General features: G+C 33.6%; 7 protein-coding genes across 7 annotated transcripts in view; 1 reads left to right on the forward strand and 6 right to left on the reverse strand.

Annotated features, from left to right (window-relative positions):
- Positions 1-303: 303 nt before the first annotated feature.
- LOC120772319 (gustatory receptor for sugar taste 43a-like) lies at positions 304-12483 on the reverse strand. The gene is made up of 12 exons (XM_040100837.1): positions 12330-12483; positions 12127-12181; positions 9572-9704; positions 5967-6066; positions 5847-5903; positions 5636-5779; positions 5448-5573; positions 5306-5384; positions 5045-5237; positions 3319-3387; positions 3169-3258; positions 304-418 (listed from the first exon to the last, which is right to left on the reverse strand). Exons 1-12 carry the CDS (start codon positions 12481-12483, stop codon positions 356-358), a joined length of 1263 nt encoding a protein of 420 aa, XP_039956771.1. The 3' UTR covers positions 304-355.
- A 1811-nt stretch (positions 12484-14294) lies between these two features.
- Positions 14295-16268, reverse strand: LOC120773025 (lactoylglutathione lyase-like). Its single transcript, XM_040101954.1, has 5 exons — positions 15990-16268; positions 15591-15727; positions 15338-15424; positions 14669-14782; positions 14295-14461 (listed from the first exon to the last, which is right to left on the reverse strand). Exons 1-5 carry the CDS (start codon positions 16233-16235, stop codon positions 14341-14343), a joined length of 705 nt encoding a protein of 234 aa, XP_039957888.1. The 5' UTR covers positions 16236-16268; the 3' UTR covers positions 14295-14340.
- A 3767-nt stretch (positions 16269-20035) lies between these two features.
- Positions 20036-27462, reverse strand: LOC120770731 (ell-associated factor Eaf-like). The gene is made up of 7 exons (XM_040098321.1): positions 27408-27462; positions 25892-26030; positions 23878-24011; positions 23679-23766; positions 23219-23592; positions 22751-23052; positions 20036-22663 (listed from the first exon to the last, which is right to left on the reverse strand). The coding sequence occupies exons 1-7, from the start codon at positions 27460-27462 to the stop codon at positions 22331-22333; spliced, it is 1425 nt and encodes a 474-aa protein (XP_039954255.1). The 3' UTR covers positions 20036-22330.
- Positions 27463-28236: 774 nt separating this feature from the next.
- On the reverse strand, positions 28237-34933 carry LOC120770732 (gustatory receptor for sugar taste 43a-like). The gene is made up of 9 exons (XM_040098322.1): positions 34780-34933; positions 34577-34631; positions 32790-32922; positions 29198-29297; positions 29078-29134; positions 28867-29010; positions 28679-28804; positions 28537-28615; positions 28237-28468 (listed from the first exon to the last, which is right to left on the reverse strand). Exons 1-9 carry the CDS (start codon positions 34931-34933, stop codon positions 28237-28239), a joined length of 1080 nt encoding a protein of 359 aa, XP_039954256.1.
- A 1675-nt stretch (positions 34934-36608) lies between these two features.
- LOC120773024 (lactoylglutathione lyase-like) lies at positions 36609-38556 on the reverse strand. The gene is made up of 5 exons (XM_040101953.1): positions 38310-38556; positions 37911-38047; positions 37658-37744; positions 36985-37098; positions 36609-36775 (listed from the first exon to the last, which is right to left on the reverse strand). The coding sequence occupies exons 1-5, from the start codon at positions 38553-38555 to the stop codon at positions 36655-36657; spliced, it is 705 nt and encodes a 234-aa protein (XP_039957887.1). The 5' UTR covers position 38556; the 3' UTR covers positions 36609-36654.
- A 4526-nt stretch (positions 38557-43082) lies between these two features.
- On the reverse strand, positions 43083-77183 carry LOC120773023 (ell-associated factor Eaf-like). Its single transcript, XM_040101952.1, has 8 exons — positions 76443-77183; positions 76240-76332; positions 48015-48153; positions 46116-46249; positions 45917-46004; positions 45448-45830; positions 44974-45281; positions 43083-44886 (listed from the first exon to the last, which is right to left on the reverse strand). The coding sequence occupies exons 1-8, from the start codon at positions 76567-76569 to the stop codon at positions 44566-44568; spliced, it is 1593 nt and encodes a 530-aa protein (XP_039957886.1). The 5' UTR covers positions 76570-77183; the 3' UTR covers positions 43083-44565.
- Positions 77184-123851: 46668 nt separating this feature from the next.
- Positions 123852-144179, forward strand: part of LOC120772646 (protein sine oculis) — a 78623-nt gene continuing 58295 nt past the window's right edge. Inside the window, exon 1 of the mRNA XM_040101372.1 lies at positions 123852-124771. The gene's annotated coding sequence lies outside the window, so the exon portion shown is untranslated. The remainder of the gene's footprint in view (positions 124772-144179) is intronic.

The following is a 144179-nucleotide window of genomic DNA, read 5'->3' on the forward strand; positions in this document are numbered from 1 at the left end:
AAGTAGCTGCTGTAAACAAACTGGTTGATAAAAGCAAAAGAAAAAGTTTACTCTTCAATAGTGTATTTGTGTTATTAAAAACTCACCGCATAACTATTATTCTTCGAGTTTAAAAAAAAAGTTTTCAAATAACTCTTATATTGTAAGCGAAAACGATTATTTTATGAGGAAAAAATATAAATTAAAAAACAATTATTAAACCATATAAAACATAGTTTTAAATTCATTGTTTATTTACATTTTTATTTCTTCTTGAATTTACAATATTTTCAAGTATATTGTTAAACATCCTTTCGGCATTACTTCTTTTAAGTGGTCTAAATACTCGAAATTCACAAGATAAAAGGATAATGCATCAACCGCTTGCTTTTTGGAACTGTATGAGTATAACCAGATATGTAGCGATAGCTGAACTAAGCTGTAAGTAATGAAAAGACAGATTATAATGTTTATTTTGATTTAAATCTATTTGATATTTATTAACAATGACTTAAGCTCGTAAGTCCAGGTTACGTTCTTTAAAAAATGTGTAAAGTAAAGAGAAAATCTTATAAAAATGTTTATCGTTAACATAAAACATCCGTCAAATAAAATATATATATTTTTTTAATATCTGTTTATGCGACTTCATGGCATCCCGCTCCTAACACAACACAACATTCACCGCACCACATTCAGCACACAACGCAACATTCATCACACAACTCAAAGTGTAAACACAATGGCTACGACAGACTGCAAACTACATCTGTCAAATATTAAAATACACACGTTCTTATGGGCAGTGTTATTTTGACAGCTGCACGACTACACGACTGCAGGCCGACAGTTGTCGTTCTCGCTAACTTCAATTTGCTCCTATTTTTGCCAACGACAGTAGGACGACAGTAGAGTTGACAGTAGAATGGAAGATAGAAAGAGGAGGTAGAGTGGTGATGCCACTAATATGTAAAATGTAAAATTATTCACAGCTCTAACAAACTTGACTGCTATTTTACAAATAAAAGCATAAAATAGCTATATTATAGCTCTATTATATCATTTGTAATAACAATTGATAATTTAAAGCAAAAATATTGACCTATTTACTTATTTTTTGCATAAAAAATTTCACTTTGAACAAAATATTAAAATTTCATTGAAGTGAAAGGTATTAGTATGACCACAACGAAATTGTGTGCATGCAAAATGGACAACTGCGTTGTTTTGTGTACATGCCAGCCATTGTGTTGTTGTTGCTTCTCAAAATGTACGTGTAGTAAGATGAACAACGACGTTTTCAGTTCACTGTCGTGCCGCTGCAGTCTGTCGTAGCCATTGTGTTTACACTTTCACACTCACCACACAACACAACAGTCAGCACACAACCTACATTATCATACACGCAACCCCACGCAACAAACAAACCACACTACACACACACCATAATCGTTTTTTCACCACTCAGACGGTCAAAAAGGATTGGTTAGATCGGGGTGTATTACAATTCGTTTTACGCCGGTAACCTAAGCACTTCGCCCTTTTTTCTTGATCGCCAACTAGTTCCCGTTGATCCGCCAGTTTACAAGCGTTTCAAAGTTCTGGTCCAAATTTGGATTCCCAATCCGGTCGCGTGTGTGAGTGCAGGACGCAGGAGCATCAGGAGCATCAATAGTGAAAAGTGAACAGTGAATTGTAAAAAATTGTACAAATCTGGAAAATCTTGGAATTTGTATTGTACAAATATTGAAGTTTCGCCCGCAAAGGGAAATAAATACCTATTTACAAATTGTTACCTTTTTTCCCACTAAAATTCGGAAATCTTTTATTTCAATTAATACGCAAAGGGATATTTAACTAAAGGCAAAGTAAGTATACCCGGCAAACTACATAGAAACTAAGTGCAACGAACAATATCATATTTCATCGTGTTACAAAAACAAAACGCAATAACTTTTTTTCTGTGTGAGTAATCGACTTACTTTTTTTCATTTGGCAGGATATTATTTTAATTTTTTTTTAAACCTAAGAGAGGGTTTTGATAGTACAGTACAATCCATTATTTCGGTTAAAAGGGAATTCAGATTAGATTTTGGCGGCACTACTCTGAGTAGATGGAATATTTTGAGGTTGGTAAATATGTTTACCGAATCTGGAAGTATCACAAGAAGACCGTACCATCGAGATCCGTATGTTCGTGTTCAAGAAGCGATCGTGTCTGTTACTTCGTCAATTAAAGTAAATCTGCTACTCATTACTTCGAGTTTTTTCCGAACAAAGTACAAATAGCAACCGGGTTAAACCTTCTAGATTTGCCAATACGCCTGGAATTTTGCCAAAAAAGTTATTGAAATGGTCGAAGACGATAATAACACTACAGTAGAGGCCCGCTAATCCGGACATGGCCTAATCCGGATTCCACTGTAATCCGGACAGGGTTAAAAAACTCAAAATTTCTATTATGTCCCTTGTAATCCGGACCGACATTCTCTATCCGTATTCTCTAATCCGGATCACATGTTTATTATTCACTATATTCGCTTTTCTGCTTTATTAGTTTAAGTTTTTTTGATTTTTTGGAACATGTGTATTATTTGTTATAATAAACAAACAGAAATTTATAAATATTTTTTCATAATACATAGTTCTGATATGACTTTGGAAATCCGGATTTCTTTATATTTCGGATAGGGGCAGGTTTTAATTGATCCGGATTAGCGGGCCTCTACTGTATCTGTCAATGGGCACAGTTATTTAAAGATGTTGAATGAGTTTTTTTATACTCAGAATGGAGCAACTGCACACATTGTTAGACCGGTTGTTGCGGAGCTCGTACGAAAATTCGAAAACAAATTGATAGCAAAAAGCTTCACTTCCTAAATAAAAACAATAAAAAAATGTTATGCATTGATTAAAAAAAGTTATTACGGGTTGTTTTTGTAGCACGGATGGAGCTTTAACTGTGTGAGAATGTTTTATTAAAATTTTTTTTTGTGTTATTTACAGTATTATCAATAAAATCAGATTACATAGATAACACAGTTCTACAAAAACACAGTTTTTTTGTTGGTTTGGAAATCTTAGCAAATTTTGATTGTTTCAAAAGTAATTTAAAATAAAAAATGTAACAAATTATTTAAGAAAAGAAATTATGAAATATTAAATTATAAATATTTTGCAGGCACCTACCGCCGTTAGTATATTTCTGTTGATGCGACAAAGCCCGAGAGCGGAAAATTCCACATCGATAACCAGTAATTGTTGCCAGAACTTTTTAATCTAACATAAAGATACAATTTGGCTATTAAAACCAGGTAATTAATATGTCACATAGGTTACCTCTTCAACTAGCACAGGATCATGCATTTTACGCTCGATCTCACAAACAATTTGTATGGTCTTCTTTGACTGCAAAAATATATTTAAAAAGAATTATAAAAAATAATAAACAAGTACGGAATGGCTAATTTCGGGTATAACGCAACATTTTGTACACTTGAAAATTTCATTATTGGCTTAGACAAGCCGTTTCTACGTTACCGGAATGGACCCAGATTTTATCCGGCCAAGGGCTGTTTTTGTTTGTTATTTCTGCAGCGTTTGCGCTAGAAGGCTCCATCAAAATTTCACATCGGCTTGGTGCAGTACATACAATGGATGGATCCATCTTAAGACCTCCTCAAGCCTTTAGAGAAACCAGGAGTGGATCACAAGTTACGTAGCCTCTGTTCTATTTGCACCAAGTTCATGTACTTCGCCGCCACTCCACCCGAGTGACCAACAAAGGACCCCTACTACTTAAAAGATCAAACTGGCAGCATGACTCTGATACTGATCAGTCCCCCTCCCCTAACCTCCATTCCGCTCAAATCCTTCTGCGAGAACCACTTAGCAATTACTGGTTCCTCGCACAGTCTGTTTCGTGTGTCAGACCGCCACTCCCTCACCCCCTGGATCCCCCATGGGCAACCGCAACAAAACCGTATACTACAAATTCAACTGCAACGGACTCCAAGAAACCATGTTAAACAGCCGCTCAGATATTCTGAGTTGTACAGGTTTTAACATCCTACGTAAGGATCGCGCGCGAGATAATGGGGGATGCCTAGTCATCAGGCAACACCATGCAATATCGTCTCATCGATAGCGGCATTGGCCGCAAGGATACTACCCTTAAATGTCAGGATGTAGTATCCGGATAAACGATGTCGAGGTCCAAATATTTAATATATATATCCCGCCTGTTACGCATCACGTTCTTTGGCGTCCTACCTGTCAAATGATTGTATGTGGATGGTGCTGGCGGAACAGATAGACGATTCGACATTCTACACAATGAATGACAATGTGCACCTGTAATAGCTCGCCTGATATTACCATTTCTAGCGATGGTAGGATAATAAAATTTGGTTGAAATTGATCGAGCAGTTCAGCAGATATGTGATTTCCCCTAAATGTGGACGCGACATTCCCCTCGGCCAATTTTGACATCGGTCCCCTTAGTATGGTATCATTCCGGATGAAAAATTCGATGTCTCTGACGTATTTAAATGCTGATTTAAAGCACTTTAAGTAGTTTTTAATTAAACAGCTGTATGGGGATTTTGCGGGGTTATTATCCGATTTCACCTATTTTAAAAATATCGTAAGAAGGGTCGAACAAATTTGGCATATGCGAATTTGGAACACATAGTTCAAATGGTTGGGAGGATATATACATTAAACCTATTAGAGGGAAAGGCCACGCCCACTTTTTAAAGATTTTCAAACCTTCTTAATGTGATTTGTTGTACCGAATTTCAGTTTTGTATTTTATTTTGCCGCTTATTTTTGTTAATTTATAAATGTCGTTGCGTCATCGTGATTAATAATAATATACAGATATATATATACCTACATATATATGGCGAAATGATATAAAGATATACCGATATATATATATAGATGAGTTTTAAGTGATACAAACAACCGTTAGATGAACAAACTATTATACTCGGTAGCAACATGTTGCAAGAGTATTATCTAATATATACGTAAAAATATCTAATATATACGTAATACTCACTTCTAAGGTTGCCATGTGGCACGGTTCTACCACCAGTAACAGTCTTAATATGTGTAAAAAAATCCACAGCACCTGACCCCACGCATAACCGGTTACATTTGGGTTTAACAATGCTAGAAATAGAAAATACGCAGTGGCAACCAAGTGCAGCAGGCAGGAAACAAGTATGCACAGCACGGCAATGCCGAAGGTGCTAAAACGAAAAAAGCGCCATCAATGCGTTTGATTTAAACTATTACGGTTTTATGGTTACAAAATTACCTTGAAAATATCTGTACGCATTTACCCAGCGATTCGTGGTTTTCGGCAAGTGATCTCAAGAGCATAACACGTGTTTTGCCTAAAAAAGAGTAGAACAAAATCAAAAATCAAATTTTCGCTTATTGTTCGAGATTTCACTGACTCAAACCGTCTTTGGGCAATGACTCCGTGTTCAAACGGTCTATACTTTCGTGTAGTGACATCGCTTTGTCAGGCATGATTTTAATGCTGTTAATCTGCGTTCTCACTAAGCTGTATGGTTTGCTCTCTGCGTAAGCAAGTATATTTTTATTTTATAATAATTTTGAAAAATAAATATATTATCTTTACCAGACAAGTATTGGCATTTCAGCATTGCATTCAAACGCCGAAAGCGTTTGCCGAGTCCAAATGCCGTGTTGGCGAATAAAATGTGAAAACCGATCATAACAAAATAAAGTAAGTAAAACGGGATATACCACTTGACATTGGCGGCTGAAAAATATTTTCAGAAATGAAGCTAGCAATTTTATTTGTTTTTTGTTATTTCGGATTTACTCACTTGAGCTCATGTTTGGCGAAATTTCTACTTGTAGTACCCATGTCCATATATCGAAAGCTTTAAAGTATATGTTTTTTTTTGATTAGTTATAAAGTCTAAAAAATTAAAATTTAAAACAACCTATTAGTGCTCCGCTTATAGTCATCGGTATGATGGCCATTATTCTGGTTGTGATCCGATCACGTTTGAAATTTGAAAATGAATGCAAGGAAGCATCGAACTGAAAGATAATATTTAGTATGAACTTCTGTTATATATAGTATGTATGTATATTAAAACAACAATTATTCGAAACGTGAAACATATTTTTATACAAATAGTTTTAATTAAAAACAACTAAAAATTCTTAAATTATTATATCTCTTTCATATTTCGTTTCCATAAAATAATTTAGGCTAAATTTTTACCAAGTTTGGTGCATTATATTCACTTAGCTTTTGCATTGTGATGGCAAATAAGCCTACCTCCTATCTAAAAATATTTAGATTAACTAATTAGTCTTATTCGACTTTACAGTAGATAACTAAGGCATTCAGAAAGACATCGAAAATCTTTGTCGCACCGAGCTTGTGATATGGGACAAATTTCTCCAGTAATGGGCGAAATAGCTCGGTAACTTCTACAAAAGCTCCCATTTACGAAATTCATGTAAACCCGTTGCTATAAAAAGGAAGAACCATAAACTGAATCTGCAAAAGTAAAAGGAGCTTCAATGTATTCGTATGCTTGTAAAATAGTGAAGTAAACTCCTAATAAGACTGTGAAAGACTGTCCTCGGGTAGCTTGTGAGTGGTTACAGATTGTGTTGAGTTTCTTCTGGTGTACTCTATACCGTATACTTTATTCTAGATAAAGAATATTAGAACAAACCGGTGAAGAACTTCGATCGTAAGCTATTTAATGCGTTTTCGTAATAAAAAATTAAAAATAATTGGTCCAAATCACTTCTTAATCGACTACTAATGACTGTACCGAGTTCCGTACAACCGTTTGATTTTGTAATGAATATCTAGGCACATAAACGACTCAACTAAATGGAACTGCGCACTTATGTTGCTCTTTATATAAGGTAAATTCCTATCAAAAGGAATATAATGGATCCAGATTTGATTCTTAAGTGGAATACTGACTTCCGGCGCCAAGATGTGGGAATTAAGGTTTTATTCAAGAAGATCTGAACCATACAATCAGAATTAATTATACAATAGCCTCGAACTGACTGCCGATGAATATGAGCTCTTAGCGAACATAATATGCTAAGAGATTGCTGTGGCTAAGGTAGTGATGGTTCCAAGATAGACGAAATTATCTACGACTTCAAAGTTATGACTGCCAACAGTGATGTGGGAGCCAAGTCGCGAGTGCGACGACTGTTTGTTTGATGATAGAAGATATTTCGCTTAGCCCTCGTTAACTGAGTTTGGGGTGGTATCTCTTTTTGATAACCACATACTATTATCATGCTACATACTAGCAAAATATTCCTGGGTATCATTAAGGTACCTCACATATCATCACCAATCATTTGGAGTAAAGTCAGCCGGATGTTCAAAAATGCTGTTTTTCGCTATATGGGGGTTAGGTCAAGTTTTCACCCAAATTTATCCATTTTAGGCACAAAGATACACTGTTATAAGCAAAACAGGCTACTTCATTTTCATTGGGATAACTAGCATATTTGGTTCAAAACTCTTTAAATTAGGTGTATGGAGTCTCAGGAAAATATTGGCCCGATTCAACCTATTTTTGACGCACTGAATTGCTATTGTTAGGAAATGATTCTCTCTCACACATTGACCGATATTTTAGGTCTAAAGACAACTATACTTGAACAGTTTTGGTTGATTTGGATAATTTTTGGTCATAAGATGGCATTCTATAAAGGAATTATTCGTGCAAACTTCAGTTATATTAATTGCTTCTTGATTTGTATACATATGTAGTCCGATTTCGCAAAATTTTTCCATTGGAACATTGGAATGTTAGAAGAATATCACGAACCAAATTTGGTTAAAGCCGGTTGGGCGGGTCCCAAAATATGTGATTTCGGTTTTACGATTTGATGGTACGCATGGATAGAGGAACACATCAGGATTAAGAAATCTATGCACATATACCCTCCTCAGACTTCGAGTTTTCGAGATATTTTTTAACCCTGAGGACCTCCCCTAACTGCCCATACCCTCAGATCGCGGATTAAAAGAATAATAATCGTGACATGATTTCACCTAAAAGTGGGCGATGCCACGCAGATCATTTACCCCAATTTTTATCCCGGCTCCTATAAAGTTTTCTCATACCATCTCGGAAGTAAAATTTATTGTCTCTGTCGTATTTAGTTATTCATTTATCGAACTTTTAGTAATTTTTAACTGCACCGTTCTAGGAGGAGTGAGCAGGGTTATTTTCCGATTTTATCCGTTTTCATTGTTGTACATTAAGGGGGTATGGTCTAGAAGCATGAATTTCAGGTAACTTTTAAAGTGTCGTAAAAAAAGGCAATTAATATTTTTACTAACCATTTTTTATTAGTTATTTGTTAATTTTAGAAGAGTACAGAAAAATATTAAAAACTAAAAAAAGTAAAAAATTTCAAAAACTATGAGCTGACGAAGTTGGGGGTCTCTAAAAATTTCCCTAGTTATCTGAAACCAAAAAAAAATTATTAATCTAAAATAATGTCGCAATGGCCGGAACTACGGAAAAGAGGGAAAAAAATTTTTTCACAAAATGGCGACTGCCAGAAAAAAAAAGTTTTTTTGGATCACTTTTTCTGACTATTTCGAATTTTTTAAAAATAATAAAAATAAAAATTTGGGGATGGGGCTAGTTCCAACCATAGACAAGCCTATAAAGAAGATTCTATAAAAATTTCAAGTAAATCGGTAGAGTAGAACCTGAGAAATCGTGGGTATCGTTCCGAAAAAGTCAGTTTTGAGAAAAACGCGTTTAAAGTTTCCCGTAAAGTCGTTTGTTCGATTAGTTCCGGCCGAACCAGTTTGGATGCCGAGTCAGAAAAATGCCTATAACTCCGAAAATAATTTGAATTTTGAAAAATGCTCTTGTACACATATTCTTGAATAGTTAAACTTTGAAAATATAAAAAAAAATTTTGATTTTTTTTAATTTCTAGACCAGAATACCCCCTTAAACCTAAAGAGTGGGGTCACTTTTTCAAATATTCTAGCCAACAGGTGCTCCTTGCTACCGCGATCGCCTGTGTCAAATTACAGTTCTATATCCATATATTCAAATAAATTTTGAACACATGCTTATGATTTGAAATATAATTTTTGTATTTAGGAATTGTATTAAATTTTATCATAAAGAGATAAAAATTATCATATGTCGGTCCCCTGGTTCTACGCCGCCTCCTCACGAAATTAAGGCTGCTTTCTTAGTGTCAGGTTACCAACCTTTCTGTCCCGTTAATAGAGCTATCCGTTTAATAGATTGTATTTAATAAACATCAACAATGTGCACGATTAATGGAAATGTCCGCCAAATAGAGCGTCCATTTAATAGAGCTGTCACTGTATTTTTCATTTATTAATTTTTTTTACTATCCTATCTTCTAAGGAGTCCATTGCGGACAAACAACTTGACACGTACTTTTTGTATATAAAGATATACATATGTATGTATGTAGATATAAATATAAATTTGGAAATGTGATTTTTTCCTGTACAATTTTAACATTCAAATAAAGTCATTATTTGCTTTACCTTTCTTAAACGCAAATTTAGCTCTCGTGAAGGCGTAACACTAAACATGCCACATCCAATGCCAGCCAGACTGGAGAACACCACAACAGTAACGTCCATCGCAGTGACAACCCTCGAGGTAGAAGAATTCATTCTAAAAAATCATTATATAATACATATTAAGGTAAGTTGCATTGAATAATTAAGAATTAGAACTATAAAAACAAATTTGTATTAAATATGTTATTTTTCAAGTTTTGGGCGGTCCCTGTCACAGTTGTCAATTCTAACAATTACTTTTCAATTTATATTTTTCCTCGCAAATAATCGTTATATGTGACCTGGTCTACGAAAAGGGAGCTAATGTGCGAAAACTAGTTTTCTGGGAAAAGCTGTTAAAAATAATCGTCAGTTTCTCGTTATCTCATTAATTGTTCTCCTTTTTTTCGACACCTAAGCCCCCCTTTCCGTAGACCAGTTGACATATTTTGATTTTTGTTTTCCGCTAACAAAATGAGACTTATTTGATAATAAGTAGTTCTTTATTGCTCACGGAATAATTATTATTTTGTGAAGAAAAAAATAAAATTTAAAATGTTTTGACATATTTTTGTAGTCCTCAAAAAAATTATATTTCAACATCATATACGTGTCCGAACGTTTTTTTATAATGATTTTTTTAGTCAAATGTTATACAATAACTGTTAATTTCTGCTTCTAGTTTTTGAGATAAATATTATAACGAGGGCTACTATATATATTCTGGCCTAGGGCAACACTAAGTGTTGCCAGGTGCAATCTGACATTTCCATTGGAAAGTTTGACATTTTTTAGCATAACATCACTCAGAAAGTTTTGGCATTTAATCGTGAATTGTTTTATTTACAGGGCATTAAAAAATTCATTTCGGCCAAAAAATGGAATTAACTCGTGAACATTTTCGTGCGATCATTTTTCACAACTTTCGACGTAGATTATCACGACAAGAGTGCATCGATGAACTAAAATATTTGTATGGCCATGAAGCACCATCCTATAGCACTCTGAAAAACTGGTATAACGAATTCAATCGTGGCCGACTCTCGCTCAAAGACGAATTCCGTGAAGGTCGTCCAAAAACAGCCGTTGTGCCAGAAAACATCGATGCCGTACGTGAACTGATAATGCAAGACCGTCATGTAACATACCTTCAGATAGAGGCATGCCTATGCATTTCTCCCACCAGCATACATTCGATATTGCATGAACACCTGGCCGTAAAAAAGGTTTGTTCTCGTTGGATCCCGCACAGTTTGACAATCGCTCAAAAAAAGGCTCATGTGGATTGGTGTAAGGAAATGGTGAAAAAATACGATCGCGGTGCTTCAAAAGACGTTTATAAGATCGTCACAGGTGACGAATCATGGATCTATGCGAATGAGCCCGAAACAAAACAGCAATCGACAAAAAAAAATAAAAATAAAAACATTTTTGTTGATAAATATGCCTATTAACATTATTAGGCCAGAAATATACATATATAGCAACCTACGTATATTGCCTACATTTAGAGCAAGTGTTTTTAATTGATACAAATTATTCAAAAAGGGTCGAGAACGTGTTGACAACGAACTACCTCCAGGGCGGCCATTAACATCAACTAATGATAAAACAAGACAATAAAATAAAGATATTAGTGTTTGAGAATCGACGATTAACAGTCAGGGATCTTACTGTCATCGTTGGAATATCGGAAGGATCAGTGAAAACAATTTTGAAAGATCATTTGAGCCAAAGAAATGTAAAAGCACGATGGGTTTCAAAATTACTCAATTTTTCGAAAAGCAGTATCGTGTTAAGGTTTGTGAAATAAGGCTTTCCGACCACCTGGATGTCATGCAACGTATTCCGTACGCACGTAGTGTTATGCGTTGTTTGCGCGAAGCTCTTCGTAAAAAGAGGCCGGAAATATGGGCCGATAATTCTTGGTTTTTGCCCGCACAATAACGCACCGTCGCGTACTACATTAACTCTTCATGAGTTTTTCACCAAATTATCAACCGGTACCGTGCCGCAACCACAGTAATTCCCGGACTTAATTCCGTATGATTTCTGGCTATTTAGCAAACTCAAACGACCGCGCCAGGGAAACCGTTTTGAGTCAATTGAAGAGATTTAACGGAAATTGACTTCAACAACTGTTTCGAGAAGTGGAAAAACATTGGCACAAGTGTATTAGGGCCAATGGGGATTACTTTGACGACATAGATTTTGAAGAATGAATAAATTAAGAATTTAAAAATTATTAATAAAGTCTTACTATTTTTTGCTCATAGTAGTATGGTCGCCTTTGTGAACTGTAATATAATACTCTCTTTTAATGAAACCAGGTGGAGGTGGATAGAAAAGCATAGCTATTTAATATTCGTCGTTTCAAATTCTGAACCAAATTTAAAATAATTACTTCTTGTGTGTTGATTTTATTTGTTTCTACCCAAAAGTTTTATATATGATATTACCTACCTATAGTTTAGTGACTTTTTTAGTAAACACTATCGATTTTTGGAACACATTTCTATATTTTCATACATACTCACCGCAAAGGAACTTTAGAATTCGCATCGAATAGTAAGCCTTCGTAGCAAAGTATGACTACAAAACACATCACAATTTGTATGAAAGAATTAGTAAACTTATATTTGCAATAATGTTAATTTCATCAAATTATGACATTTAGAAATAAACTATTTTTATTTTATTTTATATATTTTTTTCTATTTTTGTAGCGACCAATACACACCCATTATTAGGCCCAAAGTGATAGCATATATAGAGAATATTATACTACGTTTTATCTCGATTACACCTTTCGCGTTTTGCTGTATTGAAATCGGTGCCAAAGCCAACCATTTGCTGAGGTAAAACACGCTCAAAGATGACTCATTGATTTCCATATTAAGTGATTCCCGGCGATTTACAATTTCGAAACTTTAACCTCCAGCCTTATTAGACATTTACAAATGCAACCTTATGTAATACACTGCTGGCATTTATTTTGCAATTTTCACAATATTTTCCGAATTTAAGTGCCAGTTTTTGACCACCGCGTATGACGGCTTAACCACGTTAACTGCCAGCGGCTTTTCAAACAATTCAGTACTGCGTGAAAATTTAAATTTGGACAAGTTCAAATTTTGTTGTACATAATTTTGATAAATGACAAAACTTGTAACGGTATGCAAACAATCGCTAGTAAACACCATTTTCGACTTCGACGCCGCTAATGTGGCATATATTTAGGCGCAAACAAGCGATTTATTATTGAGGTAAACAAAACTGCACACACCGAAAGGCTTGGCGATGGATAAGGGCGTTCCAGGATATAAGCACACATATGTGCATATACATATGTATATATATACTGATTTTCACATGCCTTTATTTGCTTTGTGTTGTGTACGTGATAGCACCCATGGGTCAGTGTGTTTTTTAGGGGTCGTGACAGATTAAACGGTCGAAACATACATACACGTACATACATGGCACAAGCGAGTATAACAAGAAAAATGGAAAATTTGTCGCAAATAAATAGTTGATTACTATCTTAAACGCTCTCTTAAGCTCACACATACCTGCAGCGCCGCAGCAGCAGCAGCATGAGGGCGAGCGCCACTTGCACAGTGCAGGCATACACACGTGCGCAAATAGCGATTTGTAGCTGTTTGTAAGAGAGCTGGTTTTCATTCAGTAATTTTTATGAATACAATGACACTCAATATTAGTCGTAACACACATACATACTTACATAGTACAATGTGCGATATTTAAGGGGGCTTGGTTACTGCTGACGGCTTAATCATTTGTCATTAGCTTTTTAACAACGCATAACAACAACTCTGTTCGAAACTTACAAATTTGTTAATACCACGTTGTTGGCCTATAATTGTTGGCAAATTTTCTCTTCACTTTCGACTACGCAATTCTGTTATAATTAATAAATAATAGATTTCACTCATTTGAAAATGTACTTTTATATTATAAATTTTGTGCCTAGCACTCATATAAGTACTTGTAGTGATCTAAACTAAATTTTGCACAAATTTTAATATTTTCAAATATTTCACAACAAATTTCAAGTCAAAATTTATTTAAAAAAAAAATTTTTTAATATTTTTGTATCACAAATCTTAATATTTAATGCAACAAAATCCGTCCACAAACACATGAACGAAATACATATATGTGACCTGGTCTACGGAAAGGGGATTAGGTGTCAAAAAAAGGGAGAACAATTAATGAGATAACGAGAAACTGACGATTTTTTTTAACAGCTTTTCCCAGAAAACTAGTTTTCGCACGTTAGCTCCCTTTTCGTAGACCAGGTCACATATATTCACTAAACTAAGGTCGGAGCGTATATTTTGGTAACTCAATCAAAAAATTCCCATTAATTTTGAACTATCTAACAATTGCACATCAAGTCAGTGGATCTTTTTACATGGATTTGGCATGATATTTTACATTTGCATTTTGAGGCATTACAAATTTAGAACAACTTTTTTATTTACATTAATTAAAAAAAATTAAAGAAACTGTAAACTTTTAAACTGTTTCAACGAAAAAAAAAAATTTCTGAAAACTACAAAAAATATTAATATGAACCAGTTTTAATGTTGAACATAAATGTATTTATTTACATACCTACATATACATATAAACATATATTTCTAAATATTTATATGGTAATATTATTAAATCCAACAAATAAATATTATTATATAATTTATTTGTAAATATTATTCGTCTGATATTCATACAACGTTTGCTTTAAAAATCTCAATCCAATAACCATCGGGATCCTTAATGAATGCCAAACCCTTCATACGACCGTCATCGGGCTTCTTTACAAATTCAACGCCATGCTCCTCAAAACTGAAAATATTGAATGTAGATAAATAAGTATGTATTTTAAATTCCTTGCAAAATGCAATACAAACAGAGCTAAAGTAAAGTATTAATATATAATATATATTTTTTTCTTTGATAAATTTTAGATTTAAGTTAAAGCTTTTTAAGAACTATATTATATAGTATTAACATATAATAATAAATAATTAATTCGTTTTTTTTCACACTAACCGCTTGCAGGCAGCATAGACATCTGGCACCAATATACCAATATGTCCAAAGCCACGAGGATCAGAGTTGCCATTGTGATATACTGGTTTTTCTTCATTCTCCGTGCCCCAATTGCTGAAAAAATCAGTAAATTTATATATATTTGAATGCCTTACACTAATATTCAAATATATCTTTATATATAAAAAGTACGTGTCACGTTGTTTGTCCGCGATGGACTTCTAAACTACTGAACCGATTTTAGTAAAATTTAGCACACTGTAACCAGTTCGAACTAACTTAAAAGATAGGATAGTAAAAACAATTCATAAATAAAGATTATAGTGCAAGCTCTATTAAATGGACGCACTATTGTTGATGTTTATTAAGTACAATCTATTAAGCGGACAACTCTATTAACTGGACAGAAAGACTGGTAACCAGACACTGAAAAATCAGTCTTAAATTCGTTATTTTTTCCAATGAAATTTATTTGTAAGAACATACTCAAAATTAAATCTGAAGTACAATCCCTTGGATTCTTATACCGACAAAAACGTTTTCGCCTTTATTCGTAAATAAAATTTTCACAGTATTGAATAGTTTATTATATGAATAATAGTATAAAATGTATACCACTAGGATTCCCTAGTATATATGTATATAGAAGATAAAAACAGTGCAACTTACTGTGTCAACTCCACAGTTGCCTTGCGGGTCATTGCCCAACGCTTACGCTCCGAGGGATCTTTCGGCACGTCGTCAGGATTTTCATAACTGCAGGTATGGACATATAATATAAATATGTACATCAGTATTAAAACAAAAGAATTGTTTTTAAAAATACCATATTGATCGTAATCATATATTTTTATCTTATCAGAAGCACTCAAAGTCAAGTGCAATTAAAATTATCAGAGGACGTGACCTCCCGTGTACGTACCCCATGAAATAGAGGGAAAATTTGGCTTCAGGGAAATCCAACTTCACCAGCAATGTCATGCCAAGCACACCTGTGTAAAAGGGCAGCGATTTGCGTGGATCTTTGATGCGGTACATTGTTTGTTGGAAGAGGAAATCCTGAAATTTTAATTGACAGAATTAATAAAGTTTCTCTAATGGTTTAATCAGAACATTAGACGATTGATCATAAATATATACAGTATTTATAAAGATTATAATACGTACTAATCAAATTACGCACATATAAGGTAATATATTTACATATATATTTAATTATACATAGTATATAATTAACTACCTCGCCCATTATTCACTAATACTTATAATTACAATACAATAATACTTATAATTATCTCTTTATGCCCCTCATAGACTATACCTTGGTCGCCTCATCTGCTGGCTTGCATAACGCCGCTGCCTCCTCATTGGACAAACCTACTGAATCGGCCATTTTCACTGCCTGAGTTGTAAAAAATGTCCTAATACTTTGCGTGCTTTTTAACACATTTAACGCTGGATGAACTAAGCGAACAATTTCACAACCGTATGGAATTTGACCGGCAGAATTTATGCGTGCACAATGCCAAAACCGTATGGAATTTGACAGCAATATTTTGGCAATCATATTGAAGACGATCTAAGTAGTGACGACAGCGCTGCCACCTAACGTTGCTTACTTAATACTTGTGTTAGTAAAGCAAAATTTAGTAGAGCACTAGCAAGGTGTGTTAGAAAATTGTGAATAAATTAATTTCGCAGAACTTCTTAAATATTCAATATGTTTTCTTTTAATATTTTTGTATATTTTTTTTAAATTGAAATCTTTTAAATAAAAATTATACAAAAATAAAAAATAAATAAAAATATGATTAAAAGAAGATATTAAAAACAGAAGTTTTCAGATCTTAAGTATAATAAAAAATAAATTTTATCAAAATGTCCAATTGTAACAGAATGAAGAACAATATGTAAATAAAAGTTAAATAATTAAAATAAAAAAAAATAAAGAAATATTCACTATAAAAAATATCAACCTAAAAATTTAATGGTTTTAAAAATTTTAAATTGAAATTTGAATAAGAGCAAACAGAAACAAAATTGCGTTCATGAAAAAAATTTATTCATTCAAAATTTGGCATCAATAAATAAAAACAAAGTAATAAATAATTATAATAAAATATGTAAAATACTTAAATAACACTTACAAATTTAAATTTAAATAAATTAATTTTATTTTTGCTATTAAATATAAAAATAATAAATAAAAAATCCTTAAATAAACTACTGAAATCCCTTTTTTAAATTATTATAATTTTTTTAATTATTATAATTTTTCTTAAACTCACACTTACTATAACTGTTACATATCTATATATATGTATATATTAAACTTTTAACCTAAATTGTTTCGCTTCAATTTCTCATTATTTATTTAAATCCTTAAATAAAACTCATTTTTGTTTTATTAATTACTTTTTGCTTTAGGTATTTATTTCTACGTATGTATGTACATACATATTTATTTAAATTACTTTTATTTTTATTTTATTTTATTAAGCTTAGTAGTAGGTGAATTTCATTTTAATACATGTTAAAGGCATTTAATTTGAGGGGGTGTTTGTAACTTAAGAATATTTGTTGTTTTTGCTTTTACTTATTTTCTATTTTATTTAATTCTTTTAATCTCTATTACTAGCACTATTAGAATTTATATTTAATTTTTTTTCAGTTTTTGTTTCATTAGTCGATTACATTTTCGTTATGTGCCATCTTAAGTTTACATTTCTATTTGTAACTTCATAACGGTAAGTTTCAACAAAATATTTTGGATAAAAATTTGAGAACTTACAAAAAATAATATAGGCACAAGAAACTCAAATGCGTTTAAAAAATTTTGGTTTCAATATTATTTTTTTATTAATTACAATGTTTGAGTTATCAGCAAATAGAGAAAACAATTTAATATAATAATTATTTAACATTATAATAGAAAGTATTTTTGAAAACTCGTTGCAGCGTCATTTCTAACCAAAACATATATGTATGTATTGCTTAGTTCGGTAGTTAGCCAACTAAAAACTTTTGCACGATATTTCAATGTAACTAAAAGAATTATCTTCTTCTTATAATTATGTTTTACTTTTTCTTTCGTTCTTAGTCGTTGAATATTCGCTTGAGACGTTTTGGGGGAATGTTGCCAAAAAATGGACGACAACTAATGGACAGTATAAATTGCAATCAATACGCATTCTTAAATAGATATGGATGGCATTGTAAAATCGATTGTTAGTGTAATAAAGTAAATCAATTGACACAAAATGCTATTATTGACAAATTTAGTAAATTTTAGACGGTCGTTATTTATTATTATGACGGTTGTTGATAAGTGGTAGCTTTTGCTCTTGTATAATTATAAAAAAATAAATTGTAAATTAGATTAAATATTAAGATCGGAAGAATTCACGTTAATATATATTTTAAATGAAATTAAAAAATAGGAATATTATTACAGTTTTATGGAAAAGCATTATTTTTAATAAAAAGACAAAATTTTTAATCATTAATAAACATCAATTACCACATACTAATTTCAAAAAAGTTGGAACAACCAAATTTGCATTGATAAACAAAATGTTTACTTGTTAAAAATATAACAAATTTTTGTCCATTTAAAAAAGTAACCAAACTTTCTTAACTGTTTGTATAATTTGTTACTATCAACTTTTGACAGTAAAATATTAGGGCATAGTGTTTTAAAGTTATTTCTTCAAGCTATAAAAATTTCAATTTTGGAATTCTTTTGTTAAATAGGCTGAGATTTTTGACTTAGCATTTAATGAATTTTTTTTAAATTAACTTTCGACTGGCGTATAATTTTTTTCATATATGTAGTTAGCCATGAAACTTAAAAAAAAATTAATAAAATTAAATTCCAAATACATATACTAAAATTTACAAAGAAAAAAAAAACAAAAACATAAAGTTAGCTAGAAAAATTTGTATATTTTAATATACATATATAAGTCAATAGTAAAAACTTATTATATTTTTATGCAAAATTGCAGAATGAAATCAGTAGAAAAAACTTTATGCTGAAATTCAAACCTAATCTTAAATTATACAATTATAAATAATATATTTTAAAAAATTAGAAAAGTAGTAAAAAAACGATTTAAAAATCAAAATTTACTAATATTTTGCGACAGGAATAACAAATAAAATAAAATATTTAAAAATAAAAAAAATATATTTTGCGTCAGAAATAACAAGTAAAATAAATACGCAAACACAATATGTTATAAACTTAAAAAAAAAAAAGGATATCAAATCAATTGGTTACTTGAAACAAAAATATATATTAGTTCTAAATAAAAAAAAATATAAAATACACATTTATTTAAAATGTATTTTATAAAAATATATTTTTTATTGGGATATATGCATATATTTCATTTTTATTGGGAATAACTAAGATTATTTTAGAAGTAAGGAAGAGCTAAGTTCGGGTATAACCTAATATTTCATACTCTTGCAACTGGCAAGGATTATAGTCATGAAGCATCTTCAGCTACATAAGGCTTGCTAGTTATATGGGGTCTAGGGAAATTTTATTTTCTTTATTCTTAGCACAAATATGCACCGTTATATAAAAAAACAAAACTCAGATATTGTCTGATGTATGCGATATAAAGTCTCACGGCAGTATATTAAACGAAAAAAAAACTAATTTTAAGTAAATCCATAAAAAATATTGATAATCAAAAATTGAAATAAAACTCACTTTATGCTCATATATATTGCAGTAAATATATAAATGTAAAAATTAACATTTATATACACTTCGCATATTTATTAATTTTTTTTGTAATAGTATTTTTCATATTTAAATTAATAATCAATTCAATAATAATAATAATTAAACTAAGGACTGTAGCGTGGCAGACATAAAAATATTATCGGCAATAATAACAATTGATCAATTGCAATAAATTTGATAATCATTCATTTTCATTTTTATATAAATTCATTAATATTATACTTTTGCGCTATATAAAAAATTATGTAACAAAACAAATAATGTCTTTATGCGTTTATTGTAACAAATTACAAAATAATAATGATTAAAAGCAATTATAAGCAATGCACATAAATTTATATACTTATCGCTAATATTAAGTTAGTAAATTTTTTTTATGAAATTTAACATAGTAAAATTATAACAAGTCGAGCTGAGAATTTACTTTAAGGGGGGAAGAAGTACATTATTTGCTAACATAGGTTGACTGGCAAATGACGTCATAAGCAGGATTTGAGAATGGAGAATTCAGTTCCAAATTTAGAGGTTAAATGTGCTAAGGAATCAAAGCAGGAGTAAAATATACCACAGTCTTTTTTAATAGAAGAGTGCATGTATGTATGTATCTATTTAATCTTTGTTTTTTTTTTTTTGCAAGTTTCTTCCACATGATTGCATTAAGCAGCATCAAATTATATAAATATTATTACAATTCATTTTTTGTAACGTTTTTGTTGTGTTTAAATGTAACAGCGCTGTTCTTTAATTTATATTTTGTTTTTAATTTTACAACCTCTCTTCAGTTGAAATGGCAACTTTTTTAGACATTTATTTATATACATATATGAATGTGTGTGTTAATGCATGTATTTTGCTGTGGATCGCTATTTGCTGGGGCAGCTGAGTGAGCAAAGCATAACAAGGCGATAATTGCAAATTAAAAAGTGTATATATGTATTTAGAATAGCCCGCGTTAAGAGTATATTAAGAAAGACTATTGCTTCGCTATTTAGTTTTTTGCTAATTACAAAAGAAAAAATGAAGTTTTATTTACATATGTTTTTTTAAATTCTCGAATTTAGTCTGAATTAAAAATTATATATATAAAGCCCACAATATTCAAAATTAGTTTTTGCAATTTTAACAGAAATTTATTAATAAAGCCGCTGTGGCGTGGCCATTAATGCCTCTCACTCTTACAATATTTTCTCGAAAAATATTTTTAATTAATAAATTTTCAAATTTATTCTAGTGAGTATATTTATAAAACATAATTTAATTGAATAAATAAATAAAACAAACGTCAATTTCGCAAATAACTACAAAAAAATAATATATACAAACAAGTTTTTGTACAACTTGTAGATTTATACTATAATTAAATTTCGAAAATTCAATATTACATTTAAGAAAACTTGCAGAAATTGTCTAGTTAGAGAAATAAGTCTGAAAATTATATAAATGTAAGCAACACACAGCACTTAGTAAACTATTGCTTTATGCTAAAAATTAAAAAATTGTAAAAAACTAAATTTTCTTTGTTATTTAAAATTCGAAAATACTTTATAATATGCGTAACTGTTGCAATATGTCAAACTGGTTTAAGGCGGCTTAGTTTAGTAAGGGAAATTTCAATTATCCTTTGAGTTTTAGCTTCCAGCTTAATTTATCCGTAGTTTCAATTTACTATCAAATATAGTTAAAACAACTATGCGCAGATTTCCGGTAAAAAGCAAAATACCTAACCGCACCTAATTCAACTTTGACCCTTTTAACATTCTGCCACATTTGTATAGCAAACAATCGTGCTCAGCAGCTAATACACAACTGCCATATGAAAATAATGTTGCAACAACAATTAAGAGCGCCAATAAGCAAAAACACTAATATATAAATAAATTGCGTAATTTTGCAAAATCCCTCTCTCTCATTCATTTTTCTTCATATTTCATTTGATTTATGATTTATGTATGTTTAGCATTTCATTGTAAATGTTTTTTGTGTATCTATGTTTGCTTATATGTTACTAAAATAGGCAAATTAGTTTTCGTTTTGTTTTTGTTTTTATAAATCTCTTAATCCTGCACCGTTGCTGATTGCATATTTGCTGTAAGTTTTCTGCTACTTTTTCTATTTTGGACTTATACGCATAAATTTCACTATTTGAATGATTCACGTGGCACACACAACATCATCATTTGTGGAACTGAACTTATTTTGTATAAAATTAAGTGACCGAAAATATTATTCAGTTTTATGTACAAATTGGCATTTTTACGTTATTCTACTATGTTGTTGTTGTTATTTGCAACTACACTATTTTATTTGCAATTTTTAATGATTTCCACTTAAAGCACTGCTTTCTATAAAAGTTTGTCTTCAACTTGTTATGCCTCACTTGGAACTTATTTGCGCTTTATAGATTTCTAGACCTATTACATACATGCATTTAGTGTGCAGTGTTGCCTGGCTAAGGTTTGCTTTTAAATTTTACTAGTATTAAATTAACTTCCGCACTCCCTTCCACACTAGCTTCGTTCTCACTGCGTTTTGTTGTTATTTATATTACAATTGCAAATAAATTCAGCATTTTAATTTCATATACATAAAAAAAAAAAGAGTATGTATGCTCAGTTTTGCAAGCGTTATGCAAACTTGAAATTCAATTTATAAATATATATAATTTTCTTATTAATTTAAAAAAGAAACTCCTAAACAAAATTAGTTGCCTAAAGTATAATCCATAGCTAAAGCAATACGCTTAAAATACATTCGCACAATATATTGAAGAATTTAAAAAAAATTGTATATATAGCAAACAAATATTCCTATGTGCATGTAATCGTATGTTTTAGTTGTTCCTATATTCTTTCATATACTTTTTTTAATGTAGCGCGTGTGTAATTCTATATAAATATATTCTACTAATCATCTTCATCGGAAGAGTTCGATGATAATTGCAGATCGTTTTGCAGCAAATCACTCGTAAATGCACCATTATTGTTGGTGTGGCTATTATTAGACGCATAGCCAGACGAAGGCGTATTGCGATTGTATTGTGGCGCAGCTGTAGACATTGGTGGCAGCGCTGACATCAAATTGGGCAATTGATGCATTTGATGTTGCGTCTGTTGTTGTTGTTGTTGTTGTTGTTGTTGATCCTCTTCATCACTGCTGTCGTCGGAGTCGCTGGCACAATCACTGCCGCTCGAATCCGAGCTGGAACTCGAACTGGATGAGCTAAGACCGCGTATTTGCTGTAAAAAAGAATGTTACAGTTATTAATCATTCCATATGGATGCATGTAAATGTATTGCGTGTATTTTTGAAAATCAACAACTCACCTGTTCGAGCTGCGCCGCCGCACTAGCCATGGCTGCGTCGCTGTCATGCGGCGATGACATGCCTGGCATATTGTGGTGTTGTTGTTGTGTCTGATGATGTTGCAACATTTGATTGCCCATGGACATATTGTTGCTATTGTGATAGCCACCAGTGACACCGTTAGACATTTGCATTGAGGACGATGAGTTTGTCGGGTACATGCGATTGTTGTTGGATTGCTGTTGTGGTTGTTGGTAGAGATTGTGCTGTTGCTGCCTTTGCTGCTGCTGCTGCTGCTGTGCAAAAGTTTGTGGCGAGGAAGCTAAAACAAAAATAGAATTTGAAAAATTAAAATAAAAATTTAGAAAGAAAAATTATAAAAAAATTAAAAAGAACAAAAAAAATAAAAAATAAAAATAATTCAATATTCGGGAAAGTTAAGGGAAACAATAACTTAATTATAATTTTATAAAAAGCACTAAACATACTTCGTTGCTCCATGCGGTTGTGCTTCGTCTGTTTGCCATGACTCTGTGCTATTGCCGTCGCATTCGTGGCCGACGTCGCCGTCGCTGCGTTCAAATTGTTTTGCCGTTTCTGATTGTTGCGATGCGATTGCTTAGACTGTTTGGTCGGCGCCGGTTGCTGTTGCTGCTGCATTTGCATGTGATAATCGTGCGCTGAATTATTATGACTCGACGCGGAGGACGATGAAGACATATTTGCCGCATCACTGCCACTGCCACCATGCGTTTGACTATTGCCGGCGGCGGCGGCGGTCAGTCCAAACATGCCATCATCGTCGTCATCGAAGATCATTGGAATGCTGGGCAGCGTGGCTTGCGTATTATTCGCGTTCCAGCTGTAGCAATAAAAAAAAATATATAAATAATAAATTAATCAATTAAATTACACAACAATTATAGGCGCATATTATGTAATACTTACGCCGGCGCTGATTGTGGACTTTTGTGTATGGATGGCGGTGCAGACGGGGACGCTGATGCGGATGGCGAGTTTCTTGGCTTAAAATCAACTGCAAGATATTAAGACGCAATGTTAGAAATTTTGTCAAAATAATGAAGAGCACATAATAGTTGTAAATATAACTGGGTATTTGTATAGGATTTTAATTGGTTGAACCTACTTATATTATTACGACGACTCCCTGTCGACACTTTCGTCTTCGATGTGATGCGCATCGTACTATTCTCTAGTTTTTGCTGCGGTGCTACATTCGCGCTAGCAGCTATCGCACTTGGTTTGTTTGTCATCTCACTCCTGGAAAAAAGTTAAAGAAGATTTTTTTTTAGTAAAAATTAAAAACTGATTTGAGTATATATTTAAATAATCGGTATAAAAATACTATAAATAAATAATTTTTACACATTTAACATTTTAACCTAATAGAGCTTATCTATGATCATAATTCATTTAGAAGAAATCCGGATAAATCGAGCGATCTTTGTTTTTTAGAATTAAATAAAAGTTATCAATAATATCGGAGATATTTGAATAAACACAAAAATAAACTTATTATATTAACCGGATATCCATAATTTACTAGGGTCAACGCGGAATCCGTATGGATTCCATCAAGCGGACAGTTTTAATAAATAAAATTAGTAAACTTAAAATAAAAATTGGAATAGAATCATTAAAAACATTTTAATTTTCAATGTAAAAAAATTAATATGAAAATTGTTTAAAAAAAAGTTCTATGGTGCGATTAAAAACACTTTCTGCATTTTTAATAAAAAATATAAATAAAAAAGTAATATAAAAAAATAATCGAAAATTTGAATTGAAAAGTACACAAAAAGTAAATCTCAAATGCATTTGAAAAAATTTCTGTAAAATAAAAAAAAAATAAGACATATATTTAACATTTTGTATTGTCTTTTTTTCTTGTTTACTTTTATATCTTCTAGAAAATAAGATTAAAAGTAAATATAATCTTTTCTAAAAAATATATTAAAAAACAGTTTAATTAAATTTGTCTTTTATTCTGTAATTCCAAAATCTTAATAATTTTTTTAAATATTTTTTAATCCGAAATACCGCATTGAAAAGTACACAAAAAGTAAATCTCAAATGCATTTGAAATTTTTTATTTTTTTTTTATTTTTATAACTTATAAAAGATAAGATCATTGGCAAATATAACAATTATATTTTATAACTTATTAAAGATAAAATTAATAGTAAATATAATTTTTTTTAAATACGTGTGCTCTTCCGATCTATAATTGAATTAATTTTTTTTTTTGGAATTCTAAAACTGAAATTAATTTTTTAAAATATTTTTTAATCTAAAATACCGGATTGAAAAGCAAAAAAATAAATCTCGAATACGGGATCGAAAAAAATTAAACCCAAATTAAATACCCGATTAAAAATTTGTTTACGACTTGAAAAAAAAAAATAAAAAGCTTAATCACAAAATATAATTAAAAATAAAAATTATAAAAAAACTTTTAGAACTTTTATTTTCTGTACTACGGGTTATAACCTTTAGAAGCAGAGCCCGCAAAAAGACTTTATCCTCAATACGTTAAAAGGACCTATATTTTATGGAATTTAGATTTTGAGAGCTGATTTTCAAATCCAATATTTAATAAAAAAAAATTATGAATTAAAAAATTTGCAACCTGCATACTAATAAAAAATACTCGCTATAATATTTTTGTTTCTGTTTTTTAACTGAATTAAAATGCATAAATTGTCCTAATTTCAATTACTCAAAAAAAAATTTGATTTTAAATTTTTTAACGCTTTAACACGAATTTATTCAAATCTAGTGTAACGTCTTATTGATAAAACTTGAAAAAAAAAATATTTTTTTATAAATTTACCACAAAATTAAAGAAAATAATAATAATTTTTTAACATTTTACTACAAAATTAAAGAAAAGAAAAATAGTATTAGTTTTTAAAATTTTACTACAAAAATAAACAGAAAATAATAATTTATACCGTTTTATTACAAAATTAAAGAAAATAAAAATAGTAATTATTTGTTTGTTAACTCCAACACCATTTTAATATTAAGAAAACAGATTCTAATAAAACTGAATATTATAAAAATAAATAAATTTTCAATAATCCCATGTGATAGTGATTTTTAGCATTGTAAACGATTTTGTTGCTGTTCGAACTTACCTCGTCTTTTTTACTTGAATATTATGATTTAACTTCTCGAACGTAATACCACCGGTTTTTCGATCGTAAATCAACAAACATTCTTTTGTGTATTTTCTATGGTTTCCCTTATAAACTGTATGAGGCACACCGGAGCTTACTGGAAAAAGATAGAAAAAAATATAATTTATTTAAAAATAAGTTTATAAAAGATTGAAATATGTGCAAGAGATGCAATTTAAATGTTTTTAAGCATAATTAACTTAATGAAATTGTTCCGTTCAATTACGGTGTATTAACTTAAAATTATTTTGAAATAAAAAACCATAAAAAGTATTTACTTCTATAGAATCAAGTTAATTGTCTCATCGGTTTTTTCCATGTAAATTTATATTACAAATCAACATTTTTTCAACTACTCATACATACATACATCTCTACATACATACATATGTAAGTGCATATGTAGTTGTATATACATACATATGTATATATATAAAACCAACTAAGAAACAAGCAAAACTACTTATTGCCGCAATAAATGTATAATGGTAATTTAGACGAACAAAATCTGAGTGCATTTTCGCCGCGACGACAGGTTTCCTGGTGTGGCATAAATTATGCAACACCCAAATACAGCACCGTAAAAACACACCTCAAATATTACAAGCATACGGCTAACCGAAAATAACCATAGCATAGGAAGCAGTAATAAAAAATAGTGAATGGAAACCACCAACAAACACTTACATAAATGTATAAAAAGTCTTTTGTAATGGAAGTGTAATGCAATATTGCAATAACAATAAAACCACATCGAAATTTCGCAAAAAAGAACAGCACACAGAAATAAAATGAATGTATATGTATGTATGTGCACCTATTTATTACCACAATTACATTTATATTCATTTTATTTCTGTGTGCTGTTCTTTTTTGCGAAATTACATATGTATGTATGTACATACATATGTACTATATGTATATACTTAGGAATATGAATGATTTTAATTGAAAAAAATTACTTATACGAGTTCTTAATGTCAAGAAAAAAATGTTTACAATTAACAACCGAATAACCGCCGTAAATATTTGTAAAATTTTCTTGAAGCAAATGACTGTTGCACGGAAATGACTCATATACAGTTGTACCTTAGAGTGCCCGTATACTTGATTTTGTTCTAAAAATTGCAAAAAGTGCAATAATAATAATTTTTTTTTAATATAAATTTCCGTATGATATAAAGTCAGTACGAAATATGTGGAAACTGTGAACATATAGATATATATATACATATACATATATATGTATGTATGTATGTATATACATATATACATATGTGCACTATTGAAAATGTGTAAATTCCTTAATCAACTGATAAAATATTGCAAATATGTACATATTACATATGTAATGGAATTAATGACACTATAGAAAATAATAATAAAGTTAAATAAAACGTCATAAATTAATTATAAGACATTCATTTAATATATATATCCCGCCTGTTACGCATCACGTTCTTTGGCGTCCTACCTGTCAAATGATTGTATGTGGATGGTGCTGGCGGAACAGATAGACGATTCGACATTCTACACAATGAATGACAATGTGCACCTGTAATAGCTCGCCTGATATTACCATTTTTGGTCTTGGTAGGATAAATAGGATAAGAGTCAAAATTTGGTTGAAATTGATCGAGCAGTTCAGCAGATATGTGATTTCCCCTAAATGTGGACGGCGACATTCCCCTCGGCCAATTTTGACATCGGTCCCTATAAAGCCCCTTTGTATGGTATCATCCCCAATGAAAAATTCGATGTCTCTGACGTATTTAAATACTGATTTAAAGCACTTTAAGTAGTTTTTAATTAAACAGTTGTATGGGGATTTAACGGGGTTATTATCCGATTTCACCTATTTTAAAAATATCGTAAGAAGGGTCGAAAAAATTTGGCATATGCGAATTTGGAACACATAGTTCAAATGGTTGGGAGGATATATACACAAAACCTATTAGAGGGAAAGGCCACGCCCATTTTTTAAAGATTTTCAAACCTTCTTAATGTGATTTGTTGTACCGAATTCCAGTTTTGTATTTTAATTTGCCGCTTATTTTTGTTAATTTATAAATGTCGTTTTGTGAGCTTGGCAGTGGTCGGTTACGGACGGACGGACAGACAGTCATTCGGATTTCAACTCATTTCGTCATCGTGATTAATAATAATATACAGATATATATACACCTATATATGGCGAAATGATATATCGATATATATATATATATAGCAATGAGTTTTAAGTGATACAAACAACCGTTAGATGAACAAACTATTATACTCGGTAGCAACATGTTGCAAGAGTATTAAAACTCAAAAATATCTAATATATACGTAATACTCACTTCCAAGGTTGCCATGTGGCACGGTTCTACGACCAGTAACAGTCTTAATATGTGTAAAAAAATCCACAGCACCTGACCCCACGCATAACCGGTTACATTTGGGTTTAACAATGCTAGAAATAGAAAATACGCAGTGGCAACCAAGTGCAGCAGGCAGGAAACAAGTATGCACAGCACGGCAATGCCGAAGGTGCTAAAACGAAAAAAGCGCCATCAATGCGTTTGATTTAAACTATTACGGTTTTATGGTTACAAAATTACCTTGAAAATATCTGTACGCATTTACCCAGCGATTCGTGGTTTTCGGCAAGTGATCTCAACAGCATAACACGTGTTTTGCCTAAAAAAGCGTAGAACAAAATCAAAAATCAAATTTTCGCTTATTGTTCGAGATTTCACTGACCCAAACCGTCTTTGGGCAATGACTCCGTGTTCAAACGGTCTATACTTTCGTGTAGTGACATCGCTTTGTCAGGCATGATTTTAATGCTGTTAATCTGCGTTCTCACTAAGCTGTATGGTTTGCTCTCTGCGTAAACAAGCATATTTTTATTTTATAATAATTTTGAAAAATAAATATATTATCTTTACCAGACAAGTATTGGCATTTCAGCATTGCATTCAAACGGCGAAAGCGTTTGCCGAGTCCAAATGCCGTGTTGGCGAATAAAATGTGGAAACCGATCATAACAAAATAAAGTAAGTAAAACGGGATATACCACTTGACATTGGCGGCTGAAAAATATTCTCAGAAATGAAGCTAGCAATTTTATTTGTTTTTTCTTATTTCGGATTTACTCACTTGAGCTCATGTTTGGTGAAATTTCTACTTGTAGTACCCATGTCCATATATCGAAAGCTTTAAAGTATATGTTTTTTTTTGATTAGTTATAAAGTCTAAAAAATTAAAATTTAAAACAACCTATTAGTGCTCCGCTTATAGTCATCGGTATGATGGCCATTATTCTGGTTGTGATCCGATCACGTTTGAAATTTGAAAATGAATGCAAGGAAGCATCGAACTGAAAGATAATATTTAGTATGAACTTCTGTTATATATAGTATGTATGTATATTAAAACAATAATTATTCGAAACGTGAAATATATTTTTTTACAAATAGTTTTAATTAAAAACAACTAAAAATGCTTAAATTATTATTTCTCTTTCATATTTGATTTCCATAAAATAATTTAGGCTAAATTTTTACCAAGTTTGGTGCATTATATTCACTTAGCTTTTGCATTGTGATGGCAAATAAGCCTACCTCCTATCTAATAATATTTAGATTAACTAATTAGACTTATTCGACTTTACAGTAGATAACTAAGGCATTCAGAAGGACGTCGAAAATCTTTGTCGTACGGAGCTTGTGATTTGGGACAAAATTTCTCCAGTAATGGGCGAAATAGCTCGGTAACTTCTACAAAAGCTCCCATTTACGAAATTCATGTAAACCCGTTGCTATAAAAAGGAAGAACCATAAACTGAATCTGCAAAGGGAGCTTCAATGTATTCGTATGCTTGTAAAATGGTGAAGTAAACTCCTAATAAGACTATGAAAGACTGTCCTTGGGTAGCTTGTGAGTGGTTACAGTGTGTGTTGAGTTTCTTCTGGTGTACTCTATGCCGTATACTTTATTCTAGATAAAGAATATTAGAACAAACCGGTGAAGAACTTCCATCACAAACTATTTAATGCGTTTCCGTAATAAAAATTTAAAAAAAAATTGGTCCAAATCACTTCTTAATCGACTACTAATGACTTCCGTACAACCGTTTGATTTTGTAATGAATATCTAGGCACATAAACGACTCAACTAAATGGAACTGCGCACTTATGTTGCTCTTGATATAAGGTAAATTCCCATCAAAAGGAATATAATGGATCCATATTTGGTTCTTAAATGGAATACTGACTTCCGGCGCCAAGATGTGGGAATTAAGGTTTTATTCAAGAAAATCTGAACCATACAATCAGAATTAATTATACAATAGCCTCAAACTGATTGCCGATGAATATGAGCTCTTAGCGAACATAATATGCTAAGAGATTGCTGTGGCTAAGGTAGTGATGCTTCCAAGATAGACGAAATTATCTACGACTTCAAAGTTATGACTGCCAACAGTGACGTGTGAGCCAAGTCGCGAGTGCGACGACTGTTTGTTTGATGATAGAAGATATTTCGCTTAGCCCTCGTTAACTGAGTTTGGGGTGGTATTGACCACATTTTATCTCTTTTTGACAACCACATACTATTATCATGCTACATACTAGCAAAATATTCCTGGGTATCATTAAGGTACCTCACATATCATCACCAATCATTTGGAGTAAAGTCAGCCGGATGTTCGAAAATCCTGTTTTTCGCTATATGGGGGCTAGGTCAAGATTTCACCCAAATTTATCCATTTTAGGCACAAAGAAACGCTGTTATAAGTAAAACAGGCTACTTCATTTTCATTGGGATAACTCGCATATTTGGTTCAAAACTCTTTAAATTAGGTGTATGAAGTCTCAGAAAAATATTGGCCCGATTCAGCCTATTTTTGATACACTGAATTGCTATTGTTAGGAAATTATTCTCTCTCACACATTGACCGATATTTTAGATCTAAAGACAACTATACTTGAACAGTTTTGGTTGATTTGGATAATTTTTGGTCATAAGGTGGCATTCTATAAAGGAATTATTCGTGCAAACTTCTATCACGTTATATTAATTGCTTCTTGATTTGTATATGTAGTCCGATTTCGCAAAATTTTTCAATTGGAACATTGGAATTTTAGAAGAATATCACGTACCAAATTTGATTAAAACCGGTTGGGCGGGTCCCAAAATATGTGATTTCGGTTTTACGATTTGATGGTACGGATGGAAAGAGGAACACATCAGGATTAAAAAATCTATGCACATATACCCACCTCAGACTTCGAGTTTTCGAGATATTTTTTAATCCTGAGGACCTCCTCTATCTGCCCATACCCTCAGATCGCGGCATAAAAAGAATGATAATCGTGCCATGATTTCACCTAAAAGTGGGCGATGCCACGCAGATCATTTGCCCCAATTTTTACCGCGGCTCCTATAAGCCTTCTCATACCATCTCGGTAGCAAAATTTATTGTCTCTGTCGTATTTAGTTATTCATTTATCGAACTTTTAGTAATTTTTAACTGCACCGTTCTAGGAGGAGTGAGCAGGGTTATTTTCCGATTTTATCCGTTTTCATTGTGGTACATTAAGGGGGTATGGTCTAGAAGCATGAATTTCAGGTAATTTTTAAAGTGTCGTAAAAAAGGCAATTAACATTTTTACTAACCATTTTTTTATTAGTTATTTGTTTATTTTAGAAGAGTACAGAAAAAATTAAAAACTAAAAAAAGTAAAAAATTTCATAAATTATGAGCTGACGAAGTTGGGGGTCTCTAAAAATTTCCACGTGATCATACCCATGATTTCAACCCTCCTAGTTATCTGAAACCAAAAAAAAAGATGATTAATCTAGAATTATGTCGCAATGGCCGGAACTACGGAAAACTGGGAAAAAAATTTTTACAAAATGGCGACTGCCTGAAAAAAAAGTTTTTTTGGATCACTTTTTCTGACTATTTTGAATTTTTTAAAAATAATATAATTAAAAATTTGGGGATGGGGCTAGTTCCAACCATAGACAAGCCTATAAAGAAGTTTCTATAAAAATTTCAAGTAAATCGTTCCGAAAAAGTCAGTTTTGAGAAAAACGCGTTTAAAGTTGCGCGTAAAGTCTTTTGTTCGATTAGTTCCGGCCGAACCTGTGTGGATGCCGAGTCAGAAAAATGTCTATATCTCCGAAAATAATTTGAATTTTGAAAAATGCTCTTGTACACATATTCTTGAATAGTAAAACTTTGAAAATATAAAAAAAAATTTCGATTTTTTTAAATTTCTAGACCAGAATATCACCTTAAACCTAAAGGGTTTGGTCACTTTTTCAAGTATTCTAGTTAACAGGTGCTCCTTGCTACCGCGATCGCCTGTGTCAAACTACAGTTCTATATCTACATATATATTCAAATAAATTTTGAACACCTGCTTATGATTTGAAATATAATTTTTGTATTTAGGAATTGTATTAAATTTTATCATAAAGAGATAAAAATCATCATATGTCGGTCCCCTGGTTCTACGCCGCCTCCTAACGAAATTAAAGCTACTTTCTCAATGTCTGATTACCAACCTTTCTGTCCAGTTAATAGAGTTGTCCGTTTAATAGAGTTGTCACTGTATTTTTCATTTATCAATTTTGTTTTACTATCCTATCTTCTAAGTTGGTCCGAACTGAACACAGTGTGCTAATTTTACTAAAATCGGTTCAGTAGTTTAGGAGTCCATTGCGGACAAACAACTTGACACGTACTTTTTGTATATAAAGATATGTATACATATGTATGTATATAGATATAAATATAAATTTGGAAATGTGATTTTTTCCTGTACAATTTTAACATTCAAATAGTCATTATTTGCTTTACCTTTCTTAAACGCAAATTTAGCTCTCGTGAAGGCGTAACACTAAACATGCCACATCCAATGCCAGCCAGACTGGAGAACACCACAACAGTAACGTCCAACGCAGTGACAACCCTCGAGGTAGAAGAATTCATTCTAAAAAATCATTATATAATGCATATTAAGGTAAGTTGCATTGAATAATTAAGAATTAGAACTATAAAAACAAATTTGTATTAAATATGTTATTTTTCAAGTTTTGGGCGGTCCTGTCACAGTTGTCAATTTTAACAATTACTTTTCAATTTATATTTTTCCTCGCAAATAATCGTTATATGTGACCTGATCTACGAAAAGGGAGCTAATGTGCGAAAACTAGTTTTCTGGGAAAAGCTGTTAAAAATAATCGTCAGTTTCTCGTTATCTCATTAATTGTTCTCCTTTTTTTCGACACCTAAGCCCCCTTTCCGTAGACCAGGTGACATATTTTGATTTTTGTTTTCCGCTAACAAAATGAGACTTATTTGATAATAAGTACATAGTTCTTTATTGCTCACGGAATAATTATTATTTTGTGAAGAAAAAAATAAAATTTAAAATGTTTTGACATATTTTTGTAGTACTCAAAAAAGTTCTATTTCTAGATAATATATGTGTCCGAACGTTTCTTCATAATGATTTTATTAGTCAAATGTTATACAATAACTGTAATTTTCTGCACCTAGTTTTTGAGATAAATATGATTATTTTGCCTACATTTAGGGACAAACAAATCTACATATGAGCAAATCGTGAGCAAGTGTTTTTGATGGATACAAATTATTCAAAAAGGGTCGAGAACGTGTTGACAACGAACTACGTCCAGGGCGGCCATTAACATCAACTAGTGATCAAACAAGACAATAAAATAAAGATATTGGTGCTTGAGAATCGACTATTAACAGTCAGGGATCTTACTGGCATCGTTGGAATATCGGAAGGATCAGTGAAAACAATTTTAAAAGATCATTTGAGCCAAAGAAATGTAAAAGCACGATGGGTTTCAAAATTACTCAATTTTTTCGAAAAGCAGTATCGTGTTAACGTCTGTGAAATAAGGCTTTCCGACCACCTGGATGTCATGAAACGTATTCCGTACGCACGTAGTGTTATGCGTTGTTTGCGCGAAGCTCTTCGTAAAAAGAGGCCGGAAATATGGACCGATAATTCATGGTTTTTGCCCGCACAATAATGCACCGTCGCATACTACATTAACTCTTCATGAGTTTTTCACCAAATTATCAACCAATACCGTGCCGCAACCACGGTAATTCGCGGACTTCTGGCTACTTAGCAAACTCAAACGACCGCGCCAGGGAAACCGTTTTGAATCAATTGAAGAGATTTAACGGAAATTGAATTCAACAACTGTTTCGAGAAGTGGAAAAACATTGGCACAAGTGTATTAGGGCCAATGGGGATTACTTTGAGGGGGACGACATAGATTTTGAAGAATGAATAAATTAAGAATTTAAAAATTATTAATAAAGTCTTACTATTTTTTGCTCATAGTAGTATGGTCGCTGTTGTGAACTGTAATATAATACTCTCTTTTAATGAAACTCACCTGATGGATAGAAAAGCATACATTTTTAATATCCGTCGTTTCAAAATCTGAACCAAATTTAAAATAATTACTTCTTGTGTGTTGATTTTATTTGTTTATACCCAAAAGTTTTATATATGATATTACCTACCTATAGTTTTGTGACTTTTTTAGTAAACACTATCGATTTTTGGAACACATTTCGATATTTTCAAACATACTCACCGCAAAGGAACTTTAGAATTCGCATCGAACAATAAGCCTTCGTAGCAAAGTATGACTACAAAACACATCACAATTTGTATGAAAGAATTAGTAAACTTATATTTGCCATAATGTTAATTTCATCAAATTATGACATTTAGAAATAAACTATTTTTATTTTATTTTATATATTTTTTTCTATTTTTGTAGCGACCAATACACACCCATTATTAGGCCCAAAGTGATAGCATATATAGAGAATATTATACTACGTTTTATCTCGATTACACCTTTCGCGTTTTGCTGTATTGAAATCGGTGCCAAAGCCAACCATTTGCTGAGGTAAAACACGCTCAAAGATGACTCATTGATTTCCATATTAAGTGATTCCCGGCGATTTACAATTTCAAAACTTTAACCTCCAGCCTTATTAGACATTTACAAATGCAACCTTATGTAATACACTGCTGGCATTTATTTTTCAATTTTCACAATATTTTCCGAATTTAAGTGCCAGTTTTTGACCACCGCGTATGACGGCTTAACCACGTTAACTGCCAGCGGCTTTTCAAACAATTCAGTACTGCGTGAAAATTTAAATTTGGACAAGTTCAAATTTTGTTGTACATAATTTTGATAAATGACAAAACTTGTAACGGTATGCAAACAATCGCTAGTAAACACCATTTTCGACTTCGACGCCGCTAATGTGGCATATATTTAGGCGCAAACAAGCGATTTATTATTGAGGTAAACAAAACTGCACACACCGAAAGGCTTGGCGATGGATAAGGGCGTTCCAGGATATAAGCACACATATGTGCATATACATATGTACATACATACATATGTATATACTGATTTTCACATGCCTTTATTTGCTTTGTGTTGTGTACGTGATAGCACCCATGGGTCAGTGTGTTTATTAGGGGTCGTGACAGATTAAACGGTCGAAACACACATACACGTACATACATACATGGCACAAGCGAGTATAACAAGAAAAATGGAAAATTTGTCGCAAATAAATAGTTGATTACTATCTTAAACGCTCTCTTAAGCTCACACATACCTGCAGCGCCGCAGCAGCAGCAGCATGAGGGCGAGCGCCACTTGCACAGTGCAGGCATACACACGTGCGCAAATAGCGATTTGTAGCTGTTTGCAAGAGAGCTGGTTTTCATTCAGTAATTTTTATGAATACAATGACGCTCAATATTAGTCGTAACACACATACATACATACATAGTACAATGTGCGATATTTAAGGGGGCTTGGTTACTGCTGACGGCTTAATCATTTGTCATTAGCTTTTTAACAACGCATAACAACAACTCTGTTCGAAACTTACAAATTTGTTAATACCACGTTGTTGGCCTATAATTGTTGGCAAATTTTCTCTTCACTTTCGACTACGCAATTCTGTTATTATTAATAAATAATAGATTTCACTCATTTGAAAATGTACTTTTATATTATAAATTTTGTGCCTAGCACTCATATAAGTATTTGTAGTGATCTAAACTAAATTTTGCACAAATTTTAATATTTTCAAATATTTCACAACAAATTTCAAGTCAAAATTTATTTAAAAAAAAAAAAAAATTTAATATTTTTGTATTACAAATCTTAATATTTAATGCAACAAAATCCGTCCATAAACACATGAACGAAATACATTTATATTCACTAAACTAAGGTCGGAGCGTATATTTTGGAAATTCAATCAAAAAATTCCCATTAATTTTGAACTCTCTAACAATTGCACATCAAGTCATTGGATCTTTTTGCATGGATTTGGCATGATATTTGACATTTGCATTTTGAGGCATTACAAATTTAGAACAACTTTTTTATTTACATTAGTAAAATTAAAGGAACTGTAAACTTTTAAACTGTTTCAACGAAAAAAAAAATTTCTGAAAACTACAAAAAAATATTAATATGAACCAATTTTAATGTTGAACATAAATGTATTTATTTACATATATACATACATATATAAACATATATTTCTAAATATTTATATGGTAATATTATTAAATCCAACAAATAAATATTATTATATAATTTATTTGTAAATATTATTCGTCTGATATTCATACAACGTTTGCTTTAAAAATCTCAATCCAATAACCATCGGGATCCTTAATGAATGCCAAACCCTTCATACGACCGTCATCGGGCTTCTTTACAAATTCAACGCCATGCTCCTCAAAACTGAAAATATTGAATGTAGATAAATAAGTATGTATTTTAAATTCCTTGCAAAATGCTATAGAAACAGAGCTAAAGTAAAGTATTAATATATAATAAATATTTTTTTCTTTGATAAATTTTAGATTTAAGTTAAAGCTTTTTAAGAACTATATTATATAATATTAACATATAATAATAAATAATTAATTCGTTTTTTTTTTCACACTAACCGCTTGCAGGCAGCATAGACATCAGGCACCAATATACCAATATGTCCAAAGCCACGAGGATCAGAGTTGCCATTGTGATATACAGGTTTTTCTTCATTCTCCGTGCCCCAATTGCTGAAAAAATCAGTAAATTTATATATATTTGAATGCCTTACACTAATATTCAAATATATCTTTATATATAAAAAGTACGTGTCACGTTGTTTGTCCGCGATGGATTTCTAAACTACTGAACCGACTTTAGTAAAATTTAGCACACTGTATCCAATTAGAACCAACTTAAAAGATAGGATAGTAAAAACAATTCATAAATAAAGAATATAGTGAAAGCTCTATTAAATGGACGCACTATTGTTGATGTTTATTAAGTACAATCTATTAAGCGGACAACTCTATTAACTGGACAGAAAGACTGGTACCCAGACATTGAAATAGCAGCCTTCAATTCCTTATTTTTTCCAATTAAATTTATTTGTAAGAACATACTCAAAATTAAATCTGAAGTACAATCCCTTGGATTCTTATACCGACAAAAACGTTTTCGCCTTTATTCGTAAATAAAATTTTCACAGTATTGAATAGTTTATTATATGAATAATAGTATAAAATGTATACCACTAGGATTCCCTAGTATACATATATGTATATAGAAGATAAAAACAGTGCAACTTACTGTGTCAACTCCACAGTTGCCTTGCGGGTCATTGCCCAACGCTTACGCTCCGAGGGATCTTTCGGCACGTCGTCAGGATTTTCATAACTGCAGGTATGGACATATAGTATAAATATGTACATCAGTATTAAAACAAAAGAATTATTTTTAAAAATACCATATTGATCGTAATCATATATTTTTATCTTATCAGAAGCACTCAAAGTCAAGTGCAATTAAAATTATCAGAGGACGTGACCTCCCGTGTACGTACCCCATGAAATAGAGGGAAAATTTGGCTTCAGGGAAATCCAACTTCACCAGCAATGTCATGCCAAGCACACCTGTGTAAAAGGGCAGCGATTTGCGTGGATCTTTGATGCGGTACATTGTTTGTTGGAAGAGGAAATCCTGAAATTTTAATTGACAGAATTAATAAAGTTTCTCTAATGGTTTAATCAGAACATTAGACGATTGATCATAAATATATACAGTATTTATAAAGATTATAATACGTACTAATCAAATTACGCACATATAAGGTAATATATTTACATATATATTTAATTATACATAGTATATAATTAACTACCTCGCCCATTATTCACTAATACTTATAATTACAATACAATAATACTTATAATTATCTCTTCATGCCCCTCATAGACTATACCTTGGTCGCCTCATCTGCTGGCTTGCATAATGCCGCTGCCTCCTCATTGGACAAACCTACTGAATCGGCCATTTTCACTGCCTGAGTTGTTAAAAATGTCCTAATACTTTGCATGCTTTTTAACACATCTAACGCTGGATGAACTAAGCGAACAATTTCACAACCGTATGGAATTCGACCGGCAGAATTTATGCGTGCACAATGCCAAAACCGTATGGAATTTGACAGCAATATTTTGGCAATCATATTGGAGATGATCTAAGTAGTGACGACAGCGCTGCCACCTAACGTTGCTTACTAATACTTGTGTTAGTAAAGCAAAATTTAGTAGAGCGCTAGCAAGGTGTGTTAGAAAATTGTGAATAAATTAATTTCGCAGAACTTCATCAACATTCAATATGTTTTCTTTTAATATTTTTGTATATTTTTTTTAATTGAAATCTTTTAAATAAAAATTATACAAAAATAAAAAATAAATAAAAATATGATTAAAAGAAGATATTAAAAACAGAAGTTTTCAGATCTTAAGTATAATAAAAAATAAATTTTATCAAAATGTCCAATTGTAACAGAATGAAGAACAATATGTAAATAAAAGTTAAATAATTAAAATAAAAAAAAATAAAGAAATATTCACTATAAAAAATATCAACCTAAAAATTTAATGGTTTTAAAAATTTTAAATTGAAATTTGAATAAGAGCAAACAGAAACAAAATTGCGTTCATGAAAAAAATTTATTCATTCAAAATTTGGCATCAATAAATAAAAACAAAGTAATAAATAATTATAATAAAATATGTAAAATACTTAAATAACACTTACAAATTTAAATTTAAATAAATTAATTTTATTTTTGCTATTAAATATAAAAATAATAAATAAAAAATCCTTAAATAAACTACTGAAATCCCTTTTTTAAATTATTATAATTTTTTTAATTATTATAATTTTTCTTAAACTCACACTTACTATAACTGTTACATATCTATATATATGTATATATTAAACTTTTAACCTAAATTGTTTCGCTTCAATTTCTCATTATTTATTTAAATCCTTAAATAAAACTCATTTTTGGTTTATTAATTACTTTTTGCTTTAGGTATTTATTTCTATGTATGTATGTACATACATATTTATTTAAATTACTTTTATTTTTATTTTATTTTATTAAGCTTAGTAGTAGGTGAATTTCATTTTAATACATGTTAAAGGCATTTAATTTGAGGGGGTGTTTGTAACTTAAGAATATTTGTTGTTTTTGCTTTTACTTATTTTCTATTTTATTTAATTCTTTTAATCTCTATTACTAGCACTATTAGAATTTATATTTAATTTTTTTTCAGTTTTTGTTTCATTAGTCGATTACATTTTCGTTATGTGCCATCTTAAGTTTACATTTCTATTTGTAACTTCATAACGGTAAGTTTCAACAAAATATTTTGGATAAAAATTTGAGAACTTACAAAAAATAATATAGGCACAAGAAACTCAAATGCGTTTAAAAAATTTTGGTTTCAATATTATTTTTTTATTAATTACAATGTTTGAGTTATCAGCAAATAGAGAAAAAATATATATGTATGTATTGCTTAGTTCGGTAGTTAGCCAACTAAAAACTTTTGCACGATATTTCAATGTAATTAAAAGAATTATCTTCTCCTTCTTATAATTATATTTTACTTTTTCTTTCGTTCTTAGTCGTTGAACGAATAGTCGCTTGAGACGTTTTGGGGGAGTGTTGCCAAAAAATGGACGACAACTAATGGACAGTATAAATTGCAATCAATACGCATTCTTAAATAGATATGGATGGCATTGTAAAATCGATTGTTAGTGTAATAAAGTAAATCAATTGACACAAAATGCTATTATTGACAAATTTAGTAAATTTTAGACGGTCGTTATTTATTATTATGACGGTTGTTGATAAGTGGTAGCTTTTGCTCTAGTATAATTACAAAAAAATAAATTGTAAATTTATTAAATATTAAGATCGGAAGAGCACACGTTAATATATATTTTAAATGAAATTAAAAAATAGGAATATTATTACAGTTTTATGGAAAAGCATTATTTTTAATAAAAACACAAAATTTTTAATCATTAATAAACATCAATTACCACATACTAATTTCAAAAAAGTTGGAACAACCAAATTTGCATTGATAAACAAAATGTTTACTTGTTAAAAATATAACAAATTTTTGTCCATTTAAAAAAGTAACCAAACTTTCTTAACTCTTTGTATAATTTGTTTCTATCAACTTTTGACAGTAAAATATTAGGGCATAGTGTTTTAAAGTTATTTCTTCAAGCTATAAAAATTTTAATTTTGGAATACTTTTGTTAAATAGGCTGAGATTGTTGACTTAGCATTTAATGAATTTTTTTTAAATTAACTTTCGACTGGCGTATAATTTTTTTCATATATGTAGTTAGCTATGAAACTTAAAGAAAAAATTAATAAAATTAAATTCCAAATACATATACTAAAATTTACAAAGAAAAAAAAACAAAAAATAAAGTTAGCTAGAAAATTTTGCTGAAATACATAAATGTCAATAGTAAAAACTTATTATATTTTTATGCAAAGTTGCAGAATGAAATCAGTAGATAAAACTTTAAGCCGAAATTCAAACCTAATCTTAAATTATACAATTATAAATAATATATTTTAAAAAATTAGAAAAGTAGTAAAAAAACGATTTAAAAATCAAAATTTACTAATATTTTGCGACAGGAATAACAAATAAAATAAAATATTTAAAAATAAAAAAATATATATTTTGCGTCATAAATAACAAGTAAAATAAATACGCAAACACAATATGTTATAAACTTAAAAAAAAAAACAAAAAAAAAATGATATCAAATCAATTTGTTACTTGAAACAAAAATATATATTAGTTCTAAACAAAAAAATATAAAATACACATTTATTTAAAATGTATTTTATAAAAATATATTTTTTATTGGGATATATGCATATATTTCATTTTTATTGGGAATAACTAAGATTATTTTAGAAGTAAGGAAGAGCTAAGTTCGGGTATAACCTAATATTTCATACTCTTGCAACTGGCAAGGATTATAGTCATGGAAGTATCTTCAGCTACATAAGGCTTGTTGGTATATGGGGTCTAGGGAAATTTTATTATCTTTATTCTTAGCACAAATATGCACCGTTATATAAAAAAACAAAACTCAGATATTGTCTGATGTATGCGATATAAAGTCTCACGGAAGTATATTAAACGAAAAAAAACTAATTTTAAGTAAATCCATAAAAAATATTGATAATCAAAAATTGAAATAAAACTCTCTTTATGCTCATATATATTGCAGTAAATATATAAATGTAAAAATTAACATTTATATACACTTCGCATATTTATTAATTTTTTTTGTAATAGTATTTTTCATATTTAAATTAATAATCAATTCAATAATAATAATAATTAAACTAAGGACTGTAGCGTGGCAGACATAAAAATATTATCGGCAATAATAACAATTGATCAATTGCAATAAATTTGATAATCATTCATTTTCATTTTTATATAAATTCATTAATATTATATTTTTGCGCTATATAAAAAATTATGTAACAAAACAAATAATGTCTTTATGCGTTTATTGTAACAAATTACAAAATAATAATGATTAAAAGCAATTATAAGCAATGCACATAAATTTATATACTTATCGCTAATATTAAGTTAGTAAATTTTTTTTATGAAATTTAACATAGTAAAATTATAACAAGTCGAGCTGAGAATTTATTTTAAGGGGGGAAGAAGTACATTATTTGCTAACATAGGTTGACTGGCAAATGACGTCATAAGCAGGATTTGAGAATGGAGAATTCAGTTTCAAATTTAGAGGTTAAATGTGCTAAGGAATCAAAGCAGGAGTAAAATATACCACAGTCTTTTTTAATAGAAGAGTGCATGTATGTATGTATCTATTTAATCTTTGTTTTTTTTTGCAAGTTTCTTCCACATGATTGCATTAAGCAGCATCAAATTATATAAATATTATTACAATTCATTTTTTGTAGCGTTTTTGTTGTGTTTAAATGTAACAGCGCTGTTCTTTAATTTATATTTTGTTTTTAATTTTACAACCTCTCTTCAGTTGAAATGGCAACTTTTTAGACATTTATTTATATACATATATGAATGTGTGTGTTAATGCATGTATTTTGCTGTGGATCGCAATTTGCTGGGGCAGCTGAGTGAGCAAGCATAACAAGGCGATAATTGCAAATTAAAAAGTGTATATATGTATTTAGAATAGCCCGCGTTAAGAGTATATTAAGAAAGACTATTGCTTCGCTATTTAGTTTTTTGCTAATTACAAAAGAAAAAATGAAGTTTTATTTACATATGTTTTTTAAATTCTCGAATTTAGTCTGAATTAAAAATTATATATATAAAGCCCACAATATTCAAAATTAGTTTTTGCAATTTTAACAGAAATTTATTAATAAATCCGCTGTGGCGTGGCCATAATGCCTCTCACTCTTACAATATTTTCTCGAAAAATATTTTTAATTAATAAATTTTCAAATTTATTCTAGTGAGTATATTTATAAAACATAATTTAATTGAATAAATAAATAAAACAAACGTCAATTTCGCAAATAACTACAAAAAAATAATATATACAAACAAGTTTTTGTACAACTTGTAGATTTATACTATAATTAAATTTTGAAAATTCAATATTTCATTTAAGAAAACTTGCCGAAATTGTCTAGTTAGAGAAATAAGTCTGAAAATTATATAAATGTAAGCAACACAGCACTTAGTAAACTATTGCTTTAGGCTAAAAATTAAAAAATTGTAAAAAACTAAATTTTCTTTGTTATTTAAAATTCGAAAATACTTTATAATATGCGTAACTGTTGCAATATGTCAAACTGGTTTAAGTCGACTTAGTTTAGAAAGGGAAATTTCAATTATCCTTTGAGTTTTAGCTTCCACCTTAATTTATCCGTAGTTTCAATTTACTATCAAATATAGTTAAAACAACTATGCGCAGATTTCCGGTAAAAAGCAAAATACCTAACCGCACCTAATTCAACTTTGACCCTTTTAACATTCTGCCACATTTGTATAGCAAACAATCGTGCTCAGCAGCTGATACACAACTGCCATATGAAAATAATGTTGCAACAACAATTAAGAGCGCCAATAAGCAAAAACACTAATAAATAAATAAATTGCGTAATTTTGCAAAATCCCTCTCTCTCATTCGTTTTTCTTCATATTTCATTTGATTTATGATTTATGTATGTATAGCATTTCATTGTAAATGTTTTTTGTGTATCTATGTTTGCTTATATGTTACTAAATTAGGCAAATTAGTTTTCGTTTTGTTTATGTTTTTATAAATCTCTTAATCCTGCACCGTTGCTGATTGCATATTTGCTGTAAGTTTTCTGCTACTTTTTCTATTTTGGACTTATACGCATAAACTTCACTATTTGAATGATTCACGTGGCACACACAACATCATCATTTGTGGAACTGAACTTATTTTGTATAAAATTAAGTGACCGAAAATATTATTCAGTTTTATGTACAAATTGGCATTTTTACGTTATTCTACTATGTTGTTGTTGTTATTTGCAACTACACTATTTTATTTGCAATTTTTAATGATTTCCACTTAAAGCACTGCTTTCTATAAAAGTTCGCCTTCAACTTGCTATGCCTCACTTGGAACTTATTTGCGCTTTATAGATTTCTAGACCTATTACATACATGCATTTAGTGTGCAGTGTTGCCTGGCTAAGGTTTGCTTTTAAATTTTACTAGTATTAAATTAACTTCCGCACTCCCTTCCACCCTAGCTTCGTTCGCACTGCGTTTTGTTGTTATTTATATTACATTTGCAAATAAATTCAGCATTTTAATTTCATATACATTAAAAAAAAAGAGTATGTATGCTCAGTTTTGCAAGCGTTATGCAATCTTGAAATTCAATTTATAAATATATATAATTTTCTTATTAATTTAAAAAAGAAACTCCTAAACAAAATTAGTTGCCTAAAGTATAATCCATAGCTAAAGCAATACGCTTAAAATACATACGCACATTATATTCAAGAATTAAAAAAAAATTGTATATATAGCAAACAAATATTCCTATGTGCATGTAATCGTATGTTTTAGTTGTTCCTATATTCTTTCATATACTTTTTTTAATGTAGCGCGTGTGTAATTCTATATAAATATATTCTACTAATCATCTTCATCGGAAGAGTTCGATGATAATTGCAGATCGTTTTGCAGCAAATCACTTGTAAATGCACCATTATTGTTGGTGTGGCTATTATTAGACGCATAGCCAGACGAAGGCGTATTGCGATTGTATTGTGGCGCAGCTGTAGACATTGGTGGCAGCGCTGACATCAAATTGGGCAATTGATGCATTTGATGTTGCGTCTGTTGTTGTTGTTGTTGATCCTCTTCATCACTGCTGTCGTCGGAGTCGCTGGCACAATCACTGCCGCTCGAATCCGAGCTGGAACTCGAACTGGATGAGCTAAGACCGCGTATTTGCTGTAAGAAAGAATGTTACAGTTATTAATCATTCCATATGGATGTATGTAAATGTATTGCGTGTATTGGTGAAAATCAACAACTCACCTGTTCGAGCTGCGCCGCCGCACTAGCCATGGCTGCGTCGCTGTCATGCGGCGATGACATGCCTGGCATATTGTGGTGTTGTTGTTGTGTCTGATGATGTTGCAACATTTGATTGCCCATGGACATATTGTTGCTATTGTGATAGCCACCAGTGACACCGTTAGACATTTGCATTGAGGACGATGAGTTTGTCGGGTACATGCGATTGTTGTTGGATTGCTGTTGTGGCTGTTGGTAGAGATTGTGCTGTTGCTGCCTTTGCTGCTGCTGCTGCTGCTGCTGCTGTGCAAAAGTTTGTGGCGAGGAAGCTAAAACAAAAATAGAATTTGAAAAATTAAAATAAAAATTTAGAAAGAAAAATTATAAAAAAATTAAAAAGAACAAAAAAAATAAAAAATAAAAATAATTCAATATTCGGGAAAGTTAAGGGAAACAATAACTTAATTATAATTTTATAAAAAGCACTAAACATACTTCGTTGCTCCATGCGGTTGTGCTTCGTCTGTTTGCCATGACTCTGTGCTATTGCCGTCGCATTCGTGGCCGACGTCGCCGTCGCTGCGTTCAAATTGTTTTGCCGTTTCTGATTGTTGCGATGCGATTGCTTAGACTGTTTGTTCGGCGCCGGTTGCTGTTGCTGCTGATGCTGCTGCATTTGCATGTGATAATCGTGCGCTGAATTATTATGACTCGACGCGGAGGACGATGAAGACATATTTGCCGCATCACTGCCACTGCCACCATGCGTTTGACTATTGCCGGCGGCGGCGGCGGTCAGTCCAAACATGCCATCATCGTCGTCATCGAAGATCATTGGAATGCTGGGCAGCGTGGCTTGCGTATTATTCGCGTTCCAGCTGTAGCAATAAAAAAAAATATATAAATAATAAATTAATCAATTAAATTACACAACAATTATAGGCGGATATTATGTAATACTTACGCCGGCGCTGATTGTGGACTTTTGTGTATGGATGGCGGTGCAGACGGGGACGCTGATGCGGATGGCGAGTTTCTTGGCTTAAAATCAACTGCAAGATATGAAGACGCAATGTTAGAAATTTTGTCAAAATAATGAAGAGCACATAGTAGTTGTAAATATAACTGGGTATTTGTATAGGATTTTAATTGGTTGAACCTACTTATATTATTACGACGACTCCCTGTCGACACTTTCGTCTTCGATGTGATGCGCATCGTACTATTCTCTAGTTTTTGCTGCGGTGCTACATTCGCGCTAGCAGCTATCGCACTTGGTTTGTTTGTCATCTCACTCCTGGAAAAAAGTTAAAGAAGATTTTTTTTTAGTAAAAATTAAAAACTGATTTGAGTATATATTTAAATAATCGGTATAAAAATACTATAAATAAATAATTTTTACACATTTAAAATTTTAACCTAATAGAGCTTATCTATGATCATAATTCATTTAGAAGAAATCCGAATAAATCGAGCGATCTTTGGTTTTTAGAATTAAATAAAAGATATCAATAATATCGGAGATATTTGAATAAACACAAAAATAAACTTATTATATTAACTCGATATCCATAATTTACTAGGGTCAACGCGAAATCAGTATGGATATCTGCATATTCCATCAAGCGGACAGTTTTAATAAATAAAATAAGTAAACTTAAAATAAAAATTGGAATAGAATCATTAAAAACATTTTAATTTTCAATGTTAAAAAATTAATATGAAAATTGTTTTAAAAAAGAGTTCTATGGTGCGATTAAAAACACTTTCTGCATTTTTAATAAAAAATATAAATAAAAAAGTAATATAAAAAAATAATCAAAAATTTCTGTAAAATAAAAAAAAAATAAGACATATATTTAACATTTTGTATTGTCTTTTTTTCTTGTTTACTTTTATATCTTCTAGAAAATAAGATTAAAAGTAAATATAATCTTTTCTAAAAAATATATTAAAAAACAGTTTAATTAAATTTGTCTTTTATTCTGTAATTCCAAAATCTTAATAATTTTTTTAAATATTTTTTAATCCGAAATACCGCATTGAAAAGTACACAAAAAGTAAATCTCAAATGCATTTGAATTTTTTTTATTTTTATAACTTATAAAAGATAAGATTATTGGCAAATATAATAATTACATTTTATAACTTATAAAAGATAAAATTAATAGTAAATATAATTTTTTTTAAATACTATTAAAAATAATTGAATTAATTTTTTTTTTTGGAATTCTAAAACTGAAATTAATTTTTTAAAATATTTTTTAATCTAAAATACCGGATTGAAAAGCAAAAAAAAAAAATCTCAAATACGGGATCGAAAAAAATTAAACCCAAATTAAAAACCCTATTAAAAATTTGTTTACGACTTGAAAAAAAATAAAAAGTTTAATCACAAAATATAATTAAAAATAAAAATTATAAAAAAATTTTGAGAACTTTTATTTTCTGTACTACGGGTTATAACCTTTAGAAGCAGAGCCCGCAAAAAGACTCTCTTGATTTTGAGAGTAAAACAAAATTTTCAAATCCAATATTTAATAAAAAAATTATGAATTAAAAAATTTGCAACCTGCACACTAATAAAAAATACTCGCAATAATATTTATGGGCATGTTTTGTTTCTGTTTATTAACTGAATTAAAATGCATAAATTGTCCTAATTTCCTTTTTTCAATAACTCAAAAAAAAATTTTTTAATTACAAATTTTTTAACGCTTTAACACGAATTTATTCAATTCTAGTGTAATGTCTTATTGATAAAACTTAAACAAAAAATATGTTTTTATAAATTTACCACAAAATTAGAGAAAAGAAAAATAGTATTAGTTTTTTAAATTTTACTACAAAATTAAATAAATTATAATAATTTATACCATTTTATTACAAAATTAAAGAAAATAAAAATAGTAATTATTTGTTTGTTTACTCCAACACCATTTTAATAATAAGAAAACAGATTCTAATAAAACTGAATATTATAAAAATAAATAAATTTTCAATAATCCTATGTGATAGTGATTTTTAGCATTGTAAACGATTGTGTTGCTGTTCGAACTTACCTCGTCTTTTTTACTTGAATATTATGATTTAACTTCTCGAACGTAATACCACCGGTTTTTCGATCGTAAATCAATAAACATTCTTTTGTGTATTTTCTATGGTTTCCCTTATAAACTGTATGAGGCACACCGGAGCTTACTGGAAAAAGATAGAAAAAAATATAATTTATTTAAAAATAAGTTTATAAAAGATTGAAATATGTGCAAGAGATGCAATTTAAATGTTTTTAAGCATAATTAACTTAATGAAATTGTTCCGTTCAATTACGGTGTATTAACTTTAAATTATTTTGAAATAAAAAACCATAAAAAGTATTTACTTCTATAGAATCAAGTTAATTGTCTCATCGGTTTTTTCCATGTAAATTTATATTACAAATCAACATTTTTTCAACAACTCATACATACATACATCTCTACATACATACATACATAAGTGCATATGTAGTTGTATATACATATGTATATATATAAAACCAACTAAGAAACAAGCAAAACTACTTATTGCCGCAATAAATGTATAATGGTAATTTAGACGAACAAAATCTGAGTGCATTTTCGCCGCGACGACAGGTTTCCTGGTGTGGCATAAATTATGCAACACCCAAATACAGCACCGTAAAAACACACCTCAAATATTACAAGCATACGGCTAACCGAAAATAACCATAGCATAGCAAGCAGTAATAAAAAATAGTGAATGGAAAAATCACCGCAAAAAACCACCAACAAACACTTACATAAATGTATAAAAAGACTTTTGTAATGGAAGTGTAATGCAATATTGCAATAACAATAAAACCACATCGAAATTTCGCAAAAAAGAACAGCACACAGAAATAAAATGAATGTATATGTATGTATGTGCACCTATTTATTACCACAATTACATTTATATTCATTTTATTTCTGTGTGCTGTTCTTTTTTGCGAAATTACATATGATATGTATGTATGTGCATATGTACTATATGTATGTATATACTTAGGAATATGAATGATTTTAATTGAAAAAAATTACTTATACGAGTTCTTAATGTCAAGAAAAAAAATGTTTACAATTAACAACCGAATAACCGCCGTAAATATTTGAAAAATTTTCTTGAAGCAAATGACTGTTGCACGGAAATGACTCATATACAGTTGTACCTTAGAGTGCCCGTATACTTTGTTCTAAAAATTGCAAAAAGTGCAATAATAATATTTTTTTTTATATAAATTTCCGTATGATATAAAGTCAGTACGAAATATGTGGAAACTGTGAACATATAGATATATATACATATACATATATATGTACATATGTACATACATACATATGTACACTATTGAAAATGTGTAAATTCCTCAATCAACTGATAAAATATTGCAAATACATATTACAGATGTAATGGAATTAATGACACTATAACAAATAATAACAAAGTTAAATAAAACGTCATAAATTAATTATAAGACATTCATACATATACAACAAGAAAAAACGTAAGTAAAGTTCGGCTGGACCGTCGCTACAATACCCTATACAAATAAAAAAAGTTTCCACACAAATACTGTATTTTGATCGTTCATTTTGTATAGCAGCCATATGTTATAGTAGTCCGATATCGGTGGCTCCGAGAAGAGAGCAGTTTTTTGGAGAGAAAAATTTGTGTGAAAATTTTGTGATTGATAACTCAAAAATTAAGGGACTAGTTCACGCATATAGAGACAAGCAGACGGGAATGGCTAAATCGACACAACTCGTCACAACTGATCATTTATGCATACATACAGTATCCGACAAAACTATGTATACCCCAGCACATTTTCTATTGTTCTTTGAATATTTTTTTCAAAAGTTCAACAATTCAAAATTTGTACATACGGTAAGTGCACACTGTAAGTTGACAAATAATAACGGTATGATATTTACCGTTAGCTTTTATTTTGCTTGCAGAATGTGCACTTGTTGATGATCAGTTGAACTTTGCAGGCGACAAAATTATGTATACCGTGGCAATATTTGTGCGTAGTGCTTCTTTGCGTAAATAGTTTTTGCAAATATTTAGAAAAAAACTCGACAAAGGTAAAATTTCATCATTTTATACTCGATAAAAAGTGTTTAGGGTAAATAATATAAAGATTTTATTTAGTGAAATGCCAAGATCTGCAGAAATAAGCGTTGACCTGCGAAAATTGATTGTTCATGATCATTTAGATGGAATGGGATACGGAAAAATTGCAAACAAATATTCCAAAAGCAAGGCCACAATCCAAAAAGTGATCAAAAATTACCAAAAAAATGGTGGGCTAGAGAGTGCTCCAAGATCAGGCCGCCCTAGAGTAACTACAGTGCGCGAAGAGACAAAAATAGTGAGGGAAGTGAAAAAAGATCCGACTGTATCAGCCACTACAAGATTAAAAAACCGTTCATCAGCAAGAAAAATTTAAAGGCAAGATTGGAGTTTGCAAAAAAGTATTACAAACTGCCACCAAATTTTTGGAAAAAGGTAATTTGGAGTGATGAAAGCAAATTTGAATTTAAAAATAAAAAAAAAGGACGGTCTCTCAAATCTCACCATGTAATGTAATGATCGAAGGTAAAATGACGGGAGAGTCTTATGTTCAAATGTTAAGTACCAATTTGGAGCCAGCTACGCAAAAAATGGGCATACAGGATAACTTCATATACCAGCAGGACAACGACCCCAAGCAAACAAGTCGGGTTGCAAAAGAATACTTCGAACAAAAATCGATAGAACTCCTGCCATCAAAGCCCCGACTTAAACCCCATTGAGCACTTATGGCAATATTTGGATGACAAGCTTGACCGATCTTCTTGCCGTTCAAATAAAGGCGAGATTTTTAATAAATTGAAAGACTCCTGGGAAAATATACCCCAGTCACTCCTTCAAAACTTGGTTGACAGCATGCCTCGACGTCTATTGGCAGTAATTAATGCTAAGGGTGGCAACACTAAATATTGAAGCTCTAGTGTGAAGGTAACCTCAAAATTTATTCGGGTATACATACTTTTGTCGTTCCTAAGAATTTCTCTTTTTCAGATTACCGCGTATTTTGCAGTCACTAGCACTAAAATGCAGAAAATTAATTTAATTTTTTGTATGTAGTATACTCATAAGCAAAAACAAAAACCATGCAAAAAAATAAACTTCACTTTTCAAAAGATATGATAATTTTCTTTTCAACTTTCATGGGGTATACATAGTTTTGTCGGATACTGTATATATATGTACATATGTATGTATATACTTTGAAGCATCTCGGTTTTCTTCTGTGTGTTAACTAACTTCTTAGGAAACTTAACATAATCCTTTCAGGTCATAATAAATTTAAATAACACATCATAAAGCAATTATAAGACATTCATACAATGCATTAAAACTCGAGTGATTTATATTTTCGACTTCTTAATTGCAGCTTAAAAGATTAACTGTTGTTTTTGTTCGAAGGATAGCCTCACTAACTGTAATTGTGGATAACTGTTTCATATTGAATTATTCACACTTAAGTTTCAAGGCAAAATATTTTACATATAGGAAATACATATGTATTTATTATACTCATGGGACCGATTTTGTACTTGAAACTTTAATGAATTAACGTTCTAAGAAATTTACTGTTATAAAGAAAAATCACAAAAACCCACACGATAATTCTTATAAAGAGGAATTGTACAGTTTTTATTTTTTCACAGCCCAAAAACGCGTTTCAGTTGTACCTAAATAACTGTTAATACAAAGTTTAATTTTTCTATTTATAGAAAAAAATACTATGAAAACCGCACGTATGTATGTATGTACACATACATTATGGCAGACAAGCGTCCTCAGACAGCAAAAAATACAACAAAAGCCTGGTTTTCAGACAGAGCAATCAAAGTATCAAGCTTTTACACCAACTATTCATTAATCTTTGCATCAAGCTGTCTTGCTGTCAGCTGCTGAAAATACACATATAGTATATACATATGTATGTATGCATGTTTATTGCTTTAAATTTTCCATTTGTTCATTCGTCAGCGCTTTGGTTAGTTATTAAAAGCCAAGTCATCTCAAGGCCGAAAAATTATTGCACTTTTGTTTTGGTCGCAACACTCAAAAAGCAGCAATATTGTTAAAGTAACGAAAAAAAAAATCAAATTAAAAACAGCTATCTTACAGCATTAAATCAGCGAATGTGTTGGTTCGCACAGGTTACCGTCAGAGTCAGCGTCCGCGCTGACTGCCAACTTCCAACGTCATCGTCAACGTTGCTTGCGCACATTCACATTTCACGGCTGGGTGTGTGTGTGTGCACTTTGCGTCGCGCTCGTAAACTGGTCCGGTTCGGGGCCATTAACGTAGGCACAATTATGTGCATAAGCATACATATAAACACAATGCATACGTATTGTGTATGTGTGCGTATATAAATTCAATGCATCGGAATGTAACGCCAGGCGGGCATACACTTGGAAATGTCTTCAAAATAACCAGATGCGTGAGTGCGTGCAAATCACACCAGGCAGCGGAGATAGCTGCCTGCGATACGATTTTATTTTTGTTTTATTTTGACATCTCACACCCCCGTACATACCCCTTTCAACAACAATTCATTAGCGAGTCGCCGGCGCTTTTAGATTGTTGGCCAATGATTTCCTTCGACTTTGTTTTCAACCAATGTTGCTTGCTTGCACGTCACTCTGCACCCTTCGCCTGCCGCCCGCCGCATTTGGCAATGCGAACAATAGCAAAAGCAATCAGTGTCCAAGCGATATTGTTGACAACAAAGACGTCGCCGCATTCACGTACACAACAACTTCAAGTCATTTTGTTGTTGATAGTGGAAAACATGTACCATGTAAGAGGCACGCTTCAGCGCATTTTGAAGCGACAGAGACATTGATGGTATGAAAAGTTGGTTGCTTGCTATGTTGCTTGTTATTAGTGCATCTTTTAAAATTCACATACCTTTGCTCGAAAGCAAAAATATTTTCCGTTTTTATTTTTGTTAATCAACATAAATGGATTCGAGAATTTTAATTCGTTTAGCAATTTAAAACATGCTCCCATAAACATAACCTGTACCAGCAATAGCGGAAATTCTTAAGTATTTAGTTAATTGGTGAAATATTTATAGAATTTGGTGAGAAATAAAATACTATAACTGAAATGCATTTTATTTTTATACACATATGTGGATGGCAGTATTATTAATTAAACAATTCAATTGAAAAGCGATTTAAATTTTAAACACTATAACCGACGAAGAAATATTTATGTTCTTGAAATACAAATGCAGCTTTGAAGTAAATAAAAGTTATCGAACGCTAATAATTATCGATTTCGCTCAATCGGTATTAGGATGAGTTCACTTGTCACGAAGTTAACTTTCCTCTTATTTTTGTTCAGCTAAATATTAATGATAGTAATCTGTTATACTCCCTCTATGACTATGCAATCAAAATTACTAAAGAAAATTTGAATTTTCTGTTTTATGTTGATTGTGTGGCCCAGCATTGCCTTTTAGATATGTGTTACCGCTAAAATTCAAAAATGATTATCAAGAGAAGACAGTAAGTGAATACGATTATTCACATTTCTACATACATACCATATGAAATACGTGTCTGTGACCTAAATTCGTAATTTTAATCAAATTCATATTCAAACAACTTCTTTCTGGATATTCTATTTCTATTTTACCAACAATCGAATTATGGTGCTTTTGTCATTTCACTTCTAATTGGCAACACGTGTCTGTATGGCTTTCTTGAACACTATTACTCTACATTCAACTCTTAACAGCAGTAAAAAAAATTAAATAAAAGCAATAAAAAAGAAAGTTATTATAATGAAATCAGAGCAGGAGTCTTGAAAACCACTTCTGTACAACATTTTTAACAGTTTCGCCTGTTCCGGTTTAACACATTGTATGCTATACTATACATTACTATAACCATAGACCTGTTTGCATCATACATACGTAGAAACGCACATACAAGCAAACGTGTATAGTGCGAATAGTCAGTTATTAATTCGATCCGCACGCCGCACTTCCGCCGTCAGCTGTCCAACGATTGGTGGCAAGAAAACCAAGCTAGGCAACCAACAAACTAACCAGCCAGCAAGCCAAATACAGTTTGCTTTCACAAGAAACGTACGACCTTGAGCGGGCGCGTGTCTCTTGCGTTTGCAGTGAACGAGTTAGAGCAGCAGCTGTAACTCTACGAGAAGCAACACAGCGGCGCTGGCACTTGGTTGGTGAGTCGGAGCGACAAGCAGCCTGTCTTGCCGGTAGCCAAAACATTCACTTCTGCTTTGCGGACGTACGACTGTTCGGCTGTTGCTCAGGTTTCTCGCCATTGCTGGTTTTTCGCTCTTCATTCGCTTCATCTACCGAAGCAACCTTTCAACCTCTGTTTTATATATCGGTCTGTGCGGTGTGTGTTTTATTTTTATTTTTTAACTATTTGCTTTGGGCATCTGGTTTTGTGATTTTAGCTGATTCTGGCTCTGACTCTACCGTTGGTGTAGCTTTTTGGAAAGTTCGTGCGCCAAGCAGCCGGCTTAACCAGCTGTTGCTACGATTTCTACGTCAATAATTTTGTTGCTGTAGCTACTACTACTTGACCAGAAGTAACCTGTTCTTTATCACATTTTCGTAATGAAAATGCATAGCAACGAAAACATTTGTTGCTACATCGATCTTTTATACATATTTTATTTATATTAATACATTTTTTTGTTCGGTTTTGTAGAAACTTCTGCAAGGCTGTTTTAATATGAGCTTTAGTTTTTATTCCCACAGATTTGTAAAGCATTTTGTAAGTAGTGACTTTCAAATAAAAAAATGCAAACATTAATACAGAAATTATAAAATTGTCCAAAGGTGGCTCTTGTCGAAAATGATTGATCACACTCACATAATCGCAAGATTAATCTTAAAAGCATTTCATGCCGCTATATCCACGGCTTAACACAATTTATCTTTTTTTATTTTTATATTTGTACAAACCGCCAAGCATCAACAAGTGAACAGCATACTCGCTTCAATGGACAGTTTCACCAGCGCGCTTACAGCCCAACTTCAAGCAAACCGTTGCTTTGTGTTGGCATCCGTAATCCGATTTGCTATGCCATGGCCATTTAATTGCACACCAAATATCTACACTTTGGCTGTTCGCTCTTTCGATTTTATTCATTGTCCACTCTTTGTAATGGTGTGGCATGGCATGACGTGGAATATGTATTGGTCTGCTAGTGGGCATTGGCCGATAGGTCGTTTGGTTAATGGCCTTTTTTAATGCCGTTAACCATCAGTTGTTGCGAGTGGAAACCGTAATAAATGTATAAAACAGGAATACAACAAAAAAAAATTTGCTAAAAAATTTTAGTCACGCTTCGAAATTATTTCTTTAGATTACTTTCGGCTCATTGCAAGCAATGTGAACACCATTTACTATTCGCTTTTCTTATCCCATAAATATATCAGGCCGTTGGCCACACTACTTATGTATGTATGTACATACATAAAGCTAGAAGCTATTGGATTTTTAACATTTACGCTGGAGGTTGCGTAGAATGCTTCTAGTAGAATTGTTTGACTTTAACCATGATATCGGATCACTATAGCATAAAGCTGTCATAGAAAGTGAACGATCAAAATGAAGTTCTTGTTTGGAAAACAATTTTATTTGTCAAGACATACATATTCACGAAATTTGGCACAAATTAGTGGCCAAGATATTACTACAATATCCGAAAAAAATTTTAGATCGGACCAGCATAGCATATATGTAGATCACATACGGGGTTCATATATTCACAAAATTTGAAAGCAGCGCTATAATCTCCAAACAAATTTTTCGATCGGATCACTATCGCATATAGCTGTCATACGAACAAACCGACCGGAATCAAGCTGTTTTATGGATTTTTTTTTGTTTATGAAAGGTTTCTAGCTGCGGTGCAACCAAAGTTAACGTCATTCTTGTTTTTAATAACTTATGTATTATGTAAACTTTAAGCGATTTTTAGTTACTCCTACCACACACGACCAAATTAATTTTACTTGGCATGCGATTTAACGGTAAAAATATTTTTTCTTCAGTTTTATAAGTTTTTTAAGTTTCCATTGATTTTTTGATATACTTGATATTCCTCAAAACTTTCTCTTCATGAGCAAACCAACTTATTTTCCAGCAAAATTAATTAACTACGTTTTTTGGTAGTATCTGTGTTGAGCGTTTTTCAAGCGTTATTTCTAATTTTGCTAGTAAGCCTGTGGGCATTTTCAGCTAAGTAAATATCAAAGCCAGTTTCGAAGGGCACCCTGTTCAGTTTGCTTTGTATTTTAACTTTATTCGCAATATTCTGCTAAGTCGAATGCTCGCGCATAAGTTTGGCGCTTATGAGTTCATTTTAATTGCTTACTACTCTGACTTAAGTTCACCAGAAATGCGTGCACTTCACTTCACTGCCCGGCCCGCACGCACAATAACCATAATTTTTGTTTTTATGCTAAATTTTTAATAATTTAAAAGTGCTTGCAAATTCCCAAAATCAAATCAAACTAACGAATATACAAGTATTTTTCAATATTGTGGTGAGAAGAGCAAACAATATCGAAAGTCGATAATTGTTAAATATGAAAGTATCATAGAAGCGAATTGCTTGGCGTAATTCGCTGAATTGCATAATTAATTGTCTCAATTTGTGCTGCACGTTAATATATTCTAATTAATACAGTAATTAAAAAATATAGATTACCCTAAAAGATTACTTAACGTAACGCTTGATTAGTAGAGTAGAATAAATTTACATTTTAAATGGAAAGTGGAAAAGCGAAAAGCACACCAGCTCACAATTGTTTGGATTTTGATTTCTCCACACAAACAAAACCAACAAGTAGTATTCTGTTGTTTATAATTGCAAATGTAAAACGTGCCCCATTACCAATTTAAAACGTGCTGCCCCATCGTAACTACACACACACACATATGTATATAGACATAAAAATGGACTAGCAAGCAGACAATTATTTCTAGCATTGCTTAGCACTATCATATAGATGGAAACACATCAATTAACATATTTACAAGTACAATTTTGTGGCGCTCGCACAAGCTACGAGTATACCTTGTATGTGTGTTTACACGCTTGTTTCAATGCAAAAACTATGGAGAACGGGGAAGAAAATAGCTCCAAGTGCACAAATGCGGAATTGTGCTAATTTGTCTGTGCAGCTGATGCATTTTTCTACGAGAGCACGTGTTGCAGCGTTTTACGAAAGTTTTCATTGAGAGGGAAATATTTTTTCTTTCTTTTTTTAAATGTACGAATGCTGGATAGATACACATATAACTACGATATAAATATACATACATATGTATATAATGCAAATGAAAAAAAAAATATTGAAATTAGTCAGGTTATGTTAGATGTATGTACATACATCACAGTGATCTAACACTCTTCCACATACAATTTAACATTTATAGAATTTAGACTCCAGCTTATTTCTTCCAAGGTTTCGCATAGCTTAATGCAGCGATATCGAAACTGCAATACGAGTATATACGAATCCAAAATACCTAAAAGTCCTGCAGATCCCAGAGGGGAATTTAATATGGCATTTGTCTAGATTGAAAATTAAAATTTTCTCAATATAAAACTATTACCAAGAGAACAAAATGTCAGTTATTAAGAGAACTATTTTGCCTATAAGTATAATCGTGCTTCGTGATTTTTCTTCAAAATTTGAATATTTGAAAAATATGAACAATCGTATTATTCAAGGTATTGACCATCTGAAGTTATGACATTTTCCCATCAGTCTGTTTTTCTATGCATTCCATCCCAAAAGCCTTGACGGGCAATACTGATTGAAGATTCTAATATGAACCATATTCCAAAGAGGACATTGTGCATCCACCGGATAATTGGTAATCAGAAGAGGCAAGGTCTTGGTTATAAGACAGGTGAGCCAAAAATTTACTGCCGCTAAACTTTCTGTGCAACTAAACTTTGTAATAACTTGTTCTATTTCGCAATCATACAATTGTTTCAATCCCCTTCTCCCGACTGTTTTTTGAATTACCCTAATTTAATGGATTCAACTCTGTGTGAACCATTCAGGATTTGTTTGCAATAATTACGTGGAGATGATTTTTTCAATCAAACTTTTTTTACATTAAAATACGTAGAGTGATAACAGTTTTGAAACATTCTACATGTACATACATTCTGTATTAGGGCATGCACAAACACAGAGTTATTTTCCCCACCAGATGCTCGTAAAACACGTGTAATTACCTTAAAAGTTGCAATAAATCGTGCATTTTCGCACATTGCCATTGGCGTCTAATTGTTTTCAGTTTTGTTGACACGTCGACGTACGTCAATGCAACACGTGTGCAGTAAGCGGCTTACCAGCGGTAAGTACAGATGTGGTGGGCGACTGTCGAGAGTGAGGTGACGACGTCAGCAGCAGCAGCACCATGTGTTCAATGCTTTATTGTAGTTTTTTAAACGCACACGCATACATACATGCATACTTATGTGATACATGCTTGGTCGATACTCTCTAACAATTTATTTACTTATTTACTGTTTTTGCAGTTAACCATAAGAACCTTTACGAAACACATTCACCACCTTAACACACCTCACCTGAATATGCCTTTGGAAACAGAACCTCGTTGCACATACACATACACACTCCACACGAAAACGTGAGTTCAATAAGAGTCGGCACAAATTTCATTTCAAAGTTGCCATGTGCTTTGTCATTGAATGTAGATGTTTTTTATTTATTTATTTACTTTTTTATTTCGCTTATAGTTTTGTATGTTAATATGTATGTGTTTCGCAAAGTTGCGTTGTTTTGCAAAGCGTTTTAAATAGTTTATTCTATGCTTGCGCAGGCACATTCAATTGCTTATGAGCGTGTAGTCGCCTATTTGCGAAAGTGTGTATGTGTGATTTTATTTGTACTACTGCCAGGAAATTGATTTGTTGATATGCATATACATATGTTTGTATGTACATTTGAGAGCTTTTATTTGTTGCTTTTTGCCCGTACTTGCCGTTATTTAATAAAATATATATAAATAGGTACGTGCATTTGTACAATCTGTAGAAGTATTATTAAACAGCTGTGAAATGCGTCAGCAGAGCACACACACCCTAGTAAGTGTACCCCACCTAACCATTTACTCTCTACGCTATCACTCTTTCGCTTTCGCCGTAGCTGTCGTTTTTTCGTTGATTTCGTGTAGGTGTGTGCTAAGTGTGTCGACACAGTCTGGCCCACAGCATGGACGCCAACAATCTGTGTTGACACAAATTCTGAATGTACATTCTAATTAAATTATCTGCAAACTATTTAGTTGTTACTAATAGTTGTTGTTATTGTTGCGGTTGTTTCTCGTTTTAGCAATTATCTTAAGGCGTGAAAACGTTGGAATGAAGGTCGCTGAATAAGGCGTGAATATTATTCAAAAAAGATTGTTAGTTACATTTTAGGCGAATTATCATGCAAACGAAATTTTGGGGGTTACGATTTTACGTTCCTTAATGCGGTCAAAAACAATAATATTTATAAAAACAAAATTATTTTTGATTGTAGGTTTGAAAAATAATAAAATATGTACATATAATACAAAATTCGGCAAATTCAGAATTAAAATTTGAAGTATTTAAATTTAAAATTCAATTTTTTATGCAAATTGGTTTTTGAATTAAAAAATCGCAGCCCTGATTATGAACATACATATAATAATTTGTAAATATTTTTTGTACAAAAAAATTTCCAAAATTGTTCTTTTTTTTAATTTTTTTATTTAACATTTTTTATTATTCCCAGAAATTTGTACAAAAAGATCCAAATGAATTTAATACATAACCCATAAATTTTAATTTTTTTTTTAATATTAAAATTAATTTTATTCTTTAATTTAATAATAAAAATTCAAAATTTATTTTTTTAATTCAAAGCACATTGGATTACATATCAAGAAAATATTTTTAAATTTAAAAATTCGCGTTACAAACAAAAAAATATTTTTCAAATAAAACGGTGGAATGAGAATGGATAAAAAGGAAGGATTTACATCTTAGTAACTGAAACACAATCATTAAAAGTAATTAAATATGTATAAATAAGACAAAAAAGCTAAGCTATGTTGAAATTTTGTTAAAATAAGCTTTTCAAAAAATACTCAATATTGTAGAACACGAAGTAGGCAGAAGGAAAAAATTTTTTTTTTTATTTTTAATTAAAAGCTTGGCATTAATTTTCTTTCAAATCCTGTTCATTCATAACCTTCTTTACACTCCCTTTAATACCAAATCTGTCTCTTTCTTATTATTATTAGTCAGAAATTATTATTTTCTAAAAAATATAAATCCCTTGTGAGTAATAGCAAGGGAAAATACAGGCATGGTTGGAGAAGAAATTTTGCTGTGGTCGGAACTTGAAACCACGACAGTCACGAACTCAACTTATCGTGTACGCCGGTTAGCTAACCTAACTTCTTTACATAACATCCGATATGGGCATAATTCAAAATTAAAAACAAACATGATCAAAAACAATTCTCACAGCTTTGTTTAATGTAATGAAATCCACAAATAAACACAAGTATTAGTTTAAAAAAATATTTCAGCTGAACTTGGTTTCAATAATATATTAGCTAGTGTGAACACAGCTTAAAAAAATATAATAGTTTTTCTCTGTACCAAAACATATTGTTGCGTTGTAAGAAATGCATTTGCCATTATAATTAAATGCTTTCATTGGAAAAATGTGCACACCTAAAAGCATATAAAACAATTTAACTCATTACATAAACAACCGGGCAGCCTTTAACCCGCATAATGGCATTCTATTTGCATTATTAATTTCCTATTTTAAACTAATTTCACACATTTCGCCTGCACTTTCCACCGGCTGTCATGCATGCCAGCAGCGCGCAAATACACACACATATGCATACACGAGGCGCTGAGTGCGTGCTGCATGCAGCTTTATGTCAGCCACATGTCAGCACACAAATATCATTGCATTGAATAGCTTTTGACTTGAGTGTGGCGATTGCTTACAAAACCGAAAAAAAGTAAATAAATAAATTATATTTATTCACCATGTCACAGCGGCGAGTGTGGGTGACGGCTCTTGTGAGGTGAGTACAAATAAGTGCATCACGTGTGTGCTTGTGTGAGTGACTTGCTGCCAATGCTTGGTTGGCAATTGACATATCACTGCAATTGACATGCGACAGCAGCTGTTGATAGCTGCAAATGAGAGCAGGGGTAGGAAAACAACAACAAGGAGACCTGATATACAACCAATAAAAAGTTAAATAGCTATAGGTATACTCGTATAAAAGTAGCGACAATTTAGCAGCAATATGCAATGCAATCGTCTGACTGAACGACTGCCACTTGGCTGGTAAATGTGATATTACCGAAACAATGACAGCCAGCACAGCGCAGAGCAGCAGCGACCGGCAGCACTTTACGCTCTACATTCCACTGATTGTGTTTATTGTTGCTGTTATTTTATCTGCGCGCTGTCTCTCCATTACGTGAGTTGCTTCTATAAATTCATGACATTTTATATCAATTGTGGCTATTTATTTTTTTAGCTGTATTTTCTTCTCTTTTTACTTTTTTCGCTTGATAGTGTTGAGTGTTGGCGCTTTCGAAAATTGTTTAAAACAAAAATAAAAAAAACGTGTGACTGTGCAGCGATAAAGTGCGATTAAAATGTCACCGAACAGAAACCACCTGCAATGAAATGAAAGTCACACCAATTGTTGTTACCCAACGAACGGCTGAATGAACTGCTTGCCTACTTGTTGATAACTCATTGTTATCACGAGACATATTTTTTCCTTTTTCTTTGGGCATACACGTTTCTATTTATAAACATACATACATATGTATATACAGCCAAGCTAAACGAACGTAAAGAAATTTAAGCAAAAACTAAGATAGCTTTAAAGGATGAAAAAATTGCGCAAGTCCTATCGCAAAAATAACCGAAATTATATTTATTATTTGCAGCATTAAAAAGATACATTCATCTTCATGTTGTAGATCGGATGACAAATGTTAAAGTTAGTCATTTCAATAAAAGAAAAAGTGCGCAATTGTTCCATTTTTACAAAGCACAAAAATAAAACTTTGTGTTAAACTTAAAAAAATCTCTGAAATAACATGCATATGTATATATATCGATGAAAAAACATTGTGTTGATAACATTCAAGGAATCAAGTTTATATGTGGTTTACACGAATTAAAAATGATTGTGAGGATTTAAAAGACGACCAAAAGCTAGGTCGCCCATAAGCTAATAATACATAGAGCTGAATTGGTGAAAAAAGTACTGTTTTCGATGCCAACATTTGTGATTAAAAACGACCAATAACACTATTTTGAGAATTTTAACTGAAGATAAGGGTAAATGAATAGTCTGTTCCACGAGAATTAAATGAAGACAAAAAAGCTAAACGAGTTTTGATAAAAAAAATTAATAATTTTCTTGTGATTATTTTTTAAATACGGTTACTTTAAGGACAGACCTAGTAGATATGTATACATTCTTGTTGACTTTAAACGAATGCGATAAGAAACACATTGCGGTTTCGTTATTTCTTTCCAAAATGAAATTTTTAATAAAATTATATCTCAGCAAATTAGTTTTACTTTCGATAAAGATCTCATTTCTTTCAAAAACTATACTATTTTAAAGACTTATTATTATTATATAGTATATACATTAAATTTTAATTATTTTGGACTATTGCTTCATTTTATCTATTTTCGCATTGCGGACACTTCTCATAGTCGGCCATCTCGCATAACTGATTTCATGAACACAATGTTTTCATTATTATATTCATACAAAAACAATTCCTATAAACGGACATGAGAACGTTCCAATGACCGGACACAGACACTATTTTGGCAATACAAGGTGCGTTATCGCTGACAAACGATAATTTGCCAAGAAAATTGTGTATTCTTATAGTTCTCGATTCTTTCTTTAATTTTTATTAATTTTTGATGTTTTGAGACTGTTTTTTAAAGAACAATACGTAAAATGATCATAGCAAGCAAATGGTCTTGCTCTAGTGCCGTCTGGTTCACTAACACCTGATATTGGCTCGCATTTATTAATTCAATGAAATGTAATACTGAATTGCAGCTTCTGACTCTAATAATGAATTTAAAACATACGTTTTGCCACGCTCCTATACCACTGCGATGGTGAGTGTCCGGTTATGAGAAATTTCACTGTATATTTTTTTATTCATTACTTTGGTTATTAAGTATTTAAAATTAAGTTGTTCTTATAGAAGATGGTAATAATTAAATATTATTCTTTTTTTTAGCGGATACTAATTTAAAACAGAGTCATTATATTCTTCCTCAAATTCAAAAAAAGGAAAAAAAAAACGTCGGCTTTAAGTTCATTGACTTTTATCATTTTTCGATTATTTTGGTTGCTTCACCAGTGAACTTTCTATCTCATATTATTAATTAAATACATAGTATTGGAGTTGCAAAATTTATTTAGAAAACAATCAATAATGCTAGACATGTATTTCAAAAAAAAAAAAATCAAAATTAATGTAAATTCATTAAATGAAACCGGTATCCAATCACTTATGTGTAAACCGGCCTATTTCACTTTTCACTTTATTACCCTTCGCACTTAATTCGATTTTTTCCATTAGTGAACTTTGATTTGAAAGCGAACTTCCAATAAACATTTTAGTGTGCAATTTATCACAAACACCAGCGATGGAAAAAAATTTACGGCCGACCATTTGTTTAGGCAAAGCAATATTTTTTTGTGTGGCATTTCTACATTTTTCTTTGAATTTAGAGGCGTCGCCGCTACAAGTAAAATGCAAATACTGAGACAGCTCGGGACGGTATAATATACATAAGTACATACGTATGTATGTACATTTTTTTTACTACAATGAAAAAGAAACCCGAAATAAATTAAACACTAAATTGAAGCGCTGAATCAGCACGAAAAGCGGTAAACAGCAGGGAAAATGTTCGGCAAATCCCTGCACAAGCAATACTTGAATTGAAGCTCATCCCACAACACGAAACAACAAAGCCGCTGTGACATTTAGCAAAACAAAGTCATTGACATCGATGTTGAGCGCTGCAAACATTGACTTATGCGACGCAGACGTCACTGCCGACAGAGACGCCGGCGCATATGCAAACGGGTATGTCTGCTTATATGCAGATATGTATGTATGAAGTCACGTTTAGGTGAAGTAAAAGTATGAACCCAATAACGCATGTGATGCGACGACGCTTCATTCATATTCCTCAAATAACGTAACAACAAAGATAACGAAATGAAAAGATGCTGTAGTTGATCATCAACTATCTGATGAGTACGGGGATTTGAGGCATTATGTGAATATGAATGTGCGGCGATTACACACAACAAGAGTTGAGTAGGAAATCGTATGAAAAGCGTGTGAAATTATAAAGGTTGAAATATTGTATTAATAATAAACCGTAATATACATATGTACATATGTATAAAAAAATGTTTTGAAATTAGAAGAAAAAAATTATAAATTAAAAATTATATTTTATTATTATCATTTATTTATATAGGTAAATACAAATATTGTGATATATTCCATAAAATTCAAGGGCACATACATATGTACATACATATGTATGTATACCCATATTTATTATCTGATTCTGGTTAGTTTTTCTAGCGAAAGGTATTTCCGCAAAAAAATTTGTTTATGCAAACGCAGATGTGTGCACGCGGATGAATGTGTGTATGTACGTGTGCAAAAGAAATGATAAAAATAAATTTATAGACCATACTTCATTGACAGCTACATACATACATACACCTTCCTACATCGGAATTCGTATTTAAACAAGTGCGAAATCCACGAAATGAGTGGCTAAATAATATTTCAAAATTAAGGTCAGCAACAGAGCAACAAAACATAGCCAAAAATACACAGACAAAAGCAAAATAAGAAAGACACAATCAACACGTGCGTATAAATCACAACAAATACAAAGAGGTATAAAAAAACAAACGCTGAAGAGAGGTCAATTTGCGGAGAGAATTCGCGTAGATATGGAAAATAATCAAAAATATTCAGAGAGCAAACGGGAGTAAATGCCAAAAGCGACAGAATGCTTAATGAAATCGCCAGACACTGGACGCCAACGAGCGATGATTTGAATAAGTTTCGCATACCGACAGAGAGTAACTGCCGGAAAGTATAAATCAAATGTGCGCTGAGCTGATGAGCAGAAATGAGTGTCAGCGTATGGCCGCATATGTTGGATGCAGTTAAAAAGTGTTATGTGCGTATTATGAATAGTTAGAAGGAAAACAAAAACAAAATGCATGTTACATATATACATTGTATGTATGTATATATGTAATTGGGTGACAGTCTCACAACTTGAGTGCACCAGGGCGTATACGTAAGTTTAATTAAGATTATGGTAAATGTGTTTACGGGTTAATTAGGCAGTTCTGAACCTGAGTCCTGTTTTTGTTTATTTTTATGCTTAATATTTATTATTATTGTTTTTGGCGATTTACAATAGAATTACAATGGGAAAAATACAGCTGTGCAACCTTTAACTTGTATTTTAATAATTATTTTTTGCTCATTTTAATTATTATTATTTAAATGTAATTATTTTATATTGTGTTTTAGTTGCAATTTTATTTTTTAGTTTCTTAGCGCACGAATATTAAGTTCTTTTATGTAATTATCACCACTGAAACGTGCATATTTAAGTTAATTGTGAAATTTGAAGGTGAAATTGTTGGCAACACAGCGGCTGATTGAAAAAAAAAAAATAATAAAATAAATAACATAAAAACTGATGTTCGTTGCGAATTCAAAAAGTAAGCATTTAATTAAACAGTAAAAAATTATACACACACAAATGTGGAAGTAGTTATTTGTGCATTAATATACGCAGATCGCAATAGTTGTGTTATAATAATACTTATAGATTTTATGGTTATATCAATATTGAACCATATTTTATTATAAAATTTTTAAATGTTTGTAATAATAATGAAATATGAAACAGTGTAGCTGGAACAAAAACACTTTCAGCTGACGCATGTAGACTAGTGAAATCAAGATTTTAATGAACGCCTAAGTGTAGGAGAGTATTATGGCTAAATTATAAAATAAATATATATATATACATATATATTTATAATATGTTAATATTGAAATAAAAGCAAAAAAGTGCTTAAAATCAAGTCACTTACTTAAGTGATCATACAATAAGCAAAGCTTAATACTAGAAGTTAAAAAGAGAAAATGAAATTTCAACAATTCCACTCTTCCAACATGCATTTGGCATTTGGCATTTTATTTGAGCAGTACCAAATACGACTTGGCGTAATTAACTAAAAGCCGAATATGTCTGGTCCAATGTCAAATCGTCTATCATTAACCTCGAATGGCTGACAAGCGATGCGTGAAAGTCTCTTTTTTTGGCAATTGACAAAACTTACATATTTCGGCATATTTCTGCCACACGACAATTTGAAATACATACATATATAATTAGTCAAAGTTGAAGGAACACAGGTTGTAACTAAACAACAACAATAACAAACAGTATGCGTAAACCTTGACGTTAGCAAAGACCTTAAAAATGTATAAATTAAATCAAATTAATTTTGATTACTAAAAGAGAAGAAAGAGGGATTATACAAAACAACAATGGCGTACAACGTGTATTGGATGAAAACAAAAAATTAAATAGAAATAAATAAAGCGAATGTCGGATGAAAGTAAATAAAGTTAGTGTATATGCTATACCAAAGCAGAGATTATACTCGACAACTCTGATGGGTTGATAAAATCGGTTTTAGCTGGCATTATGCCGCAGTCTTGGTAATCATGGTGACAATGCTATGTTGAGGTGTCATAATTGTGTGTGTAGCACATGTGTATTAAAACAAAATAAAAATAAAAATAATAAGCATAATTGGTAACTAACCGCGATGCTAGCTGCATTCAGCATGACATAATTTTTTACTTTTATGTACATATGTATATAGCGAATGTTTTTTTTTTTACTTTTGCAGTAATTAAATTTCAACGGAAAAGTGAAACACCAAATAGAAGTGGCAACTAAGAAAATGACATTTAATTGTCTGGTATTTTATGTTGGAAATCAACGAAGCATTGCAGAGAAGCGCATAATGAAAAGGAGTATCATTACTGGCGTTGTTGTGTGGGTGCATTAAATATAATTGCAGCGAATGTGCAGAGTGAAGCAGTGGAAGTACATATGAAGAAAATTAAAAGTGCAAGCCGCTGGCAGACGTTGACAATGAAGTGCTATTGAAAAGCTAGTCATTTGGCGGAAGGTGAAAACTTTATGTAACAGTTTCATTTTATGTGGTCTCAGTTTTCTTTCATTTACTTAATTTGTTAGCATTAGTTAATTTAACTTTTACTACTAAAAATACATTTATTTTTGCAAAAAAATTAAATTATTAAATTTGAGTATGATTTTAATTACTGATTCTTTCACATTTTTTCCAAAACGTAAAAATTAATTTTTTTAAATTAAAACTAAAAACAAACTACCAAGAATATACATATATTTTTACAAGAAAATTAGATGGTTATAAATTTATTTCCTAAAAATTATTTTTTTTTTGGAAATTTACAAAAAAAAAAAAACGTTTTATCTGTTTTCAATATTCAGGAGGTGCAAAAGTAGTTTTTACTAATCAAGAAAACAATAACTATTTTTTTCATAATGGTTATAAATTTATTTCCTAAATATTATTTTTTTTTTGGGAAATTTACAAAAAAAAAAGTTTTATCTGTTTTCAATATTCAGGAGGTGCAAAAGTAGTTTTTACTAATCAAGAAAACAATAACTATTTTTTTCATTAAATATTTGTTCATTAAATTCTTACTTAATGCATTAATAACAGTCGGATCTAAATAACCGGAGTGGACCCGGATTTTTATCAACCGTCAACACTACAACAACAACCATTTCTTAATTACAGCTTATGTACATATGCATACATACATATTCGCCTACATAGCACCTAGTAGTAGTAAATTAGAACTCTTCAATTTGCTGGGGCTAGTTGAGACGTTGTGAGTTAGGAGGGGGCACAATATACCCTAGGTCGCGGTGCAATCCTCATTTAATTAGCTTTTCTTATCTTATGTACATATTATTTTATTACATGTATGTATATCTTTTGTAATTATTTTACTTTAATTTTTTTTATACATATGTATGTACATATATGTAATTATTATGGTATTATAATTTAATTTTTTTTTTTAATTTTCTTAATTATTTTTAAGCAATAATAAGATTAATTTTATGTTTCTTTTTTATTATTAATATTTTTGCCAAATTTTTTTTATATAAATATATGAAGGAATGCTGCTCAAGATACTACAATCAGCTGTTTTTGCATTAAATCTAGCATTAAATATAACAAAATTTCATGAATAAACTAGTAAAAACTCGTTTACAATACAAAAACGAATTTTAGAAATTAAAAAATTTCTTTCAAATAACACAAAAGCAACTAAACACTTTGCAGCAATAAACTTTAATCATAAAAATGCGATGAAGAAATGAAATTAAATAGTGAATGCGCGCATGGAGACGCAGCTGTGGCGGTAGTAAGTAATGCTGGTGACGTTAGACTACCACCGACTGGCGGTGCAATTGTCACAATGTTTGTTTGTTTGTTTGTGGGTTTGCTTATTTGACATTGGTTGTCGCTCGTGGTTACACAGAGATTTGTTTGCTGCTCGGTTGCTTAGTCGCAGCAATAATATTCCTTCGTCGCAGTTTGGCGAATAGTAGTTGCAGAAAATTAGCGAATGGTTGAATGAATGGGCGACACTGCTTGCAGTAGTGTGCGTGTGCATGGAAGTGTTGGTGGAAGTTGTGGAAAAAATATGGCTTTTGATAATGAAAGGAAACTTTTTCTACAATTCAACGCTCATTTTCCAACATTTCCTTGTGCATGCTTTTGCACTTTCCCCTTTTATTACCGGCACTATACTGCTCACATTACCACTACACGACTAGCACCAAATACTGTTGAAACAGTTGGCGTGCCAGCAAATTACCACCGTGCACCGTACAGCGTGTACGAATTGCCGATGACGGCTGCAATGACGCTGCTGACAGTTTGCAAGACATTTACATAATCTCTTTTCATAATAAAAATGAAATGGAATTTTACGCTTGGGATTTTTATTATTCATCAACTAACTGACTTGTTTGCAACTTGTGCCGAGATTTATTTCAATATCTCTCTCTCCGCAACTTTAGCTTTGCGCACATTCACCTTTCCTCTATTTTCTTTCGATTTTGATTTGGCATGAGGTATTTCATTTGATTGATGCCAGTGTTGGAAATAGATGGAAATATTTAAAAAATTGATGGTGGTGCAATTACACGAGCCAATGTTAATTGTCTCTTAAATCTTTGAATAATAGGAAAATTTGGCATTTAAAAATTTCCAATAAACATTATGACGATCCTTAAACATCATTACATAATGGAAGCTAATAAATATTATAGATTTCCTTTAAATACATAATTGAATCCTTAATAATTGTTTATATTTATTTTTTAACTTAAACTTTTTTATTACTTACAACCTTAAATTTCTTTATCCTTTCAGTTATCTGTCTTTTTTATTTTCGTTAAATTTTTTTTTTGTAATAATAACATATAAGTAACAATTAATTAACGAATTATTTAAATAACAAGTTATATAACAGATCAGATTTTTCACTTTCGTAAAAAGATTTGTGAAATTCATGGAAAACACCGCATATACAACAAGTCATTTAATGTGAAAATGAAAGAGATTGCTCGTGGCGCAGAGCAGCACAAGTGAAAGGCGTTAAATCAATTAACGCCAACACATAACAAACTGCAGATGAACAGCCACAGCAACTTCAGACGTCAATTGATGTCTGTGAGTGTGCGGTGGGGTGGCAACTTCAGCAGATTCTCAAAGCATGCGCGTAATTTTTAAGATTACTTGTATATATGTATATATGTACATACAAATGTATATACTACATGTGTACATATGCATATATAGTAAAGAGCTTACTCACTCAACGTTAATTAGTGTGGACCTGTTATTCTTTTCTATTGATTATGTTTAAACGATTGAAAGTGAAAGGCATGTGATGCTAATCTATTAAAAATCATGTAAGTATTTTGCACCACAAGTCTATAGATTTGTGGACAAATATTTTTTAGAAAATCTTTGTCTATTATAAAACTTTGTTTTCCTGATTTTACAAATATCTCATAATTTTTCACAAATTTACAAGGCTCTTTTAATATTTCCACCACATCTGTGTTTAATCGCTGACAATTTGACAGCGGTGCGTCAAATAGACTCAGCTGATAGCTACAACTAATATAATCGATGTGAAAGTTTAACCATAAAATTCGATTATCTTCCGTAAACAAAAAAGTTTACAATAAATCAAAATGATTAATAATTTCTGCTAATAAGTTCAAAAATTCACCTTAAATCAGCAATCAGTGTTCGTAAATATTTGATTACATCATTAGATGAAATAGTAAAGGTAAATTGCACACAATTCACTAGAAATCTAGATCGTATGTTGTATGTTTTTTAACAGAAAGCACGTAACAACAATTAACTTATTTCAATTCCGTTTTAATAGATTCAATCAGAAATACTTGACTAAACTGAATAAAGAAGCATGATACATTTATAGAATTGGTAAACATTGTGAAAAAAATAATTGACTTGATGTGTCCTTCAAATACTTAGTATGTGCTCATTTATGAAGCAAGTTCATTGACAAAGCAATAAAATAGTTAATAGTTTAATGTGAGCCAAAGGGAAAACTTTATTTTTTTGATAAGCAATTATAAGGGCTCATATCAGACACTCAAATTGATTAAATAGTATTGGGAATTTACTATATGTATGTAAGTATTAATATGTTCTTTAATAAATACATTAATTGAACTATTTTATAAAGTTCAAAAAGTCTACATTTAAATTTTTCTCAAAGCATTTGTTTGAAAAATAAAAATTGAGTTTTATTCAATATAAATAAAAAATACTTTGATATTTAAACTTAAACAATTTTAAAATTAGTTTTACGGCTCTGACGCACATTTCGAAACTATTCTAGGAAATTAGCTTAAGCAGCTTAGCACATTGCCTATCAGTATTACAGAACTCACGTGCTGACTTTATCAGATAAGCGAGGCATACAAAAAATCTATTTATGTCAATAAATATTTAAAACCAAAAAAGTAATAAAAAAATATTGTTTATACTCAAAAATAATAAAAAATAATTATTTAATTGGACTCTTCATCACACAAGAAATTATATAAAAGTTGAGCACAAAATACTTATCGCAAATGATAAGGCAAAAAAAAATATATATATGTACATATATATAATAATAAAGTATTTAAATTGCCAAGTGTTTGTTTATGATAAGCCACAATGGGCATTTCATTTTACACACACCAGGGAAAAAAGCTTTCGAGTATAAATTTGTAAGTAAAAGTAAGCGCATTGAGCAGACGAGTGGATTTAAATAAAACTGGCGGTGACACGAAACAGTTTGACGTAAGGTTGGAATGATCAGCTGATTTGCTGACATTGACGTTGCCATTTAGGTTGCTTTCAAAGGATAGCTTTGGATCAAACCCGTTTTAGCTACAAAACTAAGATACTTTAAATAAAATGAAAATAAAAACAGAAATAAACGTTAAGTTTGGCAGCACCGAAGCTATAACTTTTCACAGGTGCATTTCTACTAGCATAAGAGAGGATATACAAATCTTTATCCTGAGTTAATCACTTAATTTACATGGCAGCTATATACTATAGTGTCCGATCTAAGCAATTCGTTTGGAGATTGGTGCGATGCCTTGGATAATAATCTAAGACCAATTTCGGGAAGATAGCTTGTCAAAAAAAAAAGAAAATCCATACAAGGACTTGAGTGTAATCGCTCAGTTTGTATGGCAGCTATATCTGAAAAAATTGTGCGAAGATTGTACCGTTGCCTTACAAAACAATCCATGTCAAACGGAAGATACTACCTCGTAAAATATAAACGTTTTCCATATAAGAACTTGATTTTGATTTGTTAGTTTGTATGCCAGCTACATATGTAGTATATAGATAATATAGTGGTCTGGTATCGGTAGCTCCGACAAATTAACAGTTTCTTGTAAAAAAGGACTTGTGCAAAACTTCAAATCTACATCTCAAAAATGGTGGGACTAGTATAAATTGACAGACAGACGGAAATGATTAAAGTGACTTAGCTCGTCATGCTGATCATTTAAACATATGTATATCTATTTTATAGGGTCTTCCAGGCTCTTTTCGCATGTTACAAACTGCGTGGCAAACTTACTAAGTCTACTAAGTTACTAATCATTCATTAAGATATTTTGAAAATAATAGTTTAGAATAATAATTTGAACAGAAAAATTAGATCGAAAGTGTGTTTATACATTTTTCAGAAGGCAAAGAGTAGGTTAGTTAATTCAAAGTTTTTATTAAATAGTGTGCCAAGTGACACAAAACGATAACACAAAAAGAAATTTAATAAAATTCTATTAATAGCGGCATATGGAGACATAAACATTTACATAAATATTCGCTTTTGACAATACATATTATAGACAAATAAAAACGGCATAAATGTGGGTAACCTCAATTGAAGGCAACGATGAATTTGGAGCATTAGAAAATAACTCGAAAAACAGAAAACAGAAAAAAAATTTAAATGAGATAGTAAACTAACCATGCATATAGTAAGGTATTCACAGTGAATGCCACTAATGAAGCTTAGTTAAGTTGCAGCACAGACACATGGATATGAATGTATGTACATACATACATATGTATGGGTGTGTGTATTGTAGAGTAGCGGCGGAAGAATAGGTGGTGAATGTGGTGCTGGTAAGACCAGCAGTGAAGCAGAAAATAAATAAATTTTATGCAGGTTAAGTGAACAAAACAACACATTAAATAAATAAATAAACAAATGACTGAAATAAAATAAAACCAACTAATATTTTTTTTGTATAAAACTTGGCAATGGTTGCGCAAGTTAGACTTTACGGTTAGTTGACTATACTAAAATTTAAGACAGTAGCGGTTATAGGCACAGCTGGTATGGTTAGTAATTTATTTGCAGCGCTATTAGTACGAGCTAGAGGCGCAGCTTGGCCAAACGCTAGTTACTAGTAACGTATGTATGCATGTTCATACGTATTTATGTGGTAGCTTATTTCCGTTACTGCTCGCAAATAGTTGGCATACCAAACAAAATATGACGTTGAAATGAGAAAGCCACTAAGCAACAAAAAGACAAATTGGCTGGTGTGTGCGGAAGGCAAGACTGTAATGGGCAGCCAACAACTGTTAGCTGCTAATCGTCCGGACGCCGGTAATTGTTGCCAATACAAAAAGCAAAAAAAAAGGAGGGTGAAGAACACAAAAAAACAGATGTAGCACAAACTAGAAGTGATTGCTGCAGGCCAAGAAAGAATACCAAATTTTTTTTTAATTTAAAGAAAAAACATGGAAGAATGAAAAAGTTATATCAAAAAACAAGCAGGCAAAATGATTATAGCTGCCAATAGGTTCAGTTTGTGCTTGGACCACACACATGATTCATAAAAAGTTTCACTTTAAAAACATACATACATATGTAAGTGTGGATTTATGAGCGTGTGCGCACAGGTGGAGATGTTTGCAAGTACACTGCTACAATTTCACTTAAAATCACAGCAGTTGGCTGTTATGTGCAGATATTTGTAAGCTAACAAGTTAGACCATCCATCGATTCAATTCTGCTTTCCATAAGCCAGCCAGTGGACTGAAACAAGTAAACTACATATACACATATGTACGTATATACATATGTATGCATATGATGAACTAGTTGTAGAACAAGCTTAGTGTGGTGCACTTTCAAGCGCTCCACATTCACATTCTCTCTTTGATTGCTTTCAGCTCGGCATTCATTACATTCTGCCAACCAGCAGAGTTGGTGATTATGTTTTGTTAATGAACTTGTTTCAAGTTCTGATGAGTTTATTTTTTTCCGCCTTAAATGCAGTCACTTTTCACTTGATCATTCAATCTGGGTCTAATTATGAGGCAACTATGTGCTTTATTCATTGTTTTGTATCAGAAGGCGAGGAGTGCCAATACAAAGTACATAATTTCTATTTAGAATGCAATAATTGTTTAAATATCAGAAAGAAACTAAAAGCGGAAATATATATTGAAAAATATGCGCATACATAGTATGTATGTATGTATGCAAAAATGTATTAAACGGAAGTTTCACATTAATAACTTTTAAGGTTAGGTAAAAAAAATATTGTACGGAACTTAAATGATTATATTAAATTACACACTTCTTTTGAATCTTCCGTATTCCAATTTGGCACATTTTTATCACAATCATACCAAAATAACACAATAACTTCACAAACTTGATCCAACTTTGTTCAACACCACTGCATTTTAAACTCCCACTCAATTTATGTTTCTCTATCAAAACAATAATATTAAAATTGACAACAGAAAATTGTAAAATACAGAACATGTTGCAAACAATCAATGTCAATCAGTCTGACATTACAGGGTAACAAGTCAGCTGATTATCAGCCAAGTGTCAGCCGCGACTGCTCGGGCAGAGGAGAACAGAATAAAGCACGTACGAACGGATAGCTGTATGTTAAACAAAAGTGCTTGCAAACGCATTCACCTGAATATAGTTGAGCAGAGCGCGGCTAACAAACGATTATTGAAAACAAATGGATGTTATTTTTCGACAAATTGTTTTCAATTGTATTATTTAAAATTTATCCACTATTTTCTATTCATAATTGCTAAAAAAAATTATGAATATTAGCAACAAAAGTTTTCTGACATTGTAGAAAAGCATGAAAATTATTATATGTAATTGTGAGATTGTGTGCACTCGAATACATGAGATATGTATAAAATATTATCAATATTATTGCACAATCCATTTTATCGCATGTACAGGGCTTTCTAATAGATCGATGCTTGATATTTGTACAGACAATACATCATTTCAAGCGTAACTTCAATATAAGGCACCCAAATGGCTAAACATACATAGTACTTCTGTTTTTACAGTCTTTATGCCAAAGACTTCTTGATGTACATATGTATGTATATGTAAAAAAATATGTGAATAGTAGTGAATGGCAGCAATACCTCGCTAGAAATTGATTTTTTAAGTTCAACGGACTGAGTTTAAATTGATTTTAAGATATAACTATACGTACAATTAGAAAACTGAGAACCTTTTATCATGTCAAAGTACTTACAGAAACACCCTTCACTTTAAGAAAATATTGTCTTCTCAGCAGTTCCAAAAAAATATTTCTCTCCCTATCAGCAAAAATATGAGTGTATTACAAATACAGATATACAAATATGTATATTATATACATACATTCATTTTTTAATTAAAGTTAACGTTATCAGGAGTCAAAATAAGTTTCAATTGTCATTCAATACATTTTTATGGTGCAAAAAAATGACGGCACGTGTAGTCGAGATTGAAAGTTATCATAAAAAATATTGAATAATTCAAATTTACGAATTCACATTGTTTTGAAAAAGTACCCAATTCAATGAATTTGTTATAATTGTATATCTTCTTCTTAATTGGCGTAGACACCGCTTACACGATTATAATTGTATGTATATACATAGTAAATGTATGTATATACCTACGCACACAGTTATAAATAAACCATGAAATATACATATGTACATATTGTCCTGTTTTTAAAAGACCATATACATACATATGTATATACAATAGGTACCTGGGCATGTAAAATGTCAAACAATGGGCAAAATCAGCAATTAAGAAGTGCATTTCCAAACAAATCAGCGGTTCAGTTTAGTGTGAAAAGGATTGGTATGCATCTAACTTTGACTTATCTTTATTTTAGGTACATAATTAGTATTTATTTTTCAATTAATACTACTTGATTCCTTATACATAATTATTATTTTTCTCTTATTAAATATATCATATTTGCTAGTGCTATATACATACATACATACATATCTGTTTTTCGGTACTCACCTAAATTTGGCACGGTAACGGTAACTTGATTATTGGAGCCGACGTCCACTAAAGCTACTTTACTTTTGTCCACACTTGCTGGCTTGAAGTCATCTGTTAAATGTAGAGAATAAATGTTATTTTATTTATCAATTGGAGGGTTTAGTTTTTTTTTTAAATAAACCGATATCTAAAATGTGAAATACGATCTTATATGTACTTACATTTGATAGTGTGAAAGGCCGTCGTTGTATTTTTTGGATTGTATGTGCAGCCAAGCTTTAAATCGCGCACCTCGTCTCCAATGTTAAGGCGCTCTGCGAGCGAGCTTTTATGTTTGGTCATCATCATCGCCGTTGAACCAACACCTGCGGTTGGAAGCTTGTTATGAGGCGTTGTCGTTGTGTGTGGAGATGACGATGATGTATTTGCGTAATTTGAGTGATTTGAATAATTGGCACTGGCGTTATTATTGGTGTTATAGAGGGAATTGTTGTAAGTGGACTGGTTTTGTTGTTGCTGATATGATTTTGTGGTGTTATAGCTTGGTGATTGAAAACCTTGCAAATATGCCGATTCTCTTTCAGCCAGCAAAGATGAATCGGATGCCGTTGTAAAGGAACTGACTCCGGTGCTAGCACCCGCTCCAGCCGTCGTCGCCGCCGTCCCTGCTGACCACTGACCAGCACCGCCGCCACTTCGTTGCAATTGTGTTATACTGTTTGCAGTAAATTTACGACCACCCGCTGCACGGGCACTTCCTCCAATCCCACTACTTCCCCTATTAGTAGATGTTACTGTTGTCCCAGCCGCTGCGTTGCTTGTTCGACTGCGTTTTACGCTACCACCTGCAGCCTTGGCCTTGAGACGTTGTAACGTTGTGGTACCCGATGACTTCGGAATTTTTTTGCTTTTCGGTGCAATATGGAATTGCACACACACGCACACGTATAAAAAATATATTATTTACACTTAAATTGAAAATTCAAATGTTAATTGCACTTCCAGGCGGAGAGGCGCCCAGCACCACTACATTCTCAATAAGGAGCAATATGCACTACACCTAGCACACATTATATTTTATAATTTGATAATTTTATTCTGAAACAAAAAATTTCAAAATTAAACACATAAAACTCGGGATTATTATAAAATTCGTGGTATTCGAAAAATTTTAAATGCATCACAATTGTACTGAATAATTTTAGGTCTCATACACACATTACTACAAGGCTGTTCACTTCACTTCACATTAAATTTTATATTTCACCTACTCAGCTTATTTAACTACCAAGTAATTAGTAGCGTGTTAATTTTCTAAGGAACTTGGCTCGTATTTTTCACCATTTCACACCCTTCACTTTTACTCGAATGCTAAACTTAGCAATCACTCATCTGACTTTAATATATAATCATTCTTTTCTACTTATACAATTCTTTTTATCTTTATATTCTCTTTCACACACTAAAATAGAAAGAACATATGTTTCGAGTTTTAGGCTTTCACATGCACATTCCTCCGGCTTTCCCAAATAAAAAATGAAGCAACACAATGCATGCAACACTACGAAAGGTTTGCCACGCCGTTACAATTTCAGCAAACGTCAACGTTTAACTCAGCACAGCAACAGCGCTGCAGACAACATTGCCACCCAGCTGTCGCCAAAACCACCCCCGCAAGTATGCGGCATATGTTGACCACTTTTCAAAGAAGAATGTAAAAGAAAAGGTAAAGCAAAAAAAAAGTACAAAAAACGCGCACGTCACTTCGTCGTATTCTGCCAACAACTCTACTCAACGCTTCAGTCGACGTCATTAACGACGGCTATGAATATGGGAAAAATGAACAGAAAAAGATGAGGGTGGATGAAAAGGTGTGGGGCGCTGCGTATTGGCGCTGTTGCTGCCTGTGGCGAAACTGTTGCAATTTTCGTACTACTTTACATTATATGCCTTATATGTATATATTTTAATAAGTGGACATTATAACACTTATGTGCAATCGAAGAAAAAGAACCACTATACACGAGCGGAGTCTCACCTAAGCACGTAAACCAAAAATTGATTTAATTTATATTTCTGTGGGGTTATTTGGTTATTTTCCACACGAAATAATTCGATGCTTTGTATCGACGTTTTTGGTTTCGATTTCGACGACGGCGCAACTCGCGACTTTCAGCGCACCTGCCGCAATAAGACGGCAATGAAATTTTACACGTCTACAAAAACCGAAACGAATTTTTTGCACTTTCCAATATGTTTGTTTTCGAAATTTCTGCACTCACGTTTTTTCCGATTTTTAACCACTTTATCATAAGCGTTAGTCAAATAATAATTTTCTCTTTCGATTGATTTGAACGTCGTCGCGCTGTCGTCGTTGTCTCGTCTACGTCTCGTGCATTTTCATCACTTCAGCGCTACTTCGCCGTTTTTGGTATTTTCTCTGCGTGACTGCCTGTTACAATTCCTCACTGTCTATGTCTTTCACTTGACATTCGTAGTGCAGTGTTGCATAGTTTTTAAAAACTCTAGAATGTAAACAATATACTCTGGTAATATTAAACAAAATACTTATTTTCAGAGTTTAATAAACTCATACTTTTTAATAAAAACGAATTTCCACGAATTAGATTGGATTGTGGTAGTGCTCGCAACGTTTAAAAATTAAGGAATATACAATTTATTGCCAGTGTTTAGCGTATATTGATAATTTCAAGTGTTGGTAAGCTTGGCAGTTTTTCACATAAAACTGCTACCAGCTGTTGCGAAATGTCACCCACCGGATTGCCAAGGGCACACAAACGGCAATAATATCCATAAGACTGGAGATTAACTAATGTATTAGGTAGTCGATTGCTCAATAAAAGTAATAATTAATACGGTTGAAATAAATACCATGTACATTTACTACTGCAGTTGAGAAGTATGTATAAATAATGTACTACAACCAAAGTAATATATAGATAAACAAATAGATAAGACAAGATTGTCATCGCTGCCTTATTAAACCAAGAATATAGAGTCCAGACTCTAACATAAAAATAATTGTAAACTCATGAAATGAAGTTTATTAATTAGTATTAGAAAAAGTTCTAGTGAAAGTATTAGAAATATTAAAATATGGTGAAAAACAACGGAATCCTTAAAAAATCATCGCTAAGGATTCACTTTTTATACTTTTATGACGTAATTTCCGTGAAAATCAAATTAATACAGGAACGGCTTGAAATTGTCGTAAACGAAAAGAGCAATAATAGAACAAAGAGTCAAAGTTCCGAATAAATTAATATTATTTTAATTCATTGTGAAAGTAAGATAGAAATATATACATATACATATTGTTTTTAAAACAGTTTGGAAGGCACTGTACTGTATTTCCTGCAACTGTTTGGTTTGTGTCTTAAGTAGATACACCGTCGGTAACGTAACACCGCAACACTATCTTACCAACAGGAGAAAAACGGAACCTCCAATACTTGCTTGAAATAAGCTACACAACTACTTTGGCTTTTGTAAATAACAGATGAAATAAAAAATAGTACATAAAGACATTAGGGGTTATTAAAAAAAATTCACAATTCTTATAGAATTATTATAAGTCCACCGAATTGGTCCTACTAAAAGCTAAAAAAATCGATCATTCCAAGACTTCTGAATAAAGGCTTAGATAAATGATCGTGCAATTCTAACGCGAAATTTAAGTCCGGTCCAGAACTCTAATCCTTTGTTTTGCTGCAAAAAGGCTTTTCTGCACAAGAAGATTAATAAGCGGTTATATATGGTTTAGTTTAAGTATGTATAGGACAAATCGTGGGATTTTCCGAAAGAAAAAATTAGAAAGGAAGTAATCGCAAGAAAGAAGCACTCAGCAAAAATAGCATTTTGCTGCTTTATGGAATTTTCAGGTAATACAACAACAATTAATCATTAAGTGCCCTCTCAGAATGATGCCGAAAATACCGAAATGCTCACTGCTTCATAACCACAATGGCACACCTTGCATTTGCTGATAAAAATCGAACTGTGCACATGACTGACTCTTTTCAAGCTGCAAGAAAAATTCACTAGCCAAAACACAAAAAAAAAATAATTATTTTCAATAAGGTATCGATTACATTGCCATATTTATCTGTAAAGGCGCATCAAAGTTTTGAAAAGAAAGAAGAGCGAGATTTTTAAACAGTATTTTCCCAAAGTAAAAAAGAAGTGCAATGAAAAAAGAGAGTACTGGTTATTATAAAGTATTATAAACTTATTTCCAACCTTTTACAGAATTGAAAAAAAAAAACAATTTTTCTGAAAATCAGTGCACTAAACAATTAACAACTATAAGAAACGCCTAGTTCATTCAATAAAGCTGCAGGTAGACGAACAAAATATGTTAAGCAGCAAGAGAGTTCAGCAGACTAGTTGACTAGCGACCTTGTGGTATATGTTTGTATGTATATACACAACATTTTGCCTATGTAAAAGACTTTGCATTTTCCCTTGCTTGATCCGATTTTGCAGATCATATCATAATCATACTGCAAGTACCGCGTCGCTGGTGGCAAAGTTGGCGGCGCCTCTGTCTGTCTGCATATCTTGCTCATCCGATTCTAATCGACTACTGCAGATAACTTAGTGTAGCAGGCGGATTTAATTAGTTGAGCCCTCATAACATACCTGTCATTGCTTTGTTCGTGTTTGTATTTTAATTTTTGAAATAGCCGATCAGCGCCGACTTGAAATTGTTTGCCATTGTTTGGTTGAAACAGAAAATTTGTTTGTTTATTTTTAGCAGGATTTAGGAGCAACGTGTCGTAGGTTTTACAGTTAAGTTTGCTTCAGTTTATTCTTATTATTAATTGGGACAGGTGTATTGTTGTCCAAATCTCTTTTTGTGCATTTTAAAATGGAAAATAAAAAAAATGTAACTAGATGCTAAACATAACCTCAAATTAGTGGCAAGTAAGTTCCTTACTTCCACAGTGAATTGCCCCAAATAATATTACAGGGTTTTCTAATAAAAGATACAGGATTTATTTTCAAAAGAAACTTACTAATTGTTAAGGAAACTTAAATGTTTTTTTTGTTTAATGTGAAGTACAATCGATACAAATGGCCTCATCGACCCTCAGTAATGATTCGATGAACCCAATTTTCGAGTACATTTTCCACTAAAATAATCGTATGTCATGAATAGCACGTTCAATATTGACTTCTAAAGCTTCTAAAAGAAGAAGCTTCTTCTTAAGTTTCTGAAGACAGTCCGTTTTATTACTAAACACCTACAACTTCAAAATTACAGCTTCTTGAAGACCATTTAATGTCACAATTTTTTCAAATAATCGAATCTCCAAACTTTTATCGCAATAATTCGGTGGTTGCACGTAGCCCCGTCTTGTTGGAACCAGATGTTGTCAAGATCGATTTCTTCCAATTGCGAGCTAAAAAAGTTGGTTATCATCGATCTGTACTGCTCTCCATTGAAGGTAACGGTGTTATCAGCTTAATTATGAAAGGACGGATGGAGTCATGTGTAGAAACTCACGCAAGTGAGGAAAGTTCTCTGATTGCCATTCACTTGGGAGTGGCCAGAAACGATTCTTTTACAAAAGGCTCAAGCAGCTAACGACTTCCGGTCTTTGACCAAGTATCCTCTGGGTAGTCTAAGAACATCCGTTTGAAGGCGAGCTAAAGTGAGTGGGCAAAAAATTCCCTTCACAGAGTTGTGCGCTGAGTTTGGGACTCGCCACGTAAAAAACGTCCCCAATGGACAGTCAAAAACAGCCTTGTATGAGAGACCCCCCTTTTGATGAAGACCATGGCAAACAAAAGAAGGATTACGATTTGTGGGCATGGACCTGGAATGTTCGGTCCTTTAATTGGGAAGGTGCCGCTGCCCAGCTGGTTGATCTCCTCGTGAAAATAAAGGCTGACATCACCGCCGTCCAAGAAATGCGATGGACGGGACAAGGACAATGCTCATATTAAGGAGCGCAAGTTCGGTGTGGGATTCGTGGTGAGAGAGAGACTCCGTCGCCGAATACTGTCATTCACTCCGGTGGATGAACTTCTAGCCACAATCCGCATCAAAGCGAGGATTTTCAACATATCGCTGATTTGCGCCCACGTCCCGACGGAAGAGAAGGACGATGTGACCAAAGATGCCTTCTATGAGCGCTTGGAGCGCACCTATGAGAGTTGCCCCCGCACCGATGTCAAAATCATGCTTGGCGACTTTAACGCCAGGGTGGGCAAGGATGGTATCTTTGACACATTCAGCTTCCTCGAGGAAACATCCCCAAATGGGTTGAGCCTTCAAAACCGGCGCATACTCTTGAAGAACCCCCAGAGGTGATCTAGTAACCGATGCCTAGAGCAATATTATGGAAGGAACACTTCTCCAGCCTGCTGAATAGCAGTGAATGCATAACTTCAGGAGAAGGCGAACCCATGAACTTCTCTTATACATATGTATGTATTATAGATAAATTTCAAATTCCATCTGAAGCTTTCACTTAACTCTGAAAGACATCATTTACAACAAACTCAGCATTTTTAAAAACAGCAAATTGACTTGCACTGGCGCCCTCAGGCTCACGGCAGCTCGTTCAAAACTAACACGATAATCGTTATTCATCGCTGGCTGACGCTGGCTCGCATTAACTTGGTTTTAGCAAGCTTTATTGTTAGTTCGGTAAATATAGTAAATACGGGTTTGAGTCGATAGAGCATATGTAGTTGTTGTTGTTGTTCTAACGGATATCTAATCCCCCTTAGGATGATAAGGATTATCTAGGTTGTCGTCGACGTCATCTAGCAGGAGGCCCAGGAAACGTGCTGTTTCGACGGGTTCGGACCAAAGAAAAAAGGGTGTTAGATGAGTGGGGTTGGCGGGGCATGCAAAGAGGTGGCCAGCATATATAGTTATAATTTTTTTTTGATGTGGCTCCAGAGCTATCTTAGTGAAATCGAAATAGCGTTAGTGTGCTGGTGTGCCTAAAATGGATAAAACCGTGGCAATACTTTCTCAAACTTCCTATTGACATTGTATATACATATGTATATAAGTATGTACCATATATCGGTCAATCTGGGAGCGGGAGAATCGTGTAATGACTTCAAATTCAACGATTGAATTTTTTGTCATATAATCGATATATTAAATCATGCTTTGGTTGAGTTTAAATCATACTTATTTCGCGGACATGAAGTAAAATATATGTATGTACAAGGTCTGTCGCAAAAGAAACAGAACTTTTTAAATATAACTGTTTCTGGTGGCGCCACCTATTGGTGGGTATATGAAATAAAAAGCTTGATCTCTTGTTGACATTTCGTAAAAATTTTAAGACAATTCGATAACTACAATCGATGTTATCGATCAAAAAGTGACAGCAGCTTTTGGTCATCGGTCGTAAAATGCAAAGAGCAAATATTAAATTTCGTTTTAAACTTGGGAAAACGTTTACTGAAACATTTCAAATGCTGAAAAAAGTTTATGGTGATCAGTGCCTATCCCGTAGTAATGTGCGTGAGTGGTTTAAGCGATTCCAAGAAGGTCGTGAGGACCTCTGTGACGATCAGAAGTCGGTCGTCTTCAGAAGTCAAAAATAAAGACAATGCCGATTTGTTTTTACGATTCCGAGGGTATTGTACACCGAGAGTTCGTCCCACCTGGCCAGACGATTAATGCTGTGTTTTACCTTGGTGTTATGAAGCGTCTTTTGTCACGCATTCGTCGTGTTTGACCACAATACCGTGAGGCAGGGTCCTGGTCCTGCGCCGTGTCATCGGTCGACGCTTGTCACTGATTTTTTGACAAAAAACTCCATATTAACCATTAATCACTCACCCTACTCACCTGATCTGGCACCCTGCGATTTTTACCAATTTGGAAAACTTCATTTGCCCATGAAAGGACACTGGTTTCAGGACATTTCAGCTATCCAAAAGGCGACGACCGATATTCTCAAGAGCATACCGAAAAATGACCTTAAACACTCATTTGAAATGCTAATTGACCGCGCTAAACGCTGTATCGAAGCACAAGGAAACTACTTTGAATAAAAAAATATAACTTTTGAAAAATATTAATTTTTTGTTGTTTTTTTAACAGTCCTTTTCTCGACAGACCTTGTAGTAATGCATCTTTTTTTGGCACGATATCTTCAAGAATTTTAGCATGGATTATTTTCCAAGTCAGAGATAAAATCTCGGAACGAATTCCTCACGTCGGACTACTGCAGCATATAGCCACCATACAAACAGGTCGATAGAAATCAAAATTAAGTTATTTTATGGAAACTTTATTTATTTGTCAAATAAATGATATTTCAAAAAAATTTATTTTACTAAGTTGGTAGCACTGTCTTTAATTACCATGCCATGTGCTATGTCAATCTGTTTCTTTACAGCTGCTGAATGTTTTCTTCGGTTATTGATTCCGAATTCCTTGCGACCGAACGAATTGTCAACAAGGAATATCATTTGAGTGTTATGCGTCGTTTGCGCGAAGCTATTCATATAAAGAGGCCAGAATTATGGGCCGACAACTCTTGGTTTTTGCACGACGACTATGCACCGTCGTATACTGCATTGGTCTTCGTGAGTTTTGCGCCAAAATTTCAACCAATATCGTGCCGCAACCACCCTATTGGTCTGATTTAGCTCCGCTTGATTTCTGGTTGTTCAGCAAACCCAAATGACCACTTCGGGGAAACCGTTTTCAGTCAATTGAAGACATTAAATAATTGACTTTAACAACTGTTTTGAGAATTGGAAAAAATTTGGAATTGGTCATACGTGTGTTTGGGCCAAGGGGGCTTACTTTGAGGGGGGTGACATAGAGTTTGAACAATTGAATCTTACTAAAAAACAATTGAAGTCTTACCATTTTTTCTCATAGTAGTATACATATACAATTTTTTTTTTTAATATACTGATTTTAACTTTATTAAGTATCATTTAATTTTGCTTTAATTTATTTTTATATAGTCTTTTACAATCAATAATTTGCAATTTTTCAAAATATTTTCCTAATTTGATTATTCATAAATCCACCAAATATCAAAGTAAAATCAAATTGGCTAATAAACGTCAAAATAACCAATCTCACTGATTTATCGGCGCCAAAAAACGACGAGCATGCCAAGTATTAACATCACGAAACCTCCACCTCCGCCATTTGTCATACGAACAGTTGACGTGTGTACAAAATGGCGCAACTCGTTCGCACTTGCGCTCGCTGAACTCACGCATAAATGGTGAAAATTGCGCAAAACAGCATGTGGCTTACATTTTATTTACAACAAAACCGTTTTATTTTGCTTCACGCTCGGTAATTTAGCCACGAGTTGGCAAATGATGAAAAAGCAGCGTCTTAACCAACTCTGCAAGTTTGCAAATGCCGGGACAGTGAAGTAGCCTAGTGCGGCATAAATGGCAATGAGGAGGCGGCAGACAATTTCACGCTTGAAGGCAACTGCCAGCAAAATACGCTTGACACAGCACCGTTGGGGCAGGCATTTAGCAAGTTGACTCGTTTAATAAAATAACCACATGATACATATTTCGTTTGTGTACGAGTGCGTGTGCGAAAGGAGGTGCTGTTGTGAGTGACTATGACAGGTTGGAATTGATTTATAGCTGGATGATTGAGGATATTTGTCAGTGGAAATTAATTTTTATTAGCCGCGATAAATCATTGAGCTATTTAAATTGTTTATTAATGAAGCGAACGCGTGAGGCAAGAATAAAAACAACAACGTCCAGCACAACGAATATGCCAAGCAGTCGTTTTCATAAGGCCGAGTGATGGCAGGTGGATGACATACTGTGTCGGACAAGCACGGACATGCATGGCCACAAAGCGACTGCGAAAGGATGAATGAAGTTGGCGATTTTGCAAATGAGTGGGGAAGCAATTCATTGAAGGCGATGAATGCGGCAAATAGAAGCTATTTTAATCGTGATTTAATAACCGCATGGCAGTTGAATAAATTAATGCATAAATTCACATTGATATAGTATACCTAAGTACTGTATTTAAAATGTTGAATAACATCTTCTAAAAATAAATATACTTATGTACATATACATACATAGTGTGTAGTTCATATGAAATTTAAATTTATGTGAATACATAAGATGGACTAACTGGAGAAGTTGTGTTGAATATTGTTGGTTGAAAGAATGCCTTCCGAAAGCATGCACGTTAAAAACGACTATCCTAGAAAACGGATCATTGGAAAACGGTTCCAGAGTTGTTTGATATCAAACGAAATAGGTATACATATAAATACAGGGTTGTCTGGATGTAATAGGACTTCGGAGCGTGCGCGCACCGACTGGTTTCGGTAGAAGACGTTCCTAGCTAACGAAGGAGTGGCTGGTCAGTTGTCTCCGAGCACTTGAAGAGTCAGGACAAACATTTTCGTGCGACGTGTTTCTGGGAGGTACGCAGAGCAGAGGTAAGCGATTAAATTCAGTGTTAAACTCCGTAAATCTGCGACAGAGCCGTTTGATATTATCAAGCAGGCTTACTCAGATGTTGCTTTAGCGAGAAGTAGTTTGTTTCGGTGTCACCACACCTTTTGGAGGGTCGGGAAGAGGTCGCTACAACAGCGTGCCAGTCGGAAATGCCAAGCGAAGCCAGGTCCTTCTCCATCTGGTCTTTCGAACGGAGTAGAGGTCTTGCTCTTCCTCTGCTTCTCCCGGCGGGTATTTCGTTAAAAATACTTTCAGAGCTGGAGTGTTTTCGTCCATACGTACGACATGACCTAACCAGCGCAGCCACTGTCTCTTGATTCGCTGAACTATGTCAATAACGTCGTATGTATATCTCATACATCCCATCGTTCCATCGAATGCGATATTCGCCGTGGCCAACGCGCAAAGGAACATACATCTTTCGCAGAACCTATCTTTCGAAAACTCCTAAGGCCGACTCATCAGATGTTGTCATCGTCCATGCCTCTGCACCATACAGCAGGATGGGAATAATGAGTGACTTATAGAGTTTGGTTTTTGTTCGTCGAGAGAGGACTTTACTTCTCAATTGCCTATTCAGTCCGAAGTAGCACCTGTTGGCAAGAGTTATCTTGCGTTGGATTCCCAGGCTGACATTGTTGGTGGTGTTTATACTGGTTCCTAAATAGACGAAATTATCTACAACTTCAAAGTTTTGACTGTCAACAGTGACGTGAGAGCGAAGTCGCGAGAGCGATGACAGGAGATATTTCGTTTTGCCCTCGTTCTCTGCAAGACTCATTTGCTTTGCTTCCTTGTCCAGTCTGGAGAAAGCAGAACTAACGGCGCGAGTGTTGAGGCCGATGATATCAATATCATCGGCATACGCCAGCAGCTGTGCACTCTTATAAAAGATTGTAACTGCTCGATTGAGTTCTGCAGCTCGAATTATTTTCTCCAGTAGCAGATTGAAGAAGTCGCACGATAGGAAACCTCGTTTGGTATCGAACGGCTCAGAGAGGTCCTTCCTGATCCTGACGGAGCTTTTGGTGTTGCTCAACGTCAGTTTACACAGCCGTATTAGTTTTGCGGGGATATCTTTTCTTTGGGGGCTTTTTATACGTGGATGGTCTCAAACCCTGCGCACAACCCTGTGTAGGGGATATTTCGCTTTTTTCGCTTTCTCACTTTAGCTCGCCTTCAAACGGTTGTTCTTAGGCTACTCAGAGGATACTTGGTCTAAAAACGGACGTCGTGAGCTGCTTGAGCCATATGTAAAAGAATCGTTTCTAGCCACTACCAAGTGAATGGCGATCAGAGAACTTTCCTCTTCTATCTATTACTTGATTACAAAAATTCGAGGCGCAGAGCTAAATGGAGCAGGTGCAATCCTCTATAAGAATCTAAAGGTGCGAGCGTTCTGTTGACAGCTTTGAAATCAGAATCATTCTTGCCAATAGGCGTTACTTTAAACTGAGTAGGTAATTGAACAAAGACCAAATTCTGCAAGTTCTTCATCATTCCCGTTCTGCTAGAAAGAGATGGGTCGGCGTTAAAAGTTTTCGAGAAAGCCTTTACGCAAGATTTATGGTCCTTTGCGCATTGGGAACGGTGAATACCACACACGAAGGAAAGATTAGCTGTATGAGGTATACGGCGGCATTGGCAATGTTCAGCGAATCTAGACTATGCCTACGCTGGCTGGGTCGTGTTACCCGTATGGATGAGAACACTCCATGTGATTTTTTTGTTCCCAAACGGAAATTGCCATTCCGTGGATACAGTTTTCAGTCGATCGAATAAGAATAAGTTGAAGTCCATCCCAGAAACTGTTTATTAAGAGTGTTTCGAGGACTGGAAAAATCGTTGGTATATCTAAGTGTATTACATCTGGTGGCGATTACATTGAAGACGACAAAATAAATATTGACGAATAATTAAATATTTTACGTTTTATTTACAATTCCGGGTACTTTTATGTCACAATGTATAGCTAAGTTTAAATCTTTTATTATCTCCTTCTCCAACTAGCGAACCAATCGGAGGATCTTTGAATATCCTTTCGGTAGATATCGCTAACAACAAACATGCTCATGTCCAGCAGGCATCACTGGCAGCAATTAGCCACAACGAAGTAACCACGTTCCACCGCACACTAAAAAATTTGATCGTTGTTAATCGTGTTTCGCGCTTGTAAAGATGCAATCAAAGAAATCTTCAAATACTCGTGGTTGGCAAATCGATTGGTTGTGATTTCATTGCCCCGCCAGCGTATTAATTTGCCTGTGATTTCACTACACGCAGTCAGTAATGCCAGCGAACATAAGGAGGAGGAATAAAACACATACATACGTAAATAAAATAAAAAGACAAATAAGGGAAATAAAGAGAAAAACAAATAATAAAACTCAAGAGGTCCTGCAATGCGCGACACTCGAGAAACGTATGAACGCTCTGACTTCATGTGCGCTGACCACATGGCGAGCTAAAGTGATAAATTTAACAAATTTTCAGATAAAATCTTTGATTCGCGTTGTCGCAGCAGTAACCAGCAAGCGCACTGTTTACATACATATGTATGTATGTATGTACGTATGTAGTGGAAGTATAAGGTTCCCCGAGTCCATGTGAGCTGTCGATAGCGATTGAGAGTAAAGTGGACTGAGCGCGGCAGTTAGGTAAGATGCTGGTCCATAATGTGTATACTATGCTCTGTCGTTGCTGGCGACTGTGATAATGTCGTTGGCTCGCAGTCATCAGTTGCAGCGAGCTTATGCCGGAGTGACGCGAAACACCGTGGTGGCTTAAAGGTTCGCAGGCGTGTTGCCAATAATTGTGGCTAATGATAAACACGCTGGCAAGTCAGAGGTGAAATTCGTGTGAATGGTTATGCAGTGACAAATTTTCAATAATAATTTGCGAAATGAGAAATACATTGAGCGGTTAAAGGTGACAGCAATAGTTGCTTGAAGAAATGGTTAAATTTGGTTGAAATTTACACTCAAATTTAGACAGTTGGTTGTTGTAAGATAATGAGAATATGCGGAAAGGTTTGTCAAAGCTATATCTAAAAAAGCGACCTGAAAAAAGAAAGTAAATCTAAAAACGTTGGTATATACATACATAGTTTAAGTCGCCTTCAAGTTGGGGCATCTTGGGTTACGCTAAATGACCGGCGACCTTTCAACTCCTGACGACTTTAGCTGTGAAACTGGATTATGAGTAGGATTAGCTGATTAGGCCGCAACCGCACCCCGTCCCGTTAAAATCCTGGCCTCAGAGTAGAGTGTAGAAGAGAGTGGCGACAGCTATCTTCTTCTTCTTTAAGATGATCAGAGGAACCTTGAACTTATTAATAGTGCGTTCAGGGCTAGTCAAAGGGTGCTTTGCCTCGCAATCAATAGCATCGATCATCTTTGTGATAAGATTGGTATGGGTGCTAGGCCACAGCGGAATCGCAGATAAAGCTGATGAGCTAGAAAGAAATGTCACCCAAGAACGGCTATCGGAAATGGGAGCCAGTCGGTGCTCTCGTAGCCTTTTGTGTTCTACTACTGGATAACTGGTCATCTTTTTGTGACGAGTTTAAGCAAATCAGGCTAAAAAGATGCAAGCGACTTCTTTTGTAGCCTTGAAAGTATCCTTTTTACAGATTCGCTGTGTTAAAGCCCGGTTTTGAGTCCTTTGTACTACAGTTTGTGGTCAGAGTTGAAGAACAAGGCCTGTCGAATACTAAAAAAACCCTTTGTTCGACCAGCGTCCTATCGTATTAACGAAAGAGACGAAGGAGTACAGCCCGGCTCTTATTATCACAGTCAATGGCGTTAAAATTCCGATTGTCAACCAGCCAAGATTTTAGGCGTTACATTTGACAGTAATATATGCATGACCATGTTTAATGCCAAGGTACAGAGCCGCAACCAAATCTTTATATCTCAATCCAGCAGTTCCTGGGTAAAGGGCAAATAAGCATTGTTGGCGTCCGATTATCAACTACTCCGCACCGATATGATCCCCTAGATGTAGAGAAATGCAGAAGAAGAAGCTTCAGACGTCAGAATACTGTACTCGGTACTATTCAGGAAGCCTCTTGATCTCCATAGTGAGGCCTGCATGCTTCCGGTTAAGAAACGCAATATACTTCTCTTCAAGCAGTTTCTGTTGGTATGATTTCGTAGAAATCTGGTTGAAGTTCAACCATCACCCATATCAGACGAAGTGCTCGAATTTCGACAATAGTCTAGAGCGACCCTTGCGTAACTCCGTTCTGCATACTGTAGCAGGTTAAACTAAGCTAAACATGAGTCTAACCAACTTTTTACTTGCCCAATGAATCCCACATATCTGACACCTCTCTCGAAACAGTACGTTTCAGGCCTACGGTTAAATGACTTCGATGACTACCAACCAACTTGTACATCACTATCTAAGCGACGATTAGATAACCGCTACAACAACCTCTTCGCCGACTTCAAAGCTGAGAAAAGAGCTACCTTTAAGCCGCTATCTCTGAATTTGCTATCCCCGCAAAACTAATACGGCTGTTTGAACTGACGTTGAGTAATACCAAAAGCTCCGTCAGGATCGGGAAGGACCTCTCCGAGCCGTTCGATACCAAACGAGGTTTCAGGCAATGCGACACCCTATTATGCTACTTCTGCAATTTACTTCTGTCCAGGATGGACAGAGAAGAAGAATCCAAATGGATCTGCTAGTGAACGCAGGCAAGACGAAATATCTCCTGTTATCAAATAAACAGTCGTCGCACTTGCGACTTGGCTCCCACGTCACTGTTGACAGTCATAACTTTCAAGTCGTAGACAATTTTGTCTATTTTGGAAGCAGCATTAACACCAACAACAACGTCAGTCTAGAAATCCAACACAGAATAACTCTTGCCAACAGGTGCTACTTCGGAATGAGTAGAAGTAAAGCCCCCTCTCTACGAACAAAGATCAAACTCTACAAGTCACTCATCATCTCTGTTCTGCTATATGCTACTATGACAACATCTGTGTGTCGACGTTACGAGTTTTGGAGATAAAGGTTACGCGGAAGATTTATGGTTCTTTGCGCATAGGCAACAGCGAGTATCGCATTCGATGGAATGATGAGGAGTTATACGACGGCATTGACATAGTTCAGCGAGTTAAGAGACAGCGGCTTCACTGGGTAGGTCATGTCGTTCGTATGGAAGAAGCCACACCAGCTCTTCGAGTATTCGACGCAGTACCCGGCGGGGGAAGTAAAGGAAGAGGAAGACCTCCACTACGTTGGAAATACCAGGTGGAATCTCACATGGGCACCAAACAGCGAAAAGGTAGAACGACTTCTGCGCGGTTGTAAACTCGGCTATAATTGGGCAAACGGTGTCTACGCAAATAAAGAAGAAGAATAATACGGAAATGAGACTTATTTCAATTGGGATTTCTTAAATCGTTTAATTGTAATGATTTTCTTATTTATTTAGACCTAATTATACAACCATTCACCTCAAAATCACTTTCATCCATCATCTAAGTGTTTGGTACGTGCCTTCGACAGCTTTTCATTATCTCGCGCCACGACCACAGACGATTGACGAACACTAATCATCAAATAATGTTGTATTTGTACTTTCTAATCTTTATTCAAAGACGATCGACACTCCACACGCCAACTGATCTAACTTTACTGCACCTACAAATGAACATACAAGTCCATATTGGACCATGTAAAATGTTTACTTATAATATATGTACATATGTTTGTGCACAGTCATAATCACAATTTTTTATACTTCGCCTTCATAGTTGACCCAATGTCTACATGATTTTTCATCATTACATATTTATCATCCACACAGCAGTTAGCCGAACGGTCAGCTAGATCAGGCCAAACTGTCAGTCAGTTAGTTCATTGGTGAGCGGACGAGTGAGTAAACACTCAAACAAGGTAACCTCCTCAATATGTATGTATGTAGGTGTGTTTATATGTAAAGAAAATTTATTTAGTAAAACTTGCGTGTGATCTTGTAATCAGTGTGTATTTAAGCCCATTTTTTACACCATTTCTCGACGTGATATCAATTTAATGGTTTTACAAATGAGCGATTGATGAGCATATCATATGACTGGTGTTTCGTATGCGCTATGCGCATGTAGAAATGTTTACCCAACACCATTGTGTGCATACATATGTATGGGATTCTCCGTGCCGTCTGTCCACGCGTCTGTACTATATATGGGACTATACGGGCTGAGCAAACCGATACAAGCCTATCTGAGCTTCATGCGCAGGCTCGTCTGTCCTTTCGGAATTCCAGTGTTCTCCTAAACGTTTACTTACCGGCGTTAAATGCGTATTTCTCTTTATTCGTTTTGTTGCCAACTTCGTGGTGACTGCAAGTAACCAGCGAACCCACGAACCAGCGCTACACATGTCATGTTCCGTATGGTTGTAACGCGCCTGTTCATCGCCTGCCGTTCTTTGGCGACCTCTTGCTGTCTCACTGCGTGGCATATTTCGTACCTGTCTCTGTGGTATGGCACCTTCGTTCGTTGTTTTATTTAGTTTTCATGTTGTTTTTGTTTTGACTAGCCCCACCACATGTGGTCTGTGAGTAACTGTATTTGTTATTGTCTTTAGTGTTTTGGGCTATGTGTTCGTTTCGCTATCTATCCGTCTAACTTGATTTATCTAAATTTTGTTATTAATTTTTTATTCCGAGAAAATTTTGTGATAATAAAAATGAATGAAAAGATAGTTCTAGAGTTTAAAATTTTGAAATCTTTCTTCAAGGCCCCAACAATTAATCTTGAGGTGTTTGAGACAGATGTTCTTCAGCTTTTGAAGAATACGTATTATTCCATTCCGATTACTTTTCATCAGGACCGCAAAAATTGTATACCAGAAACCAGTGACTGGAATGTGAGATCGAATTTAATGGGGAATGTTTGTTATTACTCGAAAGAATATTCTTTGGTATTTATTTTTTGGATATTACCTTTTTCAAATGTTGGCCGCGGCTACGTCTCAGAGGGTTCATCTGTTCAGTTCAATTTTCGATGACTCGTTAGAGCATTTCGACTGGTAACGTGGGAATATTACGCGTGATGTTTTGCTGGAAGGCCTGAATTGAAGTGGTATTGTCCGCATAGACTTTAGACTTTACATATACTCACAGAAAAAAGTCTACCAGCCCAAAACGTAAAATTATCTGCTCACCGAAGTGTTCTCTCAATAAATCCATTGATTGATTCGATGTGTGGGACGTTTCGCCGTCTTGTTGAAACCAAATGTCGCCGAGATCTCCAGCTTGAATTTTAAGAAATCATGGCGCGATAACAGTTGCGTTCTAACTGACATCATTTTTGAAGAAATGTGGATTGACGATTCTACCGCTAAACAAACCACACCAATCCGTTGTTTTCCTGAGTGAAATGGCAGCACTTGAATCTCTTCAGGTTGGTCTTCGTCCCCAATGCGGCAATTTTGCTTGTTTATGTGCTCATTGAGTCAGATATGGGCCCTCATCGCTGAATAAAATTTGGCTCGAAAACGTCGGATCTTCTTGAAACTTTTCAAGAGCTCATATGGGGGAGCAAACTGTATTTTGTACGCTTTCAAATTAATATCTCGACGTAAAGTGCGCCAAGTTGTTCCATACGTCAGTCCGAGTTGCTGCGAACCGCGCTAAATCGAATCTCCGCGGTCTTCGGGTACACTCTCTGCTTCGGCTGCTACATTTTCTTCACAACCTTCTGGCTATTGTCTATTCGGTCGAATTTTATCCAATAATGAATTCAGGGTTTCAAGATTGGTGATGGTGTTGCGATTAGTATGTTGTTGAGGCGCAAGTCTTTCCATTATGAAATGCCAAACAATATCGAACAAAATAACATGACATCTTGGCACGACGCACGCGTGATCTATCAAACAAAGGATATTGAAAAAAGTATCTCTACTTGGATCACCCGTTAGTGTTGTTTCGTATGACAAGGAACAGCTACGAAAAATTACCTTTAGTACCTACATAACTTTTTATATTTTGGTCTGCTTCAGTCATAGGTAATCGATTCCTTATAAGAACTTATTTGTATTCTTTCTTCTTCTTTACTGGTGTAGAAACCGCCGACGTTATAGCCGAGTTGACAACAACAGTCGTTTCTCATTTGTGCAATGCGGCGACAATTGGAGATGCCAAGCGAAGCCAGGTTTTTCTCCACCTGGTCTCTCCAATGGAGTGGAGGTCTTCCTCTCCTTCTGCTTCCCCCGGCGGGTACTGCGTCGAATACTTTCAGAGCTGCAGTGTTTCCAACCATTCGAACGACATGACTTAGCTACGGTAGCCACTATCTCTTAATTCGCTGAACTACATACATATGACAATGTCGTCGTATAACTCCTACAGCTCATCGTTCCTTCGAATGTGATATTCGCCTTTGCCAATGCGCAAAGGACCATAAATCTTCCACAGAACCTTTCTCTCATCGTCCATGCCTCTGCACCATATAGCAGGACGGAAATAATGAGTGACTTAAAGAGTTTTGTATTTGTTCGTCGAGAGAGGACTTTACTTCTCAATTGCCCACTCAGTCCGAAGTAGCACCTGTTTTCAATAGTTATTCTGCGTTGGATTTCGAGACTGACGTTGTTGTTGTGTTAATGCTACTTCCAAGATAGACAAAATTATCTACGACTTCGAAGTTATGACGATCAACAGTGACGTGGGAGCCTAGTCGCGAGTGCGACAACTGTTTGTTTGACAATAGGAGATATTTCGTCTTGCCCTCGTTCACCGCCAGACCCATTTGGGGAAAGCAGAACTAACGGCGCGGTTGTTAAGGCCAATTATTCATATTCTTTTACTTTCCTATATATAAATTAATCAATAAGTTTTACTGCCACTCATATCAGTTTATATCAGTTCATTCATACAAATTAAATAGTCGTTAAGGATTTCCTAACATAAAATATGCAACATATGCAACATATGAACATATCCGCCCATATCAACTTATTAACATAATCATAAATTTTATGCATTTTGTCATGGAAATTGTTGTGTGACAGTGACAGTCACTTGTGATCATAATAAAAATAGGCGCCAACATTAGAAAACTAAATTCCAATATTTTTTAACAATGCAGACACATGTACACCATAAGTGTTAAAAAATTACAATGGCATAAAATTTACATAATAGCAGATCGGGTTACCGAGTAGAAAACACACAATGAATACAACTTGAATCAAAACAAAAAACGAAAATAATGTCAGTGCAGAGAAAACAAGAAAAACATAACAGCTTAACAGACAATTCTACAGTCCATAAAATTTTGAAGGCAAGAAAAAAGAAATTTCCGTTTAAATAACGTTTAACATATTCTACTTACTTTTATGTATATAAATATGTATAATATATATATATATATATGTAAATGCATGTATGTGACTTTACTTTTATATGCCACTACCAAAAAAAGATATTAAAATTTAGATAAAAAGAGTAAAACAATTTTCAGAGAAAATGCTACAATCAAGGCAGTTGAAATGGAAAAATAATAGAATAAGGAGAAGAGTGTAAAATTATTGTGAGGATCAACACAATTTTCGAAGCAAAGCAAGCTGTTACGATAGAAAAATAAAAACGAATGATTTGCACAGTGCTGAGCATAAAGTGTGCAGGTTTATTACTTAAATTTTTAAATAAAATAATTTCAAATATTTTACATAAGTTAGATTAAAACATTTTTAATTAAAAAGTAATAAAAAAAAAATATTTAAATTTTCAAAATTAATAATAATTAAATTTTACAATTATATGTATGTATATTATAATTTTTTAAGTTTCTCAAAAAGCTTAAAATTTCACACATGTGATATTTGCTTAATTTTTTTATTCTTATTAAATTAAATTTTTAAGTAAAGAAATTCAAAAAATATTAATTTACAAAAAGTTCTACTAATAATAAAGTAGTTTAATATGTAAAAAATAATATTTTTCAATTTACTTTTTTAATTTTCTCAAATTTTAATAAAAATGTACTTTTTTAACTTTCACTTCACGATTTTAAGTTTCTCAAATTTAATTTAAAATGTATTTTTTTTTAATTTTCATTTTAAATTTTATGTAAAAAATAATATTTTTCAATTTACTTTTTTAATTTTCTCAAATTTAATTTATAATGTAATTTCTTTTAATTTTCTCTATTTCTACTTTCTAATTAAGTTTCTGTTATTTTTTAATTTTTTAAAATTAAATTTTTAAATCGAAAACTCTTCAAAATACTACTTTACTGAAAGTGTTACTAATGATAAATATATTTTTCAATTTACTTTTTTAATTTTCTCAAATTTTAACAAAAATGTACTTTTTTAACTTTCACTTCACGATTTTAAGTTTCTCAAATTTAATTTAAAATGTATTTTTTTTTTAATTTTCATTTCATTCATTTCATTTTCAATTTACTTTTTTAATTTTCTCAAATTTAATTAATAATGTCATTTTTTTTAATTTTCTCTATTTCTACTTTCTAATTAAGTTTCTGTTATTTTTTAATCTTTTAAAATTAAATTTTTGAAACGAAAACTCTTCAAAATACTACTTTACTGAAAGTGTTACTAATGATAAATATATTTTTCAATTTACTTTTTTAATATTCTCAAATTTTAATAAAAATGTACTTTTTTTAATTTTCACTACATGATTTTAAGTTTCTCAAATTTAATTTAAAATGTAATTTTTTTAATTTTCATTCTAAATTTTATGTAAAAAATAATATTTTTCAATTTACTTTTTTAATTTTCTCAAATTTAATTTATAATGTAATTTTTTTTAATTTTCTCTATTTCTAGTTTCTAATTAAGTTTCTGCTATTTTTTTAATCGTTTAAAATTAAATTTTTAAATCGAAAACTCTTCAAAATACTACTTTACTGAAAGTGTTACTAATGATAAATATGAATATTTTTCAATTTACTTTTTAATTTTCTCAAATTTAAATAAAACTGTGATTTTTTTTAATTTTCCCCTTACAATTTTAAGTTCTTCAAATTTGATTTAAAATGTATTTTTTTTAATTTTCATTTTTAATTTTATGTAAAAAATTATATTTTTCACTTTTCTTTCTAAATTTTCTCAAATTTAATTTATAATGTAATTTTTTTAATTTTCATTTTAAATTTTATGTAAAAAATAATATTTTCCAATTTACTTTTTTTAATGTTCTCAAATTTAATTTAAAATGTATTTTTTTTTATTTTCATTTTTAATTTTAAGTAAAAAATTATATTTTTCAATTTCCTTTCTAAATTTTCTCAAATTTAATTTTAAATGTATATTTTTTATTTTCACTTCATAATTTTAAGTTTCTCTAATATGATTTTTGTAAAAATCTTATTAAAAAAAATCTGGGGCTTATATGTACATATATTTATTAAAATATTTGCTATAAAGTTGTTCAAAGTGTAAAACATTTATATTTTTTAATTTTATTTTAATAATTTCAAGTTTTTCAAAGCTTAGTATACTTAGTATATTTTCGAAAAAAAAAATTGAAAAAAAAATCAAAACCAAAATATCTGTATGCAAATATTTCTACCCACCACTGTATATTCATGAAACCACCCAGTTGTAGCCGAGCTGTTAATAAAAGTGCGTTCAGGTGAAATTGTCACTGTTGTCACAAATGGAAACAGTTGGCCGAGGATCGTTATGAGCGGCGATTACGATCAACACCGTCGATCAATTGATTATAAAACGCTGATAGCGGACACGAATGCGACTGTGAGTACTTACAATAAATATTTAATTCTATAAGTATGTTTTAATACTTACATACATACTCGTACATAAGTAGTCCACAACTTGCGACATGCGGGTTAACAGGCGACGCTAAACACATTAGACGAAGTGCGCTATGGAGTTGAAGAGGCAGGGAATAGTATTAAAGTAGAAGAAAATGATGTTGAAAAATTAAAAATAGTTGTAAGTGCATATGTATGTATGTAAGCATATCTGTATGTGTGTATGTACGTGTATTTGACCATGCGATCTGGGAAAATCACCTGCTGTGCACGACGCGTGATCAGCGGGTCTATGTATGTACATATGTATAAACTATGTGGTATACCCGACTGCTGCTACATAAGTTCTGCCAGCTAATAAAGCTAGTATGAAACAGCTGGCGTAAAATTATACGCACTGCGACTTACCAAATAATGAACTCCGGTCGCTAGCGCCTACGTTAGATTTTGGCTGGCGTATGAGCAGCCCGCAGCACATGGAAGACAACGGTGTGGTGGATAATAGAATTTTGTATAGTTTTTAACACCAGGTGAGCGCCACGAGACACATTATGAATTATATTTATATTGTGCTTTGGTACAACAATCACAATAAATCGTTTAGGACTTGAAATCTATTTTTGGTTTGTATATAGAAATAGAGACATGGCAAGTTCCGGCAAAATACTTATATTAATCATATCTTACTTTTTAGCTATAAATATATTTTATAGACTTTTTTTTACTTTTTTTAAATTTGTTTTTCAATAATTTTTGAACAACTTCACTTTAATAATTTTAACAATTTATGATGTGACAAGATTTACTCAATATTTAATAAATCATAACTCGATGCGCAGAATTAGTTATAAAATATTAATTAATTATGTATGGTAAATGTCTATTTGTTGTCATTTCATAAATTGAATTTTGATCGCCTAATATACTCGTACTGTTGCAGGAATACATACTTATGTATATCGTCACTTAAAATGCAAAAGAACGTAACTTTTCATAAATTTAAAGGCGAAGGAAAAACGATAAAATAAGAAGCACTCATATTCAAACAAAATTTGAGTTTTAGTTATAAAATGGTTATATATTGGTTATTATATCTGACAGCGATTTTCGATTTTTTGATGCTACGTTGTTTTGTAGGTGACGATGTAGATGTATTTTCTACAATAGGCGTTTTGAACTCTACTTTCATTAAGAGTTCCTTAATATAGACCATCAGAAATTCATTCAATATGTACATATGTATGTAGAAGTGTGCACAATTTACTAATCGACAAAATTAATCGATAATATTCAATCAGCCAAAAGAACATATGTTATTTAATACATTGAATGAAAGGTTTTCTTAGTTTAGTTTAGGTAAGGTACTTAAATGGGCTGGTTTTTCATGAGGCCACGAGTAATTTCATTTGAACAGCTAGAGACGATGCCCAGAACTCCTGGGTATGGATCCAAAAGACTGAGGACTGTCACAAATTTTTGATATGGTAGAAAGTATGACAACCTAAATGCATCAACGGTTTTCTTAGTTACTCATCAGTAATCTGTTATACCACGAATATATATAGATAAAATATACGAAGTATCATCGCGACAGCATGCGGTTAAGGCATGGCACATATGTACATACATATGTATGTATGTATGTATGTAGGTGTCAAAGTTTGGCTTACTTTATAAAGGACTCAACAATTAAACCGATGAATTTTTAAGTAATACCTGAATATTATATAAATCTAGATTAAGATAAGTAATGGGATATTTGTTTTAAAATATGAAATTTTATAATATAAAAAGATATATACATAAGTATGTATATCCCATATTATATATGTAAGTTGCTGCAGCGTGAGTACGCAGAGCTTGACCAGCTGGCCGACAGAACCTAAAAGAAAGTTTCATGACCGGAGCACACTCTTGTAAATCCCCAGAGGTGATTAAGCGACTGATGCCGAGAGCATATTAAAATTATGGAGGAACATTTCTTCCGATTCACCAATTGATGATGATGGAGCAGACGTTCCATTGTCCGACCATGAAGAAGTTCGTGCAGCAATTATCCGCCTAAAGAACAACAAAGGGGCGGGGGCCGATGAATTTCCAGCCGAGCTATTCAAACACGGCGGCGAAGAACTGATAAGGAGCATGCATCAGCTTCTTTTTAGAATATGGCCGGACGAAAGCATATAAATGCGGATTGGAATTTAAGTGTGCTATGCCCAATCCACAAAAAGGGAGACCCCACAATCAGCGCCAACTACCGTGGGATAAGCCTCCTCAACATCGCGTATAAGGTTCTATCAAATGTATTGTGTGAAAGATTAAAGCCCACCGTCAACAAACTGATTGGACCTTATCAGTGTGACTTTTGACCTGGCAAATCAACAACCGACCAGATATTCACCATGCGTAAAATCTTGGAAAAGACCCGTGAAAGGAGAATCGACACACACCACCTCTTCGTCGATTTCAAAGCTGCTTTCGACAGCACGAAAAGGAGCTGCCTTTATGCCGCTATGTCTGAATTTGGTATCCCCGCAAAACTAATACGGCTGTGTAAGCATTGAGTAAAACCAAAACCTCCGTCAGGATCGGGAAGAACCTCTCCGAGCCGTTCGATACAAACGAGGTTTCAGACAAGGCGACTTCTTTAATCTACTGCTGGATAAAATAAGACGAGCTGCAGAGCTTAATCGAGCAGGTACAATCTTCATTAAGAGTCTACAGCTGCTGGCGTATGATGATGATATTGATATCATTGGCCTTAACTACCGCGCCGTTAGTTCTGCTTTCTCTGGACTAGATAAGGAAGATATGGCTCTGGTTGTGAACGAGGACAAGACGAAATATCTCATGTCATCAATCAAACAGTCATCGCATTCGCGACTTTGTTTGCACCTTACTGTTGACAGTCATAACTTTGAAGTGGTAGATAATTTCGTCTATCTTGGAACCAGCATCAACACTAACAACAATGTCAGCCTTCAAATCCAACGCAAAATCACTCTTGCCAACAGGTGCTACTTTGGACTGAGTAGGCAATTGAAAAGTAAAGTCCTCTCCCGATGAACAAAGACCAAACTCTACAAGTCTCTCATCAGCTGCTATGTGGTACGTAGGCATGGACAGTGACATCATCTGATTATTTGGTTTTAGGAGTGTTCGAGAGAAATGTTTTGTGGAAGATTTATTATATATGGTAAGCGGTACGAGAGATATGGCGAAATTGGCATAGCTCAGCGAAACAAGAGACAGCGGCTGCGCTGGCTAGGTCATGTTGTCCGTATGGAAGAGAACACTATAGTTGTGAAGGTTTTCGATTCAGTACCCGTCGGTGGAAGCAAAGGAAGACATCCACTCCGTTGGAGCAATCAGGTGAAGAGGGACATGTCTGCACGATTGTTAACTGTTGTTAACTCCACTGTAACCGCGTAGCGATGTCTACAGCAGTAAAGAAGAGACTAGAATAAGATTTGAGGTGTGCTCCTTGAACTCTTTTCCAATAAATCGAATTAGCTATTACTTCTAAGACAACTATTATCGGATACTGGGCTTTATAAGAAGGCTTTTCAGGGCAGAAATACACCTTGAGTGTCCCCTCTACCAGCCAGGAGAGATAGCTTCTGGTAAACCTTTTTTCGATTGTAAACTGATTGTGGATCGGATACTTCTTGAAATATAACATAACGGCGGTCAGTACAGTATACTTAGTATTTATTTATATGCACTATAAATCTAAAACACTGAAAAGGTTCCAACACCAATTATAACACAAATGTTTTTAGCAAATAAATCACTTTAACTGTTGACTTAAACACTTTTCCGTCCAGGAAGATTTTATCTATTTGAGTATTTACATCAACACTACAAAATTGCAATCTATTTTACTTGATTTGAGTTTTTCCAATGCAGTTTTATTTCATTTCATTTATATTTCAATCATACGACACCTTGCCACCTACAATATTCTCAGCGCCCAGTCTTTTTTTCTGCACGCCAACGCAGTCTTGAAATACGAGCTGCTTCAGACGCAAACGCAAAACTACGTTTTTTGTATACATTTCTATGAATATCTTTTCAAATACATGAAGAGAGGAATTTCAATTATTGTTGTCGCAAAATCTCTTTTATGTACAAAGCTGGAAGCATTATTAATGCGATGTGGTACTCCAAGTGGGCGGCACTTAGTAAATTTGCTGAGTTGATACTATAATATATATGAAGTGATTTGTAAATAAACGCAAGTAAGTTCCGGTGCACAGAAGAACATCGAAATACTTTCAGAGGTTGGCCAAACTTTATAAGAAAATCGCGAACTACTATAAAGGGCATATTTTGGTAAGAGGAAAGTCGGGAAAGATTGTATTAATTTTTGCCATTGCTCAAGTATACTCGAGAACAAGAAGTTAATTCACACAAACACCGACGTATTCGGCCTAAAGTCTGCTGGAATAGACATTATATGCAGTAGTTCGAGGACAAATTTCATTCTTTTTGTCATTTAGCTATCGTCCACAAAATATTATATGTGCTCTTAATTTTGCTAAGATATCTAAGATAATGAACGTTATTTACAGTATAAAGCCAACTGGAAGTTTGAAAGACTTGTATTAAGTAGATACATGGCGGCTAAGGAAAGTTTCGACCAGATTTTATATATTTTTGGCCTCATGATAAGCAGATAAAGATGGTGTCTGAGTTGCAATAAAATAACGCAAATAATTATATTGACATATTGAGAGATATGTATATCCGGTATAAAGTCAACTGGAAGTTCGAAACTCTTTATATTTGATTTATGGATGCTAGGAGAGTTTTTGACCGATTGCAACAATTTTCGTCACAAGGACACATAATTGTCACAGAAATACGCGCTCTGAATAATATATTGACTAGCACATCTCATGGATAAGAATGTCGGAGTAGTATTATGCGACAATCAAGAATTTGCAGCAAAGTATCAATCGAACTAAAAAAATATTACCGAAGAGTAGGAATATCGCTATAATGGCTCATCGAATTTGTCAGCCTGCTTGGGAGACGTTGGTTGAACTGAAAACACTTCGTGTGGGGTTTTAACATTGTCCATGATAACTTTTAATTCACAATTAGAAGGAGGATTAAATCCTTTTCTCATGCTCGACTTTTTAATCGTTAATGACCGTATACGGACCTATCAAAAATTTACACGGAACCGGAATATTATTTTGGACATAGAGAGAGCTGAAACGCTGCACATCTGATCAACTTTGGGAAACCATCAGTATACCTCACTTTTGCTATATACATACATATGGTATTGTTGTGTTAAGTAGTAGAGAGAAAACTTGGGCTCCGAGGATATGATGCGCGCCCTCTATTCCGTCAATTGTTGGAGAAACCAATTGTAACGGACCACCGAGCCGCCCTGAGAACTCCGAACCTGGTAGGAATTGTCCCCGATCTCCAACCCTCTCTTCTACACTGCCGTCAACCTTACTTCTTTAAATGTTTTCGCATTGAGCTTTTAAATTTTTATTCACCAAATTAAATATGAGTTATCTTTCCTAACCAGAATATTTCTGCCACCTGCATATTGAAGAGGTTTTACGTTCAACTTGTAAGTAAAGAAGTAGAACAATGAGTTCTTTTATCTCAAATCTTGTTTGATACCGCATTTTGAGGATGGCCCTTTAACGATACTGACTGATTGGCTGATTGGGTAGATGGAAGTTTAGTTGCGACAGTCATAAATGGACTAGCGGCATATTTGAATTCTGAATCCGGCCTTTTGTTATGCTCTGTTTATAGTAATACTTTAAGGAATGAATTATAATATTTTCATATCGTCTCTATGAACGTTCAGCTGTAGTTTAAGCTTTCTGACCACAGCAGCGTCTTCCAAGCCCAGGTGAGTGCCATAAATGCATCAGTAGATCTACTTATATGGAGCGCAGTCGCCTGCAGAGTGATGACAATCCATTCCATTAGTAGGGCAGCGATATTAACCTTCACTTTGCTGACTGTGCACTCAAGACTAATGAAAGAATTTGCAGACTTTTTATCTCAATCATCGAGTTACTTTCTGATTATAATGGCTGGTGGCTGGTGGCTGGCTACAGTGGTACTGCAGGAAACTCTAAGGCTGATAATTTTGCTACAACAGGTACATAAATTTCAATAACTACGGAATGGGATCGAATAAAAGCGCCGTTAGCTTCTTTTGGTTCCCTACTTGACTGTTGGGCATCAGACGTAAATGGTCAACTACCAGCAGCTGTGCAGTTGCAAGGTCCTTCTAGGAAGGAAGTCTTGGAAACTCTTCGCTCTCAACAAGGTCCACCTTTCATTGGCTTTAGAAGTTCTTACTGGACACCGTCCAATAGTAATTCATACAGTAACAGTGAATATCTTATTGAATGCCAGCGGCATCAGCTATTTGGAAGAAGATAATATAGAATCATCTCAACACCTTCTCTTTGAATGTCTCACTTTTGACAGATCAAGGCAAAAATATAAATATAGATCTCATATTTTCAAACATCTAAATGAAATAGCGAAAATTGGTTGAAAATAGGAATGAAAACCTAAGCATGTTTAGAGCGTTTTTGCTGATAGCTCACTTCTGGCTTCACAAAGTTCTGTACATAATAGTATAAGAGTGATCTCCACCATGTCTATAACCGTGAATTGATCTTAGACAATTCAATACATTCTCAGAGAGTTATGTTGCATTTTAGTGCAGTTTCTCAAGAAATGGAATATTACTGATGCACTTCTTATTTGAGAGCCCAACATAGTTGTCTATCTTTCTCTTGTGGAGTCTATTTTTTTATTTAAATTATCGCGTTTATATAATAAACTACTAATATTGCGACTAACAACGGAGTGTTCTAAAATATGCACATACATACATACATATGTAGGTTGTAGAGAAATATCCGCTATATTTACTTGAGTCTACGCAGCTATCATTACATAAATTACACGTGAATAATAAATAATTTTTAATCCGCAGCGTAACACTTTTCATAGCTGTGTCGACCTTTTCAACTCTTGTCACTTTTTCATTTGCAGCTCCTTACAGCTACATGCGTTGCCACGCATTTGTATTTTTTCGCAACTGGACAGCGAAAAGAACACGCTAACGACCACAGTCACATGCATAAATGAAATCGGAAATCGTAGAAACAATAATATACCTGCGCCCTGGCTTGTTGGCGTCTAATTTATTGTGCTGCGCTTTGACTGGTCACAAGCTCCTGCGGCTAAAGCGCAACTACGCGACCCTCGCGCGAACACCGCGCACTTAGTAACCACTTTAGGAGCAAATTTAATTGAATATTAACACCTTTGCGTTTGCGAAACGTGCGGTCAGCTGGCGCAGTGCGAGCTGCGCATGTGTGTGTGTGGTCGCAGGCGCTGTGCTCAGCCGAAACACGATTGGATTAGCTTATTGCAATTTGACTGCGACGCGGCAATGCGCCGCTGGCGTTTATGCCAATTCAATTCGCCCAGTTTATCCATTTCGTTGCGGCGGCGGCGGCGGCGGCTCGTTGCCTGCGTTTATTTACGATAATGATTTATGTCAACGCTTTATTGAATTTTTCACACCGCAATACAAACGCATGCATGCTGTAGTTTTTGTTGCAGCAGCGGAATGTAGTGAAAGGCAGGCAGGCGGCAGGCAAGTGGCCGTCGCTGTACAGAAGCACAGGCAGACGGTTTCAAAAACAACACGAAAAGTGGCGAACAAAAAATGCCAAATGGTTTTGTACAAAAAATGGCAGTAAATTAAATTTGTGAAATTTATGTATTTGCATTTGAATGGCAACAGACCCGCTGGTGCCTGCGCTAACCGTCCGTGCGCGCGGTTGGCGTGCGCGTGTTCGCAACTTTTTTGTTTAATTTCTTGCTTCCATGCAACTTTATGTATTGATACAACAATGACGCTCCTATTACCGACTTAATTTTTATTCCACTTTTATACACTTTATTGCATTTCAGCGCAAAAGTCGCTTGGTTTTGTTTGCTGTCGTTGTCGTTGTTGTTGGTGTTTAGGTATTGTGTTGGTGTCGTGCAATGAAGTCTCAAAAGCACAATTGTATGATTTGGCTACTGTTCGACGCAAGTATGCGCGGCTTCCTTCCGTTTTCTAATGAACATTTTCATTGTTTTTGTTTTTTTTTTGTTTTGCTTTGTGTACAGCGTTGCATTCCATTGTTGTGCCAATTGGCAATTGCCATTAGCCATTTGCTGTTTAGTCATAATTTGAAAACTTTGTCCTTTCTTATCAATTGATGAGATCTAAAATTGCATTTGAAGCGAATTTCCGCAAAATGTGCCGTCATATTCGAGCATATTATGGCCAATATACATATGTATGTGCCTAGTATCGACAAGTGTATGCCACAATTGCGAAAGCTCTGTGGTGGAGTAGCAAAATATAGCGAAAATAGTGCTGAAAAGTTTAAGCAGAGCTTAAGAGCGCTCTACAGCTTTGAAAACTGCTCAATAACCAAGTCTTTTCGAGTCTTGCTTAAAATACTTTACCGAAAAAAAAACATGTATTCTTCCTCTCCCCGAGGTGAGTTCGCCCGGAAATAATTTTTTCCAGTTATTTTTCTTTTACAATTGACTATGCGGTCATTTCGATGCCTGTTATATACTCTGGTGACCATCTTTACCTGAATAAGAATCGAAACTAATTGATACCGTTTTTCTCAAATGAAAAAACATAATTGGTAGCTAGTTGTGTTCCGTCAGCTCATTCGCTCAGATATAAAGTTGATTAGTTAAGGGTATCGACGTTTACCGTTAACCAAGTACTTGCTCTACCCTGTATGTGTGGTCCAAATATAATAAAGAGTGATCCATTTCGAGGTTCCCTACTTTTTGAAAAAAAAAAAAAACACGGAAACTTAAAATTTAAAGGAGAATCTTTGTTATCGTTCGGAAAGATATTCTTTGGCATTTATATTTTTAAAGATTATCTCTTTCAAATGTTGACCGCGGCTACGTCTCAGATGGTCCATCCATTGAATCCAATTTTCGATGACTCGTTTCAGCTTTTCAACTGGTAACTGGTGAATGACACACCTGATGTTTTGCTCCAATACCTGACTCGAAGCGGGATTGCCCACATAGACTTTAGTCTTTGCACACTCCCACAGAAAAAGGTCTAACGGTGTGATATCACAGAATCTTGGTGACCAATCGACCGCCGCAAAACATGAAATTATTTGCTCACCGAAGTGTTCTCTCAATTAATCTCTTGATTGATGCGATGTGTGGGAATTGGCGTCTTCTTGTTGAAACCAAATGTCGCGGAGATCACGAGCTTCTATTTCAGGCACCATATAGTCAGTTACTATGGCGCGATAACGGTCGCCATGGACGGTTAAGTTCTCACCGGCAACCATTTTGGAAGAAATACTATGGACCGATGAATCCACCGACACCAAATCGTTGTTTTTTTCGAATGAGATAGCATATTTTGTATCTCTACAGGGTGCTATTCATGCCAAATGCGAAAATTTTGTTTGTTTACATAAACATTGGACCAGAAATGGGCCTTATCGCCGAACAAAATTTGGCTCGAAAACTTCGAATATTCTTAGAACTTTTCAAAGGTCCATAGAGCGAAGCGATGTCGAACGGCGTCAGTTCTTGAACAAGCTGTATTTTGTACGTTTTCAATTTAAAATCTCCACGTAAAGTTGTTCCATTCGTCAGTACGAGATGCTGCGAACGGCGCCGAATCGACTGTCCACGGTCTTCGTGTACACTCTCAGCTACGGCTGCAATATTTTCTTTACTTCGTGTTAGACATGGTCTATTCCGTCAAATATTATCCAACAAAGAATGCTGGGTCTCAAGATGAGTGATGGTGTTGCGAATAGAATGCTCAGTTGTCCGAGTGAAGCGAAGCGCGAATGGGAAGTATATTCTTTACAGAATGGGAATTTTCGCAATACATAAAGCTGAACGATTTGTAATTGTTGCTCAGGCGTAAGTTTCTCCATTATGAAATACCTAACAATACTGAACAAAAATAACACGATAGTTTAACATGACGCATCGATCTGTTAAAAAAGTCTATAAAAGAAAGTTCCTCTACTTGGATTACCCATTATATACAAAAAAACCTGAATTAGACAACACCAAAAGGTTAGCCATTAAAATATTCATTGTATCGATTCTGAAATTTTTATTTTAATTTCGTAAATGACGTTTTTTCCGAAAATAAATCGGGATCGGGATCGCGTGTTTTTCTCTTACAACTCCAATTCCGAAGCCAATAAACAGTCAAATATCAAAGTTTATTAGTTTTCATGCAATCAATGCCCATATTAACATAATTTAAAAGTTGTCCGTTTGAATTTACATTAACAAAGTAATATCTATTAAGTTCAAACTTTTGGTTTGTAAACCCAATAACACACTTTGACTCTAAATCTAATATTGGTACTATAAACTTTGATTCTGACTGAAACCCGACTGTTTAATAAAATTTTGTTGAAAACGCTTTCTACTAAATACAACAAATTGGAAAATTTAATAAATTGGGTGTAATCTCCAAAATTCTTTCTTAAACACCACATATTTTAAATGCAGTTTTTAATATTTTCTGTTTTGATTTTTTCAATGAGACGATGGGAAATCCCCCCAGCAAGCTTTCTTAAACGTCTTATATTTAACTCTTTGTAATATTTTTTATAGATAAACGTTCTATTGAGGTGCAGGAAGATTAATGCGGAATGGAACGAAGGCAAATTGGAAAACAGATCCTTACACGGAGATGCAAAGTCGTGACGTGGAAGCTCCCGGAGTTTAATGGAGTTCAGTTAAGCATTCAGGAAGATACCAAGTGCTTGAAAGTAGTTTTGGATGGCTAACTCTATGTGAAAAAAGAATGGAAAAGGTCAGTGTTGCCTTCTATGCATGTAAAAAGATGCTAGGGTTTATATGAGACTACATGGGGATCTAGCCTAATGCATTGGTGCTACAAAACGGTAATCATATCAACCTAGCATTACTGTCTTTAAAGGAACTCATAAAAACCACTGCACGGCTGCACTGAAAAGTGGAATGCTCTGCAACATCAACTGTAAGATAAGCGGCGTCATGTGGGTTCTTCGCAAGGACCATCGCGGGGAGGCAATAGATGTAGTGGTTGCACCTATAATAGTTTCCAGGCCGCAAGGGCATTCTGGGAAGGAGGTGACATTCGTCCGGCTACTGAATCAGTACAGGATATACGTAAGTCACTAAAAATGATACATAATGAATTTTCCGAACGTGCTGATAGATGGATTAGTGTGAGCTGAAATGCCTTAGGCCTCGAAGAAAAACATGTACATACTTGCATATGTATTTTACCAATACGATCTCAAAAAGACCGCAGGACGGTTGCTGTACATGCAAGCCGGGTGGTCGTTAGTAGCGATGATACATGCAGAAAGTGAAAGAAACAGCCATGAGAGAAAGTTTCGCAGTTCAACTAACTTCTTTTTCTCTATTGGCGTAGGTTATAGCCGAGTTTACCACAGCGCTCCAGTCGTTATTCCTTTTCGCCGCTTCGTGTCAACTGGAGATTCCGAGGGATGCCAGGTCTTTCTCCACCTGAACTTTCCAACGGAGTGGAGGTCTTCCACCTCTTCTGCTTCCCCCGGGGAATACTGCGTCGAATACTTTCAGAGCTGGAGTGTTTTCGTCAGAAAGATGAAGTATTTAACTTAGATGACAAGTATTTTTTACAATTCGCTAAAGCTTTGACATCCTGTATGACGAAAATTTCAGTTCGAATTAAACTGAAACTTCATCTGCCATTACTAAGGATAAGTAGGTCTATGCATGGCATGACAGCCGGCCAGTAGGACCTAACCTAAGCTAATAATTTAAGTTTACTTATTCGGTAAGTGGCAAGTCTACTCTGAAATATGTTTACAATGCTAGTTTTTTGGACGCTTACTGGAAAGTTTTCTTGCATGAGCTTTGCATTTATTGTCTTACTTACTAATTCACAATGTGGCAACTCTATTTCAAAATAATGGGTTGTCGAAAAAGTCTTGCGGTAGTTTTATTGATTTTTTTTATTCAAATAGAAATGAATTTTTGATGACTCATGCCCAGCTCTTGACCGATGCTACGACTGCTACTATGCCGGTCTCTTTCGACCAATTCAGCGATTTTATCGCAATTTTCGACGACAGGCCTTCCGGAGCGTGGCGCATCTTCGACCACCTCTACACCAGAACGAAAACGTTGAAACCATCGTTGTGCGGTGGAAATGGAGACTGTATCGGGTCCATAAACTGCACAAATTTTATTGGCGGCTTGAGATGCATTTTTGCCTTTATCGTAGTAGAACTGTAAAATATGCCGTATTTTCTCTTTATTTTGACAACCTAATACGTTTTAAATTAAATATTTCTAGTCTACTTTCCGTTCGTTACCCGTATTACACTGTTTTTTTCTTTGCGTTGATCGAGAAATGTCCGTTTTAGTTCAACAGAAACTGCATTTGATCCTAAGTTAGTACCTATGTACATACATATCAAAAACATAAATGTCAATATCTATGAATACATTCTTAATAACGGTAATATATAAGAAGTGATTGTGAATTTTAATTATTAAAGATCTTTCTTCTCAAAAATATATTTTTCCAAGAATATAATGCGAATTGATTGGTAACAGCTTTAATGAGATGCCATCCACAATCAGTAGGTAGAACATTACAACAACCCACAAATCAAAAGGCAAGCAGAGAAAATTCAACAAAGGTTCACTGTCAAGTTTTCTTATAAAATAACACTAATTAGTAATTCTTCTCGAAACCATAACATAGTTCTACTGCCAAATATATGTATGTATGTGTGTGTTGCAGAGACCAAGCAAAATTTGCAACAACAATAAAAATGCATTGAGCGAAGTATAAGATGATGATGGCGATGACAGACGTCATTTGTGGACATTTAACGAGCTGATCAGATGTGACAGTTTTAATAAAGGCAAAAAAGGTAAGTTCATGCACACATACATACATATGTATGTATGTATCTAGTTTTGGGGTAACAAAGGGCAATGCTTGCCGCTCGACTGATAGCGGCGAATAACAAACACACAGCACACAAGCATATTCGCTCTGCTGTGAGCCACACTCGTATAAGTGGTACGATGGTGTATCTAACGATGTGTTCATTAGTCCGATGATTGTTTCAAGGACGGTATGACAAGATAAAAGAATTAAAAGAAAACGGAGCGAAGCGTATGGAAAGGTAGAAGGGCAGTGTGTGTGAAGTGGAAGCAATAGAAATTAGAGCAAAAATCATTTGAGTGTACTGCCTGCGCGCCCGACTCAGCGACTGTCTCGCAAAGGCTAAAGGACACAGCGGTCAAATGTAGATTTTTGATTGAGACGCAGAAAGGAGATGGCAATTTTGATTACGTTGCTGTAAGAAGAAGCAGGAAGCAGACACGCTAATTGGAGGGGTCAAGAAGGGAGCAAATGTAAAGGCATGAGAACTAGACTAATAAGCGAAGAGCAGTTTGAAAGTATTTGCACCTTTTGTAATGCGCACGCCTTAAAAATATTGAAATCTAATCAAAGAAAAAATAATTTGAGAAAAAATTCACAATTCGCTAATTTCGTGCCAACCATGATTAACTACTTACAAACATATTTATGTATCTATGTACATATCTATGTATCTTTGTAGGCACTTCAATTGCGGTGAATTTGCGCATTTACCATGTCTATTCACCATAATTACATAACAATAAACTATTCGAAGGTGTCGGAAATTATTTTACAATTGCATGTAATTGAATATAATTATGCATACGAGCCGAGGCGCGAACAAAACGCGAGAACTCAAAACACGAAAGAGTGAAAAAAGGCTCGCTAAACGACCACCAGCCGATCGCAATTGGTTGGCAAGTAGCGGAACGCTAATGCAATGCATACACACATGTTGACGCACACATATTCACACATGTAGAAGTCAAACTCCTTTGGTGTTTCAATAAATAATCGCCGGCTCATAAATATTCGGCACATCTGACAACTGAAAATTATCTGCTTCGCTCACGAGCCATTTAAATCAATTTAACACGTTTGGCGTACCATTACGCGCAGGAAAAGCTGCACACACACACACATAAGAAAGTCATGTGTATGTATATGCATATATGTACATATGTATATTTGCAACGTGCAAGCACTTCTGTTATACTTCCCACCTAACCACCTACCACCAGGGATCCACGCAGCCATTTAGTGTAAACTCCTTCATTACGTTCAATGGCATTCGTGTGGCATCACTTTTGAAGTTTATACTCTTACTCGGCTTTTTTGCTCTGAAAATTGAAATTTATTGAAAAAATGATGACAAACGAACGAAAATAAGCGCCTGAAACATAGCGGTGTAACTAGAGGTGTGTAGAGGTTCGTGAAAGCAAATTTAATGCCTTCGGGCGTAAAATATGACAACGCGTAGATCAATGCAATTTGATGGCGGGTTGCCAATCTAATACGATTCGTGTAAGAATTACTGTGAACAACCACAGTGGTGTGCTTATGAACTAGACATACAAGGTATACTCGAAACCTTTCTAGTAGGGAGCGTACTGGGAGTTCTGAAGTCTATCTGCTGTCAGTTGCAAGTCAGATAAAATGTTCTAAAGTCGTGTTGAAATTGAGCGGAATGTGTAATGGGTTACATAAATATTTACAACTAAAACTCGAAATAGAAGGTATTGAAAAGGCAAATGAGTTGGCTGGGAACACAATTCCCCTTCAAGAGCTGTTTGAAGCAAAAGCCCCAAGAGGAACACTCGAGGTCTTTGGAACGCATGCAACACAGGGCATAACACAATGTTACTGTGGGGTAGGGTTGATGGTGGACAGGTGGTGGCTTTAGGCAAAAGAGGACTTAGTAAAATAGGGATCATCATAGGACTCTTATCCTAAAGCTCCCACTTTCGGAAAATTGGAATAGCGGGTTCGGGGGATGATGAGACTTTGCCTTCAGTCGGATAAGGGATATATTACACGGCTTTTAATGCTCCATCTTAAAAAAAATTGGGCAGTTGGGATAGCAAAAAATTAGGTTGTGTCAGTGTAGCCAGGTTCTTCTCCACGCGGTCGAATGGAGTGGAGGTCTTCCTCTGCTTCCTCCGGTAGGGTCTGCGTCGAATATTCTCAGAGCTGGAGTGTTTTCATCCATTCGGATGACATGAACTAGCCAGGTAAGCCGCTGTCTTTTAATTCGCTGAACTATTTCGATGTCGTCGTATATGTCATACATCTCATCATTCCATTGAATGTGGTATTCGACGTGACCAATGCGCAAAGGACCAAGAACCTTTCTCTCGAAAACTCCAAAGGCCATCATATGTTGTCGTCGTCCATGCCTCTGCACCATATATCAGGATGGGGATGATGAGTGACTTGTAGAATTTGATCTTTGTTCGTCAAGAGATGCCTACTCACTCCAAGGCAAGAGTTATTCTGCGTTGACTTTCGATGCCGACGTTGTTGTGAGATATGGGATGTGGGTAATGAAATGGACGTGGAATAAATATTCGTCAGTGGAACTTACTTTTGCTCATTGCTCTTGCCAACAGGTGCTACTTCGGACTGTGTAGGCAATTGAAAGGTAAAGTCCTCTCTCGACGAACAGAAGCCTAACTCTATAAGTCGCTCATAATTCCCGTCCTGTTAAATGGTGCAGAGGCTTGGACGATGACAGCAACCGATGAATCGACGTTACGAGTATTCAAGAGAAAGGTTCTGCGAAAGGTTTATGGTCCTTTGCGCGTTGGCCACGACAAATATCGCATTCGATGGAACGATGAGCTGTACGAGATATACGACGACATTGACATAGTTCAGCGAATTAAAAGACAGCGGCTACGCTGGCTAGGTCATGCTGTCCGGATGGACGAAAACACTCCAGCTCTGAAAGTATTCGACGTAGTACTCGCCGGGGGAAGCAGAAGAAGAGGATGACCTCCACTCCGTTGGAAGGACCAAGTGGAGAAGGACCTGGCTTCGCTTGGAATATCCAATTGGCGCCACGTAGCGAAAAGAAGAAACGACTGGCGCGCTGTTGTTAACTCGGCTATAATCGCGTAAGCGGTGTCTACGCCAATTAAGAAGAAGAAGAACTTACGAAACCAGATGAATCCATAAAGGCCACAAGTTAGGCTTATTTAAACATGGTCCTTGTAAATTCAGCTTTTTAGTGACCTGCGAGCCGAGTCTTTTTGCTACTACACTCAAATATCGTACAAGATTTTCTCATGGTTCGAGACGACTTCGACAGCTTCTTGAAACAAAGAACTTGCGAAAGTAGCTAAAGCTAAAACTAATCACCAACATTTTAATCTCAAAGCCGTTGGCAACACTGTGGCCAAAATCGAATAATTATCGACCAGGTGAAGTGGCTGTGACGTTAGCAACAAATGAAGCGCGGAACTGCGCACGCGTGCATAATTTATGTAAGAGCTGTGGAGCTCAAGCTGTTTCCACTGTGAAGCAAAGGCTCCAATTGAATACAAACATAATATGAACGAATATGTATGCATGTGTGTGTGCGCGTATTTTTTGAACGCTGTGGCACTTTGCGTGAAACGTTTAAACCAACAATTACGCGTACATAAATCAAACAGTCGACTGGCTAACTGGCAGCCTAGTTGAACTGAGCTGTTGGTGGCGCAAACACCAACACCTCACAAGTAGAAACATACCTACATACATACATACATACATACTTTAAAGTTTATATATGTATGTTAAGTTTTGAGAAGATTGGGGAGCGGCAGACGGTAGGTGGCGGGGGGTGTGGAGTAGCACAGCTCAAATGAGGCAGCAGCAACAAAAACATCAGCATTGCCACATTCACAGCCCTGAGCGCCTGCTGCAGCCACATGCATACACACAAACACGCCACACCAGCCGCCGTCAGCAGTTGGAACTTTTGGTTGGTGGAATTGTTGGTTACTCGTTGGCGGTGCCGGTGCTGGCAATACAGTTGGTCGGTTTCAAGTATCAATAAATAATAGCGCCGGAATTCGCTGATCGTGATGGGAGTTTAGATTATATGTCTCAGATACAAATCTGTGAATGCCACCAGCGATGACCGAGCGACGCAACAACAACAAGAACAATGAGAGAGTAATTTGAAAAGTCGCGCAAACGACAATCATCATCTTGAAATCGACGACGGACGACGGACGACAACAAAACAACGAACTTTGCCAAGTGGACAGCCGCCAAATAAACTGCGCGCTTTTGAAAAGCAACGGCGGCGGCGGTGTTCAATTGCAATTGCCATGCTGATAAGCGTACAAAGGGTTAACCGACCTACTGACTGGTCATTTTGTTGCGCGAAGTGCGATAAATTTCGAAAATTGCTGGCGTTATTTAAATTAATTATGCTGCGGCGCATAATTGCAAAGCGGCGAAGGAGAGAATTATGCTGGGGCAGTTAAAGGGAGCAAACGTGCAAGTGCAGAGCGTGCTAATGAGTTACAATAGAAGTTACGGCGAGGGCGAAGGATGATATATGTACATACATACATACATATATACTATATGTAACTTTTTCTAAAACTTTTTGGAAAAAATAACCAAAACAAAATTTATAAACATAATTTCCTCCTGTATTTATGTAAGTTTTACTTTCCTTTACTTAGCATTTGCAGCCATTGACAACCACATTTTCCGTTCCCACGTCAGTCGGGTATAAGTAACCTGAATGGACCCGGATTTTTACCCGACTAAGGACTGTCAACTCGGCACCATTCCTAAAAATTAGTTTAGGAATATTTTCTGCCGCTACAACAACAACAACAAATATTGCCACAGAACATTGAAAGATCATCTAGTCTCTAGCGAAAAGGACAAAGCAAACACTATTGCATGCAAAATACCGCACTGCAGACTATCTCAGAAAGTCACTTGCTGTCTCCCATAGCGGATCTCTACTGTGAGCCTTGTATGTACCCCATTAAAAAGTACAGTGACCCCTCTCTAAATAATTTCTATCTATTAGCATTAAGCGTAGATATAATTTACCCTTGCTGCCGCCTGCTTTGAGTGGGAACGCCCCTTAGAAGAAATAAGAGAACTTCATACGGTGCATGACAATAAACAATATTGTACCGACCAAACTTCGGACGGGTCTAGCTGCAGTCAGACACTCAAGGCCATTCACAGCGAAGCTATTAACACCTAAAATGACTTCCTTCCAACGAATGGCTTGACACCAAAAACCACACACAACAAACTGTTGAACAAGAGCTCCAGTTGCCTCATGAGATCCTAGCGCATCTTCGTTCAAACTAGTACGCATTCAGAATCGACCCCAACATACAGCACCTACATATGTACATAAGTCCTGTATTCACCAAACCAACTCATCTAGCCCTCTCTTCCTATGACTCGACCTCATCCAAACATTTTTTGATCCTCCCGTTGGATGCCTTCGATGACAGGAAACTGGCAATTTCCCCAGATTCGAGACCTCTCGGTAGAACAACAACAACAATTGAGCTACAAGGCTCTTAAACAATGTCACTTAGAGTTACATGCATGTCTTTTCTCCTGCACTTTTCTACACAAGCTCCTTCATAAACTTCTGATAGACAGCATCTGCTTGCACGCGACCAAATCATATAAAACATTTGCATATACATATATGTATGTACACTGAAACATACATATGTGTGTACCAGCATAATTAACACTTTGAGGCACGCAAAGCGCACGCAACTACTCGAATTTCGAATTTAGCATTCTCTTCTTTCTTGACTTCTGCCTCTGCTTCTTCTTTATTTGCATTCTTTGAATAACTTGCGTGCCGACTGAAATATTTTTGACATCTTTCGCAGGCTACTGGTGGAAGGGACTCAGCATGAGGTAAGGTGCTATGCTTTAAAAATATTTAGAGGGACTAGGTACATATGTACATATAAATATACATATCCACATACTATACAGTATACATAAGTATGTATGAGCAAGTTATACATAGATATATAAATATAAGTTATCCCGTGAGCTCTAGCTGTCATCTTTTGGTTCGAGGAATCGAACTACTTTAACAGTTTTTGGTCCAAATATTGCTAGAGCTTCTGAAAGGCAGAAAACATGTTTGATCCTTATGGATCAACTACAAAATACAGTTTTTTTCTGATAATATTGGTAACTAAAACAAGGTTTTAAACACAGAATATTCGAAATTACTCTCTTTGAAGTTCATAAAAACTTAGAACCACAATGGACTTAATGGTGGCCTCTGTGCCACTCTTTGCGATCTGGCCTTTTTCCCCTTTTCAACCAACCAATATAGATTTAACATACACCCTTTATTCCAAGAGGTTCATTGAAAATATGTAAAAAGTTGGTTGTAAAACACACATAACCTGCAATATTCTCGTGAAATATTGATCAACCAAATAATGAACTAAAAATGTATTGTATGGTTAACTGGTTTGAGTTATTAGATCTATTGAATAGTTTCTTAACCGAACTACTTTGCTTCATCTCATTAGTCAAAGCAACGTATGAACTAAAGGACGTTCTATTTAGAGGTTCCCTGCTTTTTAAAGAAAAACACAGAAACTTCTAATTTAATTTTTGAAAATTATCCCTTTCAAATGTTATCCGCGGCTACGTCTCAGATGGTCTATTCGTTGAGTCCAATTTTCGATGAATCGTTCGAGAATTTCGACGGATAAGTGGCGAATGACACACGTAATGTTTTGCTCCACCGCCTGAATCGAAGCAGTATTGTCCGCATAGACTTTATACTTTACATATCCGCACAGTAAAAAGTCGGAATTTAAAAGTCTGATCACATAATCTTGATGGTCAATCGGACCACCGGCCCAAAACCTGAAATTATCTGCTCATCGAAGTGTTCTCTCGGTAAATCCACTGATTGATGCGATGTGTGGGAAGTGAGGCCGTCTTGTTGAAACCAAATGTCGTCGAGATCATTTTCAATTCGGGCATCAAACAGTCCACCAGCATGATTTTTGAATAACTATGGATCTATGATTCCAACGGCACACAAACCACCCCAAACCGTTGTTTTTTCTAGATGAAATGGCAGCTCTTGAATCTCTTCAGGTTGCTCTTACTTACACTTTTTGCCCTTTTTCCGATAGAGACAATATTCCATCAGTGTAAAACTTTTCTGGTTTCCCGGCGAAAAACTGCGACAAGTAATTTTCACAAGCTTCCCTTGAAGCTAACTTTGGTGCATTAAGGGAGTTCTGCATTGACCGAAACAAATTTTAGTCCGATAGTGCAAGGTCAGGGCTATAAGGTGGTTGCATCAAAACTTCCCAGCCAAGCTCTCCCAGTTTTTGTCGAGTCATTTGAAACTGTGTGTGGTCTAACGTTGTCCTGATGGAATACGAAGCCCTTCCTGTTGATCAGTTCTGGACGTTTTTTTCGATTGCCTTCTTCAATTTCATCAGTTATTGACAGTGAAGTGTAGAATAAATCGTTCGACCAGACTGGAACAGCTCATAGTGGATGATTCCTTTCCAATCCCACCAAACACTCAGCGTAACTTTTCGAGGCGTCAATCCTGGCTTTGCGACCATTTGTTGAGCTTCGCCACGCTTAAACAATGATATTTGTCGCACATTATTGTCGTGTTTGATCGACTTTTCGTCTCTTGTTACCATTCGCTTCAGAAATGGTTCGATTTCATTTCGTTTCAACAAAGAATCGCAGAAGTTAATTCGATCCATTAAATTTTTCACAAGCAATTCATGTGGTACCCAAATATCGAACTTTTTTTAGTAGCCAACTTTTTTTTTTAATTATTCAAAACCGTTCGATTATGAATTTTAAGTTCCTTAGCGATGTCATGGCTGCTTATGTGACAGTCTGGCCAAACTTTTCCATAATTTCATCGTTTTTTCAACGATTGGTCGACCAGAGCGAGGTGCATCTTTCACATCGAAATTTCCAGAACGGAAGCGAGCGAACCATTGTTGTGCTACACGAACTGATACAACATCGCCTCGATAAACTTCACAAATTTCATTGATGGCTTGCGTGGCATCGTTCCTTTTTTATACAAAAATTTGAAAATATAGCGAGTTTCTTCATTATTTTCACTTATTTTTGAACAGCTGTAACCCTTTTGCAACTTCCCCGAATTTAATTTTTTGCAAATTAAAGGTAGAATCTCATCTTTCCAATAGTATACAATGTGATTGGTAGCACTGGAGATATTCGACTACAACGACATCTATTGACAAAATACGAGAAGATTTTTTCGACTACCTAATATTTGGTATGCTTTCAGTTTAGGATCTCGACGTAAAGTGCGCTAAATTGTTTCATACGTTAGTCCGAGTTGCTGCGAGCAGCGCCGAATCGACTCTCCACCGTCATCGTGTACACTTTCAGCTACAGCTGCTATGTATATTTTCTTTACTGTGCGCTGAACGTGGTCTATTCGGTCGGATGATATCCAGTAATGAATGCGGGGTCTCAAGATCCATCTTCTCATCCTTAACAATTCTCTCTTTCGGTATTAACTCTCAGTTTAGATTAGTGATGCTAATGTTACAGGAATTTTGAAAGCCAGGTACTGTTAAAAGAACCTTTGTACACATTGTTACTTGGTAAACATTAACAATGTTTTAACCGACGTTGAAAATATTTTAATTTTAAATTGTTAGAATTTGATAGGGAAGTGTTCAGTTTTATGTAATATTGAAATGTTTTAATGGAACATGGCTATTTTGTTGCTTATCTTTAAAAGTATCTTTGTTTTGTGATTTTTTTTTTAATTTTTGATATCCTTTTGCGATTTCAAAAACATGCAAAATAAAAAAAAATTATATTGAAAAAAAAATTCATTATACATATTACTGTTCTATAAAACTGATACCATAAAACTGACTGTCATGGCAATTTACTCACCTTTTTTATTAGTGCATGTCACCAAAGTATGTTTCTAATGTATTAGACAAAAGATAGCTGGACGCACGTAAAAATAAATAAAATTAAAGGTAGAGGAACAATAATAGCCATCAAATCATAATTATCTATAACGTTTTTATTAACTTAGGACCGGACATCGAGTTTGTGGCCTAGTGAGTCAATCCAAAAGCATTACTCAGAAAATATTGTATATGCGCCATTTATGGAAAATTAAATCGCATTATTTATAGATACTTATGTATGTATGTATGTATGTATATCAATTTATACTCGTACACTACAAAAGCATTCCCTTACAACTAATTTTCAATCTGAAGTAGATATCTTTTGCCTTTATATGTAATTGTATTTACTATTTGAAACACATACATAGCTAGCTATTCAACAACAGAAAAAAATCGATAAAACACAAAAGAATAAAATTTTCAAACCGCAAATCCAAATGCTAATAACCACACACAAGTCGGCAAAACTACAAGGATAATCCATTTTGTGGTAGGGAAAATAACAACGGAAATTTGTTTTTTTTTTTAAGTTAAAAATAGAAATTAAAATAGAAATAGGAAAACATATACTGCACAGGCAGACAGTGGACGTGATATTAAAATAGAATTTAAGTGAAGTTTTATAAATTCCCGAAATTTTGATTTTAATGAAAAGTAGTAGTAAAATAATTAATGCATGTATAAGTGTATCGTAAGTGTATGTAACATCATACATAAAATATATGTAAATTATTTAAAGCTATAGCCAAAGCCAAAGTTTTATCATCTCCCTTTTTAGCAAAGGATTACAACAACTTTTATTTGTATAAATTCTTCATGTATTTGAGTATGTACTCATGTAATTTTACATGTTACCACCTTAGCATCCTTTATTTAACACATCATTTAAATAGCATATACAAATATATGTATATACATATGTACATATATATGTATACATGTATTTACTGTATATTACGAGGACATAAAACCACACTTCTTATTAAGCTTCCTCTCTCCGCAACATCAAATAATTTTTCGTTTGCTTCCACATCTGTTCTTCTCATTCACTGGCAATTAGCATCAGCTTCAATTGGTGATGGCGTCCATTGCGCAGGTCCATTGGCACGCACACCTTGTTACGAGCATAGCGAATCAGTAACTAGTTGACCAATCAGCGAGTTGTGTTTGTTGTTGGTCAGTTGTACACGAACGTATAAGAGGAAACAGTTAGCCACGCCTAAAGGAAAACAGGTTGTCTTACTTGCTTTCACGAAGCACAATGTAATAGAGTTTAACCATTGTTGTTGTTAGGGGTATATATATAAATATCATATGCCAATTATTGGTTGTTGTATAACCGGTATTTGAGAATGCAGTTGCTTTCAAAATGTTGACCGTCGTTAAGGTAAGAAGTTGCACCATTTTGATCTCATTCTCTTTAAATATTACTAGGATGTGAGCGCGAAAAATAAGAGTAGGTATGGTATACACTAGTGTGCAAAATGTGGGAGTGCGGACTTTAAGTTTATTGAATTAAAACTATTTGAATGAACATTTGATAAAATCTTTTTTATTTTAATTCTTTGTTTTTGCTCTCTCTTTTCACAAACCGAAATAACGGATTAAAAACTAAAAAACAACATAACATAACATTTAATTAAAATTTTTTATTTGAATGTTTTATTATTTCTCTTTCTTCTCACAAACTGAAAAAAATGATTAAAAATTAAAAAACAGAAAAGAGGAAAATAATTTGTTTTAGAATTAAAAAAAATCGCAATCCTATTGTGGTTTCAGTTTGATTTAAAATGCAAAAAAAAAAAATTCCACACTTAGTACTGTTATAATACTCTCGATTTTTAGTGGACAATATTTTTTAGATCTATGCAACTTTCTACTACCAAATGTATTAGTAAATGGTCTATTTAGACTGAATATTTAAACATTGGCCGTTCTGAAAATTTTTTTTTAAAAAATCAGTATTCGTTTTATCGTCTTGTTCCGGTCTTAAAATGTATTTTGATATGCTTTGTGAATCATTTGAAGTACAAATTTGAGCCAGATGATTGCATTTGAATTAAGTGGAACTAGAGTCAAAACAAGATAAAGCTGGCGACGCCAGCAGTTATAATGCCATATTAAGGTCTTCATAGGTTGGTTGTTGTTATGCTTTATAAACTTAAAGGTGTTAAATTGTATGCTGTTACATCTTAAAACTATATTTATTATATCTTATGCTATTTTAATATACTTCTATTTATTTTGAGGGGTTATATAGAGTTAGACTGTCGAAAAAACGAATTTTACAGAATTTTTTCTTAATCGGCTTAGCCGTTTTCGAGTACTGTTGGTCACTGACTTTGCAAACATCATTTAGAGAAAAACGCGTTAAAAGTTTGGAATGCCTTTCCAAGCGCTCGGAAACGCCTTTTAAAATTTGCGTGTAATTTCGAAAATTTTCACCCGAATGATATACATTTTTCTGTGTGTATTTTAAATTTATATACATATGTACACTAAGAAAATAAAATTTGAAAAAAAACGTTTTTTTTTAAATTTTAACTGTATTGTACATATGTATTTAAATTATATGGTATATTTCAATACCATTCGAGATATACGCAATTAAAACTTTTCTAATATCCATTTTTCATATAATTGTAATATACAATTTTACTACCATCCTCCCATTTGAAAATCCATACTGTTTATAATCATATAGTATTAACCATCACTGTATTTTTTATTTCTCTTCAACTGCAACTTATTGTAAAGAGCGCCACATTTTCTCTCATTGCAAGCAATATACTTTGAAAGCCACTGGCTTAGACAATAGAAATATATAAATAAATAAGCAAAAAGTGGGTGTGCTGCTCCGTCTGCTCTCCTTTTCAGGCACATTGGCTAAAACCCTGTGTACAACGGCAGATCGCCAGTTGGCAGTTGTTGGAAAGAGACAGCAACACACATACAAGTTGTTTACAAGATGTGGCCTAGTCGCATTAGTGGTGGTTGTGTGTGTTCCTTGCGATCGTATCGAATTCCGATTCAGTTACAAAGTAGACAAATGCAACAACCAGCTAAAATGTGAGCAACACAAATCATTAAAAGAAGTATAAAAATAAAATTGAAAATTGCAGCGAGCAACTAAAACAATATCCCTATCGCCACCACGGCCATCATCTGCAACAGCCACCGTCACCATGTGAGCGGTTGAGTGTTGAGTGGCGCAAACGTCAACGGCAACCAGTGCTAACAATGCACAAACAACAAACACACGGGGAGCGCCGAGCGCACTCATTAGTTGCGGAGCAGCACAGAGTAGCTGGCGGATGTGTGATACTCGCACCAGTTGTGGGATACAGACAACAGACAAGCAGCAGATACATTCGACGAATTCAGTTTTTCGTACTCCGTGTTAGCGTGTGGTTCGTTCGTCGTGTGTTATAACGTTTCAGCGTGACGGACGTTTCGTTTGCATACAATCGTTCGGAGGATACGCTGCATGCGCGTGCGATATCCATACACCGTCGGTGGCAAATTACAAAACGGACGTATACGAAATGCGAAGTGTCGTTTAGTGTTGAAATATAAAATGTAAATAAAAAATATAAAAAGGATTAAAAACAAAAAAGGATATACCAAACGGTAGACTCGCCAAAAGGCGCAACGAAGACACTGAAACTTTTTTATTTCAAGCGATCTACGAAATATCTACTTTAATTACTTGCTGTTGTTGTTATATTATAATTTTGTTGTTTTTTGCCTTTGACTGTTGCGCGTCACGCAGCTTTTCCGCGCGATCTGTGTACATTTCACTATTCTTCTTGCTGCTGCGCTGCTGTTTACGCTCTGCAACAGCAGCAATCTGTGACGTCTAGCGCTGATTTGTTGGCATTGTTATTGTCGAAATTGCTAAACGTTTTCTGCGCTGCAATTAATTAAATGTATCTTAACGTATGTATGCCTCAAGTGTGTGGCGCGAATCGAATAAATTTGCGGGAATAAAGGAATGTTGGCTGCTTTTGTTTTATATTCGGCAGCTACAGCGACAATTGCTCTACTTTTTTTGCGTAATTTACTACTTGTTGGCATTGGAAAACACGTGCTGTGACTAATAGCTGAAAATATCTAAAACGGCAGAATCACGTTGCTGGTGCAAAAAAGTGTGAATTAAACCTGGCAAAATACAAGTGGCAAAGCAAATACTCAATATATGGACTGTTCGTTAAAAAAATTTACAAAACAAAACTGGAAAAAGTGCAATTTTGTTTCGGAACTACGCGCGATAGCGAAATCTGAAAATCGGAAATAGTAAAAAGAAACTTTAACGGATTAAATTCATATGAGAAAAAGCAAAGGTTTGTATATATTATTAAAAAATTAATTATTGACTTGTGCATTTTGTATGCAATACATACATACATATGTACATATGTACATACATATAAGTATTAAAAACAGCAGAAGAAAAACATTTATAATTAAACATAAATAGAAATTTAGTAGCATATTCATTTGCACTTGAGGAGATCTTCCTGAAAAATACTGTGATTTCTGTGAAGATCAAGGAAATTAACAGAAAACAGATTTACTTTGTTACCATTGTACCTTTTTCTACAAATATTGCTTTTAATAAATTTTGAAACTTGCTAAGAGTATAACTTTCGTACATTTGAAGAATCTGAGATTTTTGCATTTGTACTACCGACGGCAAAATTAATTGAAAATGAAATTGGAACTTATAGCATGCAAAAATCTCGGATTCTTCAAATGTAGCGTATAAATTTATAAACATAAATACAATATATAGTCTACTAAAATGCAAAATAACGCTGTATCGCTCTTCAAAAGTTTACAAGTGAAGGAAAAATGATATAATAGAAACGACTCGCATTGAAACAAAAATTGGTTTTTGGTTATAAAATGATTATATTTTGATTATTATATCGGCGAATTCCGAATTTTTTGATAATACGTTGCTTTGTATTTAAGGTGACGATATGTACATATATACTTATATGGACAGTACTATATATGTATATTATGAAATAAAATAATCAGTAAAACAATATTTTTCCGATAGCTAGGAGCTTAAGTGGTTACATGGGTTTAGGGGTTTGAAAAAATCGAATTTGTAATTGTCTTAATAAATTCTACAACACCTCTTTGGAGAACCTTGAGAACTTATGCACTCGAGGCTAAGTTGCTAGGCTAAGTACGCCGACTTTGAATGCGCTCGAGGTTTTTTTTAGAAACTTTGTTTTTGAAGTCGGTTGGCAAGATTTCTCGAGAACTACTCAACCGATTTTCATGAAATGAAGCGTTTGTAGTTTAATTTACAACAGCGCGCCATTCGTTCTTCATTTTCGCTATTTGGCGCCAATTGGAGATTCCAAGTGAAGCCAAATCCTTCTCCACCTGGTTTATATAAACGAAGTGGAGGTCTTCCTCTTCCCCTGATTCCCCGTGCGGATACTACATTGAATACTCTCAGAGCTGGATTTTTATCGTCCATCGGACGACAAGACCTAGCCTGTGTAGCGGCTGTTCCTTAATTCGCTGAACAATGTCAACGTCGTCCTATATCTCGTGCAGCTCATCGTTCCGTCGACTGCGGTATTCTCCTTTGCCAACGCACAAAGGACCATAAATCTTTCGCAGAATCTTTCTCTCGAAAACTCGTAACGTCGGCTCATCAGATTTTCTTATCGTCCATGCCTCTGCACCATATATCAGAACGGGGATGAGGAGTGACTTGTAGAATTGGTCTTTTTTCATCGAGAGAGTATAAAAATTAATGAGAGAGTCAGCAGTCGTTCTTTGTCCTAATTCCTAGAAATTAAATCACATTAAGCTCATAACTTCAAGAAAGCTGAGTGTATTTTCTCATCCTTGGTCCAACAGATCTCACATAAATGGTTTAGTTTTTTTGTCGAGAAGCAACCTTGACTTTTTAATAAAAATTGTTTTTTATCAGATTTTAGAGATTGAGTAAAAGTTAGTTTTTTTAGTTTCCAAAAGCAGAAAAATACTTCTGCTTCCTCCTCTGAGTATCAAGAGCATTAATGCTTTCAAGGCAAAAAATGTTAATTAGGTTTGTCCTAAGACCCAGTTTTTATAATTGAAATTGTTTTAATGAATGTGGAATTATTATCTTTTGTGTTATAATGTTATAATATTTGCACTCCCATTATTTCTGAGGAAAACGACTTACTTAATTTGAATAAGTTAAAACAGCTTTTATTACAGCCAGATATGATGCTTTCATGTTTTCTGAAAAATAGTATAAAATATATAAATATATCTATGTACTTGGCGTTGACAAGGATATTTATTCCTCTCTTAAACAAGGTATATTTCCTTCAATATGAAAACAAATTGTTTATAATTCCTTTTCATAAAAGTGGACTTCGGTCATACATTGGAAACTTTAGGATTATCGCAAAAATATCAGTTACACCAAGACTTTTTGCGGCTATCATTGCAGACTATATAATCTTTTAGATGTCTCTGTTAATTTTTTCTTCTCACCTTGGATTTCGAAAAGGCAAATCTACTCTTGAGTTTGTAAACCATGTGTCATTGGGTTTTAGGGAACACAAGCATTCGGATATTATATACGCTGACGCATAGCTTTCCATTAAGTAAATATCTCGATTATCGTACTTAAACTGTATTTTCGGGGTTTTCAACCAAGATTTCTGCAATGCCAATCTTCTTATCTTTATAATAGTACACAACGAGTGATATTTGTGGATACTCTTTCATATTCAATTAAGGTCTCTATGCTAGTTATTTATTAACGATGTCCCTTCTGTCATAGAATTCTCAAAAATTTTATTATATGCCGACGATGCAAAGCTTTTTAAATTATATACTAAACTTCAAGAGATGAAAGGTTTCTGTTGCAAAAATACTTCAACAATTTGGTTGCTTGGTGTGATAGAATTGAATTGCCATTGAATTTTGAATCTCAAAAAATGTAAGACGATGTGCTTTTCTCGGATTATATACAAGAGTAAGCTTTTAACTTTGTAGATAGGAAGTTTCTATGGATATAAACTTAATTTTAGTCTTCATATTGATACAACAGTCTGGGAAGCAAGAGCTGTTCTCAGTTTTGTTAAACGTTCAAGAATTTGAAAATTCGTTTGTTACCAAATACTTTTTACATTTTTGGTTAGACCTGAAATATGACTCTGTGGTATGAACCTTAGTTACAAAATTCATTCTGATAAGTAGTAGTCTGTTCAAAAATAATTTTTACATTTTGCCGTAATGCATTTCCGATTCTAGGTTAGGCGACCTTCATACACCAAACGTTTGAAAATTATCATTCTAGCTTCACTTATTAGCCGTAATGAAATACTTGGCATTATTCTTCGTTAAAATCCTAAATGGCACAGTTTAGAGTTCTTTTCTCTTGTCTGAAGTTAAATTTAATACCCCGGTACGCTTTCCAAGGCAGTTTAGATCCCTACTGTTGAAGTCTTGTAGATAAAATTTTTAACTAAACGAAGCATGCCGTCAAATACATATGTATGTATGTATGTATGTCATGATTTTAATTCTCATTCCTGCACATTTGATTTATCTGACTCACTTTTCGAAATTAAAAAGACTCTCAACATAATAATAAAATAAAATAAAAACAAATAACAACTTGAATTTAAGTACCTTAATTCTATGCCAAGAAAAAAAATTCAATATTGACTAGTACCTCGCGCAATATAGTGGATACAATTTTTCACAGCACGAACTGAACATTTTAAGCATTTACCAGGCACTTAAAAAATTACTATATACTTGCTATTTTAAGAAAAACTCATAAGTATAATATTTCAAAGTTGAAAGGAGCAAAGCACACACCTGGTGCAAATACACACAAACAAAAATGCTACAACACTAACGGCGCATAGAAACATAGAACAACTTGCCAGTAGTTTGTGGCGCACACTTTTCCGCTGTTAACAAAGCAAAAATAATAAAAATGTGTTAAGTGACGATTTCTGCTCAATATTTTCCTCCAACCAATACGCCCCCTACGCATCACGGCGTTCTTTCGTTTTCCGTTTTTCGTCTTTTTGCTTTTGTATTTTTAATTCTTTTATTCACTATGTAGGCACATCTCCAACTCATCACATTTTGCCTATAAATTTTGTAGTTTTTGAAATTTTGAAATATCTCGCTGCTAAATTTAAAAAACGCAACAACAAATAGATTTTCGAAATTTCGAATTATTCACTTTCTGCTGTGGCCAATCAATAAAACATTTAATACAGCGCTCCTTATTTAATCATGATCAAGAGAATTTACATTTGTATATATGTACATACATACATACTTTTGTTTGTACATATGTATGTGTGTAGGATGTGCAGTGAGAAATCAAAGAAATCATAAGCTCAACAGCCATAAATTTGATATTTTTATCGGATATGTTGTTGCAGTAGTGTTAAAATGGTGCAGCTTTGTTGCGCTTTTTGTTGTTGCTTATTATTCTTTCTTTCCGGTTCTGTATGTGTTAATTTGCGGCTTTATTTGCTGCTCATTGTTGATTTACTTGTTTGTTTATCTGCATCGCCTTAGTTGTTCGAAAATTTATTAATTGATTTTTATCACTTGATTTGCGAGAATTTTTGTAACAAAACAATAACAAAAACCATAAAAAGACTGGGCAAACGCTTTTAAAATTCTTGCTTTAAGATATTGTGATATTTTTAGCATATCTGTATGTGTTAGTAAATATTCAATCGAATATATTTGGTATATTTTATGATCTGCTATTGTATCATTATAACACTTTATTAATTTCGTCTGGCGTTTGAATACAGTAAAGAATTGGCTTCTCTATTTAAAGTAAATATTCAAATAGCTTCCGGAAACCCGTTTTGCACCTAGTGATATTTTAGAGCAGGCAATAATTTTGAAATAACTGTTTAGATAATTATAACTTCTATGAGTCATATTGATTTTTTGACGCTTGCTTTTCTCTCATCCACAAAAAATTCGTTGTAATTGTTCCATGTTCAATTTGATGCGTTAAATTTATTGCCTCATAGAATCGTTTAACATTTTTCTTAGGCTGGCACAATTTCCTTTTGCGAGATCGTAGAAAACTTCCAGGCAAGCAACATGTCGAACTACTAGTTGTTACCAACCATAATGTTGAAATAAAAACTGTGTGCGAAAATCGTCTTGTAGAATTATGGTAAAGGAGTATAGCATAGAGTAAAGAGGAAGATACATTGTGAAAAAAGAGTACGCGGAAACACAAGCTTACGAGTGATACAAAGCCTTCAAAAACGGGCGAGAGATCGTTGAAGATAGGCCTCGTTCTGCACAACTTTCAACCTCTTCAACTGATGAAAATAAAAAAGTGTAGGATATACGGTTTTTGATCGACTAGTCCCGATAAAGCTAATTTTTTTTTCCAAAAAGAGTGGCATAAGTAGGTCTCTTTGGACATGCTTAATTGTGCGAATTCCGATCCCATTGCCGATGAGATATGGGTTTATGAGTATGGCATGTAAACAAGTCAACAATCATCAGAATGGCCGGTGGTGAATGGTGAAAAAACAAGCCGAAACCAAAAACCACGCCAAAGCAGCTTAAAAATTAAGATGATGCTCATTTCTTTTCGATATTCGTTATTTGGTGCATCAGGAATTTGTTCAGGAGGGACAGACAGTTAATAAAGAGTTTTATTTGGCCGTTTGCGTGAGAACATCCGTCGAAAACGGCGGGAATTGTGGAAGAACAATTCATGGATTTTACACGATGATAATGCAACATCGCATCGAGCCACGATTGTGACTGAATTTAAAGCCAAAAAATCAATGAATAACGAGCAACCAACGTATTCACCAGATTGGGCTCCAAGTTATTATACCCTGAAGTTTGTAACACCCAGAAGGAAGCGTCGGAGACCCTATAAAGTATATACATATACATATAAATGATCAGTATGTTGAGTTAAGTCGATTTAGCCATGCCCGTCTGTCCGTCTGTATATATACGAACTAGCCCCTCAGTTTTCAAGATATCCTTTTGAAATTTTGCAAACGTCATTTTCTCTTCAAGAGGCTGCTCATTTGTCGGAACTGCCGATATCGAACCACTACAACATATAGCTGCCATACAAACTGAACGATCGAAATCAAGTTCTTGTATGGAAAACTTTCACATTTGACAATGTATCTTCACAAAAGTTGGCACAGGTTATTTTCTAAGATATTATGTAATATACGAAGAAATTGTGCAGATCGGTTAAGTATAGCATATAGCTGCCATACAAACCGAACGATCGGAATCAAGGGCTTGCATGGGAAACTTCCTCATTTCACGAAATTTGACATTGATTACTGTTTAAGGTAATCATATAATCTCCGAAAAAATTGTTCAGATCGGATTACTATAGCATATAGCTTCCATATAAACTGAACACATAGTTACTAAAAGAAATGCCCTGTGAAGGGTATATTAGCAGCCGAAGTTAACGTTTTTTCTTGTTTTTTCCTGTTTCCGAAACTGAACTGTCTTGTGATCTTTTACTGTTTTTAAATCACAGAGAATGCGTGATAAGACAAGCGTCACAAAAAGAAATTCGCTAAACGAATAATAAGTCTTCTGAACCAAATTTTATACCAAGTGTATTGAAAATCGGATTACTCATTAAACATTTGTTTTGACACAAATACCAACTATTTTATGAAGTATTTTGGAGTAATTATTACTAAATTGTTATATGATATGCTCTTTAAGCTACTTGAATATTGTTAAAAAAATTTTGTCAGAGTCACGCGAAAGAAGTTTAAGGCTTATTCTTCCAATACCATCGGTTTGAGAGAAAATTTTTACTCATTCGTTTCAAGATCTCTCTATGATTCTTAAAAAATCGTATAGATGCCGTATTTCTTACCTATTTACAGTAAGATCTTACTGTGTAAAACTCCAAGGATTACATGTTACGAAAAGTTTATAGATTGCTATAAAGAGCCTCAATATGACATTTAAACTCTTCAAAGAAGTGTAGATAAACTTTTCAACATTCGAAGTGTGGTTATCACTTATTTCACATCTATTGTTATTAGCACTTTACAAAAAGTTATCAATTTTAAAAAACATGAATAACACAGTACAACTAATTAACTAATCTGGAGGGTGAGAAATTCCTAGTCAGGGTGATGGTGTTAGGTCAGTATAGTAAAACCCTCAAAGGGTTTGGCGTTCGTATGTGTCAGTTTTTTTATGACCTTTTAAATTTTTTCCTTATCTTGTTTTTTCGCTTTGTTGTAACATTTTGGCAAAAACGTAGTTTAACATAACTCGCGAACCACTTGTCCGATTTTGATGAAACAAATTTAGAAAAATTAAGAATTACAATTTCTATTTGTTTTTATTCAAAAAAGTGTCATTTATCGCCTTTTTTTATAAATTTTCTCCAATAACTCCAGACTTCTGGCCATAAACTAATAAAAAAATAAAGTAAACATTTTTATAATTTTTTATTTTTATTTTATTTATTTATTTTTATTTATTTTAATAAATATTACTTAGACTTTTTTTGTTTTTTTTTTTTTACTAAGCGACAATAATCCCAAAAATGTTCCACAGTGTAATTAATTAGCGTAAAGACCTGAGTCGGTTTAGCCATGTCCGTTTCTTCGTCAGTCTGTGTATACGCGAACTACAGCCACAGTATTTGAGATATCGATTTTGCACACATCCTTCTCTCGTCAAGAAGCTGCTCATTTCTTGGAACCAAGTACATATGTATGTATATCGGATCGCTATATCATATAGCCGTCATACAACTAACCGATAAAAATCAAGTTTTTGTATGAAAAACGTTTTTAATTGTGAACGGTATTCAGAGAACTTAATATTTTTGGTGGGCTCTAAATGTTCTGCTTATTTATTCTGGTCACATAAAACCTGTATATCATACAGTCACTAGCGAACAGCGGCCAATACTGCATAAATTTAAATTAAACAAAATGTGAAACTTAATTTTCAAAAATATTTAGTACAAACCTATTATTATCAGCATTTATCTTCCTTCACGTCCTGGCTATTTTAAACCATTGCAGATATTTTCGCTTTCCGCTGTCAAAACCACACACACTTCTCCGAGTATATTAAACGCTAGAAGCGCGCGGCTGTGACGTGAAAAACTATAATTTAATACAATTAAAATAAACATATTTCTAATATTATAGTACAAGGCAAAAACAACTGTTCGAATCAGCTAAAAATATACAGTGGGACAACGGGCAATTTATCTATTTTGGTAGCACAGCACAAGTATATGGGTATGTGTGCAGGCACATGAGCGGGCGATAATATATGCGTGTGCGGGTGGCTTGTCTGCCAACGAACAACAAAAAGAAACGCTGTAATAACAACAACAAACACAAGTGGCAGCCCTCCTTTTGCATAGAAGCAACGACAGCAGTTGCCAACGGTGGCTCCCAGTGGCTCTTGGCCTGTCGTTGCTAGTCCAACTTGGCTGTCATAAATTTCAATTAATTGCCATGAAAGTGGCTAGTTTTAATGCAAAACCAAATTTAATATCCTCGACGTCTTTGTCTAAAGTGGCAACACTGCGCGCATGCAGCTACGCGTGTGCTGACGTGCGATCTTTCGGCCACTTAAGCAGCTGCTTTGACATTTCTTTTGCATTATGTACTTATGTATACGACTATTTCCGAACTCAACTGGACCGCTCGACTGCGCTGCTGTGCTCGTAAAACTTCTTGCCAACGCAATGCCTCTCTATTTCACAGCATCCAGCTATCGCTTACAAATGCAGCAGAAGCAACACACTCGGCGCACTGCGTCCACAATGGGCCGTAGATCATAAGCGATCATGTTTATCGACCGCAGTAGTTACATGTGCGTTGTTGTAGTTGTCGGTAGTAGCAATAACAGCAGCAGCAGCAGCAATAATAATTTGCCGCCCACCAGCTGCTGTTGCGGCGCAGTCATAGCCATAAATGTTGTTGTTTTAATTTATGTGCTATTTCTATATCTTCTTCGCCGTCCTCATCGTGTTCCTCTGCTCTGTTAGTGTTGTTATGGATGTTTTCATATTTTCTGCATTTCATTAATAAATTCACAGTTATGTCATTCATTATTCTCACGCATGTACGAGTGTTTATGATCAGATATGCATAGATATATGCATATGTAAATATGTATGTCTGTAAAACGAAGCAGCAACGCACAAATTACGCGTAACAGCATTTGATGTCAAATTTATCAGAGGAAGTGTGTGAAAAAAATTTATAAGAATTCTCGCATCGTCGAATGCGAAAATAATGTTTATGCACTTTTCCATATGTACCTCGAAACATGTTCACATGTACATATGTGTATGTGTTTGGATGCTTCATAGTGCACATTAAAGCATTCACTAACTGTCCATATTTATGTACATATGTACATATGTATATCATACACACATGGATGTATCAAGTGCGGCATCCAATGGCATTAAGTCATATATTTGAGAAAGTACTGTGTGCCAAATGGCTTTTTATTGTATAAAAAAAAATACACAAATATCTATGTATGTTTATAATTCCTTAAACATACATATAATTGAAATAATATTTGAATTTGTCACTCTTTACTTTGTTATACCGAAAATCTGAATTAAAAATAATTTTTAAGTTTTTAATCCCAAATTCTAAATTGTAATTCAAATATAAGAAATTTAATTCCGAATACTGGTATTAAAAATAAAAATTTGTATTGCAACACTCGCATTAAATGTTTAATCCCAAATATCGGAATAAAAAAATAAAAAAATAATTCCAAGTTTATAATCAAAACGAAATAATTATTTTTTTGCGTACTTCGTGTTCTACCATTTTGGTGAAAAAGGATAACTTATTTTGAACATAATAGCAAGCAATTTAATTCTTTTCATTTTAAGTTGTGTTTAAGTTAAACAACAGTTCCCATTCCAGCTTTTAATTTCGAAATTTTTTTTTATTAATTGTTACTTCAATGTTTCAAGATTAGAATTAGATACTTTAAATTTCATTTTTCAAAACAGAATTAAAATTGAAAATTAAAATTTTCTTAAACAGAATTATGTACAAATTTTAAATTAATTTTCAACAATTGAAAATTAAATTTTTCTTAAACAGAATTAAAAATTTTAAATTAATTGAAAATTAAATTTTTCAGAATCAGAATTAAAAATGAAAAATTTAATTTTTCAAGAATTAATAATTTAAAATAAATTTTTAACATCATAATTAAAAGTTTTAAATTTAATTTTTTATTAAAAGAGTTAGAAATTGAAAACCAAAATTTCAAAACAGAATTAAAAATTTTTAATTTAATTTTTCAAAACCAAATTAGAAATGTTAAATCCACCTTCAACATGATAATTAAAAATTTTTCATAATCAGAATTAAAAATTTTTTAATTAATTGTTCAAAATCAGAATTAAAAATGGAAAATTTAAATTTTTCAAGAATTAACAATTTAAAATAAATTTTTAACATCATAATTAAAAATTGAAAATTTCATTTTTCGTTAAAAGAGTTAGAAATTGAAAACCAAAATTACAAAACAGAATTAAAAAATTCAAATTTAATTTTTCAAAACAAAATTATAAATGTAAAATCAACCTTCAACATGATAATTAAAAATTTTTCATAATCAAAATCAGAAGTTTAATTCAAAATCAAAATTAAAAATTGACAATTTTATATTTCAAAACAGAATAAAAAATTTAAAATTAATTCTCAACATCATTATTAAAAATTACAAAATTTAGTTTTAATACATAATTAAAAATTAATATTTTAATTGCTCATAATCAGAATTATAAGTTAAATTTTTCAAAATCAGAATTAAAAACTGAAAGCTTCATTTTTTTAAAATCGGAATTAAGTATTTAAAATTAATTTTCAGCATTATAATTAAAATTTTATATTTTATTTTTCATAATTAGAATTACAAATAAAAGATAAAACTTTTCTTAATCAGATTTAAAAAATTTAAAATTAAATTTATCAAAATCAGAATTAAAAACTGAAACTTTCAAAATCGAAATTAAGAATTAAAAATTAAATTTTCAAATCAGAATTTTTTTTTTTGCTAATCAGAAATTTTATTTTTGCTAATCAGAATTAAAAATTGATAATTAAATTTTCAAAATCAAAATTAAAAATTTTATTTTACAAAATCAAAATTAAGAATCGAAAATGAAATTTAAGTATTTTAATAAAGCAAATTTCTAGTTCAACTACAATAATTCTGAGTATGAGATTATCCAACGTTCTTGAAACAAACTATACAAACTATGCAAACTCAAGGGTTACATGGGTTTACGAGTTTAAAAAAATCGATTTTTTTATTGTCTTAATCTCCTAAATTTTCAAGTTGATCCAAGTAATAGTAATAGATACAGCCTTGAGAATTTGTGGGCTCGAGGCTAGCTAGGCTAAGTGCCGCGTCTTTAAAAGCGTTTTTCTTGAAACTGTGTTTTGAAGTCGGTTGGCAAGATTTCTCGAGAACTACTCCACCGATCTTCATGAAATTTAAACAGGTCTTTACGATACAATTCTTAAAGACTTTGACGAAGGATTACAACTATTTGAAAAAAAAACAAATTTCAGTGAAATTTAATTTTTTTTAATTTCTGAAATTTCCAAAAATTCAATTTCAGTTTTTTTTTCCTTCGTCAAAGTTCTAAGTTAAGTATTTAACTAACACACGTTGTTTCACTTTAGATGATCCTGTTAAGAGTTATCCTGCCAACGCGGGCGCATAATTTTTCCGAAGCGTCACCGGAAATGGCGCCGCAATGGCCGAGTTTAAAATAATTTTCCGAAATGTTTCAGAACTTCTTTGTTAATCGTGTGTTGTTTGTTGGAAAAACGCTGTTTTTAGCCCAGGAAACCCATGTATAACCCCTTAAGTAAATGTAAAACAAAGCTATCGCTTATTTTACCGTTATTTTCTTAAGCTTTTTAACTCAAAACACAAACATTTTAGGAACTTTGTGAAAAAGGACTCCTTTTTTCAGCTCATTTTATAAGACACCTATAAAAACACCAAACAAGTAATGCAACAAAAATGTTGTATAACCCAAAGTTTGACTTAATTCATTCATAAACATAGAAATGTTTGCCATAAGAAAATTTATTAAAAGTAGCAACAAACAAATGACAGGCAAAAAACTTTAATTAACTTAACTCATGTCTTCATGGCGGTGCAAATTTTTCTACGCCACTTGAAGGAAACAAAAGGGCCCTCAGCCAATAACAGCAAAGTTTTTTATTTATGCTTATGAGTACATACATATGTCTCTATGTGTATCTACATATGTACATAAGTATGTAAGTGGAAAGCACAATATAGATTTGTTGTGCCCTGCACTTTGCTTGGTGAGAATTGAAAAATGTTTGTTGCTGACAGCATTACATGCGTCGCTGGCAAGCAAAGGAGCAGACGACGACGGCGCGCCGATGCGTGTTGTTGTTGCACTAAAATGTGAATGCAGCAAAATGTTGTTGCATTTATAAGCAAATATCGTGTGTTGTTGTTGATGTTGTTGTTCTTTAGTTGGTTACTTATGTTTGCTGTTGGCGCGACGCGTTGCGACTTTCCATCGCTCACTGTGACACAAGCGATTAAGCGCATACACGCACACACACTTGCACTCTGACTGGCTGCTGCTGTTTGTTTTTGTAAATTAATGACTTAATTTTTGTGAAATTCGTAATTGCAGAAATTTCATTCAGCATTCAAATTCAAATTTAGCTGTTGCAATGAATTATATTGCGCCGCATATGGCCAACCAACTGAAAGACTGTGCGACTGTGTGGCCGTGTGACTGCATGTGTAAATGTGTGTGCACTGGTAGACTGTAGTGCATTAACATTTGCTTTGAAATGCAATTATTTACTCTGTTTTAATGTCATCTTGTCGCTCTTTTTGCTATGGTTGTTATTGTTGCTCTAAATGTGTTTGTTTTTTTTCAAGTATTTTCTTTTAATTTGCATTTTTATTATTATTGCAAAGTATTAATTTGGACAGTGTTGGCTTCCAGTTAGCCCGTACTACTAGTAAGCTTTTAGTAGAGTTTTTTAAATGTTGTTTTTGTTTTTAAATTTGTCTAAGCTTCGTAGTAAAATTTAGCTTAAATTGGATTAAATTAATGTCTGCTTTTCTGTCTGGGACAAAGCTAAATAATTAAAGCTTGGTTTGAAAGGCGGATGCGGTATCAATGGCTTAGTAATGGTTTAAGTAATAATTTAAATTTGTATAGAAAAATGTATTAAAAATTTAAAAAGACACTGCAAACTAAAAAAAATAAATAAATAAAAATAAAATAAAAACAAATTAGAATTAAAAAAAATTAACTGACTTTTGTTTTAAGCGGTTATATACAGTTAGAAGGCCGAAAAAGCGAATTTCCAGAATTTTTTTTTGAAAAAACTTTAAATATAAATATATGGATTTAAACAAGTAAGGATAATCGAGATTTCATTATACGTCATTTACATATTTTTCAAATACCGTATTTTTGTTAAGTTTTATTCCGCTATCATCATTGGTTCCTAATGTATATACTCTTATTATTCAGAAAAGGCATCAGATGGAATTCAAAATAGCATTATATTGGAAGAAGGCGTGGTTGTGAACCGATTTCACCCATATTTCGTAAATGTCATCAGGGTGTTAAGAAAATATTACATACCGAATTTCATTGAAATCGGTCTAGTAGTTCCCGAGATATGGTTTTTGGTCCATAAGTGGGCGAGGCCAAGCCCATTTTCAATTTTTAAAAAAAGCCTGGATGCAGCTTCCTTCTGCAATTTCTTCTGTAAAATTTAGTGTTTCTGACAGTTTTTGTTAGTCGGTTAACGCACTTTTAGTGATTTTCAACATAACCTTTGTATGGGAGGTGGGCGTGGTTATTATCCGATTTCTTCCATTTTTGAACTGTATATGGAAATGCCTGAAAAAAATGGCTCTGTACAGTTTGGTTGACATAGCTATAGTAGTTTCCGAGCTATGTACAAAAAACTTAGTAGGGGGCGGGGCCACGCCCACTTTTCCAAAACAATTGCGTCCAAATATGTCCCTCCCTAATGCGATCCTTTGTGCCAAATTTCACTTTAATATCTTTATTTATGGCTTAGTTATGACGATTTATAGGTTTTCAGTTTCGCCATTTTGTGGGCGTGGCAGTGGGCCGATTTTGCCCATCTTCGAACTTAACCTTCTTATGGAGCCAAGGAATACGTGTACCAAGTTTCATCATGATATCTCAATTCTTACTCAAGTTACAGCTTGCACGGACGGACGGACAGACAGACAGACATCCGGATTTCGACTCTACTCGTCACCCTGATCACTTTGGTATATATAACTCTATATCTGACTCTTTTAGTTTTAGGACTTACAAACAACCGTTATGTGAACCAAACTATAATACTCTCCTTAGCAACATTGTTGCGAGAGTATAAAAATTATACACATATTATGGTATCTTTCAATTGTCTTTTAAGATTTAATATTAGTAAAAATATTTATTTGGAGAGTAACTTCAGCTGATCTCCGGGAGCTCCTCTCAAGAAAGACGTTTTGCGGTGACCACTACATCCCTGAACTGGATACTCTGAAAATCTGGTAAAGCAAATCGCAGAAATAAGCAAAATGAATTATTTTGCAAAAATGACGGTTTCTCAAAAATAAAATCGATTTTAGACCAAAATTTCGGCTTTAAAATGTTTATAAAAAATATGAAAGTGGCGTACCTCTGGCACCGAACCCCACTGTTTATGAGCAAGTCCAGCTGATCTACTACCAGGCTCCATAGTAGGGGTAAGAGAACTCCACCCTGTGGCTGCAGTACAGCTTTAATCAGTCTGCATACTGGAGCTGCCACATTCATTTTCTCCAATGCTTTGATGATTTATCGGCGAGAAAAAATCTTCATTTAATTACTAAAAAATATATTTAAGAAGGTCGTTGGCCACCGACTTTGAAAACACCATTTTGAGAAAAATGCGTTTAAGGGGGTGTTCTGGTCTAGACGCATGAATTTTAGGCATTTTCTAAACAAAGATAAAAAAAAATTAAAAACATTTTTACTATCCATTTTTTTATATGTTTTTTATTGACATTTTAATAATATAAAAAAAAATTGCAAGAAAAAAACCAAAATTCGTCGAGATACGGGCCTGTGGAGTGGGGGCTTCAAAAAAACGGTGCGCCCTGGTTGACGTGATTTCAATCCTTGTTGAGATCTAAAACACAAAAAACAAGAAGATTCTTCATTAGTAAGGATGTCGTTATCGTGTTGACCAGTTTAAAAAAAAAAAAAAAAAAAATGGTGTCGACTTGAAAAAAAAATTTTTTTGACCCGATTTTTCCGACCATTTCGAATTTTTTAAAAATACTTCAAATCAAAATGTTTGGAAATCCAAGGCAGACACGATAGAGCATTGTATAAAGAAGATACATATTTATATACCAAATTTCAAAGGAATCGGTTCAGTAGAACTTGAGATATCATGTCAACCACCGCAAAAAAAATAGTTTCGAGAAAAACGCGTCAAACGAAGTCGAATTTTGAAAAATCCTTCCAAGGTCATATTTTTGAAAGTGCAAAATATGCAAAAAAAATCGATTTTTTCAAAATTCTAGACCAGAATACCCCCTTAAAGTTTGCCTTTTTCTTCCAAGCACTCTGAAACGTCTTTTCGTGTAACTTCGAAAATATTCTCCAGAACGATATGAAATTTTCTGTGTGTATTCTTAATTACTTATTCATATGTACATTAAGAAAATAAAATAAATATAAAAAAATAAATAAAATCTAATCCCTTAAAAATATCTTTATTTTGATTTTGACCCATCAGATTGAATGGATGCTACATGCTGCCGTGCGATATCGGCGATTTCGATAAATTATCCCGAAACAAAATTTCAGATCGATATCTCAGAAACTGGGGTTTAATTCACTTATACATAGACAGACTGACGGACAGACCGACGGATACCACTAAAGCTCGTTACGCTGATCATTTATGTGCATATATCTTATATGGCGTCCGACGTTTCTTTCTGGTTCAAGGTACCTTTCTTTTTATTTTATAGTCGCACGTTATATAAGGATATATATTCTGAAATTTGTATCTTCTAAAAAGGCGTCTACGACTCTTTTTGAAACTTCGAGCTCCGAACAGGAGCCGTTAGGCTGAACGGAACGATTCCGCTCTCGAGCTACTGCTGAGGTTGCTGAATCGGAGGGAATTGGCAAAGGAGTCGCAGGACCATGCACAAATCTCTCCACACCTTTGCCATAAGTCGCTGCGTAGAGTTAAACCTCGAATGCAACTACCGCAATGAACATTTACCTACACTAAGCGATAATCAAGCCGCACTCAAAGCGATCTCTGTGAACGAGAATTGAATCGCTATTGGTGTATAGAACGACTGAATAGTCTATCAGATCATAACCACGCGTATCTTATTTGAATGCCAAGTCACAAAGGTATAGCGGAGAACGAACTGGCTGAAAAGTTTGCCCGCTGCCCAGCATCCACACACATGATAGGGCCGGAACATTTTATTACGGTTGGTCCCCACACGAGCTGCTTCGCAAGGATGAAACAGGGTGGCTACAAGGTTCAAATATGTAATCAACATCCCAAAGGGAAAAACTGAGGCTACTTGTGGCCTTCTACACTAGCCATTGTAAGCTCAAGAAGCCCTTATATAACATGGGCCTAACTTCTTTTGCGAACTGCCGGTTCTGCGACTTGAAGTCTGAAACTTCCGTACACCTGCTAATTTACTGCACACTATTCTTTAGGTGCAGGACAAAGGCCCTTGGATCCATGTTTCCAAATACGGATCACATCACCTCAATAGCAGCTAGCAATCCCAGGCGGTATTATAATATTATGATGTCCTTAATATTACGCACACCCAAATATCTCAGGAATCCTTATGTAGTATTAGAAAGTACAATTTTCATACGTTTGAAGGGAGCTTTACTACTATATCGCTTCAAAGTGATTCAAGCCTGTACAAGAACGTCTAATCTTTAAGGCAGTAGTCTGGTGAATTGGGTTCGAAAAATCGAAAATTCTTTTTGACTTAATTTGAAAGTACAATGTCTTGAGAATATACTGTGAAAATTTCAAAAAATTCGAAATATTTCGGGAGTTATAACGATTTTCCTAGAGCGCCTCGGAGTCCTCTCTCTTGGAGTTGTTGAACTTTAAACGCGTTTTTCTCAAAACATTGTTTTTCTGGTCGTCCCGGGTCCTAACTTTTTTTCTACTGAACCGTTTGCTTTCAAATTCTAACAGGCTGTTCTACACACTTATAGTTCTCGTCGGTACTAACGGGAATCTATAATCTCTAACTTTTTATTTTACAACCCTTTCTTTGCTAAAATAAAAGGACCTTTTTTCAAAGTCCGCCATTTTGCTATTTACCCTTGAAATTTAACTTCATTAGTTCCGACCAAAATGACATGTCTATAGAATAAGAATGATCAAAAATATTTGATTTCAGATAACATGAAGAGCCAAAATCAACCGGGCCACCCACGTGCATTTTTTTGAGGTTCCAACTTCAAGTGACAATAATAATAGTAAACACGTATTAAATTTTTTCAAATAATTTTTTTTTTATTTTTCAATATGTATTGAAAAACACTCTAAATATTCAAGATAATTCATTTTTTTCCCCTATAAAAAACCACCCTCCAAAGAAGTCATGAGAATGTTTGCTTCAAATCTTTACCTTAAGTTTGCTTCAAATCTTTAAAAGATCGATCCCATAAATAGCGTTTCCCTCCTATGACACTATATATTCCTCACAATAAGTATGGAAATTTCTATCTACAACGGTAGTGTGATATTAAAATATTTATTTTTGTACCATTTGGACGCGAAGGGCTTTTAATGCTCCCACCTAAAAGTTGGTAGTGGTCGAATAAAGGCATAATTTAATGGAAAATGCAGGTTTTTGGACCACTGGGTACAGTTTAATAAGTCCATGGAGCTTTTTCGAAATAAAGTTTTGAATAAAATGTTGCGCAACTAGAGCATAAATCATTAAGAATACCTCAGCAACAACTATTGGACAATAAATTAAATAGATAAATAAGGTAAAATTTACAAAAAAAAAAACAAAAGAAAAAACTAAAAACACAAAACAATTGTAAAATAATTTCGAGCAATTTTTAAGTGCATCATTGATATAAATATAACTTTTAATGCACTTGGTTAGCTGTGTTTGCAAATTTAGACGAGCACTTAACTTTATTTGCCTTTCATTGGACGTAAGTACTATAAATATTTGTACTATATAATAGATGAATGCGTAGATATGCACATTTACCGATATTAAACGCTTAAAATAATATCTTCATGTCCAAATAAATATTGTTTTTGTGCTCTTAATGCAGAAATTTTACGAAAATGTCCACTGCAATTAATATCTACATGCTGAAATTTCCTTTAATTTATGCATTTTATTTACAAATTTCAAAAACAAAATATTCTAATAAAATTTTGATCACCTTCCGCGTATCTAGATTACACGAATATCTACAAGTGCGCCTACATACGTAACTAATTATATTTGCGCGACATTTTAGCACACTTTTAAACGAATTTCTTTCAACAGTTTTTACCTGTTGTCACATTTTTCAGTCGCTCGTGTAGAAATTCTACACTTAAATGCAATGCAGCATGTCTCCTCAAGCAATTTAATCAAAATCAGCGGCGAACGTGTGCAGACATGCCGATATGCAGGTGCCTACGGCACACATATACATACATCATGTGTGTACATTAGGGTTTTTTTTAACTATTAATTTTCTTCAATCCCATTATGAAATTTCCTTGGAAATACCGTAAAAAATTCCCGGAAAATTTTAGCCCTTAATATTAACATTAAGGACTGGACCAAGGCATGTAAAAATTTTCCATAGAGAATACAGGATAATCGCAATTTTTTATCTTAAAATTTCTATAGCTCAGAGGCATTTTATGGCATCGCACTCATCGAAACTCACACCGACGATATTCGGCTTTTTAAGTAAGGCTTCATAGAATTTTCATAGATGGCATGTAATAAAAAATCTATGAAAATTGCATACAGCCTTACATAAAAAGTTGAATATCTCGAGAAGTATTAATGATAGCGACTTTGACCTCAGTCCTTTTTTGTAGCAAATAAAATTTCCTACAAGTTTGTCATGCACATTTTTTCTATAGCTCTTGTCATTTACGAGATATATACAAAAAAATGCGAATTTCGTGGAAAAGTCAGGCTTAGAGCCCCGTACTACCTCGCCGGTGTGAGGTTCGACTTTGTTGCAATGGGCAATTTTGTAGAGTGTTCAATTCTGAGGAATATGTGTCTAAAATCAAAGCGATGTCATAAAATGCCTCTGAGCTATAGAAATTTAAAGATAAAAAATCACGATTGTCCTGTATTCTCTATGGAAAATTTTTACATGCCTTGGTCCAGTCCTTAATGTTAATATTAAGGGCTCAAATTTTCAGGGATTTTTTTAGGGTATTTCCAAGGAAATTTTATGATGGAATTGATAAAAATGAATAGTTAAAAAAAAACACCCTAGTGTACATACATACATAAATGTGAGTCGTGTAGCCGACGTGGCGTATGAGTGATCTGTCACCAGTTATGCGTTGTTGCTGTAAGAATTAGCACAGTGCTGCACTTCATATGCAGAAATATCTA

The sequence above is a fragment of the Bactrocera tryoni genome, chromosome 3 (genome assembly GCF_016617805.1).
Source record: "Bactrocera tryoni isolate S06 chromosome 3, CSIRO_BtryS06_freeze2, whole genome shotgun sequence".
Taxonomy (NCBI): Eukaryota; Metazoa; Arthropoda; class Insecta; order Diptera; family Tephritidae; genus Bactrocera; species Bactrocera tryoni.

What these genes read in the sequence shown, in the direction of transcription:
- LOC120772319 (XM_040100837.1), bottom strand. Translation starts at nt 12,483, where the DNA reads ATGGAAATCAATGAGTCATCTTTGAGCGTGTTTTACCTCAGCAAATGG. An exon ending in AATTCTAAAGTTCCTTTGCG is followed by an intron (nt 9,705 to 12,126) that starts GTGAGTATGTAT and finishes ATGATTTTTTAG; the next exon opens with AATGAATTCTTCTACCTCGA. An exon ending in TTCGCCAAACATGAGCTCAA is followed by an intron (nt 5,780 to 5,846) that starts GTGAGTAAATCC and finishes AATATTTTTCAG; the next exon opens with CCGCCAATGTCAAGTGGTAT.
- LOC120773023 (XM_040101952.1), bottom strand. Translation starts at nt 76,569, where the DNA reads ATGATGATGACCAAACATAAAAGCTCGCTCGCAGAGCGCCTTAACATT. An exon ending in GGCCTTTCACACTATCAAAT is followed by an intron (nt 76,333 to 76,442) that starts GTAAGTACATAT and finishes TACATTTAACAG; the next exon opens with ATGACTTCAAGCCAGCAAGT. An exon ending in GAGTCGTCGTAATAATATAA is followed by an intron (nt 46,005 to 46,115) that starts GTAGGTTCAACC and finishes CATATCTTGCAG; the next exon opens with TTGATTTTAAGCCAAGAAAC.
- LOC120770732 (XM_040098322.1), bottom strand. Translation starts at nt 34,933, where the DNA reads ATGGAAATCAATGAGTCATCTTTGAGCGTGTTTTACCTCAGCAAATGG. An exon ending in TTCACCAAACATGAGCTCAA is followed by an intron (nt 29,011 to 29,077) that starts GTGAGTAAATCC and finishes AATATTTTTCAG; the next exon opens with CCGCCAATGTCAAGTGGTAT. An exon ending in ATTGCCCAAAGACGGTTTGG is followed by an intron (nt 28,616 to 28,678) that starts GTCAGTGAAATC and finishes ACGCTTTTTTAG; the next exon opens with GCAAAACACGTGTTATGCTG.
- LOC120770731 (XM_040098321.1), bottom strand. Translation starts at nt 27,462, where the DNA reads ATGTCGAATCGTCTATCTGTTCCGCCAGCACCATCCACATACAATCAT. An exon ending in AGTCCACAATCAGCGCCGGC is followed by an intron (nt 23,593 to 23,678) that starts GTAAGTATTACA and finishes TTATTGCTACAG; the next exon opens with CTGGAACGCGAATAATACGC. An exon ending in CAACCGCATGGAGCAACGAA is followed by an intron (nt 23,053 to 23,218) that starts GTATGTTTAGTG and finishes TTTTTGTTTTAG; the next exon opens with CTTCCTCGCCACAAACTTTT.
- LOC120773025 (XM_040101954.1), bottom strand. Translation starts at nt 16,235, where the DNA reads ATGATTGCCAAAATATTGCTGTCAAATTCCATACGGTTTTGGCATTGT. An exon ending in GCAACTGTGGAGTTGACACA is followed by an intron (nt 14,783 to 15,337) that starts GTAAGTTGCACT and finishes TGATTTTTTCAG; the next exon opens with CAATTGGGGCACGGAGAATG. An exon ending in GTCTATGCTGCCTGCAAGCG is followed by an intron (nt 14,462 to 14,668) that starts GTTAGTGTGAAA and finishes CAATATTTTCAG; the next exon opens with TTTTGAGGAGCATGGCGTTG.
- LOC120773024 (XM_040101953.1), bottom strand. Translation starts at nt 38,555, where the DNA reads ATGATTGCCAAAATATTGCTGTCAAATTCCATACGGTTTTGGCATTGT. An exon ending in CAGCAGATGAGGCGACCAAG is followed by an intron (nt 38,048 to 38,309) that starts GTATAGTCTATG and finishes TTAAAATTTCAG; the next exon opens with GATTTCCTCTTCCAACAAAC. An exon ending in GCAACTGTGGAGTTGACACA is followed by an intron (nt 37,099 to 37,657) that starts GTAAGTTGCACT and finishes TGATTTTTTCAG; the next exon opens with CAATTGGGGCACGGAGAATG.